Genomic DNA, 144,179 nt, shown 5'->3' with positions numbered 1-144,179 from the left:
CCAGCAGCACTGCCTAGAGTTGTGACACAAGGACCCATCACTTCACCTCGTTGAACCTCACGGAACTGGCCTCTGCCTATCAATCCAGCCTATCCAGATCTCTCTGCAGAGCCTTCCTATCCCCCAAAGATCAACTCATCTGCCTACTTTGGTGTCATCTACAAACTCACCAAGGGTGCATTCAATCCCATCATCCAGATAATTGATAAAGATGTTAAATAGTAGATGCACCAATACTGAGACCTGGGAACCCCACTAAGTGGCAGGCCACCAGCTGGGTGTTACTCCATTTTCCACTACTCTCTAGGTTCAGTCTTTGCTTTAACTCAGCAAACAGAGCCCTCATCCAAGCCATGGGCTGCCAGAATCCCCTGGAGTATCAAAGGCTTTACTGAAGCCCAGGTAGACAACATCCACAGCCTTTCTCTCATCCACTGGGCAGGTCAACTGATCATAAAAGGAGATGAGGTTGGTCAAGCAGGACTTTCCTTTCCTAAACCCACAGAGTGGGCCCAATCCCCTAGCTGTCTATGTGCTGTGGGATGGCACTCAAGATAATCTGTTTCATAACCTTCCTTGGCCTGTATTCCCTGGATCCTCCTTCCAACCCTTCCTGTAGAAGGGCATCACACTGACCAGCCTCCAGCTGTCTGGGCCTCCCTGGTTAACCAGGACTGAAGATGAATGATGGTCAGTGGCTTGGTGAGCTCTTCCTGCCTGCCCTCAGTTCTTGGAGCATCCCATCCAGTCCCATACACTTGTGGAGTGTCCAAGGGCACAGCAGGTCATTAATTGCTTCCTCCTAGAAGCAGTTTTTAAGGTGGGCTGTCCGTGCCACCCCGACACAGGCGAGTCACCCCAGGCTCATCAGTGTCACTTTTTTAGATCTAGGCTGTAGTCTTTTGAGTAGGTTCTGATCACTACTTCCACAAGAAAATCCATAAAAGCAGAATGAGAGAATTAAATCTCAATGAAATGACAAGGATCGACATTAGCCTCCAACCTCTGCAATGACCTGAATGGATCACAGACATTCTGCATTTCTATACTCATCCTGCAAGCTGGGCACTTCTATGACTTGGGAATAATTTATTCAATAATCTATTCAAGAACACCTTCAAAATGCAATTCTTGAACCAGCACAGGAACAGGATGGAGCATGCATCAAAATTGGCTCAATTTTTCAAGGGATTTTATCCTCTCTCAGAGGACAACCCTCAGCAATTCAACTGGATTATTTTCAACACTTACATTGTTTTATTCACAGTCAGCTAGACCATCAAACCATAGCATCATTCTTTAGTCTCTCCACAATTTTGTGCAGACCAAAACAAAACAAAAATGATCCATCTTCTGCATCTACTAAAGGAATATTAATTAGCATACAACTAAACACTTATGATAAAGTCCTTCAAATTAAGTAAGGCAGTAAATTCAAATTTAACCATCTAAATTGAGGTAAATTCTGAAGATCAAACCTTCAGAGACAAATACTGTTAAAATTACACATACAAGCAGCCTGAGAGTGCTTTGGGGAGAACTAGTGTTGCTGAATACTAGGCAAACACCATATAAAGCCAGCAAATAAAATTAAAAATAGAAAGTTACCTTACTGAATATAAGAATTAAATGAGATTTGTTTTCTATTGACTCATGATTTGTGGCTCTGCAGTCTCAGAAGGCATGTATGCCAAATGCTGAAAGATACTTTCCCCTAAAGCATTTATGCAAAGCTTTTTGTCCCATGTAGGTTCTCTAATAAGGTGCAATTTTAATTGTAACATCATCCCCCATCAGAGTTCTTCTGCTCTATTTACCTGTCTGTTATCATAAAACTTGCAATGATTTATCAAGATTTAAGTTTCAGCCAATAGGTTCAAAAGTTAGTTGAGGATCAAAACTGATGAGAAGTACGATTGTGTACACCTTGTTTCCATAAGAAACATTGAAAATATAAAACCACAGATAACAGTTTATCTATATGTGCTATGAATGTGATTCACATTCAAATTACTCAAAAGTTATTAACTGTGTATATGATTATGACTCATGAAGAAAGTACAAAAGGTTCCTTGACTCTGATCTTGCTGTTCTATTCAGAAAAATACTTTTAAGCATCTGACATTAGTGTTTTATAAGGACATGTTTGAAAACTGAAGCACAGTAAAAGTACATAAAACTTTTCTTTTTTAAAATATCTCACAGAACTAAGCAGGAAAATCTGCAGAGACTTTTAATCAGAGACTGCTATGCACAGCACAGATGGGAAATTTTTCATCTCCCCCTTCTGACAAAAAGCACAGAAAATATTTTCATATACATAACTTACATCCTGACCTCTCTAAATGCAATAGTTAAGGTGCACATGGGCCCCTCATTGTAACAGTTTTGTCACTTCCCCCATAACTCTGTGGATGGCCTTAGTCACAAGCAAACAGGTTGCACAGAGGATTTAAACCTGCTCCTGTCTAGACACAAAATCATGCCCCACAATAAAGTCCATGGTGTACCTTTAGCTCTGGAGAGCCTCTATGATGACTACAGTCATGCTGTTCACATACAGAGCGCAGAATACCAGTGTTCCATTTTATATGTGCTTTTGTTAACGCTACAGGAGAGAGGGATGCTCAAGAATACTCTCTTTGTGTTCTGCCATTTTATCCTGTGTTTCAACAGCAATGTAATCACAGCTGCTGCCCTAATCACACAGGTCTCTGAGCAGGAGCTTACATTCCAGTTGCACAGCTCACTCACATTTCTCCTAACAAACCTATACCCCTAAGGCTATGTGGAATACATTTTAGTCTGTACTATGGCAAACTTCTTTCATAAGTGCTTTAATACATGCCTTCAACATGCTGAGGCAAAAGTGTATAATAAAGCTTCTCAGCAGCTTTTCTCTTTAATAAATACGGATATTTGTGGTCTCACTCACTTCTTACCTGGTTCAGAATCTTTGGACTGAGGATTCAATTCATCACTTGATAATCTTAATTCCAGAAACTAACTTCTTGGAATATGAAAACATAACAATTACAATTAAAAGGTCATTCTAGAGCACAGGAGAGAAAAAAATTACTTTTGTTCTACACTCTGTATTTGCAAAAGTTACAGTGGGAAAGCATAACTGACACAACCATAGAAAGCAGGCCCCAAAGAAAGCACGGATCAGAGACAGGATCAGTTTGACCTAAAACATTACTGCAGAAAGTGAGTTTTTTTTCTGAAATGTTCTAAGACATTTAAATTATGTACTGGTAGGAAATGTTTCCTTAGGTGTAGACAAAGCTGCCTTGACAAAGTTCAAGCATTTTTGTTCTCTCCAAAATGTACAGAACAGCTTATTTCCTTCTTTCAATGAGACTGACACAGCCCTTTTGAGTAGCAGTATCCTGTAGACAATGATGAAGAGCCTGTTTCAAACAGTACCACACAGTGTGGCTGAGGCTGGACCTCTGGAGGTCATATGGTCTGATATCCCTGCTCAAGCAGGGTCACCTACAGCCCATTGCCCAGAATCATGTCCAGGTGGCTTTGGAAGGTCTCCAAAGTTAGAGAATCCAGTAGCTCTCTGTCAGTGTCCCATCTGCCTCACAGTAAAAAAGGCTTCCTGATGTTCATAAGGAACATCCCATGTTTCAGTTTGTGCACACTGCCTCTGGTCCTGTCACTGGGCACCACTGCAATGAGCCTGGTTCTGGTCTTCTTTGCATCCTGCCTCCAGGTTCTCACACACAGGTTTTCATCTTTGCAGCCCTTCACTGAACTCTCTCTAGCAGCCCCATCTCTCTCTTGCACTCAGGAGCCCAAAGCTGGGCTCCAGTAGAGGCCTCGCTCGCGCTCTCTGGAGGGGCGGGATGACCCCCCTCAACCTACCAGCAACACCCATCCTACTGCAACCCAGGGCACTGCTAGCCATCCTTGCTGGAAGGACACAGTGCTGGGCCACATTCCGCTCAGTGTTCATCAGAATTCCCAAGTCCTTTTCTGAAAAACACATCTCCAGCTGCGGAGTTCCCACCATGTACTGGTGCCTGTGGATGCTGCTCCACAGATGCAGGACTTTGCTCTTCACCTTGTTCCACCTGTTCCCTTCAACTTCCTGAAGTTCCTCTCAGCCTGTTTCTGCAGTTCCTTAACCTGGCAGCACAACCCGTGGTTTCTCAGTTACTCATCCCAGCTAGGTGTCACTGCAAACTTGCCAGTATACTCTGCCCCACTGTGCAGGTCTTTAATGAAGATGTTAAAAAGATTGTTAAGAAGTCTCAGGCCCAGTTTTGACCCCTGGGACACTTATTGGTCTCCAACTAGACTTGTGTCATGTGTCACCATCCTCTGGGCCTGGCCATTCACCTGAGATCACTGTCTGCACACCCAGTCCAAACATCAACTGCTTCTCTTTAAAGGTAGAGCCTGGAGCCAAAAGCCTTGCTGATATCTGTAAAAACAATGACTGCTCTCTCCCTCACTCTTTAACAGGTCAAGAGTACAATGTCCCCTTTCACTTCAAAGTCAAATATTAATAGTCATAGTCTTCATAGTTCTAATAGTCAAATTAAGAGAAAGATATTACTGCTAGATTATGAGAAGCACTTGTTTTAATGGTTGCATGGTGTGAGACTGGCTTAAACTTTTTTTGTTTAAGGCAAGCTGCAGTGCCAGTAGAAACAATGCTACTAAAAAAATCATACCTATTACCCACGCATGTGTATCAGCAGTCATGCATCACATGGATTTGGTTGTTTTTTTATCTCCATCAGCACTGTTTTCAGACAGATGCATTACATAACCACAGACAGTACCCACGTTTCTGGCAGCACCAAGGAAGCAGAAACTTCTTTAACGACTTATCTCCTTTTTTTCTGCAGAGGCCCAGCAAGGAGAGGAGAGAGGAGCACACCACAGGCAGGGGGCGTGGAGCACGAGCGGACATTTAGACATCGATAAACTATTTATGGAAAGGCGTTTAGCATGGACCAGGCTGCCCGGGCCGGCCTGGATGCCCCATCCCGGGGCGTGTTCAGGGCCAGGCGAGACGGAGCTGAGCAGCCTGACCTGGAGAAAGGTGTCCCTATCCGCACCGGGTGGTTGGAACTGCGAGAGCTTTGGGGCCCCTTCCAAGCACTCTCTGGTTCCACCGCTGTGAAAGCAACACTTTCCCACCGTGCTTATCTCAAAGCACAGGGCAGACAGAGCACGCTTATCTGGGGAGCTGCAGCACCTCTCAGCCAACACCGGCAGCCGGCTATGCCCCTACTCCCAGGGAAGCATTCCGTGGTGTTTTTTCTCGGTAAGGATGTTTGTCAACTGAAGTGCTGCCCGCAGTTCCTACCCTGCTCCGGGCACACCTGCACCCGCGTTTTATCTGCTTTCACCCTGAGCAAACACGACCGGCGGCGCGGCCTTTCCGACAGCTGCACCCCAGGACAGCACAGCAGCTCCCGGCAGCCAGGGGACAGCACCATATTAAAGTGAACACGACGCTCCGCTAAAAGAACGAAAGCATCATTCTTTCGCTACCCTGAAATAAGCAGGCCCCCTGCACACCGGAGACTGGGCCGGGCCGGGCCGAAACGGGAACTGCGCAAAGCAATGGCGAAGACCGGTGTCCGGCTGCGCATGCGCCAACTGTGGCCCACGGCCGCCCCTCCGCAGGCTGAAGGGCCCGCGCGCGCCCCGGACGCCGCTGGCCAATCAGCCGCGGCCGCGCCCCTTCTCCCGCCAGCTCCGCCTCCCTGCTTCGAGCCCGCGCCGCCGCTCCGCCCGGCCGCCACCGCCCGTTACGTAACGCTCCCCCGCCCGCCGCGGCCGCCGAGGATTGGTTGGGAGCGGCGAGCGTGCGAGTCACGCGGCGGCCGTCTCGGGTGGGGCGCGGCGGCGCGGCACGCGATTGGCCGGCCCCCGGCGAGAGCCAATAGGAGGCGAGCGGCTGGATTCAAACGGTGCGGGGCGCGGAAGGGGGCAGTTAGTGCGCGAGGCGCTCCTGAGGGGTGAACCAGAGGCCGCTGTTAGTGCCGCTGCTCCAGCCTGCCTTACCGCCCGCCATGGCCCACAAGCAGATCTACTATTCCGATAAGTACTCTGACGAGCAGTACGAGTACCGGTAAGAAGCTGCAGGAGAGTGCGGGAGGGCCGGCTGGAATGGGTAGGAAGAGCGGTTCCGTAGGAGGGCAGCTCGGCCAGCCGCCTCGGTTGAGGTGTGCGGGCTGCTCTGAGGGAATGAGGCGACTCTGCCGGGAGAACGGAACCAGAGGGAGCGCAAGGCCCGAGGGAAGGCGCTGTGCCGAACCTCTCCATGGGGGGTTGCCGCGTGGCGGGACGAAGGGCGCGAGTGACCGAATGCTGGCGCAGATTGCTTGGGGAGCGGCCAGCACAAGCCCCGGCCACAGGGCGATGGCGGAGAGGCGGTACCCGCTGCGCTAGCTCCAGGGAAGGGGCTGTGGCAGAGCCTGGGGTGGGGCAGCGCCCTCCCCTGCCCGCGGGGAACTGTTGAAGTTTAACTGTTCTAGACTTACCTGAAAGCGGTATTACAAATACTTTAGAAGTCCAAAGTTCTTATTTTTCTAGTAGCTGATGTATCAACCTGTTGCCAGGGGCGCATGCTTCTCTGAGTGCATAGTCGTTGGAGTCTGAGGGGGTCTAAATATCGACTGGAAGACAATTTAATTTGGCTCCCAGTATGCAGTTGCTTTATAGCTGATGTATCAACCTGTTGCCAGGGGCGCATGCTTCTCTGAGTGCATAGTCGTTGGAGTCTGAGGGGGTCTAAATCTCGACTAGAAGACAATTTGGCTCCCAGTATGCAGTTGCTTTACAGATGTAACGTTTAATAGTCGTAAGTGATTTTAGACTGGGTTTCTGGGACGGGTTTCATAATCAAATTCATGCCAAGATTCAGTACTGTCGTTTTCTTTATAGGCCAAGTGAGTATTCATAACGTGGTAACTGCCTTTCAGTGCAGATCTCTTCTAATTTTCTAGTGTGCAGTATTTTGTCTGTGTGTTTAATAATTGAACTTCTACAGACATGTGATGCTGCCACGAGAACTTTCGAAACAAGTGCCAAAATCTCATCTGATGTCTGAAGAAGAGTGGAGACGACTTGGTGTTCAGCAGAGTCTTGGCTGGGTTCACTATATGATTCATGAGCCAGGTGAGCATATCTGAACAGAACTAGACAAATGAAATAGTCAAATATCAGACTGGAGACTGCTCCTGCCTGTGCCCATAGAAACAGGCTTTTTGTAAGCTCTTGAATAACATGAGTATGCAGTGAGTGAACCAAAGTTAATATAGCAGCATATCTTTAAATCATAAAGCTAGCACATCTACTTTTTTGTACAACAACTTAATAGATGCTTGTGTAGACGAGGTCCTGTATTAATCCTCTGAAAATTCTAGAGGATATATTAACTCTAGCTGTAGAGCCTCCTGAAAAATCAGTATTTCAGTTAATGGGGTGTGAAGCCCTAAGACCCTTACTAACTAGGATGTTGGCTTGTACCATTGACAAGTCTGACTAAAAAGTAACAGGTTGATTGATAACTTGTAGCAGCATGAAGTTCCAAGTTTCTGAAGAATCAGGTGAAGAAATTAGCATAGCCTTCCAGTGTTTTCCTTATTTGGGCACCTTTGACATTTTAGACTTTTTTTGGCAGCATTCAAAATTAAGAAGATTGATAATAATGTAAGCTGGCTGTATTAGCCAAGGTGGATTTTGTTGGTGTTTGATATGTGCCTAACAGACCATATCAGCAGTTTGTTAGTGTAAGTTACAATAACAGTGTTTATCAAATAGCCTAATGTAAAGAGGCATTATGTAATATTCTCTTTTCCCAGCACTTTCCTCCTGTAAGGATCTTAAGTTTATGACACTGCCAGCATTGGGTATAAAAATGAAAACTTGACTGTTGTAAGAGTACTGTATACTTGGTTTGTTAATATTACGCCTGGGGCCATACTTAGGCTTTTAATTACTTATTTGAAACTAAGCCTCAACTATTGCTCAAGATTAAAGTAATCCCTTTAATCAAGACTTGGACGAACTGACACTTTGTTCAATTTTCTTTCTGCAGAGCCACATATTCTGCTATTCAGAAGACCACTTCCAAAGGATGAGCAGAAATAATCCACGGCCTTTTAAATCTTCTGGAACTATGTATATGAGTGTATATATGTTGGTAGTATTCAGTGAATACTTTAAATTTACAAAACATACATCCAAACCTGTGCATGAGCTGTATTATTCACAGCAACAAAGCTCAGTCAAATGCAATTCCAAGCAGGCTGCTATGATGTTCAAAGAGTTATGATTTTATCTTTTACTGTTAATGTAAGTGCCTCTCTGACTTAAATTGTGTTGTTTGCATGTTCTGATTAGTTCATCCCTTGTTAGTGTTGTATAACTTTTGCACTCAAATTTTCTGCTGCAGTTCAAATCCAGTAGTTCAACTGTTTACTAGTAAGCAGGCTTAAGAAATAAACTGTTTACATGTTTTATGAAACTTGTGTGTCTGGAGTTGTGATTTAATGGACAAAACATATTCATGGTCTAATATTTTTAAGAATGCCTACTTCAAAAAACAAAACTCATTTGATGAACCTGGTAGTACTCGGTATAAACTTAGGGTTCAGTAGTACTCAGTGTTTGGAGAGCTTTTTAGGCTTCTCTGTTCAGCTTTGCCAATACCAGTTAATTTTTTTCCTCTGGGGTTTTAGATGGCTCTTCCTATCCTGCATTCAAATTGTCACTGTGGCTTTGTAGGAGGTGTTTCTGTGTATTGAGTAGCTCTTCACGGGTTCATTTCAAAGGCAAATTGCATTATGGCTGTGCACAATTTGGAAGGCCAACAAAGGCAGGGTTAAGTATGTGCTCTGCCTGTGTAATGTGGGCTCTCACGGAGACAGACCAAGTAAGTAACCTGGAAAGTTTGTTGAGGAAAAGAACCCTTGTCTTTTCTCCAAAAGCTGCCAGAGACGTCTGTCTCAAGTGCAGGTCTGTACCAGACTGGTTGGAGCAGGACTGTCCAAGTCTGAAGCAAGCACCTTCACTAAGAACTTTGCTGAGCTCTGCTTAAGTTATGTATTTTCCCGCAATGTAAGCACCGCAGTCCAGGGCGCTTGTCCCCGGTGCATGCCCGCCTTTATCCCGCGCCGTCCTTCCCCCCGCCCCGGGCGGGCGGGGCCGCGGCGTCATCGCGGCGCGCCCTGCGCCGGGCCGGGCCGGGCGGCGGGAGCGGGGCTGCGCCCCCGCGCCATGTCGGCCGAGAGGCGGCCGCGCTCGGGCCGCGGCGGCCAGGTAAGGGCGGCGGCAGCACCTGCAGTCCCCTGCACCCTCCCCGGCCCTTCCTGGCGCGGAGTCGCTCTCCGGGAGCCGCCTGGGGCCGCGGGCCGCGCCTCGGTGCCGCTCCCCGCCCCGGGGCCGCTCACCGACCTGGGCCGAGCGCTCCGCTTGTCCATTCGCTTCCCCGGGCAGGGTGATTCCCACCGCTCCTTGGATCAGCCATTGGTTCAGGACTGGGGGAAGAGTCCTGGAAGGTCAAAACCGGGGGGCAGGGGTCGGTCAGGTTGGAGCACGGCGAGTCGCTTCCCACCGGTTGGGATGGGCAGCTCCAGACATTAACTTTCAGTGAGCTCAAGCGTGGAAACCTGTTCTCATTCAGAGTGGAGGGTCTGCTGCAAGGACAGGTGTACGTCCCAGACACTGTAAGGCTGGGTGACCAGATTCTGACCAGTAGTGGTAGTGTTATGCACATGGAGCTATGACCTAGTCAGGCGGTCTTAGTGATGAGGCTACTACAGTCGCCATTGCTCCCTGCGTGTTTTGATGACATGGCAGGAAATACTTCGAGTTTCATTTAATTGTCCTTCCATATATACATACCCAATTTAAGTCGATGGTAATTCAGAACAAATGGAAAGCTTGTCTTAATAAATTTGTGTTGTGCCAGAAACAAGAAGACTATAAAATGAAGTGGTCATTTCAGCCTTAAAATACAGATGTGCACAAAGTCATTATTGTTACATATATACATGTTACAGAGTTTGACTAACAGTACTGTTAGTATATTTATCATCTTTAGTTTGTACTGTTCAAATATGAAGTAAGAATTCGTATATTTGCATATATATATATATCTGAGGGTATTAAGTGACTTTACAGAGCAGTCAGATGTTTCTTTGAATGCCTTAGTTTTATTTTCACTTTATTTCTCCATTTCCTTTTGGTGAGCTTCGTTGTTTTGCATGTTTTGGTAGAAGAGAGCAAACACTTTCTGATGACAGTTAAGCTCACAAGACTTGAGTGCATTTCACTTAATAACATTAATCTCCAAATGCATGTAGCCAAAAAACGTTTTGTTTCTCAGGGCATCAAGTTGTCAGCAGAGGTCAAACCATTTGTTCCAAAGCATGCGGCGGTAACTGTGGCATGGTCAGAACCCTCAGAAGCATGTGTCTTTCCTAGGTACTTAACTACATGCTACCCATTTGTTCACCAACCATCTTTGGATAAGTATGTATATTTTCTGAATCTTATTTCTTGGGGGCTTTTAACCTTCTGGTTTTGGATGTTGAGTACTCTTAAAACGTCAAGATTCCAACATATTGTTAGTCCAACTGTAGAAATGCTTCTGCATTATCTTCATTATTTAGTTTTTTACATTTATGTTCTCTGGGTGTATACCAGGTACCTGGTCTTTTGTTCACAAGGGCTGTGTTGTTACAGAGTGTTAAGGAGAATGTGGGGTTCTGTAATGATTGGTCTGGTTTTTATGTGATTTGGAAGGAGCTGAATCCAGTTCCTGGATGAAAGAATGGTTGTGTTGCAACCAGGCTGAGGTAGATGTAGTTGTACACAAGGAAAATGATTCTTCAAGAAGGTTTCTCATCCTGTAAAATGTTTAGTATATAGGGTGTCTCCTAGATCTCCTCTCCACAACCTGTGCATCTCCAGAAAGGCAGTTTTACTGAAAATGCTACAGGTTTCTGGAAGTTATGGGATTTTTCTGTTAGAGCCCAGGAATGATATTTGTGGTAGACTTATAAAAGTATTTTATAAAGAGCAAACTAGAAAAAGAACCTACATAGCAGAATAGGAAATAATTCAGTCTTGTAAGAATCCAGTGATGTTACATAATTCTCTGATTGCTTCTTAGGACCCTAAGCATTGGATTGATTGTACAATTACTGCAAAGTTAATGGTGTTTCTTTAAAAATTCAGAGCAGTAGTGAACACAATCATCATAGGCCATCATTTTATGCTACAGGAAATCTTAGTATTTTCAACCTATTTTCATTTGTACAAGAAATTTAACATTGAGGTGATTATGGCCTGTTCTCTGCATTAGAGAAAGCCCACAGCATTAGCATTGGATGAATTACCATACAAAAACCCCACAACCCAGACAACAGTAGTCTTCTAATGAGTGTTCTGCCTTATTGGGACTGAGACATAGTTGTATTTGAGTCTCATTTGGTATATTTCTTCTTTGTAAACTGATTATAAGCATTATTTTGACTACATTCTGTCAGAATTGCAACAGGTAGTATGAAGTGTGTTATCTGAAGTCTTTTGTACCAATGGGAATGATTCTCTGTCATTCTCTACACAAAATTCTGAGGTTGGCAACTTCATGGAGCAGCTTTAAAAACTGAGTGCAACTTTCTGAAACTGAGAAATTTATATTCTCCCTAATCAAATCTGGACTCTCGTGTTCTTTCTGGACAAAGTATAGAAGGAAATTGAAAGGGAATTTTTACATTTGAAAGAAAGAGGCATGCCCCAGACATGCTGTGTTTTCATAAAATGTGATGGTTACATGCAGGTCAGTTAATTATTGTCTTATAATTCTACATTATATTTCATACATGTTTTATACTCCATAAAATGTTATACTTCCACTTTGTTATTGTCATTTTAAGACAGGTTTTAATGTTTGGGGTTTTTTTTTTCAGTCAAGAATGTGATGCATGCCATGTCCTTGCACTGTGTTTTTGGTTTGTTTCACAAGAAAAAGCTTACTGAAAACAAGCATGAAGAATCTCAGTAACCTTAAACAGGCATGAGAACTACAAGTGCAAAGCAGACTAGCTTTGAAACTTGGAAATGGATAATATGTGTGTTTTAAGATACTTGCTTAACTACATTTTTTTCCAAAACAAAATTAATTGCTTTTAAAGAAGTCTGTAGCAGTAAATAAATAATTAATTGAAATAACATGGAATAGTTTTCTTTTGAAATAGAGCTTTCTTGTTAAACAAATTCTTTCGATAAGGAATATGTTTGTCTAGGCAACAAGTAGGTGCTGAAGACTTGCCCCAGGATGACTTTAATTTCTTTCTCAATATCCATCACATAGTGTTCTGGGAGATCCTGCCTTCCGTGAATACTCCAGCTGCTCTTACTCACCTGATGTTGTTGCAAATGTGTATCCAGTAGCTGGCTCACAGTATCAGTCTAACAACTCAACACACTATAATGGTTCAGGAATAGTCAGTGAATCTGCTGAACAGGCATATCCAGTCAGACAAGAAAGCAAAAGTCTTTCAAAGGTGAGCAGATTTGTGTTTTCTTAAAAATTAATATTAAATTCTTTAAATGAATCTTTGTAAATGTTTGGTTCATATTTTTGAAGTGAATCATCACTCTTTTTTGTAGTGATCATCAATGACATTTGAAAAGGATAGTAGTGTAGTGTGCCCAGCTTCAGAATACCAAAAAGTTTGTGGAATGGTACACTTCAGATTAATACAATTTTTCAAGCAGCATTTTTGGAACATGAGGGGAAATAATTTTTTTTTTCTCAGAAAGAAGTGTCCAAAGTTGGGGGGAGGAGGTGGGGAACACTGTTCATTTGTGAGCTGTGCTATCTTTTTTCACTCTTTGGGCTTGGGGGGAGGGGAGAAGGGGTCTTTTTTTTTAAGCCCTGTGGCAGCTTCTGTTAACCTAACTTAAGACAGACCTGGTATCTGTAATCATCTGTTTGACTGATAAGTCAAAGACCACATCTGTTGTTGAAGGATTTCCAAGACTTGCTGCAGGTTGAAGACAGTCCTCAAGAAAGGAGAACTTGTGCTGCTGGGGAGAGGGAAGAAAGGTTCATGTTAGAAATGTAATCTTTCTTCAGTCAGGAATATACTGATGTTCTGTAAACATCTTCAGTCATTTTTGAGGATAAATTTCCTGAAACTTGCAAAATATTTTCAAACAAAAAATAGATAAACCTCTCAAAATATAAAAGAAAAAATCCCAAGTGTATTATAAACTCATTTCTCTTGGGGATTTGACATTGTGTTTCTTAGATTTGTACAACTGCTTTTGTTTCCAGCAGTTTCATCTGATCTGTTCTGCAGTCACATCTTTTTGCTGCACCTTACTCCCTAGGTAGAGATCTAAGTAACAAGCCTGTGTGGAGGAGTTGTAAGGTCACATCTTTTTGCTGCACCTTACTCCCTAGGTAGAGATCTAAGTAACTTCACAGTGATCAAGCCTGTGTGGAGGAGTTGTAAGGACTAGGTCCTAAGCATGCTTTATTAGATATAAGGTACAAAGTCTAGACACCTAAAATTATTCATTTTCTTGCTGAGGGGAGGATCATGTGCTGAAAGTGGAGAGAGGATATATTAGATATAAGGTACAAAGTCTAGACACCTAAAATTATTCATTTTCTTGCTGAGAGGAGGATCATGTGCTGAAACTGGGGAGAGGATGGGCTCAGCATTAGCACAAGTGATGTACTGTGAAAAAATGTAGTTAAGCTTCTGGGAGGAGTTCTGTGATCTTTGTAGGGGTCTTGTACTGTTTATTATAGTCTTTTTGTCATTTTTCCCTGTCATCTATTCTTTTGTGAACTTCCGAGAAGTGATTTATATTTGCAGCTTTCATTAATTTGATAGTGTGTCCTAACACTTCAATAATTTGCCTTTGGAGATCAAGAAATGCCTTGTCCTCCCACCCAAGAAAACAATTTTGCTGCCAATTGTCCTCTGAATTTAGTTCAGCATCCTGCGATCAGAGTTAAGCCATTTGTCTAGGCTGGTGTGTGTAGATGCAAACCTAGTGCTTGTTCCTTGCTTGCTGATTTCTAAGCTCAGCTCTGCCAAACTGTATTTCATGGAAGAATCTTAAAATTTTCATGATTGTGTAGAACGGGTGTGTGTGTGTGTCCTTTACAGGCATTGCGTGTGTATGTCTTCTCTAACTACTTCAGGTTTTTCGGATGTTCTGACATCCAAAAAAGTTTTAAACAGTTTGCCCATGATATGTAGTTTAGTCAAAAGATGGCATGTTTTTAAGATTTTAGCCCTGTTCCAGAAGAAACTTTGTTTTAGAAAACCAGACTGGATGTTTTAATACCAAACAATTTTAAACTATTGGAAATGCTCTGATTAATGAGATCACAAAAATGCAGTTGTCTAGAAGCATATGTATGTATCCATCTTACTTGGGCTATAATGTATGCTAAAAATGGCACAGGGAACAGGGTAGATGAAATTAAATACCATATCTCTAAATGGCTATTTCTGTTTTTATTGGTTATTTGTGGTTATGATATACTGTTTGTTTTGTATTAGCTTGATGGTTGAACTCCAGATGGAGAGAAGGTTAACTGTAACTCACGGCAAACTCGCTAGTTTTATTGAAGTTTCAGTAAAACTTACTAAATATGTCACAAATACTTGCAGCAGAGGAGATCAAAAGAAGGTGAGAAAAAACTGGACAAGAAAAGGCATGATGGAGGTGAAGCTTCTATCAGAATTGTGAACAGGCCTTCTTTCCAGACTTCTACGTGCAGCAGAGATTCCGTGAAGCCAGGTACAAACATTTTGTTTGGTTATATGTACATGGAATAGATATGGAATGGGTGTCTGTGCAATGTGCTGTGGTTTGTGACTATGTTTCTAAATCTAGAATAGTTAAGGAAAAAGATAAGCTTTTCTATGTGACTCTCTTGAGAAGGAGTGGTGACCTGTCCTATCCTGATTGAACAAATTAATGTGAACTGATATAAAAAAATCTCTAAAACAAGCATCTGAATTTATACTTGCTTGTTAAGTCAGTGTTGTGTTTGCATGTTGATTATAATTGCTAGGTTTTTTATTTAATATGAGCTGTGCATAGCAACAGTCCTCGTGATGATTGCTGTAGTTATGTTTACTAGTGTATAAAACATACTTAGAAATGATCACAAGCAAGTTTGATTACTTAGGCTTTACATGCTTTATTTAGACAGGTTCAGTAAAGCTACAAACAAGAAGTCAACTGAAACTCCAAAACCAGAGTCTCATTCTGTACCCATATTTGAAGCTAGCATTCTGGATTTCCACAAGTCACAGAGTTTGGAAAGCAATGAGATACTGAACGTGCACCATAAAAAGACACCAGTAAGTTTGGTGGAAAGTAACACTATGTCCTTAGTCATCCTCATGTGTCTCTTCTGCTGGTTCCACTAAGACAAGCAACAGAAAGGCCAGAAAGGTCGTTATGCCCTTATCTGTAGATGGGTTGAGAATTTTTAGTTTATGGTGGTTTAGGTCAGTGATTTTAATCCTTTTATGTTACCTGACCATCTGTTTTGCAGGAAGATACTTCTGTGAAAAGCAAAGCTTCACCAAAAGCTTCAGATGAAGCAGGAGGCAATTTAACTCCCTTTTCACTTGATGGTAGGGGTAAGTTCTTCAAACAAAAATTATTTGCCTGCATTTTTAACTATTTGTATCTCAGCAGTTTGGAAAATTAAAGTGCTCTGAGGAGCTGTTTATGTGTAAAGTAAAAAAAAATAAAAATAGGAGCCAGCTCATTATAAAAGAGAAAAACCCAGAAATAGTGCTATTTCACATTCTTTCAAATGAGATGACCACTTATCACTCATTCTTGCCCGTATTTCATCATCTGAGATTTTAGAACTGAAGAATGATTTAGTTTGGAAGAGATTATAACTAACATTGCCAAGTCCACCACTAAATCATGTCCTTAAATGCCAAGTCTCCACATGTTTTAAATATCTCTAGGAGCAGTGAATCAAGTACTACACTGGGCTGCCCATCCAGTGCTTGATAATGCTTTTGGGAGAGGAATTTTTCCAGATGTCCAATCTGAAACCACCTTGGTACAACTTCAGGCCATTTCCCCTTGTCCTGTCTCTTGTTACCTGGCAAAAGAGGCCATCCCCCACCTGGCTACACGCTCCGTTCAAGTGGTTGTGGAGAGTGATGAGGTCTCTTCTGAGCCTTTTCTCCAGGCTAAACACCCCCAGCTCCCCTCAGCTGCTCCTCTCTGGACTTGCTCCAGCACCTCCATCTCTGGATACATTCGAGGTGTGGCCTCAGCAGTGCCAAGTACTGATGTCCTGGCCCTGCTGCCCACACTGTTGCTGATCCAGGCCAGGATGCCATTGGACTTCTTGGCCGTCTGGGTGCACTCTGGCTCATGTTCAGCTGCTGCTCACCAGCATCCCCAGGTTCTTTTCCTCTGGGCAGCTTTCCTGCTGCCCTTCTCTAAGTCTGTAGCACTGGATGAGATTGTTGTGACAATCTGAAGGACAGAACCTATCATTTCAGCTTGCTGAACCTCGTGCAGGTGGCCTCTACCTCTCAATCCAGCCTGTCCAGATCCCTCTGCAGAGCCTTCCTACCTTCCTAACAGATAAGACTCCTGCCTGGTTTGGTGTCATCTGTGAACTTGTTGACTTGATCCTGGTCATTGATATATTACACAGAATTGGCCCCAATACTGAGCACAAGGGAAAGTGAAGAACACTATATTGAGCCCCATTTTGTTTGTTATTGATGTTCAAGGGAAAGTATTTCTGTAGTTGCCTCTCATGTTGTTTCAGGTGAGAGAAGGAACATGTTTTGGTTATTGAAAGTCTCTTTCATCATAAGCAGATTTTTTCCGATAATAAGTTAGAGGCAGATATTTGATTAGTCTTTATATGCAGATTTGTTTTAAATAGCTGGCACCCCAGAGTTTAGTATGTACCTAAAATTTTTCTATGTCCCGTGTTATTTCTGTTAAGAGAACCGTGATGCCGAAACACCTCCCTTTTTTTGTTTGTTCATTTTATTTGGGAATTTGTGAGGAGAAGAGGGGCTTTTAGGCTTTTTTTTGTTGTTGTTATTTACCTGTTGTCTGGCTGTGGGGATGAAAAGGTTTTTTTTTCAAATTGATACAAGCTATCACGTGGCTACTTTCATGTGAAAAGAGTTCTGTTCATCAGGACTGTCTTAGAGGCATCACATACATTAAGATTGAATTGTCTGAGTGCCTCCCACTGGATTTCTATGCATACACAGACATGCAACAGTCTGAACAGTTTGGTCTTTATCTTCCCAGTAACTTCAGTAAGGATTCAGAGAGGACAGATTAATCTGCTGAAATGCCTTGAAGGGCCTTCTAAAGATAAAGTTATTCCAGAACTTTTAAAGTCATCTGATAATGGGAGTTTTGGTTAAATACTATTGTCAGTTCCTATCCCTGAGAAAAAAATAGCGGTGGGTGGGTTGACCATGGCAGGCAGTCAGACTTCCACACAGTTGTTCTCTGGCTCTCCCTCGTCAGCAGGACAGGAGAAGAAAATAAGATTAAAAAGATTGTGAACCAAAATAAGGATAGGGAGATTGTTTGCTTGCCAGGCAAAACAGACTCAAATTGATGAAGATTGACAGTTTCTTGACAATTAAAATAGAGTGAGATGGTGAGAAGCAAAAACAAAACTAAAGCCAATTTCCTCCATCCCTCTCTTCTTCCTGATATCTCCTCCCTGCTGTGAGTGACACAGAGAAACGGGCCACTCTGCCACTTCCTTCTCTGCAGGGTTGCAGGAGCACAGCTGCCTCACCTTGGTCTGCACCATGGGCTGCACCTCCTTCCCCTCCTTCTCATTTACCTTGCTGATTACTACAATTTTTCTTACCATTCGGCCTTCCCACTCCTGCACATGTTTTTCACTCTTTCTAAACATAGGCACCATCAGCATGGCTGATGGATCCAGCTGAGGCTGGGAGCTACTGCAAACTCCCCCTGCTACCAAAATTTAGCCATCTAAACCCATTATGCTATTTTATTGTTGAAGGGAAGTTTTCGCATTCTTAGGAAAATATAGATTGTGTTTCATCTTTGCTTCATGTTAGGAATATTTACAAAATTATGTTTTTCAGAATGTCTTTCAAAACACTGATACATCTTAGTGGTAGGGAGTGACGTTCTTGTACACTGAAGCACACAAGGAAGTATTCCAGCTGCTTTGTATGCTGGTAACATGAGAAAGTTTTCAGAAAGTGAAAAGTACCAATGTGGCCTTGTGCATGAAAGCTACATGACAGCTAGGAGGAATATTAAAGGAGTTTTGTATATAAACATAGCAGAATTTTCAGTATTTTGAAGGTGAGCATGGGAGTGTGGAGTTAGTATGATACAGTACAGATTTCCAAATACCAGTTAATTTTGTTTTTGTGTATAGTAATATATGCTGGGCAGTATATGGAGTAGTTAAAATTCAGGAAAGCTTGCTGCAGAAATAGATTGTATGTTTTATTCAAGTCCTTCCTCAGAAAGAATATGGATCTGCTTTATTTGGTAGGCCTTGACTAACTAATTACTGATCCTTTTTCTTTTGAGTATTTGAGGACTATTTTTGAGACAACTTGTGTTTACTTTTTTCCCAGTGTCATTTCCTGAAGCACCTGCAGATGGCTCTGCTCAGCCACATGTGTCTTGGGCCTCGGTACTTTCGCAGCCTCCAAAGAAAATTGTTTCATCACCAGCATCTGAAGGCAAAGGGAAGCAGGAGAGTGAACCAAAGGTACTTGAGAATTCTCTGCTCTCAACTAATGCCTGTCACTGTGTTTGGGTCTCTTTATTGCAATTTTTCACTTTGCCTCTCTGCAGTATCCACTTTTAAAGGGAGATGATATTAAGTCAGCTTGTTGTTACTAGAATTTTTCTTGTCATGGAAGAGAATCACAGGATATCAAAAAGACAGTGCTAGCCTAGGAATAAGAACTTGAACTTTGAGGCTGGATTTTTTTTCAAATTCCTGACCCTCAGAATAAGACATGAAACATAGAACTCTTGCCTTATTTGACTTAATATTTCATAATTAAATCCCAGTAGTTCCAATACATTCTGATAACAATGCAGTATGCTGCAACTGAAGAATTCTTGCTGTAGCTGTGAATTTCTAAGAGATCTGAATTTTCCTTGTCTGCTTAATGTCCCAGGCTGGATTGATTAAGATAGTCTTTAGTAGTGTAAGGCTAGTCATTGCATATATTTTGGTAGGTGATATAGAAGAAGATTTTAAAGGTCATGCCTCGTGGTCTTTTGCAGCAGTCAGAAACAAAAAATATTGCAAGTGAAACTGAGCCTGAAGAAGGGTCAGAAAAGAAGAAAAAAAGGAAGAAAAAGAAGAAAAAACTAAAGTCACCCACTGATGTAGAAAGACCTCAAAGTGAATATAACACAGTACAGGAACCACCGAAGATTGAGGTAAACTGAAATAGTTTTTGTTGCTGTTCTTTTAAGTGTTATGAATGTACTAGAAGACAAAGTGTTAACACAGCTTCATACAAATTTAAGTTCAAATCCTATTTGTAGAGGATGTTAGTAGAGTTTTTTTTAGATTGAGATGTTTATCTGAGGTTACTGGTAGGAAACTGTTGTAGTTTTTAAATTATCACATGTTTGGTGATCACAATTTTCGAAATTAGAAATATTCTGTAGCAACTCTTTCTTGGGGTATGGGGAACATGTATACTGGGTACTACAGTGTGCCACAGTTTTAATGATTGTGGTATTAGAGTATTAGCATTAGAGTTCTAGTTGCCTCGCAGCTGGAAGCAATTTCTGTGTAACACAGTTGACAATGCTTACATTTCTGATTTTTAATTTCAGTTTCCTTCCAAATTCATGTAACTGTAATAGCCATGTTGGTATTTTGATGCTTTTGTGTATCAGTATTGTAAAGGCATGAGCCTCTCCCACATTGGAGGAGTGTTGCTGGTATGTGGTTGAACAGTGCTTCATTGTAGGCCTACTGTTGTATAGCATGTTCATGTAACTGTAATAGCCATGTTGGTATTTTGATGCTTTTGTGTATCAGTATTGTAAAGGCATGAGCCTCTCCCACATTGGAGGAGTGTTGCTGGTATGTGGTTGAACAGTGCTTCATTGTAGGCCTACTATTATAGCATGCACATGTGTTAATTTACATGTTTGATCTGCTGTACATAATACTCTGAAATGACAGCATAAAGAAGCCTTCCTGGCTGGCTTCTGTTCTGTACATTTCAGTGTGGAACATGAAGCAGAACTATGTCTAAGTGGTTTCATTATGTGGTTCCTTGTCCAGGAATGGCGCAAGAAATGAGTATTAATAGACCTCTTTGTTAGAGGATAATGGGTAAACCCAAGGATCTGCTAGTTATTTTCTTCAGGAGAATATCCCCATTTTTGCTGTATGTTACCATAAACACTGTATGGTGTGAATGGGCATTCTAAACTGAAAGAGAATGGAAGTGGAAGTCATGGAAAATAGCAGAATGGTACTGGGACTGTTGAAGTCAAAATTTGAAAAAAAATTGCATAGAACCATGGAACACGACATACACATTGTATTGAAATCTTTGATGTGGATGCAGCATCTGTTGTGGATGTGGGGAAAAGCTTTCTCACCCTCCTGGTTTGCTGGGAATGCTTGTCTCCTCATCAGTCTGAAAAATGGCTGAGATGCTTGTATGATGCTCTTGAAATAATAAACCATGAAGAGATGACACACATGGAGCTTCTGTGCGCCCAGGAGGTTTGAGAAGGTTCTGTTTATGTGCAGCAGCTCAACAGAGCCATATTGGATTGCTCTCTAGTTTTATATAGGTCAGTCATTTATAGACACGGCTGATAAGTGTAAATGGATACATCTGGAGAAAACCAATCCTGTCATTTCATACACATTGGTGGGTCCTGACCTCAATATCTTCCTTGAGTTAAATATTGAAGTAGCTATTGATAATCAGGTCAGTGCTAGTAGTACTGGTCAGAGTAAATGGTGCTGGGAATTACTAGGTAAATAAAAAGGAAAATGGATTATGACAGAATTTCAGGGCATGTCTGATCTAAATATAGTGTAGATTTTGTTTTCTTGTGTTGCCCCCACTCCCTAAAAAATACACATATTTGAGCTAAAACAGACAAAAGGCTCCAAAAATAATCAAAGGTATGAAGCAATTTCTATGGGAGGCAAGGGTGAACAAAATTAGGACTTCTCAGTATGTACAAGAGATGCCTAAATGGTAATATAGCAGTGGAAAGAAAATAAAAAGGAAGTTACTTGACCTTTCCCCTAGTGTTTGATGTTCTTACAGATGGTAAGAACAAATACAGGGAGGTGTAACCTCTTACTGAGTGCTACATTTTAATTATTCAGTTTGCTACTGAATGTTGGAAATGTCAGAAATCGATTTGCATTTCAGAAGCAATTGAACAGACTTACTTAAATCTTCTAAGCTGAAAAGAGTGTACTTGTGAAATATTTTGTCACTTCCATGCAGTTGCTTTTTGGCTTACTTGCAAGTTTCTTTAATGTTATTTCATTTCTTGAAGTGTGTCACTCCTTGTGCTAGAGCTTCCTAGCTTGGGGAAAAAGCTTCCTAGCTTCAGGCTGGAAAAAGTCTTAGTGTGTTCAGTGGTACTGTATCACAGCTAAAAAGGCCTCTCAGAAAATGGTAGGAGAAGCAAAAGCCTAGCTGATGGATTGGGATGACTGTGATGGAGGCAGTGGGTATAGGGCGGCGAGTATAGGCCAAACTTCAGCCTGTCTGCCCTTGATAATCCAGATTCTGCACAATGGATCCTCTGCTAATAAAACTTCCTCTTGTGTGTAAGCCATAATCATTTGAGTAATTTCTGTGTTTATTTCGTATTTCGTACTCTAGTACATACTGCCTGTTCTGCTCTTCACTACTCACATGTTTAAGACAGAATTGCACAGCTGGCAACTGTACTGGAAGAAGAGAGAAGTTGTTTGAAAGGCTTTAAAATGAGATGAAAAACACTCCTTTAGGAGCTGTTTACCTCTAATGATTTCTATCAACTGACAACCATAACAAGCTGCTTTTGGAAGCATCTCTATTACAAGCTGTTTCTGCCCTGAATTAGCTGCTGCATAGAAGATTTAACCATTGTTGTACTTGTCATAGTTGGTGGCACTACCCTTGGCTTCTGAATTTTTCTACAGTGAAACAAATTATGATAAATGTTTGATAAGCAGGGAGAAAATTGTTGGAGTGTAGGAAAAAGTTTTGAAAATACAGACTTGATTGTTCTTATAAAATCATCATCTGATTTATTTGTTTAGGATGTTGAGGAGTTTCCTCATCTGGCAGCTGCTTCTGATAGGAGAAACAGGGTAGGACCTCAGAAACCATCCTTTACATCTGCAGTCAGAAAGCAGTCTGAAGTAAGTAATCTTGTGATATTATGTGAATCAAATGTCAATTATGAATCCAAGTTTTTTGGGTTTTTTGAGGTTTTTTTTACATGAGTGAAATAAATCTCAAAAATTAATTTGGGACTGCATTCAGTATGCAAATGAATCCTAAGCATAAATGACAAGGATTGAAAATGTGATTGTTGTGTCAAAGGAAGTAGCATAAATAATAATGGTAAAATTCCAGGTTTCAGTTGCTTTGAAATGAGTTTTGCTACTAAAAATTTTGGTCCTTGTCTTTATTTCCCTGTGAATTTTTGTGGTTTAAAAAACCCCAAAACACAAGAAAACAAAACTGTTGCTTGCTTTGTTTGAAGCAGTAAATAGCTTTGACAAGCAGTGAGTAGCAAAAGGCACAGCAGTTGCTTAAAAAAGATTTATTCCAAAAAAAGGTGGTGTACACACATGCAGCTCCTTAGATGAAAGCAACCCCTTAGCTTTGTAGATGTAAGTGGGATATAACCCCTCAAAGCTTACATAAACTTTAGAGACGTGATCATTAGGCTGTTCATATGCCTGTAACAAATACTTGAAAATGAAGCTGCCTTGCTAATTTCTTCTTCCAGATCTGAAAAGAAAAGCCCCATGAATGTGATTTAGTGGTATGGCAGCCAATAAATGGTCACCCTTCTAGAAGGCCACGTATGGTCTTCCCAAAGCCTTATCTTTTCCAGGCTGAACAGCCTCAGCTCTCTGCACCTTTTATCATAAGAGAGGTGTTCCAGTCCTCTGATCATTTCTGTGGCCCTCCTCTGGCCCTGCTGTAGCATGTCCATATTATTCTTGTGCTGGGGATCCCAAAACTGGATACAGTACTCCAGGTAGGGGCACACAAGAGCAGAGGGGGAGGATTACTCCTCTCAATGGGCCACACTTCTTTATACACACCCCAGGACACGTTTGGCTTTCTGGGCTGGCAGTGCCCATGGCTGGGTCATGTCCAGCCTCTCAGCCACCAGCACCCCCAAGTCCTTCTCACAGGGCTGCTCTTCATCTCCTCATCCCCAGCCTGTGCTGGTACTGGGGGTTGCCTCAATGCAGGTGCAGCACCTTGTACTTGGCCTTGCTGAACTTCATGGGTTTCACACAGGCACACACCTCAAGCCTGTCAAGAATGCCATCCATCATTCTGCATGGCATCCCTTCCCTGAAGGAATTCCCTCAAGCCTACTCGGCTTGGTGTTCATTCACAGACATGCTGAAGGTGCACTTGGTTTGAATTTAATATCGTCGTCACCCTTTTTCATGTGTCTTGTTTTTATATATCTTTCTGTCCTCCCTGTCACCTTTTGTCTTTAAATTCCTAAGATCCATCTCTCTGAAGAGCCTTGTGATAGTCAGTCTCCCTCTCTGGATGAAACTCCCAAGGTGGATGGACTGCCAGGGAAACAAGCTTCATCTTCTGTATTAGAAAGAAAGAAAACTCAGGTAAGTGAATTCATGTTGAAGAGAAATTCACAACTCAAAATAGACAAAGGAAATGAGCCTATTTAAATGTAAGACTAAGTCCATGCTCATCTGGGATTCTGCATTCATACTTTGAGATAAGTGACATGGTCAGTCTTCTAATCTCTAATTAGAAGCAATCACTGTTATTAATTGCCAGCCTCCAGGGTTTGATACAGTGTTTAAGGAAAAATACAAACTTCTCATTAATATCTGTGGGTTTCAGATATCAGGAAATCTTTCAGATCTTTCAGATATCTTTCACCTGTTTTACTTGATCATGGCATAAATCTGATTGTTGTAAGGAACTGGGAACCTCCTAAAAGTGGTTCTGACAGAACAGGGAGGTAAGGAGATCCTCTTGTCTTAAGGCAAGGAGGAGAAATACAGAGAAACAAGTAAGGTCAGGAAGTAGTTTCGTGTTGGTGACTAGGTTCTGGCAAGCTCTGATCCCAGGTGAGATCTCAGCTGAAGACTGAGGAGGTCATGTTCTGTAACATGTAATTAAGAAATTAAAATGAATTGATTCCTCAGATAAGACTTCTAAAAGTGTCAAATCTGGCAGTCATTTCCTTTGCATGTTTTCCTGTGGTAGTTTGTTCATAGTCTTCACCACACTATTCATTTTTAGTCCTTTTTTTTCTGCTTTATTAAATACGGATCATGGCTTTTGCCTTCTCTTCAAAGCAGAGAGAAAGATGAGTGCTTATGAGGAGCTGCAAAGATTATGACCTTTCTTTTTAGTGAAATATTGGAGATATGATTTGTGTGTGTTGCAGTCATATACTCTGGAAGAATCACAGTAGTTTTTCTATACTTTTAAGAAAACTTTAAATTTTGATGTGCCTTTTATCTCTTTCAAAGATAGATGACAGTGTGACCAAAGTGGGACCCTGACATAAAGGCCTTCCTTTATTGAAGACTTCTTACTTTTATGCTTTGTTGCAGTATCATGTTTAAAAGTTACCTGAACTGTTTCTGATTTTTAAATATTTTTTGACATTAAAGTTGATGTTTATTTGAAGGTCACTGAGTGACATTAAAGATAAGAAGTATTGTGGATAAAGATGTTAAAAGAGTATATTATACTGTAAAAAATAATGGTCTTTACAGTCTGATGTGGAGGGCATTGCTAACTGGTGCTGAACTTTTTCAGGAAACATCCAGGAGCAGTGGTAAGAAGAGTCAAATTCCAGTGCAGTTGGATTTGGGTGGCATGCTTGCAGTCTTGGAGCAGAAGCAGCAAACAGAGAAGTCAAAACAGTCTCCTAAACCTGTGGTATTTTCAGGTATTGGTTACTATGAAATTTCCTTTGTTTTACCTGAAGATGTTTTTAAGTATTCAGACATTAAATGTAGTCTGATTTCTGATCTGTAGTGATCTCTATACAGGCAAGAGCACAGTTCACCAGATACAAAGAAAATGAAGGTTCTTTTAAAAGAAATTTAAAAAGCATGACAGTCTGAATTGTTTGATAGAATACTTAGGGAAAGAAATATCTTAAGGACACTGATTTGTGCCTTGTATAAATAGCAGGCATGATTGAAATGTTGCTTTGACAGAAATACCAATGTTTGTGTAGGTTTTTGCTCTCCCTTATGTATGTGTGTTACTGAACACATTTCTGAACAGGCAGGAAGGGTCTATACAGTAACAAAAGCTTTCTTAAATATCCACTGATGGTAGAAATTATGGAGCTGAGGCTTGATTAAAAAAACTCCTTTACAAGCACTGTTGTTGTATGAGAGTCAGGCAGCCCAAACCAAAGGATAAGTTCTGATATACCTCTTAATTGTGAAATACTTTATGTTAACAAAATGCTAGGTTTTGTTAATGGAAAGGGTCTTTCAGTCCTTTATGATGTATAACTAGGAAGCAGAAAAAAATAGCTCGTTGCCTTTCTTATTATAGGTCAAAATTAATCTTAATTATGCTGGTGTAGTATATTTTGCAAAAGGAACCACGATATTTGGTAGCATTCAGTAAAATTTCTCTTATTTCAGCAAAGATTTTTTTTTAGTAATTATTTCAGAAAGAGACCTAACCACAAGAGATTTCATCTCACAATACTCAATGTGATAGCTGAGCTTTTAAATACGAAGCTCAAGATGCTAAGCATCAGTGAGATCAGCTTCACTATGTTGAGGGAACTTATGAGATGCTTTTTAAAATTATTTTTTTCAGTTGCTCTCCTTTTATTTTCATTTGGGTCAATCAGACTTAATGCTGCAGAGGTACTAATTACCAGTTTTGTTTCTATAAAACTACACAGTGCCTGGATTGATGAGTAGATGGTGGGCCACAAAGGTATGGGTCAAAATACCTGTTTTCTAATACTGTTTCCTGTGCCTGAATCTGCTGCAGAAGAGAAATTGATGTGTCATGTTTGTATCCTGGAAGCATAAGGCAGATGTCACTTTAGCTTTATACTGTTTTAAGGTTCAGTACACCATTGGTTTGTTGTGTACCAAAGTACAGGTTCAGTTTGCAAAGTGGCATCATGCTGACCTCTGTTACTGAGGACAGTGAGCAAGAATGGAAAGGACTGTGACCACGGACAGTTGTTTTTATTCCAGTTACTACTTCACATTATAGATAATACTGGTAAAGTCATCAAGTTTAGGAACGGGAAAACTGTGAACTTGAAATGGTGATGTACGCATTAAGGAAATATGTATCTGCAGGGTGTATGCTTATTAATTGCTGCAAATCCAGCTTCAACTTTTGTAGCCACCTATGCTGCACATTCTTGGCAGTGTTCTCAGTTTGCCTTTGATACACAGAGCCGCAAAAGGAATATCAGTGTGGCATTTTTATGATGCAGACTGTTTACGGTAAGAGTACTGCATGTGATGTGGGAGGATCTGCATATAAATGCTGTGGAAGCAGTAAATGAAGATAGCTTAAGACAAACTGCCAGAATATTTTCGTGTGTTTAGAGGAGAGAGGTTGCATGAGTCACAGAGGGAAGTGTCAAGCTGGTTCCACTGGTACTTACTTAGTCATCCTCTCCATTGACTTGCTAATGTGAACTGCTTTATATTGCAGGTAACTGAAGTTTGACAAAGTGCCCTACAGGATACAGCAGTTCCTACTGATAGTGAGGGAGAGTAGTTTTATTTGGTATGAGGTCATGGTGTGGAAGATCCAGGTTTAGTCATTTGTCCAGTCATTTAAAGCTCCTGTGCTCTAAAACCCTCTGAAAAAATGCCAGTAAAGTGGACATCTTCAGCTAGCTTTGCCAGTTAAGCAAAAGAGACTTAGCTGTAGCTTTGCATTACTCATGAGCCATTTGCAAGTGAATTATACTAGCTTCCTTTAGGTGTAACAAAAGGTAGGCGTAAATGCTTACGTTTATTTACAGCAAGTAAATCTAAAGTCTGTAATACTGCTATTCCAGTATTTATCTTAACCCAGTACAGAATCTGTGGAGGAGGAAGTGCCACCACCATGAAATACAGAAATTCCTGAAAGCTTACCAGGCTGGCATGGCATGGTGTTGAAGGTAGCTTGGACTGCAGTGTTTGGTCAAATTCTGCTTTTGAGACAGAGGTTGTGATTCCAGGGTGTAATAGAAGTAGGGGACACAGCAGTCTTTTATAAGGACTATCTTTTAAAAATAACATAGTTCAATGATACAGGATTGCCTGTAAATATTCTTAATAGCAACACAACACAATTTTCATATGTGTATACCAGTCTTAAACTTGAAATTGTATTCTAGTTCGGGTATTAATTTTAGTTGTCTGATGCAAATTTCTTCTTAAACCTCAGTTGGTGGTGCAGTACCATTGCCATCTAAAGACCCTGCTACCGCCGCAAGAAGTCACCGTTTAAACCAAGGAAAGATGCCTCATAATCCCTTGGATTCCAGCGCTCCTTTGGTAAAGAAAGGGAAACAGAGAGAAGTACCTAAAGCAAAGAGACCAACACCTCTTAAAAAGGTCCTCTTTTTTTTACCTTAAATAGTAAAACTATAGGATCATATATTACTCTGGAAGTCTGTTAAGCACTCTCATATGGAGGTCTGCATCTCAGTGTCCACTTGTCTAAATTCAGTTTAAGCTTTGCTTGATTTCAAAGAGGGTAGGGGTAGAAGAGGGTAATCTTGCTAAATGGCATATTCAAATTCCCAAAAAATACACTTTCTCCATTGAATCAATTGGTAGATGATAAAATGGCACTACAAAAGTGTCCACACATCGTAAGTACAGGAAGACATGCAAAGAAATATTACTTGGTTTGGTAAAGGTGACCTTATTTGCAGGACTGGGGAAAATGGATCAAACAGAGGTCATATTTACTGTTTTTGTGCTCTTCCAAGCCAGAACTCCAGGTGATTCTGCAGCAACAGGTGTTAGGTTCAACTGGAGAGGTCTATTGTATCTTCCCTCTTTGCCCAATCATTCTGCTTCCTGTCACACCTCCTATACAGAGGATTTCTTTAGTTCTGTCCTTGTAGTTTATCCCTAGTAAATATTTTCTCCACTCATATACTGGTAATCAAGATTAAAGCCCTTTCCTATGTAAATGTAGGAATTATCTTTCCCTTCTTTTTATGTGCAAATAGAAAGTAAAGGTTGTAAACTTCAGATGCTAGTGCTGAACCTCTTTATAAATGGTTTTGGTGTAAATATGTGGTAAGAGTAATGCTTTGTTATCTGCTTGACATTAAATTGGTTTGGTTTTGATACATATTTTTAGATTATTCTGAAAGAAAGAGAACAAAGAAAACAGCAGCACCTGTTAGAACAGAAAGCAGCAGAACCGAAAGATGAAGATAACATTTGTCAGACAGAAGGAAATGTTACTGAAAGCGCAGCACTTCCACAGGATAGTCAAGCAGGTATCTTTTGAGGGAACCTGTAATAGAGTATGTAGCTGGAAATTTGAGCACATTTAGTACTTCAGAAAACAAGTAATAAATACTGCCAAATGAAGGGTGGAACCTCAGAGTTTTGTGAGATTCACCTCAGGCTTATCTTGACTGTAAAGTGGGCCAAAGCTGGAAGTCAGTAATGGGGATTCTGATTACTGTTCCACTCTTCTCTGCCTGGTGGTTTTATGGTATCTTGTAAGGAGAGTTCCCGCCTACCTCTGGCAATTAATGAGGTTTGAAATGAGAAAAAAAACCCTATGAGATTAAAAAAAAAGTTATACCTGTTTCCCTATTACCACAGACTGTTCTAATACTATAGTAGTGACTCTTCCATACAAATGCTTGACAGATTAATCTCTTCACAAGGCTTTTTGGGCTGGCTTTTCAATAAAAATATCTTGGTTTACATTATAGCTGCTGTGGTAACGAAAGTTGCTGAAGGGTTTCCAGAGCATACGGGGATCAAAGAATCTAAAGAAGGTTCTGTGACTACAAAGCAGCTAACTGCCACTCTTCCAAAAATCCACAGCAGGAATTTTAGAGAGTAAGTATTGATTGTATTTATTAATGGCTTACTTTGCACAGTACCACCAATATGGCATTTTTCAAACAAGGTAATCCAGTTGCAATCTCTGCAAAACTTAAATGAAGTTTAGACTGAAGGCTCTAATTATTTTTTTTTCCTGTAAGCTGGCATACAAAGAAATTATGAACTTAGTGTGTTTTGTGATTCTCACTTGAAAATGCTTATTCCTTGAAGGAAAATTTAACCCCAAATTCGTTAGAAGCTAAGGAAAGAAAAGAAGCTGCTGTTAAAATATAAGTACTTTATATTAAATAGCAGGGTAACAGCTCAAATAAGGTGTGCTACTTTATTTCTAAACTAGTATTTTTAGTAGTAGTTTGGTTTTCTACTGCCAGACCAAACAGCAAAAATGTAAAGAAACTACATGACATTTTATGGTGAGGCTGGGCAAAGAAATAAAGGTAATACTTACGAGTTATGATGTGCAGCTTCAGTTAAATGTTTAAGATGATGTGTATACACATTTCCTTATGAAAAAGATATAGTCATTACTATATGTGAAGAGGTCGGAGATCCAGTCATGAGAGCTTGAAACAGCTTCTTGAGGAAAGCAGTGTCTTAATTTTTAGTTCCCCGCCCATAAAGCAAATCCACCACTGGTGGTTTTTCTGCAGTTCATGTCATAGTAATGGTTAATAGTGATGCAACCATTCCTGCTATGTTAATTCCTAATTTAACTTCTAATTCAAATAAAAATTGCTTCATTTGTATCTATGTAACAGGGGTTTTTTTATGTTTTACTGAGAGCACAGTTTGGGTTGAATATGTGAAGGACAACTCAGTTTACAGCATGCAGAGCATTCAGCAAAGCTTATTTTCTTTAGATGAGGTTTTTTAGTGTTGCAGTAGATCTGTCTTCAAGACTTAGTGAAACCAATAAGAAATAGTAAGTAAAAATTCTGGTAACCTAAATAAAATTTGGAAATAATTGTATCTCTATGATTCAAGATAAATGTTGTGATCTCTTCCCTTTATCTTATGTATTTGCCACTGGCAAATCTTTCTGTTGACAGTGCTGTTGATATATCTTTAGGTTTTCTCTTTGATACCCTTCTTCACCAGAAAATTCTTTGTGTAAAAGTGAGGTGGGGTGAAATAATTTTTAACTCTGATCTTCCCCAGAGTGTACTAGGAGGGTGAATTACATTGTTTTGTATCCTTCCCTTATGAACACCACAAAGCCATAGTCAGATAAGTGAGAAAGGATGATAGACATGAATGTAGCGAGGAAGAATGTGATCCAGTTTTCTGTGTTTGGTACACATAGCCTTGAACTTACAGAAATAAGTTAGAATTTTGTACTTTGGTTGCTGTACTTTATATATATCATTTATATATGTCACAATAAATGCCCTCAGAAAAATGCTTCAGTAGAAAAACATATATGAACGTACCTATTTCTTGGAATGAAATATATATGTATATATAAATACAGATAGATAGGTTTATTGTACACGTATATATGTATTTTTAATATCGTTTGATGAGGAAGCCAGGTAACACAAGGAATAAAACTTTTTCCTGTCAAGTTTTCAGACACTGAAAAGAAGTAAATTTTTGGTTTTGATTATACAAGTGTGTTTGGAGAGGAAACAGAAAAAAATACAAAGACATAGAATAGAATTTTAAAAGTATATTTAATGTATTACATATTTGTAATTTTAGTGAATCTAACCATTTGATTGCTCTTTTCTTCCAGTTACTGCAGCCAGGTACTTAGTAAAGAAGTTGACAGTTGTGTGACAGATCTGTTAAAAGAACTGGTTCGTTTCCAAGATCGCTTGTATCAGAAAGACCCAGTAAAGGCCAAGATAAAACGCAGGCTTGTTATGGGTCTTAGAGAAGTTCTGAAACATCTGAAGCTGAAAAAACTGAAGTGTGTAATCATCTCTCCTAACTGTGAAAAAATCCAGTCCAAGGGTAAATAAGTTCCTAACAAAAAAAAAAAGTTTAATAAAAGAAATGCAAAAAAGGAGGTTCAGTGTATTGACAGCAATATTATTATTACTGGAGGAATTTATTTGAATATCCTTTGAAAGCCAGCCATATAAAGTTGCCTTGCTCAGATAGTTTACTGCTGTGCAGCTGAACTGTGAGCTGAGTCAAGACTATCTGGGGTGGGAAAAGTTACCTGAGATTAGGATCTTTAGTTACTGATTTGCTGTGCTGCTGCACAAAAAATTGCACTGCACAGCTGAGACAATCCAAAGGCTGCTGATGCCAGCTCCGCCATGACAGGGAATCCCACTGTATCAGTCTCTTTTAGAACACAGACTGACAATAAATCACTAGTGATAGTTTCCTAAAAGTTGTCATTATTAGCATTAATTTATTGTAATTGTTTTAATTATTGTCATTTAAATAATTCTTCAGCAGCTGGGTCTTTTTTAATACTAGATTAGACTGTACTACATATATAGTAAAATATGGAATAGAAACAGTCTAAAATTAATGCTAACTAAGAACTAAGAAAAAAATGCGAAATTGTTCTTTAAAAATGGATATTCAACATTGCTATTGTGGTTTCTCTTTTTCTCCTATGAGGTGTCATTTCAGAATGCACCCGTAGTCTCGGGATTTTTTTGCCATGTGTTAACAGTATAGTTCTTTAGCTCCAATCAGCCTAATTGTGTTGTCTGTTCCAGGTGGGCTGGACGAGACCCTACACAACATTATTGACTGTGCCTGTGAGCAGAACATCCCGTTTGTTTTTGCCCTTAATCGCAAGGCCCTGGGCCGCTGTGTGAACAAAGCAGTGCCTGTGAGTGTGGTGGGGATTTTCAGTTATGATGGGGCTCAGGTAAGCTGACATGAGTCACTTCATGTGTTTGTTCAAAAAGCTTCACTTTATACTTGGAAGAGGAGATGAAAATACTGTGGTTCTAAAGGGGTTTTTTGCTTGTTTTGCTTTTGCAGACTAAGACTCTTCATCACAGGTCATATATGTAGCTTATATGAAAAACTGATTTTACAAGTACAGGCAGTCAGCATTATTAAAAAAAAAATTACTCTTGCCATCTTTTCCTGATATCCTCTTTATCTCCCTCAATGTTTTTTTTTCAAGAGAACTGCTGGTTTTATAAATGCTGATAAATGCTGTGTCTTTCATGTCTTCATACATACCAAGCTGCTCAACCTTTATACATGAACCTACACATTAGAAAAAGGAATACTCATTAGATTTTCAAGACGTTAAAACTTACTGCATTATTTAAACTCTTGTGCTTTATATTGCCATTTTCACAGGATCATTTTCATAGAATGGTACAGCTGACAACAGAGGCTAGGAAGGCCTACAAAGATATGATAGCAGCTTTAGAGGAAGAAGCTAAAGCAGGACTAAGAGAAACCCAACTCAGCATCTTAACGCCTGAATCTGAAAAAAATGGCTTGTTAGAAACTTGTAAAACATCTACCCAGGACTCAGATGAGGATGTACCAAATTACAGTAAGTATTTACTGACTTGCATTTTGTTCCATTTTCATTCATAGTGCTCATCACTTCTGTGATTTTCACTGAAACAAATGACATCTGCTGTAGTCATTAGTAAGGAGGGAAGCTGGAGGTGAATTCTTGGGGTTTTTTATATATCTGAAGTCAGTTTTTACTGAGGAAGTGTTAAAGAAAGTTCCTCCCTGAAATCCACAAATGGCAGGCAGTACGTATTACTTTGCTCAAGGAGGCTTAGCAGAGCTCCTAATCATATTTCTATTTGTTTAAAAAATCCTTTTAAGATTAATTGTGGATGTCCGTACTCTATGACTATGGTAGACTAATTTTTGTATTGAAGCCTATTTGCAATGTATCTTCCTGTCCACAAGCACTTGTTAGTAAAAACTTTTTCCTCCAGCTCTGTAAGAACAGCATTGTCTGTTGAGATCTTGTTCTGTCAACAGACAATGCAATGTACTGCAGATAGAAAGTTTTAAAAACTTACTGGTTTTTTTAAAGTTGGAACCACCCTCAGTGTTAGCATTACTTGAGTAGTGAGGAGCTCAGTGGACCCCATCACTCTTAAATTATTTTTTGTGTGTTATCTGATGTTGCATAACGTAAATGTCAGCATGCCTGTGTGTCAGGTGACTTCAGCACTTACTCTGAACAGGAAGTAAAAAATTAGAGTTGACTTCTCATTTTAAGTTTTTTCTCAATTATTATATGGTAACATGTTGGTTGTTGTTTTTTCTTTGTTTTTTTTTTTTTTTTTCTTTTCCCAATATTCCCTAGTTAAAGTCTGGAAGAGAAAACTTGAAGAAGAATATAACGCATACGCACTAGAATTGGAAAAGAGTGCAACTGCTGACATGGCGATACTGAATTTGGAAGACCATCAGTAAATCCCAATCCAGCTCTATTGGGGCTTTCATTTTTTTTCTGTTAGATCCCTAGGAAGAAGGTAGCAAAAATAACATAATCTAAAGAAAGACCTGAAGTTAGCTAAGCAAACTGTTCTGAATACCTTAAAGCAAAATATACACTGGAGCACATGAGGCACTGGTTAATGTTTTTATGTTCTGTGTGTTTCTCTGATTATTATAGCACATGACAACATCAAATTGTTGTAGCCCCAAACCACTTGTACTGGCTTGGCATACTTTAATGATTTTATGGCATTGATTTCTTGGGGTAGAATATACCAAAAAGAATCTGAAACAAAAATAATTTTCTTCTGGAAGAGATTCCTTGAGTCAGAAGGAGAGTTGCCCATAATTTTTAACTCCTGTGTAAAAACCTTCAGCTGTTGTAAGATAGTGCGTTTGTTCTTAGCTTTTTTTTCTAAATAAGCCTGCTCAGAAGGGCAGGCTGCTGTCAATGTCACTTTATTCTAGTCAGCAACAAATTAATTTGAGGCAGTAGCTTGATTTAAACTAATTAAGGAAGGCCACAATGAAAAAGTTCCTAGTTAGGTCTTCTGTGTTGTTCTTTGGGGATCATACATCAGGTGTGAAGGAGATAGCACAGACTACAAGAGTCTGAAACTCCTGAAGTGAATGTGCTCTGTTTAGAATTTTTATAAATTTGATGTTTCTATTGCTACTGAGAGTAGTTTATCATACATCCTGCTTTGAAGTTAAAGGATATTGCAGGACAGCAAATGTGCTAGCCTGCTTATCTGTACTTTCTCCTTGCTGAGACTCTTCATTCCTTCAGTTTGGGGTTGTGTTGGTATATACATCTGTGAGTTTTTGAGCAATCCCAGTTTGTATCTAAATAGAAAAAATTTATATCTTATAAGAAATGAAGTTTGTATCCTAGAGGAAATAAAATTTTAAAAACAAAATGTGCTTATAGTAGTGGTGGAGCACCTTAGTGGGAATGGCCTATATACACACTGTTTTTTGAGGACAAGCCTAAAGAAAGTAATTGAATGGATGCACGTATAACTTGTGTCAGCTTTTCTGAAAGATGATACAGATGCCACATGCTGCTCAGCATCTCAGGTGTTTCTGCAAGCGCTTCACCATACTGAACATTTGTAGTGCAATACTTTGGAAAGTAGCTGCCTTGTGATGATAGAAGTGATATGAAAAACTTCAAATAATTTTGAAATGCAAACAATTTTGTAGACTATAAATTGTATAAAATCTGTTACAATATATTGATTCTATAAAGAATGCTTGTGACTTAAGTAAGCTCAACTTGTGGGAATGTAGTGATACTTGAAATGTCACTTTTGGGAAAGAACGTTGACAAGAGGAGCCAGCCTTATGCTGAAATGCACTAGTTATGATGATGATCTTTTTTTGTATTAGTTCCTTCTAATCTGAAATGGAAATTGGGGGTGAAAGGTCCCAGTGGCAAAACATGCTTTTGGCCAGCGTATACCATGCAAAGGTAAGTTGTGATTTATTAACTTGTACCTGTGCCACTTGGATACACATCTAAAATTCTGGAACTGATAATTGCAGTCATTGCATGGAATGAGGATCAGTTGGTAAAGAAGTTTGGTTTTGACCATGTTTTCTATTTTGTCTTACTCTAGAAGAGCATAAAACTTCAGAAGCATTACAGGTTGTTCACAATCCTAGGGACTTATTTCAAATTCTTAGAGAATATAAAAAAAAAATTACTATAAGGTGTCACAGCCATGGGTACTACTGCTGGTACACAGATTTTTTTTTTTTTTTTCCTCCCCATAAGATTGAACTAAAAAGAAAATGTGGCAGCAAAGCTTTCTATATCATGCATAACCCTGACCTCTGTCTTACTTTATATTCCTACCCAGCTCCACAGAGTTAAACTCTGGAGCACAGAACTAAGTGTGCTCCAAATTGGTTGAACAAATGGAGGAGAAACAATTCAAGAAAAATCTATTTATAGTTGTCCTGAAAGAAAAAAGTATTATGAGAACAAATGAGAAAAAAAAATATCTCTGGTGGTGTTAGAAGTCTGCATCAGCATCCTATGTGAAAAACAGGGAAAATGGTTAAGAAAAGTAGGAAAAAAATGAGTTTTCACCCTGCATGTGTGACAAGGTGGTCAGATAGTGGACAAAAAAAAAAGGGGGATCATTCAGATCTTAGCATGAGGAGACTGCTTTCTTTAATGTCAGAAACACTCTAATTTAAATCTTGCCAGTTAGGAGAGAAATTAGGGATGAGTATGAAGCTTTCTGATACTCTCAAAGCACCTCTCTGCCTGGGCTGGTTGGTTATTTGGGAGCATCTTACTTGCTTCCAGATTGTTGAAATCCATTGAGCAGATAATAGAAGAAATTTAATTTATACATCAGACTTTGGTTTCCTAGATGCAGAAGGACAAAACTCTGAGCAGTAATGTAGTAGAACACTTTTACTGTGGATAGTGTAGGTCCTCACATTTTCAGTCTGATCATCACACTTGATCTTCATAAGGAATGGTCTTTTGAGTTCATTCAGCACAGAATTTTTAACCTACATTATCTCAAATATAGAAGAAGAATTTGCAAAAACCAAAGTCTTCTTTCATACTTCATAATCTATCTGTATTTTAAGCATTAGTCAGAACTTCTTTATTTGGTATAGAAACTTTATTACTGTCATGGTTTAAGTCCAGCCAGCAACCAAGTACCACCCAGCCTCTCACAGTTGGAGAAAATAGGAAGGGTAAAAGCCCTTGAATAGGAAAAACAATTGAATAGGAAAAGCAAAAGCCATGCAGACAGACAAAGCAAAACAATTCATTCAGTTCTTCCAATGGGCAGGCAGGTGTTCATCCATTTACAGGAAAGCAGGGCCCATCACACACAATGGTTACTTGGGAACACAAATTACGTCCCTCCATACACGCCCCTCTGACTTTATGTACTGAGCATGATGCCACATAGTCTGGAATATCCCTTTGGTCAGTTGGGGTCACCTGTCCTGGCTGTGTCTCCCCCCAACCTCCCACACACCCCCAATGTCCCTGCCAGGATGGCAGTGCAAAAAGCAGAAAAGGCCTTGGCTCTGCACGCCCCGCTCAGCAACAACAAAAACATCTCTCCATTATCAACCCTGTGTTCAGCACAAATCCAAAACAGTCTCATACCAACCACTGTGAAGAAAACTAAAGCCCAGCACAATTACCAAAGGAAATATGTTTGAACAAATGAGCGTGCTGACACTAGAAAGGAATACCCTTAGTTGCCAGTATTTTGAAGAGAAAACAGTAAAAGAAAAATAAGTGTACAAGTGTAAATGCCTTTAAATAAATGTGATCCATGTGCTAATTTCTAAATCTTATGCCAAGATCCTCAAGCCAAAAATTATCTGGTTAACTTAATGAACTCAAAACAGAAAACATCATATTACATTCTTTGAACAGCACAAATCTTGCTGAGACTACTTTTGTTCTTTATTAAGCTGAAATAGCTGACATCAGAAAACCAGAGATAGTTGCAGCATGCGATGCATTGTACCATGTAACTTAGCTTTGGTGCAGTAAGAATATCCCCTTCCACTTCATGCTTGAGGTGATTCTCCTGAATATCAGTTTTAATGTCAGCACTAACACTTGAAAAGACATCTCCAAATACTATAATAAGAGTAACAGGTACTCTTAACTTGCATACATTTCTCCTTCTAGTCTGTTAATTCCTTCGTCCATTAGAGGCTGTTTCTCTTGTTACAGGTCTCCTGAAGAAAAATTTTAGAATTATGTGTTAATACCACTCAAAAAATGAAAATGGAGCTTAAGGTTGCCTATGCTAACTGTTCTGCAGCAGCAAGAACATAATATCTATGGTTTTTAAAAGTGATCTTCTAGCTGTTGGAGAAAAATACTAAGCAATGAAAATGTACTTATTTAAAAAAAAAAAAGAAAGAAGGTCAGCTTTTATAGACAGTACCATTTATGAAGCCCAGTAGTCTCTGCAATCCAGTTAGTCTGCAGATGTGATGAAATTTACCTACTTGATTCACTATACACAGACTTACTGTTTTGGGCAGGACCAGAATTTCTGACTGATGAGCGCTTGGTTAGCAGACTGAAGCAATAAGCTGACACAACTGCAGCGAATCTCATACATAGACTTTACTGCTGAGTGGGTCAGGAATGATGACATGTACAGGACACTGATCATTTTGTTACATAAATACATGCAGTTGCAGAAGTCCAAGAGGCAGTCTATAAAAGCCTTACCCATGTTTTCCTCCAGTTTTGCATCATCTTGTCATGTTCGCTGATGACACTTCTCCAGGTATCAAATTCTTTGGTCCATGCATCCTGACCAGTACTATCTGAGAATGGGAAATGGGATGATTGCTAACCATATAATGGCAGAAGTCAGTACCTGATCAGATTCAGGACTGTCTGTCCTGCAGGAACTGGGCTAGAAGGAACCCCCATCCTTCAGTTTGCTCTACATCCTTTCATGTTATCTGGCAGCAAGTTTTGTTGAAGTACTTATGTCTCTTACACAGTGCAGCAAGCTTAATAGCCTCCAGAGTAAACAGATTTAGTGCCATTATCTGTGATTTGAGATCTAGAAGGTAGGATGTACAAATTAATAGTTCAAACCCATCTAATAAGCACAGGAATGCTCCAGGTAGATCATAGGCCTTGGGAGAAGAATGACATGTTGGAGAGGACGAGTTAACATGATGGACGTGCCTGGTTAGTATTCCCCATTTTTCAGCAATCACAGGACCACAGAATCAATCAGGAAAAGACATCTGAGATCATCAAATCGAACCTATGATCCAACACTACCTTGTCAACCAGACCATGGGTGCCATATCCAGTCTTCCCTTAAACACCTCCAGGGACAGCGACTCCACCACTTCCCTGGGCAGCCTAATCCAATATTTAATTATCCTTTCTGTGAAGAAATTCCTCCTAATGTCCAACCTACACCTCCTCTGGCACAGCTTAAGCCTGTGTCCTCTTGTCCTGGGAGAAGAGACTGACCTCCCACCTGGCTACATGCTCCTTTCAGGTGGCTCTTAGAGAGTCATCAAGTCTCCCTTGAGCCTCCTTTTCTTCCAGGCTGAACAACCCCACTCCCTCAGCCATTACAGGACTTGTGCTCCAGACCCTTCACCAGCCTTGTTGCCCCTCTCTGGACTTGCTCCAAGCATATCGACTTCATTCTCCCTCGTCTTCCTAAACTGAGGGACCCAGAACCAGACACAGAACCCAAGGTGAGGCCTCACCAGTGCTGAGTACCGGGTACCTTCACTGCCCTGCTCCTGCTGGCCATACTGCCACTGATCCAGGCCAGGATGCCACTGGCCTTGGCCACCTGGGCACAGCTGGCTCGTGTTCAGCTGCTGTCACCAGCACTCCCAGGTCCCTTTTCCTGGCCACTGTCCAGCCACTAATCCCAGCCTGTAGCACACAAGGGGTATTGTAGCCAAAGTGTGGCCACAACACTTGGACTTGGTCCAAGGCCCAGAACTTCGTCTTGCTGATCCTCATATTGCTGGATTTGGCCCATCAATCCAGCCTGTCCAACAGATCAGCACTCCCCCCTAACTTAGTATCATCCGTAAATTTATTAATGAAAGACTCAAAACCTTCATCCATGTCATCAATAAAGACATTGAACAGAACTGGCCCCAGCACAGAGCCCTGAGGGACAGCACTGGTGACTGGCTCCACCTATATGCAGCACCACTCTGGGCCTGGCCATCCAGCCAGTTCCTAACCCAGCAAAGAGTGCTCCTGTCCAAGCCATGGGCTACCAGCTTTTCCACGAGTGTGCTGTGGGAGACAGTGTCAAAGGCCTTGCTGAAATCCAGGTACACAACATCCACAGCCCCTCCTGCAGGAGGCAGGTCACCTGGTCATAAAAGGATACTAGGCTGGTCAGGAAGGACCTGCCCCTCCTAAACCTGTGCTGGCTAGGTCTGATCCTTCAGCCATCTCTAGACTCCATGTCATTTCACTCAAAAGTTCCTTATAGTTCCTTACATTGATAATTTAAAAAGGGCTATGTGACTTCGCCTTGGTCTGTTTACCAGCTTAGAATGTAAGACTGGTGATGACATATTTTCTATTTATCTTTTGGGACAGTAGCAACAGTCATATGTTTTTAGAGCACAGTGAGAGTCCCTCTATTTTATATTTACACTGGTTTGGTTGAGGTGCTCTTAATTCTGCTTCTGAGACAAATTTCAAAGTAACTGGAGTGATTGATTGCATGGCTTTTCCCTATCATTGAAAAAAGAAGCACTGAGCCTTCCTTGACAGACTAACATTTGGTATTAACCAGCTTCTTAATTTTTCCTTCATCTTGCCAAGAAAATCCCTGCTGTATAATAATCATTGCTTCTCCACACGTGGGTAGGGTCTCGAGAGCTAACTGCAGCAGGCAGTCTGGACACCCCAAAATCCTGCAGCTGCTGAAGTTCCCTAACTGCCCTCCTGCCCAGTTAGTGTTCAGATGGAGCAGAGGGAACTGACCTTGCCCAATCCAAACCATAAGTGGTTTACAAATAGTTTTTGTTTTAAAAATCCAGCATAGTGGGATTCTCTTTACCATCTGACTTCCTTAAGTCCTTATAAATTACAGAATTTTTCTACATTGGCCTGTAGAATTACATCAGAGTACTTATTTGTAGCTCTCCATTACTCATCTGATTTTCAGGTTTTTTGGATTAGTTTACCAGGTTTCAGTTCAGTTTCTAGATCTTAACTGCTAATTTACATTAGTCCTTTGAGAGAGGAGGTAGAGGAGGGAGTTTTTATGCCTCTAAAACTCTTCCATAAATGAAGTGCATACTGATTGGGTAGGCAAAAGTTACTGTCTTCAGGTATGCACATTTTCTGTGTGGCTATTACAGAGCTTTACTCATATCAGGGTCAGGCCAAACATAGCATACTCTTGAAACAAGCCTACCTTTATCTTCCACTGTGATCAGCACTCCTGACGTTGTGTTCCCAACTTTTGAGATGAATGAACATCTGTATTCTGTGTTTTCTGATACTGAATCTTTCACCCAGCTGAGAACATGCACTCTGCCATCAAGCAGCATGTGGGACTGCTCCGTGATGCATGCCTTCATCTTTTGTCCATTCTTCCTCCAGACAAAGTAGGAGCTGTCCGGACCTGTAAAAATGTCAGGTTATTCTGTAAGTAAACAGAAGATGAGTCTTTGAAAAGAAAACAAATCCCATCACATCAAGATGAGGCTTAAAAACATAAATAGTTGATCAAAATGTTTCTTAGGTTTCTTCAGCTGAAATTGTGGGTACCAAAAACCTGGGATTAAGAGGAGCTAGCACGGGAAATTTAGGTTGAAGCCACAGTTGTGGGTTTGTATTGAGGAATTCTGTGTGGATTCTCACAAGGGGGAACTTGGCACACGCGGCAAGAGTCAATGATGAACACCAGCACCATCTGCCTGTGCAAATCCCTGTAGCAGCAGGACGCACTGCCTACTGCTGCCCAGCCTAGCTCCTGGTACAAAGCTGAAACCACCAGAGACATGCCTCACAGGATCTGAAAAAAAGGCCAGGAGGGGAAAAGTTCAAGAACTCAGTGCATCAAAGATACTGGAACTAGTAGTGAAAGAGGAAGAATTGGAAAAAGCACAGAACCAGTAGTCACACCAGGCACTTAAGCAAGACAGAACTTGAAAGAACCTTGGATCAACAACAAAGAGCAAGCTAATTTTTTAGCTTTGTTACTATTATTTGTCTTAACCTGCAAGGGCAACATTTGAATAAATCAGAGATTGACAGTAGCCTGGAGGGTAGAACAGCTGTTCCCAGAAAACTAGCTAGCAAGGTTGGCTGAAGTGCACTTGGCAGCATCAGAACCTTCCCATTTAAAATACAGACATCTGGGCCAAGCTAAGAACTTGGTAATTCTGATGTTTAAAACATGATTATTTCTCCCTCTGGGCCTAGGATCCAGACTAGCCTTAGCAAGAGATGTGAAGAGAAATTTGGGGTAAAAAGAAAATTAACTATGGCTGCAAATATGTCTTGACAGAGCCTACTATGGCTTTTATTGTGAGCACTTCGTATTGCAAGTTGATGTGGCATTTTTTCCCTAGAAAAATACAATTCTGTCATTAAGTTTTAGATAATCATGCAGAAAAAATAACCACCCAGTTTTTACATTTGTGTACATACTACATATTTGTACATAGTAGACATTTTTACATTGTGTAAAAAGGAGATCATGGCAAATTCTTAACTCCTAAGTTTTATTTCCAAATCTCCCACAAATATGGGCACATAAATTAGCAGTAAGGGTAAGTGTGAATGATAGAGGACATGATCTAGTTAAAGCATTGTAGAGTTTCTCTGAGGGAAGTGGCACAGTCTGAAGGGCTGACAGCAGCTCTAACAAAGTGGAAAGTGCAAGCATACACTGGACTGAAAACAGCTGGTCTGGCACATGCCTTTTTTCTTTCCCCCTCAAAGGTGTTTTATGGATGATTGTACTCATTCTACGGTTAACAGCAGATAGGTTACATGTCACTAAGTTCATGGGAAGTCTGGAACCAGGGACAAATTATTCAGTAACGTAAAGCTGAAGATAGAATTTGGACAAATGGGAAGAATGGTAAGTGCAAGCACAGTAAAAAAATAAAAATCCCTCAGTGTCATTTTAGAGCCATGCAAGGAAGCAGCATGTTTAGTGCAGGACACTTTCCTGAACTTACTTCAAATGTACTATTCACACCAGAGAACCTGCTCTATTTTCTAGTACTGAAGATCCCAGTTGTGCTGAAAGTTGCCAAAATTCCAGCTTACATGCACATTTCGCCAAGAGATTAAAAAGCAGCAATTTCCTTATACATGAAATTTTGCAAGCTGTGTTGTTCAGATTGGCCCCTTATGAAGTGCAACTAGGCAATTTTACCCTTCCGTTGTTTTTCTGTGCAGTCAGAAGCACTGGAAATCCCCAGAGATACACACTCATCCCCACTTACACTGGTTGACAGCAAAATTTAGATGCAAGCGGTACTCAGGGTTTTCCTGGTCCTGTTTCAATGCAGCTTGTTTCCAATTTTCAGGCAATTACCTTCTCTACTTTTGATTTCATTTTCAGGATGGATCAATACAAAAAAAATACACTGTGACACAGTTTCATCTGCAAAAATTTTGAATCACATTTGTTAAATGCAAATTTTCTACAACTCTATGATGAGAAATTCAGACTCCAATGTAGTGGTTAGGGAAATAATTTTTGAAGATAAAGAAAAATAAAAACACATACTCTGCTTTTTTTTTACCTATATGTCACCATAATATAAATTATTTACATGTCTAGTGCAACCTTTAAAACACAAGTTTCTGACCTGATCTACTTACTTTGCCATCCATGTTAGGAGTGCTTGAAAGATTTTAAGAAAGTAATTTTATTAAAACATAATAGTCAAGCAGAGAATTAAACAACACATCAGGATAGGTGCATAAGTAACTATGTCTAAGCAGCCATTAAATATATTTCAAACAGTTAACTTCAAAAACATTGCTTCAATAAACTACACTAGCTACACATAATTAAATAAAATCAACTTCACCACCTTGATGATTTTAGAAGAGGAATTGACACTTATCAAACAAAAATACAAGAAACTTTGTGGCATTATCTGAAATACCTTTTTCTTTGCATAAGACCTTCAAAATTTCAAGTGTCTGTGGAAATGTTTGCTTCTTTCCCACACAGACTTAATTTTCTCTGTTTTCACTAGTTTGAATGAAATGATAATGCCCAGGTAGTAATGGCCAGAGTAGTAATCGTCCAGGTAGTTTCTGCCAGCACAACAGGTTCTCTGACATATGTCAAATCAGGCTGGGTTACAAAACCAACATATTTAACACACAGCTGACTTTTTCTCAATATTTTCCATGAGATAAAAAATTCAACCACCACCATTGTTAGCATAGAAACTCAAACCACTGCAACTGCTTGTAATCTTCTACCCAAAATCTGACTGCAGTCACTGGGTTATTGGTGTAAATTTGACCTAAGGTTAAAGGAACTAAGTAAATAAAACCAGACTTAAAGAACTAAAGTATACAGCTACAGATTCAGAGCAGCATGGGGATGTGCCCTGCTAAGCTGGACCAAATTCAGCATTTGCCATATATGCATCACATCCTAACAGACACAGGTTTTCAAGACAGTTTGGAAACAGTAATTTGAAAGAAGCAGATTATGGATTAAGTAGAGCTCGATGACATAAGGCAGGGGCAGCAAGAGTGAGCACCGGCCAAGCTGGCTCCTTGTGCCAAGTGCTGCCAGGTGCAGAGGGCTGTGGAGACATCTCAAACGCAGCCCAGTGAAGCTGCATTGTAAAACCTGAGTAGTGCTACCACTGGTTCAGCACAAGGTCTGCCTCATTTCTAACCCAGCTCTTGAAGGGTAGCATTTGAGTAAGAACTTCCCTATATTCATGAAAACACTTCTGAGACAGGGGAGTTAGTGCAAAAGCAGGAGCCACCAGAAAAACTACACTCCAGCTAATAATTTCTGCAAACTGACAGCAAATTGAAATCCAGTGAAGATAACCAACAAGTATCCCAGAGAGAAATGCTACCAGAGTAACAAAAAGTCTTTTACATAAATTCCAATAATGTAGACAAAGAACTGCTACCAGAGGCTATCCACAGGGATGGGAAGTTCAGGTTTACAAAAAACCTCCCTTGTATAACCCAATACACATCAAAACCTCTTTCAAAGCTCACCATGTGCATCAGATTAAGAACAGCATCTGGATTTAATGCTTGTTATCAAGCTTGCGGCTTTGCTGAATTCTACTGAAGCAAACATCACAGATTTCTGAAAAGCAAGATCATACAGGAAGCTCTCATCTGGGGCAGGGATTAAGTTTTTAAAAGGCACTATAATCTGGATGCAGGAAGGTTTCCTTTTAAATCAGACATCAAAGTTAGCCCAGGAAGAGGTTAGTCAATCATTAATATGAAACATTACTACCAGCACAACTCAGTATATGAATGAAAGATTTAGGGCTGGCCACAGTTTCTTGAGTTGTAGGAGTCTGAGTCATTGCTGCTGATAAGATACCAAAACAATAAATCAGTATGAAATGAAGCCATCAGAGAGCAGCTGATTGGAAAGGTGGGGGGGGGGGGAAATAATCTTTATATTGAGACAAGCATATTTGCAGTTTTCTGAAAATAGAGTGCAAGTTATATAGCCTGTACCCCCTATAAAGGGGTACATTTTTTTTTGTAGTTTCATTGGTTGGTGTTTGATTGTTAAATCAGGGCAATTAATTCTAGACAGCAACGGAAAAAAAAAACCCAAAACAATAAAAAGCCAAGAAAACAGACCTCTCTGAAATGCCAAAGAGTATTACTTCCAAGTATTTCATACTGAAGAATGCATAAGGTCCTTCAGACACCTGCTGCTTCATTAAATTACCCATCCCTTTGTGTAACATCAACACCACAAACTGATGCAGCCTTATTATGGCAGATAAAAAGCAGGAAGTGCTTCCTGCGGAACGGGAACCATGTAAGAGCTGGAAGCAGCAACCAGTCACTGGAGGTGATGCTCAGCACACATGGGTGCAAGCAGGACATGGCATCTATCTTCTCAGAGTGGAACTTAAAAGCAGGTTGGGAAAATGGCTACTGGCCCATTAGATAAAAATTCAATTTGTAACTGGTCATGCATTTATTCAGATGCTGAGAGTGTCCAAAAAAAGGTTTTGCAATTGGAACCTGGATAATTGTCTGTGGAAAAAAAAAAATTATTAAGCACTAGTAAGCTAGGACCAGGGAGTGCCACAAAAAAACCCCATACATTAGATAAAAATTCAATTTGTAACTGGTCATGCATTTATTCAGATGCTGAGAGTGTCCAAAAAAAGGTTTTGCAATTGGAACCTGGATAATTGTCTGTGGGGAAAAAAAAAAATTATTAAGCACTAGTAAGCTAGGACCAGGGACTGCCACAAAAAAAACCAAGACAAAACAAAATTAGGTTCCACTTTCACCGTATCACAGAATTCACTAGGTTGGGAAAGACCATAGAGATCCTCAAGTCCAACCTATAACCTAACACCACCTTATTAACTAGAGCACAGCACTAAGTGCCACATCCAGTCTTTCCTTAAACACTTCCAGGGACAGTGACTCCACTGCCTCCCTGGGCAGCCTATTCCAATGCCCAATCACTCTTTTCTGTAAAGAACTTTTTCCTGATGTCCAGCCTAAACTTCCCCTGGCACTTTGTGTTTGCCTAATTATTTTTTTCTGTCATCCTATCAGCTAACAAAACTACTATGTTAGGTTTTAAAATAAAGCAAAGAAAATTGAATAACATATTTTAAGGAGTAACAACATGCTCTCCAAAAAATCACTTCTGTTCTCCAGAGAACACAAACTACTACTTTGGCTTTGTCTGACAGGTAGATCTAGCAGGAAGATGACTGAAGAGATGGAAGTGAGATTGTCATCTTCACTGTGGGGACAACGCACACAATATGCTGAGACAGTTCTGGTAGCAGTTTCTGCTGAAATAGTTAAAGATGACAGCTTTGGTCTAAATTAGTACTCAGCCACCACACCAATGGATTATTTACAAGTGTACAGGCTGTAGCTCTCATCAGGAAAAAACAAGTGTACAGGTAGTCAGGCTGCAATCCTGCCTGGCAGGGGGTAACAGGATGTTCTGAGTAAAACAGCATAAAATTTGGGTTACGGTCCAGATTCCAGTACCAGTCCAAACCCATCCCATCTCACTAGGCAAGGCTGGGAAATACAGCTGCTCAATCATGGCCAGGGTGTAGCAGTCATTACAAGGGTACTGCTTCAAGCTAAGACATTACTGAATCAAGTTCCACATTAGCAAGGAGAAAAAGTTGAAATATTTACGCTGAACTGCAAAAAAAGAAAGGCTAAACTGGGAGATCAGGTAAACTTCTACAAGCACATGGTACAGAGAACAAAATACACACCTAAGTGAGTCCCTCGCTCTCCTGAGAAGACAACCCAAAAGGCATTTGGATCTTAAAGTCCCCAGTGTGAAGCAAGCTTCTCCTTTTGTACATACCTAATCACACTACAAAAGCTGGTGCGGATTCTGCTCCCTCAGTCTCCCAAAAATGTGTACATTAAATTCAAATGGACAATACTGCCCATTTTGTGACCCAGGCAGTTTGTCTCTGGGGACACCCCATGTAGCACCCAATCCCCAAGCAAGCTGAAAAGCTGAACTAGACAACTGATCAGCAAAGCTGCTGCTTCACAGAGGCACTCCTGCACAGAGGTAAAAGCTCCTTCCCTTGGCCTCAACAGAGTTTTTGACAAGTTGCTCTCTCAAAAGGGTGACTTATTCAAACTCTGTGAGGGTAAAAACTGGGGTTTTTACCAGTGGAAAGCTCTGAAAACCATGCAAAGGCTTTATTTCCCCCAGCCCTGTGCTGAGACGAGACGCAGCCTGTAGGACAGAGTGGTGAGTGCACAGAACACCAACTGCTGTGCAGGGGACACTGCAGCAGCCGTGCAGCCTCAAGTGCTCCACGCACACCACAACAGCAGCAACTACTGCAGGCTGCAGCTGCTAGTCTACGTGGACTGAATCTCCCAGGGTACTCTGGGATCTTTCTTTATGTTTTAATCATTTATAAACTACCAAAAGCCACGTGTTTCCGAACTGCACCTTATTACTCATTCCGCAGGAAAAACCTGTACGAGTGCAGTCAGCCACACACTGTGAAATGTAGGAAAACAATAAATTAACAAATCTTCTGAGAAAAAAAACCAAGACACTTTTGGTTCTACTTCTTTTTCTTGCTCTCCCCTTTTTAAATTTGATGCCTGATGCTTTTTAATTTGCCTTATGATTAAATTATTTTTACACTGAACTTAATTCTTGTCTTTAATGGACAACTAATATAAAGTTAAAATAAAACAAAACAAACAACAAAAAGTAATCCCAAAAGCAACAACAACAAAAAAATGAAAAGGCATTCTTGTTGCATACCTTTCCACTTATCTCCTACCTCGACGACAGTCTTTCCACATAATACTGCACAGCAAAGCAAAGTTTTACAGAAATGTTTCAAAATCTCTTGCTGGTGCCAGAATTTAAGAATGCATCATCCATGCAACTAATAAAAATTAATTTTCAATTTGATTACAGAAGTCACTATAAAGCTCACATCAGAGCTCAGGTAACCACAGCACTTACAAAGGTGTTTAATGCTGTTGGTTTTGCATGCAGACTTAGCTATGAGGGCCTCAGCACACCCCATGTCTGAAAAAATAAATGCCAGCATTGTAGTCAGAAAATTACACTAAGATATCACAACTAAATTAACAAAGGTTTTTTTTTTAATGTGAGTTTTATGAAAAATAGATCTGCAATATCTACCCAATTTTATAAAACTTCAAAGTTCTCTTCTGTTATATGTTAAAGGGACAACCTTAATTTTTCAACTTGTCTTCCAAATGCATCCCAAATAATAATAAACAGGTGGCATGTCAGAGATCTGCACACAGGAAAGGTCTGATAGTGCCACAGTTCTGTTAAGCACTGTATAGTCAGTGCAAAAATCACTGGAAAAAAAAGGTACAAAACCACAAAATTACAAATTAAGAGCTATGAGATAAATAGCCAAATACAGTGAAATTAAGTCAAATAGCATGTGTAAAACACCCAAGGTCTGTTGAGAAGACAATTCATGAAGTGGGATATGAAATTGTTTAACAAGGTGCAAACTTACCCACAGGAAGATAAACCAGCCATTTATTAAGCACAGAAATTAAAGTCATGGGTATTGCTTCAGGAAAGCATCACGTTTAAACCTCAAAGTATCTCAAAATATACTGCATAAAAATCTGAAAATTTTCTGAGGTGTTGAAATATTTGTGCAGTGGATTGATTTGTCCCAGAAGACACAGAGCTTTTCCTTTCAAGGCTATCAATTAAACCATTCTCACATTTCAAAACACTGTATCTCTCCATAGCTGTAATGAAGAGCCACTTACCAACTTCAACTGGTTATAAAACACAAGTGTATGAAAAATTGCTATTTGATATTCTTATAAGAACAAAAAAGTAACAACCCAAGTAAAGTCAATGTGAGATACTGATACGCTGTAATTTAAATGCTGTCATTTGCCATCCCAGAGAAACACTCTGTCCCACACAAAGAACATTCCGAGGCAGGCTCATTCTGCTCTGGCTGATGCACACCTCCGTGCCTCTCCAGACTGGGCTCCACACCAGACCAGACCACCCCAGGGCACCAGGGCTGATGCAATCATGCAAATGATGTAAAAAAACCTCACCCAAGAATTAATTACTCATTTCCATGGGTAAGTCAGTCTGACAGGTGACCTCCTCCTCCTCCTGGGGAAAAAAAATTTCCCCACCCTTCTGCATGTCTCTTAGTGCAACTTCAGGCTCCACCAAACAGGAATCTCTAGTGTAAACTACTTACAATTCTGATTCTTGCAAGTTACGGATCTTTTCTTCCATGATGTGGGAAACTTGTACACCTTCTAAAATAGCACAACCACAGGGAACAGGCACTGTATGTTACCAAATACCCATCTCAGTATCTCCAAGAAATAGTAACTCCTTGAAAGCGTACTTCCAAATTCACTTTTATGTCCACACTACTGGGGCTTTTTTTACCAAGAATTAAAATAATCCAGTATGTAAAACCTCCAGCTACAGGTGAATTAAAGGAGTCATCTTGACACCATGGACAGAGAGAGGCTTGATCTGCAGGTGAAGCACAGTGTTTTGCAGTGTTTGATTATAAAAGTGTTTAAAATAATGCACAGCACACTCACCATATTTTAATTTTTTCTCTGAAATTATGGACATGGAGATACTACTCTAAAGCTGGGGGAGGAGGTGCCAGTAAAACACCTTTGAGTGGAACCAAAAGTCTGGAAAAAAACCTGTTCTTACTATACCTAGTTTCAACAGAGCACACCAGAGAAATTATACAGCAGGTGTGTGCATCACCAACTCACTGTCTCTGCCCTGAACCAGATAGTGTAGTGTTTTGTTCAATTTATTTGAAACTTGCCTGAACTGCCTCCACAAGTTTTTAAAATTCTGTAATGGGAGAGAAAATTTGGATTAGAGAAAGTACACAGGAAACTTGTTTCCCCATGCACATACAACAGACATGTGTCTGGAGAAATGTGACACTCTCTGGGGGAGTAGACACAAACCAAGGGAGCTTTATTCCTCCATTTTACAGAAGAGGAGGAGTATTCCATGCTTGAAAAAACTTATTCTTCAGAAAAAATGTAGCAGTATGCCAGAAGTGCTGTTTGTGCTGTATCCACTTAACTTTACCTTATGGAAATGAGCCAGTTACGAGGTTGTAAAGTCTTATCCTTAGGCGAGCTTTCAGGTAAAAACATGTGGGATGAGTAAGAGATGAGTAAAAGAACTCACCAACTCCTGCTGAGTTTCCAGACAGCTTGAAACAGATATTTACAATTAAAAAAGGAAGAGATTCAGCAATTCTGATAAAATAACAATTAAGTTAGAAACTTAATTAAAAATAAGCTTTGAGGGTTTTACTGCATGATGTGGCAATCTATGTATTTGCATCATACTGATGCCATATCCTTTTCTGCAGACAACCAGGCACAACATTTAACTCTCTGCCGGTCTTATTTAACCCTTCTGCTCCCTGCAAACACATTTTACCTTCTATTCATAGCTGAGAGAAACCAAATTCCACACTAAAGCTATGTTGATATAAAGAAATACCAACTGACACTGAACAAATCTGAACACATCCAACAGAGACCTTCCTTGCAAAATTTGTTTAGCCAGCCCCCACCCAGGATGAATTCCTATATCCTCACATGCAGGACCCAGAACAACGCAAGTATGTGCACCAGTTCCGTGTGCTGGTCTGCATTTGCTGGTTTGTTTTTTAAATCAAGAGACTAAAATCGTAATTCTGGGTAAGAGTATGATGTGATATGCCAGCCAATTGCCCTCCTTCCCAAAGGGAGCAAAAACTCTATCCCATAATACAAAGTCCTGTCCTTCCCTGCTTTGACAGGCATTAGAAGCACTTCCATAGCTGAGTCCCCTTAACCCCACCTGTGCCATTACTGCATCCCTTGGATTTCAGGTGGTTGTCAGAGAGTTTCTTCCACTATCCACCCCTACACCTCCTGAGGAATGGAATCCATACACTGACTTTAGGACACTATGCCTTCTCTTTCTTAAATTCATTACCAAGGCAAATACAATTACTGACAGTTTTTAAGAGCAGCATGAGCACCATGTTAAGATGGGCACTGCTGGATGAAAAAAAGTAATTCTAAAATGAAGTCTAGGTCTGTAGCACAATTATCAAACTGTTTAAATCTTCTGTGCTATAGTAACTTTCTTTTCATAGTGGACTACCAAGTTTCCGAATTGCCTATTGCAAAAGAGAACAAATTACTGCTGAAAAGTGCTTTCCCATCAGAATGATTCTAGACTATGAAAGAACTTTCATCCCACTGTTGTTACTTCTAGCCATGGAAATACAAATAGTGCCTTTATAAGATCTATGCTAACAAAGACTTAGGCCTTTTGATCTGCTTCCACATAACACTAACAGAATTGCCAATATGGAACAACACTACTTTCTATAGTCAATCTATATACTCTCTTCTTTTAAACAATAAGGTTACATATGAAGACCTGTTTTGATCCACTGAATCATACTTAGTTTAAACCAGCAATTACAAGCTGTAATTTGAACAATCCAAACAAAAAATGGAAAAGAAAGCTGAATTGCTGTGAAAAAAAAATAGCTCTGTCCTTCTGTATACCTCAGATAATGTATCTGCTATAAAATGGAAGTTATTACTGTATGTACTTCACCACTTGAAATAAGATGGAAAAAGGAATAACTGACCTGGTCCACAAAACATGCTAAGTTCAAATTCAACAGAAGTGTGTTTTTTAAACTGCATACACACTGACAAAAGTATCTGCCTGCTGAACATCCATATGCAATCCTGAGTCACTGAATTCCTTCAGCATGCAAGTGAGCCTAACAAAACTAACAGATGATCAACATACTGAAGCAGACTGCTGCATCACAGCCTCCATTACACAGTACGGTACTCGCCGTGATTTACTCTTGGTGAGAGCAGGTTGGCATCCTGATGCACGCTGGCATCCTGACGCTGTCTCTCTTCGTTCTTGTTTCCCCCCCACCCCAAACATCACAAAAGTAAGATTTATACAGTACATGGTGACATAGCTAAACCTTTAATGCAGGAAGTGCTGGCTTACACAGGGGTCCTCCAACTTACCTGTGGCTTGGCAGAAGAGGTGGAAGGGTCCCCGGACACTAACATGCTGTGCCTGGTCACTTAGGAAAGGTGGCAACAACATGACCTTTACGGGGTCTTTGCTAGACCAAACATCAGGCTGGGTACGGGTGGGTGAAGGAGGTGAATCACTTCCCACACAGGACAAAAAGGAGGTACCAGTAGGAGGGAAAGGTATAGGAGATGAGGCTGTGTGACAGAAGAGGACAGAAAAGAAAGTAAAAGGGTACTAAGGAAAGAAGTTGCAAGAAATACATCACATAATGAAGAAATAATGCAAAAAGACAAATGGATTTAGAAAGATAGTAAGACGAAGTATCCCTAGGCCCCTAGAGAAGAGCATTTTTCTCCTCCTCCCACGTTATTTTTCTCCCATCCTTCCCACCTCCCCACCCTGGGTTATAACCCATTCAGCTGAAGCCGAGAGACTGCTTCAAATTAATTACAAACTTTTTACATTCCCCCCAAGGAAATCACAAGGAACATTAGTGCTTGCCAAATGGAAAGCACTGTGTCATTGTGTCACATTTCAGAAAAGCCAAGATTAATACAATTTATTTTAATATTTATTCTGTTATATGTACATAATTAAAAATAGAAAAATAAAACCAAACTGAATCTTATAAAATATAAACTGTTTACACTAAAATGGTCTAAATTATGTTTGCATGAAGGTTCAACACAGAAAAGCAGCCCAGGCATACTGCTATTTACTGTTAAAATGTATTCTACTTCTAGCAATATTTACAGAACGAAGCAGTGAGAGGAACAATTCTTCAGGACTGTACTGCACACATAAAATGCTTTTACAGACAAACAGTGCTGCTGTGAACCAGGCTGAGAACAAATGCACACTTTCACGGTAGCAGGCATGATTCACATAAACAGTTCAAAGGACTGATTGTTTAAGCAGCTCCAGTTTCAGTCTCCAGTTGCATAGGAGAGTGAAGGTATCATCCAGAAAGGGTGACGCTGCAAGTATTTGTCACAAAAAGAAGCTGAGTTATTTCTGAACCTGAAAAGAAGAAAAAAATCAGCAACGTTTTCTCATCAGGCTGTGTCCCAACAGTCCATTCCAGCAAGTCACTAGCTGAATTGTTGGAGTTAATTCTTCTTGATTCCTCTTTTGCTTCCACAATGCAAGAAACCTCTTTCCTTGTCACTGCTAAATGACAGTTGCTTGCCTGTACTGTTCTACAAACTAAAGGAAAAAAAAAATAAATCCAGTTTTGTATAGAAAATAAAATGTGACTATGCCCAGCTGGCTGGCTGGTGGGGGGGAGGAAAAAAAAAAATGAAGGAAAAAAAGAAGCATTTGTTTCCTCCTTCCCCATTCCCCACTTACTCCATGTTTTGTACTGATATTGTTGTACCTACATTTCTAGAAAGCAGCAAAGAAAAGAGCCTTTAAACAAGATTATCCCTGAGTCTTACACAAATCAAGGCAATGCTATCCCCATTATACCTTAAAATCTAAGATACTTGTAGAGCAGTTAAAAAAATTAACTTTAACCAACTAAAGAGACCTAGTGTGCCAAAACACAAAGCATAAAACTAAAAACAGTCACTAGAAGCAAAGAAAAAAAATGTCCCAATCTGGACAAAAGTCTATAATTTACCAATCTGATAAACTAAACTCAATTTCCAATTTGGAATTAAAATGAAACTAGATCTTTTTTTAATGGCAACTAAAAATATGTGAAGACTGAAGTACCTTTTAAAGCCAACTGAATTATAAAGTTACTTTTGCTCTATTGAAGAATATGGCCAAAGAACAAGCAAGTAGCTTCACTAGAGCAAAGTGCTCAGTGGGGGGGAAAACTGGGAATAAACAAGTGGTGATCTGAAACTGGCCATTTGAAAAAAACAGAAAAAAAGACAGTACAACACAAGATGCTATGGTCTCCAGACAAGCACACCACTTCTCTAATCTGCTGAGATCTGAACAAAAATTGGCTTGCTGTACAGCTTAAGCATGTAACCCCTGCTATGGCTTAGCTGTCACACCCAGGCTCTCCGTGCTCAAATAGCCAGCCGCAGGAGCACAGCTCACTTCTGCCACTGAGAGGGACCATGGGCTCCTTCAGTCCCCCTCCACGTCCGAGTCGGCGTACTTGAGCTCGCACTTGACGTCGAAGGGCTTGTCCTTGGCCTCACGGGAGGCCTGGGAATCCCCAGCCTGCAGCTGGCTGTTCCCGCAGTCGGGCTCCGTCTCGTAGCCGGTGTCGTGCGCAGGCTTGGGCTGCTCCCCGCTCTGGTGGCTGACACTGCCCTGCTCCACCAGCGTCTCTTTCACACTTTGCTCGCAATCAGAAAAATCTGACTTCGTTTTCTTCTTACCAAGCAGCATCACAGAGCGAAATTTCAAGCACTGCCCGGGCAAGTAGCCTTTGTAACAGTTGTAGGAGAGCAGGCACAAAAAGAGAATGAAAAAGAAGAGGAAGAGGAACATCAACAGGAAGTTATCATTTGACTTGAGGAACATTGTCTTTTCCGGGACTGCATCAGGAATTGAATTGAAGAGCTCTGTGTTGGAGGCTACACTTGTTAGGACAGGGCCAATGGGCTTTGTTAATATCCTTGCTGTGGTTACTGGTACCATGTGAGTGGTCGAGATGTGAGCAGTGGACACCTCGGTTGATACAGCTGACACTTTTGGCACATCACTATTACCTTCTGTTGGTGCAGCTGTTGCAGTGGGGCCCACTGTGGTATGCTGCATTTTTTTCAGTTCCAAAACATGCTTAGCTAGCACTTGAGAAAATTTTTTATTTTTCACTTTTTCTTCTGACAAGCATTGGTAAACACCACTGTCTCCTTCTGATAAATTGAAGATGAGCAATGCCTTCTCCAGCAGACGGTACTTGGGACTCTCCACTCTCAGCACGTCATCTTTGAACTTCCAAACTACCTGTGCCAGATTGGACTTTTGAGAACACTTGAGTTCTGCTGTGCTCCCATGCTTGAATGTATGCTGTAGGGGATTCTCTCTTACTTTATCTGGAACATCAAAATAAATGTGCAAAGTATCAGCAATGATTCCAGTTTGCTCTAATCTGTACAGCTTCACCAGACTGTGTTACAGTCTTACTGGAAGCATGAAGATTATGGCATTCACCTCACAAGACCAGGTGGACAGCATGCAAGAATCTCAGCAGAATACCAAGCTGCACGTGGAACATCAAGACAAACTAAGAGACAGGACACCTCAACTCTAAAGACAGCCTCACTTCCAGACAGAGGTGAGACCTCACTGATCCACAACTGAGTGTGCACCTGAGAAGTCACTGTTTGGGGAAGATACTGTACTTGGTCTCACTTTATATCCAACTAGTGCATTTTAAGTAAAGCAGCAACTACAAAGTATCCAAGAGGAAACTGAACTAGGAACTCTCTTCTGAAAAAAAGGATATTTGCACTTATGGAACACCTGCAACTTATGGCATCCCACAAGTTAATAAAAAAAATAACAAGCAAAGCTCTCATGGTGCTTTGCTTGGATTATAATTAAAAAGTGAGTAGGTCGAACTCTTAAGAGCTTTTTTTACTTGCAGCTAAAATCTCCTGTAACTCTACTCCACTTTATGATCTCCTTGATCTGGTGGCAGCAGCACACAGGACAAAGAACGGACCTATGGTTACCTGCTTCAAAGCACTATGGAAGGTACTTCAGCTACTCTCTATCATGTTCTATGTTACCCCTCCCTTTTCACCATAAAACCAGCTTTTTTTTCAGAATAATTTAATCTGATCTAGCAGCAATAACCAAGCACTTGTCAAAGCTCACAGTAGAATGTCAAATGCTGCATCAAAGAGACAGAGGCCTCTGCATTAGAAGTACTTCTGGTATTGCTTTCATTCACAAGTCACTGTTGAGGTGCCCCCATTCATTTCAGGGGGTTGTGCACTGCACACTGAAATGCATACAAACACAGACAGTTTTTAAGACAACATGCAGGTTATACAGATGCTCAAATATTCAAAGCAGAATCCCGTACCTATTACAAAGTAAATGAATGTCCAGATAATCACAAAACCAAAGCTGAACTAAATAAACAGAACTCTCTCACCACTCCACCCAGACATATGAAGGAGCTCTTCGAAGACTGACTCACCAGAACACGAAGATGCATCTCCACCTATGTTTTGAATCCAGTTCCTGTAAAAAGAAGTCCATCATTACAACTTAGAATCTTGTTTCCTGAAGTCTGCCCATCCCCTTGTACTATTAAGTCATCTAAACAGCACTAGCAGACATAAAATAGATAGGAGAAAGTCTGTATTTGAAAACATTCAATTTCTAAAATTCCAATTATCAGTATGGGACAAGACTGATTAAATACTGACTGAAACTGTAAGTTCATCAAAGGTACTATTACCTTTCCATTTCACCTTCTTTAAAAATATCAATGCAGGAAGCTTCAAGGGGTTTCCAAGCACAGTAAGGATCCCTTGCTAAAACACAGTCAACACAAGTGGTATACTTGTCACAAAATGCCACTGGAGACTGCACCACACCAGAATTTGAACCAGCAAAGAGGTATCTTCTGCCCTACGGAAAACAAAGCACAACAGAAAACCATCACACTCAATCACTTTCTCAAACCTAAACAATGCAATTCATGGAACAATTTAAGTGTTATTAAAAAGCTGCACACATACAGCCTTTTTTGTAAAAGCGGTGCCTTGGGAGAGTAAGCACTTGCTTAGCTTTTGTTTCTAGAAAGTTGTCTTGGAACTATTGTACCAATGCTGAAAAGTGCAAAAAGACAACAAAAAACTGGAACAGGTATGTGGAAAGTAACCATGACTAACTATGACTTTATCTGTTTTCCCAGAAATATGAATGCAATAATCTTTCTCTGAGGCAAGGCAAGGCTGCGCTGGTGACAAGGCTTCAGCTGGCACACGCAAGACTGAGCAGGTAGTTGGGCTGCTCCTGTTACCCAAAGCAGCCCTACTGCCTTCAGCTCTTTAGCCAGCCAGTCTCTGCAGCCACATCAGCGTCATCCTTAGGAGAGTTCTTAAGAAAGAACACTGGTAACATTCAAAGGAAACAGCACTGGCAAGACACCGAGAAGAAAAGGGAAATAATCACAACAGCTGCTGAACCATTGCTGCTGGGGATCCCAAAGCAGTCTGACTCCGAGCACAGCAGGAAGAGACCACGCTCATCCCTATTATAGAAGGCACGCAGCTGCCGCATCTCAGCCATCCACCTTATTGCTCAGGGAAAATGATAGCTAAAGGTACACTGTGACTTTGCATACTATCAGGCAAGCCTCAAGAAAGGGATGTGATGCAGTGCTCATACAAGGAAGTCTGCAGTGTTGGAGACTTTACAACTTCCTAGGAAAAGCTTCCCATTCTGCTCAAAGATTTCCACAGCCCACCAAGCACTGCTCACTCTCTCTACTGCTCTGCTGGATTACACTGCAACAGTGCAACACTGCACATGCGTTGTGGTGTCTTGGCATGTTTCCCAGCTCATAGATCCAAGATTCCAGGGAACATGCAGCGAGCTGAGCAAACCGTTTAAAAAAAATTCCAGACACACTTTCCAGTTAAGCAGGAGTTAAGGTGATCTACTGTAGGCTCATCTGACTGCTCACCACCCTCCACACACTATGGGAAGAACCTAGAGACTAGTGAAAAATGCTTTCAGAAAGGACTCTGACTCCAGAGAGGTCTAAAGCCCACCATCAGGGTAATTATTATCCTTCTGTGGTTAGTCCACTACTGTGGGATGCCATGACATGTAACACAATACCAGCTCTGTGATGGACTTCAGTAGCCACTGACTGTGGAGGCAGAAACTTGTGTTTTCAGGCTGGGAAGCAGCAGGAATCCCTACTTGGGTGGTACTGTTACCATGACTCTGGCAGCTGACCCAAACTCCCACTCCCCATAACTGAAAAGGACCTCTGGTTTTATGGGAATGTACCGGGCAGTTGAGTACGTCAGTGAGTATGTCGCCCCTGGATACAGAGTGAATAAATTCAATGCCATTATTTCTACAGAAGCCATCCCAGTGTGTGCTGAAATTGCTACATGATGTGTATTTGCATGAGGCTTAATGCCCACCTCTTTCTTAGCACTCCTCTGAATTAGGCAAATCATAATTAAACCAGTGTAGGAATGATCCCACAATTAAAAGAATGAGTATTAGCATATATATTAGAAGAGCTATCAATCATTATCTTCTATGACAGGGCAAATTCCAAAACTTCCTGTCAAAGCAAGTAATTTGAACTTTTTTTGCAGATTAAGCAAATATTAATAGTGTGTATGTATGTGTGTACATATATATATACACACACATCATACATATCATATATAGGTGAGTTGTCAGTGTGATGTATCATACAAAAGTAATACAAATATGTTTATGGAAAACTAAGCACAGACATTTTTAATCCTGCTTTCTGTTTGCCTAGCAAAAACATACTCTGTCCTTTCTTTCTATTATAAGCATTAAAGGATAAATAAGCAGGCAGAATGAGCTTGTAAATAATATGACATAAAGCTCTGGTCCACTGAGCTGGTCATGCTGACATGCAAAATTTTATTAAATATCACACAAAAATAAAAGCTGTTTCAAAGTATTCCTAAGTCCCTAAGCTGCAGAGCACATATGTATGGATCACTAGGTAGCTACTGAATACTGGTATTACCACTAGATACTTCAAAAGAGACACTCAATCTTCATGAAACACAGAAAACCTCACTGATGCTGATGCTACACTGATGCTGTCTAGGCACAGACAGATATATTCATGGATGTGAAGGTCTGAGCAAGTAGGGGCAGAAACATAACTCATTACCAAACTACACAGTGACCATCTTCCTACTGTCCCAAAAGCACTCTAGGATTAGAGCAAACAACTGATAGACAGTGCGGGACAGCTGCCAGGTCTGGAGCGTGCAGCAGCTCTTGTGCCATCAGCTGGAGCTGCAGCTGGCACTCCACTGGGCAGACAGGACGTCAGCAGAGGTCCTCACCCACAGCTGCAGCAACGTGACAGCTCTCATGACACAATCAGCATGCGAGATTTGGGACAGCAGACAATTGTGAGTCCCAGTGCTTGAGGACTTTTCTCTCTTAGGTCTATTTTCTCAGAGCCACACACCACTCCTCTGCTAACCTCTATCACTGGGATTTTTCTTCACAAATCTGCAGTGGCCACAAGGGGTCAGGTTTTTTACATCCCTGCAAAACTGAAATTCGTTTCTTAAAACACCTTTTGTTTCCTGCTTCTGCACATGGAAACCACGTGAAGACCTGTATACCTGTGCTCCTCCAGCCATTCCCCATGTCTAAATACCTCCAGAAGCTTACCACCTACCAAATATACTGAAATGAAGCCAGCAATATGTGAATGCTGCAGCATGGTGAGTCACAAATGCAGCCTTTAGCTGGCTCTATGCACAGTGATGGTCTCTTTATCCCAAGGTCACAAAGTGGTGCAAAAAAAGTTGTGTGTAAGAACAAAAGGAGATATATGCTGTGATGCTTATTCCACTCACTGTTTTGGATGAAATCAAGAGAGTTTGGACTGGCTCAAAATTTGGAAAAAGCTGTGTTTCTTCAATAATATGCATTCCATTTTCATAGCTGATAGCTTTGTGCAGGGCTCCTCGATCTGAAACAAAAGAGCAATATGTTTAAGTAAGATCCTTGAAATAAAAAAGCAAGAAAAAGGCCTACACAACTGCTGTAAGTTGTCTCAATAATCTGCTTCCTGTTCAGCAGAACAACTCTGTGTCAAAGGCAACTATTAAACTTGCCCTCAGGACTTCTGAGCAGGAAATAATATTTTGGGGTACACAATGACCAGTTGGGGATAAATTGTATAGTTTTGCTGAATTCACTGAAGCTTTGCAACTCTTTTACTGCAATCCTTTTTCAAAGCACCTAAGATTGTCCAGTTACTATGACACCTTACTTTTTTTCTTACACCAGCTGCTGTAAAAGCCCTGTAAATATGGAAATCGCAAAGAGTTTCTCTAAGAAAACTTGAGAATCAGTGCATCACCAAAACCAGATGCCCTGCAGAACTCACCTGTACCAATGAACATAACATCATAGATGGTGCCATTGAGTGCTCTGACTCTGTCAACAACAATCTGTGTATACTTCACATCTCGCTTTACTAGGCGAGGTCTGTCTCCCATTGGGGTCACTGAGTCATCCATCAGAGGATGATCTTTAACAAACTGCAATGTTTTGTCTGGTAAATTCAGAGAACTCATGTAGTTTGATGCTCTGGCTTCATTGTTTATACACTAGAAGGGGGGACAGGGAGAGAGTGAAAAAGAAAAAAGAGAACCAAATTGCATCATTTACTTGTACAAAATAAGGACAATTAACAGCAGTTGCATGCATTTTCTTCTCCACGTTATTTTGGCCAGTAACCACACCTGTACACTATATTCACTGTACCAAGGAAGGTCATCAGACCTCATACCACTTTGATGTGCTAATCCCTGAGTTTTGGACTACATTTTTGTTTGGGTCAAAACTACATTCTAAGACAATATTCATTCTGTGCTCTCATACACCTTCAGTACTTTTAACCATCACCTCTTCCAGCACTAGCAACAGTATGACTGTAAGGAACATAAGGAAGTAAAAAAAATCTGAAAGAGACCCAGCACTAGGAAAATTTTATTTTGCAGAGCAGTGCACTACATTGGATAAACACGTTGATTCTACTGAGACAATGCAACAGTTGCATTGTCTCAGTAGAGTCTGAGCAAAAAGTGTATGATATTGCTAGTGTAAACTGAGTTCTATTTCACAATGAGAAATTTATTAACAAAATAATGAAATACAAAACCAGCAAATAATTCCAAATTTAAAAACCCCTAAACCCAAAGACTTTGACTCCCAGATAAAAAGTTCTGAACATATCGCCTGAGTATTTTTCTACGAAGTTTTTATAAGAAGCTACCAGGTGAGGGCAAACATTAGTAGGTTACTGGTATTTCCTAGTCTGTTTCCTCCTGAGCATTGAAAAAGGAATGAGATCCAAGAGCAAAGAAACTTACCGCACCAGGTCGAGGATTCGGAATTTCCCCATTGTATCGTACCCACTTTGTATGAGCCTGTTCCACTGTAGCACTCTGCATGTATTTTCCTTTTGAGAAAACCTCTTCTACAGTAGACAGATTGTATGCACACACTGCTGACAACCCCACATTATTCCTATTAATGCAGGAAGAAATTATGACAAAACCAAAACCCAACAAAACATAGGAATAATTATAATTTTCTTGTAGTAACCAATTGAGATTAAAGGTACTTATCCAGGAAAAGGCTATATCACACTTACAGTTGTGGGGTGAAGACTCCGTATATCACTGGTTCCTTCAAAGTTGGAGATTTGAGAATAAAAACATCATTGATAACATTGAAAATTAAATTCTTATCAGGGATGGTACAAATCAGTCTGGCCTTGAGAAACGAAGTCCATTTTTTTTGCAAGGTCCTTAATCCTCCTTGGTCCCTCTTATGATATTAAATAAATATCATAAAAAGAAAAATAAAAAGGTGTTTGTGAGGAGAACTAGCAGCATTTTTGCACTTGAGAACCACTGCTATAGAGCATGCAATTACTAAGCCCTGGTATTTTATAATATTTCATCTATAGCAACATCAATAAATGTTAACACATTGACAAAACAGTATGAATGAGCACCACAGGAAAACTGGTTCAACAAAAATAATGCAAAATTATTTCTATCACACATACACACAAGATGAAAAACGGGAGTTAAGGAAGAACCATACTTCAGCATCACTCAGAATAACTGAGATGGGCAATGTATCATTAGGAAAAAAGTAAAACAAGCATAGAAGTATTATAGTGTCCTTTAAGAGAAATACATAACACTGCATTTGTTTGGTGACATCAAAACTCATTTAAATACTAACACTGCAATATGCCTTAAGACTTGCCTGACACTGATAATTTCATTAGAAGAAATCCAGACATGGTTTAATCCTTCTAGAAGTTATTTTTTATTAAGGATTTGCAGGTAGCAAGGCTTATGTTGAGATATATTGACTAGAAATGTATTTAAAAATATTTGATATTTCAAATGTATTTCAAAATATTTGAGCTGTAGATCTGGTATTTCCCTTACAAAAGGGCATATTGAAACAGATTAGTATTTCCATTCATTATCCAATTGTGTATGCAATGTATTAAAGGAAATCTGCAAAATTTATTAAAATAATTAAGTATAAATGCTTACAGATTTGCAATCTGTCACTGATTTCTACTTCAAACAACAGTCTGAAATATATAATAAATGAAGCTCTCATATTCCACAATACTCCCCTTTTAAAGTGTGCACAAGCTGTCAGTGGGCAGAGTGCCATAATAGTGCCCCATCTAAACCTGCCTCCAGCTCCTTCTTTAATGGAAATCTCAAGGGCATTAACTTGTTATTGATGTTTTGACTTCCCTGTTTAAATACAAAACAGTGAAGTCAAAATAAAACTTTCAACCTCATAAAAATGAAACAGGCCAGATAAATTTCCTGTTGGAAAAAAAGGAAATTGATACATTCCACTGACAAAGTTTTTGTTAAATAAACATTTTCTACTGAAAAAACATTCATCAGCAAGACTTTTAACCAGCACTCCTGAGCATGTACTTGAATCAGCTTAACACACTGAGGTTTATGCACAACAAGTGTGACAGAATCAGGCTGCTGGTGACCATTTCCCTTCAGGTTCTGGCAGCTGTAGCAGCTTCACAGAAGTCCCATCTGCTACACCAGAGTCAAGAACTATTTTGCAGTGGACAGGGCTACAGCTGTGTTTACATACAGCTGCTTCACAGTTACCTGACACACATCCTATCTGCTCAGCTCCAACCAAAATCACTTCTTCGCAGGGAGCTGTACTTGTTTAAAAAATTTAACAGTGAAAACTGAAGCAACACTTTTCTGTTGCTGGGTTTTGTCATGGTTGCTTTGTTTTCTCCAAGAGAAGACGAGTACCCCCAGATGTACTGAAATTTCACAACTGTGCAAAATCAAATCAACTATTTATTTACAAAGCAACTGTTAGGCCTTCTCAGTTCTGACAAAATGACTGAACAGCTTATTCATTAAGGTTTACTAAACTCAAACACTTCCATTTACCTGGCAGTAAGTCCAGAATAATGAATGCTTTTTAACATGCTCACACAAGATTCTATGAGATATAGTAAAAGTAAACTGAACTATCTCCCACCTTGCATACTCTAGCTATTCTTGGAATCATCAGTTTTCCAACAAATTCATACTCCACAGACACCTCAGTGAAAAAGAAGTATATCTTGTCGTCTTCTCCATCTGTGCTGTTTGGATCTGCTCTTATCACATCAGCAAAAACAAAGCTGGGCTCTACAGATACAAACAGAAGAATTTTCTATTATATATGTGACTACTAACTTGATTCCCTCAAAGACCCTCAGAAGTTGTCTTTCACCCAAACTCCACACTGCATTTACTTCCTCTCCACTTGGTGACCTACTTACACATTTAATGTACATCACATGAACAGGATTTCTATAAAAACCCAAACCACGAAAAAAAACCCCAGAAAGAGAAAAAACCCCAGAACACCACAAAACCTATGTGAAGCACTAAGATACTGAGAGATCTCTATGATCTGACAGCTCATTCAGCATTCTTCAGTCCACAGTCAAATGTGGTTTTATATTCTAATGGGCCTGGAGAGGTAACCCTCTCTTGACTGCCTCTCCTCTATTTCAGCTATTAGCTGAAGCACTTAAATGACAGTTGCCATTACAATATATATTACAAAATTCAGAATCCTGTACTTTTTGGATAATGCTCATTTTTTTGGTCCTTTTTGGAACAAAGCCTCAAACTTCTGAAAATTCACAAAATGCAGTTAATTTTCAAGTTCAGGAACTTGAAAGTGTCCAAAACCACGATCATCTCAATTTAAGAACCAATTCAAGACCAAAAACATTCAATTCCTTACCATACCATAATTAAGCTGCATTATTGCAAGGATAAGCAAGCAGATAAGAAATAACCATTAATGCCAAGTTGAAACATGTGTATTTTGAAGCTGTTTTCATCATCAGTACTGATAAAAATCGTGACATTTCAAAATAGAATCTCTTGGATGCAGGAGGGCACACACTCACATCGTATCCAGTATAACCAAATCTGTCTCTTTGAGACATCAGACAATTGCTCCTTACCCAGATAAGACACTCAAAGTCCATATGTGTGATATTGAAAAACTTGTCTGGACCACTTCTTATGCTCACTTACCATTAAGCCAAGGTATTGCATACTCTGTTCTCAGAGGGCTCTGATGAGAGTGACGTGAAATAATAGGTTCACTTCCCAAGAAATTGTAGGAAGTCCCAGAATAAAGCTCCTCATCTTCAACACAAAACCAAATATATTAGAACTTATGGACTGGATACCAAAAAGGGTACACAAATATTTTGTGAGTCTATCTTAGGTTTTAACTTCCCACAAGAAACGGTAAACACGGATTTCCTCCAAAATGCCCCAGATACATCTTTTATGTTTACATTTCTGACAATCACTCTCAAGCTAACACTTCCACACTTGGGTTTATTATTATTATTGCTCTAACACATGACCTGACAAAAGTAGTCGTTGTTTTCATGGCATTTTAACATTTAACATGAAAACCTACAGTTTATCTTAAAACATGCAAATTTACTTAAACGCACCAGAATTCTGGAAATGCTTTCCTCTCTTTCTATGCCACCCTTATTCAAACTTGATGTGTACAAATTTAGGCATAATACAGGGAGCATATTTTTTTATTCTCATTTCCTCTTTCATGTGATGTAGAGCTTCTCTTTTATGATCTTGATACAGAGAGGTAAAAGCCACAAATTCTGGCTTCCCCAGATTAAGATTTGGTGGTGTGTTTCCACGCAGGAAGAACACTTGCATTAAACATCTCACTTCCCTATTCTGTAGCACATCTTCAGGACAGCCAACTATACTGCTTGTTATATTGACTGAAATTACAGTAATTGATACTACAAGGGCAGTCTAAGTACATTTAGACTATACGGATTAAATATGTTTAACATCTAGAAGTACAGTTTGAAAATTGGTATTTTAGAACTTGCTTCCGAAACAACCTAGTCTGACGTTCTCCTTTGAAGAAACATTCTTAGGTTGCCTTCGTAAGTATTTTATCATCTGTACAGACACATAATACAGACAGAAAATATGGATGCAAGCCACAATTTTGATAATGACCAACTGGAGAGTGACAGTGGAAAAGATAGAGCATTTTTAGACATAAGAATGAGGAATGCAAAGTCTGAACTTACCAACCATAACAGATGTGTAGCTTTGAGCAGGATCAAATGGACATCTGCCCTTACCATCTTCATTTTTACCTCCAAGTTCAAATGAAATTAAATTCTGTTGAAAACCACAAAACAACTACTAGAACCTTTTTCTTTCAGCCACTCAACTTGTGCAAAGTTAGCTAAAAACTAAATAATGGGCTATGCCATCAACTTCCAGCATCAAAGGCATTCTGTGTAAAATTATAGAAGGCATATGTGTTTTCATAAAATCTTATCAAGCCCCAAAGACAGAGAAAAAATGTGATCCTATAATTTGTGAGGGTGGAAGCAGAAAAGAGCAAAAGATGAAAAAATAAATCCAGACAGACTTCAAGAACAAGCACCCAAAAAAAGCTAGACAGCAGGAAAGGCAGAGAAGTTAACCGATACATAGAAAGAACCAGCAATTATTCAATTAGCTTGAAAAAAATGGAGACTCAGAAATCAAGAGGGGTTTCTAAGGTGGATTAAGCAATTTTTGAGATGATGGTGAATTTCTGAGATAGGGCATAATCCAATTTGGCTTTAAAAAGGAACAGAGTACTTTTGCTGTTACTTTATAAATCCCTTACAAACCAAAAGAATGAGGATCAGAAAGCTGAAAGGTAGCCACAGTACTTGGGAAGTAATCAGTATGAAATGAAATGTATGTATGTAATGAATGTACTATGTAATGAAAGCACTGGAAGCTAAAGGCAAAAAGAATTGTTACAAGATTTCTCAATTTTCAAATTGCTAAGAGCTGCAGTAAGGAAATTATACAAGAGTCAATGGTGAGAAAAGGGAGTTTTAAATTTTGTGCCAAGACTTCACTCTGAAGGATTCAGCACTACTCGTCTTTGGCACAGCCAGGAGCAGAGACGAGCAGAGACAGGAATCTGAGAAATTTCAGGGAGATTCAGTAATGAGTGGTAGCTGCAAACAGTGTAATTTCAGTTTTAGTAACCAGTTTCATGCTAACACACAATACATGAAGAAGTATAAAAGCTAAGAAAAAGCAGATCTGCAGCTAGGCAAGATAAATCAGTAATTCATTAAGTGCTCCAAAAAAGGAGCCACTATGATGGGACAGTGCAACAAGTGCTCCTAACCTTACAGCCAATAGCAAAGATGCAACAGTTTTGGGAAATGAAAGTAACCTGAGCTGCTTGTAAGTTACAGCTATTGCTGGTCAAAACATGTGTACATTTCTTACCAGGTAATCACACGTTGGCTGAAATGCATTAGTTCCACACACGTAGAGGAAAGTATCATTCAGCTGTTGCAAGACACGCACGTAATTACGACATTCTGTCTGTAATAGAGGATGAGGAAAGGACTAGTCTGATAAACCATAGCTGCCACATTCCAACATAAACAACCAACATTGTCCACTGCCGCTACTTATGCCACACCACACCAGCAAGCCCAGGTGACACGTGAGTCCATCCCAAGCTGTTTTATGGAAGGCCAAGCTCCAACCACACCTCCAGTCCATGGGAACCAGTTAAACATGAAGTGAGTTTTAGACTTTGTCATCCCTTGTACATCTAGACAAAACAATGACAGCCCAAGGTTGTTTGTTAAGTACAAAACCTCTAATACCCTTAAATTAGCCACAAAGTTTTGTTGCTTATAATGGCATCTTTTTCTTTTTTTCCAGTCCTTGATACTATCCAAGGAAGCTCCATAGTATCTTTAGCTCTGAAATAGAACAAGGAATTTGACCAAAATACTTAATAAAGCATACAATAAAAATTCAGAATAATAATGAAGTAAAACAACTCTAAACCACCACTTAGAGAAAAACCACCCCTTAGTTCTTGCTGGTATACTGCCATATCCCTCCACTAACTGCTGTTCCATGAACTTCTTAAACAAGTTTAAGCACTGACCTTACTACTCCTTCTTATGAGACAAATTAGGTATTTCTGTGACTGTACAAGGGGGAAAAAAAGCAGGGGAAAGAGAGGAAGAGTGTAAAACCAATTTTCTGCCAGATAAGGCCCTTGAACAGCTGCATGAATGCTTTCTGCTGGCATTAAACATTACAGTGCTTATGGGTGGGAGAGAGAACCGCCCATTTAAGTTTAAGAAATAGCAGTACTGGTTTAATACCTTGACCCTTTTGAAACTACTGCAGTGTGCAAAACATAATAGCTGCACCATAAATGGGACTAGCAGAAGGTTAGAAGTAAAGTGAGGAAAAAGCATGGCTAGCAGTAATTATGAGCTGCTAAACTGGGAGCAGGAAAAAATAAAACAGATTCAGAGCTCTATCAAAGTACATATTTATGAGGTCTATTATACCCCACCAATAATTTTTGAGAGGACTTTTGGAGATTCACACACGTCTGCTAAACATATGCTCATGCACAAGAGAAACTTATATCCCATATTCACTATGGCTCTGCATCAGTATTACTAATAGCAACCACAACTGATCCATAAAAAAAAAGTATTCTCTGATCCTATCCCTACAGAGGTAGACAAGGAGGAAACACACCTTGACTATCTGTCACATTTCATGTTCAAATAATGTACTGATGGTCATCAGTGGTCAGTTAAGGGAAAGAAGCAGCTAGACAAAGGGAGACAGCCCACTCCCATCCTGATGAACCACACAAACACAGGATAACTATCAGCCCTGGACACAGCATTTGGAGGTTTTTAAGAGGGTGAACTAAACAGGCTCCACGTTCAATGATCACATCCATCCTAGTGCAGAATAGATCTGCTTTTTGTATTCAGACAACTTGCACACTTCTACTTTCAAACCTGTGTTAAAGGCCTGACCATCAGTCTTTCCCAGCAAATCCTTGCTTTACTGCATCATTATAGAAGTGGTGTTACACAGAAAAAGGTACATTCACATACAGCCAAACCACCCCAAGTAATCAGGCAAGAGAGGCAGGACGAGGAAGCCAGCCTGTGCCCTGGCAGTCATAAGGAGTCAGCAGTTCCCACAAACATCAAGGGACCCCGCCAAGCTGACAAGGAGGGCTGGCTGCTCGGGCGCCCTCTGAGCTGAGTCACACCGCAAGGGGAACAACTGCCGAGCAACACAAAATATGCATATACCGGGCCAGTGAAGAAATAAACCGGCCTAATAATAAACCCCTGTGCCCTAAAGCAAAGCACACAACATTAATCATTCACTGTGTGTAAAATCAAATGCTGTGAAGGAATTATTGCAATAACAAAACACAACAGTTGCTACCAATTACTCCAGTGACAGCAATACTGGTTTATCATCTTAATGGAAAAACATTAACATTAAGCACACATTAGGGTGTGTTCAGATTTTCAAACATTCAAGTAATATTCAAAATCAAAAATAATGAACTAAAAAAAAAAAGAAGACTAAGCATGCTGCAGTTTCTAACACTCAAGTTAATTTAAAAAATTTAGGTGATTGTTTTGAAATTTTAATTTCAAACAGTTGCAGACTTTCTTCTTTTAATGTCACTTCTCTTGAAGTAAAATGTGCAAGATCTTTCTCCAAGTACAACAGAAGTACATACCTGTTCTGATTTGCCCTTAATTGCACATTTAGTCCTTTTATCTTCTGTGACCTTCCAGTGTAACTAAGTCAAAAAACATGCAACAAAAAAGCACATTGTACTTTAAGTCAATGCAAGGTCTGAAAATTTTCAGTAAGACAACACAAGAAAAGGCAACCCCATCTAGAGCAAATACAAGACAATTTGCAAGTAGCATTCAAAGGTTCAAAGCCATTTTTTCCCAGGGAGGTGACATTTTCAAATCCATGCGCCTTAACCAGAACTAAAATACCATCTTCTAGATTCACAACGATGATTCCCCACAAATGGCTAATGAACTTTTCATTAGCATATACATTGGGGAAATGCATCTGTAAATCGTTGAATTATTTTTTCAGTTTGAAGTACTTCTCTATTTCATTAACACTTGAATAAAAAACACTTGGGGAAAAGATATCAAAGAAAATTTACTGGACTAATATGCTTTATACCAAGTACAACTTTACAATTATGTTGTATGTGCTGGTCAAAGTGCCCACCACCACCCATGAACATGTTCTTCATAATAAAAATCAAATAAGCATCTTCTAAAGCACCCTGGGTGGTAGTCCATGCTGTACATGTCAGTTTGAGTTGCTGATGGGATGAAAAGCAGGGGCCTGGGAAGGACCTGGAAGCAATATAACATTAGCAGACTTCTGCCTGGGCCAATCTACTTTGAGAAACTAGCACAAACATATTCAAAGTACTTCTCTGAGGTGATCAGACCTGTCTGCAACACTACTTGCTGTGCAGACACACCCAGGCACTTTAACACAAGACGAGAGTGAAAGGACAGGGCCTTCTTCTGCAGCATATCTGCGGCCTGCTCTGAGAAAGCCCCAGATTTGCGTCTGCTTCATATTACTTTTTGACTCCGATTAACAGAAAATGGCCCACTGCTGATATTAAGAAAACACATAAAAACTGCAGGTGATACCCACAATCCCTCTTGTCCATCCTGCCCCTAAGAAGAAAATATCCAAGAAGATCTCCAATTACTTGTTTATATCAGTTTCTCCTTTCTTACTGTCTTTTACTCTGTAAAATCTTCCAGAAATAATACTTCAGTAAACCACATAGAGCAATTTCTCTTTTAGGTACCTATTTGTCTAAAATGCAATGCTACTGATATCAGGAAATTAAGTCAAAGTCGGAGTACAACTTTTACATGGAGGATAATGTATTAAAAGGCATACCTCATGCTGCTTCTCAGCAATATTCACTGCATTTAAGGCAAAGATCACTTCCCTGGCTCCTACATATAGAACGTTTTTGTCTTCACTTAACAGCAAGGTTGAATAGTTTGACACTTTTGATTCATTAAAATGTATTAGCTGGACCTCTGTTGAAACGGAAAAAAATAGCACCTCATGAAGAAACACAATCACTTAGGGTCAATCTCATGAGTAATTTTTTCTGAGTTGTCTAAACAGCTGTTGGAAATCTTGAAAACAACAAAGGTTAATTCAGACGACCCATGTAAAAGACAAGGGACCCATCGAGAGCTTGATTCACCAGAAACAGCAGCTTACCCCAACATCTAAATCACTTGTCCTGACTTTCTTATTCAATTTCAAATGCTTGAGTATTTCCTCTTGTGGTGATCCCTGTAACTCATTTATTCCTTCATTTTTTTTCTACTTGCTTTTTCTATACTTGTCTTTTCCACTGTCAGATTATTCCTCACCTTTTCCCTTCCATATACCAATCTACTGTGGAAAATCAGGCCAGTCACCACATCCCTTTGCAACTACTCTGAACAAATCCTACAAAATATCCTGCACCTTACGATAACTCTTCAGCATACTGACATAAAAGAAAGAAGATACGAAATCAAATAATAAACCATTTGCAGATGATTGTGAAGTGAAAACCAGAGATAAAATACACAACATACACACAAAATAACAGCATGAATGACAAAAATCAAGGAACAGAAAAAAGACAACAGGGAGACACGAGAGAAAAGGCGCTGGAATGAAGAAGTGTGTAGAGTGGACCAGAATGGCTTGAAGAAAGATGACACAAACTGACTAATACAAAAGGGTATTTTTTCTGAATGTACAACTATATTGTAAAAATGACTGAAAGCTTTTGTACATGAAGACACAAGATTAATTAAGCATGGCTTTTTATGACACAGATGAAAACAATATATTATTAATTCCAATTGTAACATTAGTAATTGCACATTTTCAACTGTAACACTGCAGAAACATTAGTTTTAAATTAGATTTCTCAAGCATGTAGTTTTGAACTCTTTTGCTTGGCAGGAATATTTCCCAAAATTTCCCATTTTGACAGTTCTTCGTACAACTGCAGTGAACTACATTCCCTCTCCTATTCAAAGTAGGTTTCCAACATTTAAATGCAACAATCTTCAGCAGACAGAGAAAGAAACAGCAGGAATGAAAATAAACTCCATTTATTTTGACTAATTTCAATGTGAGTCAGCAGTACCCTATTATTCCATCAAACAGCAAATTGCCAAATTTTAACTACAAGATGGAAGCATCAAGGAGTCTAAGCAGGAACTGCTGGCCTTGTCTAGGTCACCCTTTCTGAAAGGCTGTGTCGGCAACTCACTAACTGCTATACCAACCATCAGGAAAAACACTTCCTACAGTCATCCCATAATCTGCTTATTCCTACTTCATTCTTAATCTCCATCAGTCTTTTCCTACAAAATGTCTGCTCAGAATTTAACATCCTTATTTAAGATTGCTTCATTATACAGCCAGTGCATTTGTTTGGGTTCATTCAGTTATTGCACACTTGGGTAAGCAATCAATTGCTGTTTACTAAAGGACCCAAAGACAAAATCTCAAAGCATCCATGCCACATGCGTAATGGGGGGGTAGGAGAGGAAAAAAGGGATAAACGTATATATTCACAAATAATTACTCTCCAGACTTTGCTTGAAGTTATTTTTAGACCCAGGCTAAATTATTAAACCAAACAAAGCTGGGGATCCCCTGATTTCTATTACTCCTCTCTGCACTTATATTTGCAGACTTCTGATTATTGTATTGGGAGATTATGAAGACGTGCTGCAATTTCAAATGCAAGAAAAGCATGGCCCTGTGAAAGACATTCATATCTAGACACTATAAAATGCTGTTGAAAGAGGGCCAAATGCTTATTTTTCTTTTGCCTGTTGATTTATTTAATGCTCAGGATGGCTCAGTGTCAACACAGATTATTAGCTGGAGAGGTGCATTTTGCTAATGTATTCAGACTCCAGGTAAAAATAATTTGTTTAAAATAAAATACACCTACTGGGATTTTCTCTTGAAACAAGTTTCAGTTGCAATATCCTTCAGCTGAGAAAGACAAATTTGGAATTCCTCCTCTGTTTCAAAACAACTCTGTTTTTAAAGCTGCTTGAAGGAACCAAAATCAGTTAATCCAGTGCCTGAACGACTTTTCAATATTCTGGTCGTAAGCATTTCATAAGGTGAGCAAAGTAGCAACACCTGACCAATTCACAGCAAACTGGCTGAGAGAACCTAATTTGAGCCTCAGGGAGTTTCAAATCCCACAAAAACCCTGAGGATGTGGTAATATCCCATGTTGCAATACTTAAATTTCTGCTCTTACCTTTGTGTTCCCAAGTGATCCTTGGCACTGGGCCAAATGCTATTGCCACTTCTAGCAACAAACCCCAAACTGCATAAAAAGCACACAGAGCCATCTTCAGTGTCCCTGCTCTTCGGGGTTCACTGGAGTAACTGCAGCAGGCAGCGTTTCTTTGACAGATGAAATGGAGACCCCAGGGAGTATTAGAGACCAGGCATTTCACCTCTTGAGAGCAACACCACAAGGGAGGCTGGAACAACTGTACAAGTACGTGCTTTTCAGCAGATCACTTCAAGAGAACGCACATTTTCCAGGATGCTGCATACAGAGACTGCCCACACACTCCACAGGCTGCAGAGCTGCTGAGAAGTGTGACTGAGTGCATTCTTCTGTTTTGCCAGAGAAATAAATGATGCTGTGGAGAGAGGAGGGAAGCAAGAAGTAGAAGAGAAAGCAAACCAAATACTGCCAAAAATAGCACTGATATTGCACTATTTCTACAGCTGTCAGCATATCCTAATTTGGACACAAAATATATTAATTGGTGAAAATCACATTCTTAAAAATAAGACACACATTACATGGCACATGGGCAATAACTGAAAGCAATGATTTCAATCTAGAATTCCAAGTGTAAAGAATTCGAATTACCACTTAAGCTTAATGCACAAAACTTGACTTTATTCTTTCAACAGTGTCAAAGAAAATCCCACCTCTCCAACAAACAATAAACAAAGATAACAAAAACCACTAATATCACAGAGCAAAGTACATGAGAAGTGCAGCACTAATAGTAACAATGGTTACACAACCTGCTGTACTTCCCATACATGGGATCTTACAGAAGTCTTTTTTATTGAAGTTTCCTGTAATGCTACTAACTCACTCAAGGTCTGCAGTGTGCACGGGGCAGAAACACAGCTACAGAAACAAAGAGCTAATGCACTGCATACAAAAATTAAGAGAGAAAACACGTCAACAGTGAAACTGCTAGCTAGATAGAGTACCATGGAAGTCATTGTGTCTCTAGGTCAGCTATTACTCTCAGACCACACAAGGTCTATCCTAACAAACAAAACTGTTCACTGCTTTCTACACCATCTTCCGGAAGTCTCCACTCATCCTGTCTTTCTACAACCACTCCTGGACAAAGATGCCAGAAGCAATGAGTGCATTCATCAATTACTAGATTATAAATAGGTTTCGACGCCTGTACACTTGGGGTGGTGATGAAAAAAACATGCTGTCCTTTACAGCACAGCACAAGATGCTAGATGTTCACTGTGCCACCCCTGCCTGAGACACCACAGTCACAGTCCCTCTAGTAAGGGACACAGGAGGATACAAGGTAACTGTAATACCTATCCAGCAGGAGGGCAAGTGAAGGTTTATTGATTTTGCATGGCCTGGTTTTGGTAGCAGGCGAGCCTCAGGGGTGGCTTGTGGAAGAATCTGCTAGAAGCTTCCACCACATCCAGTACAGCCAACCTGTGGCAGCTCCAAAGACAGGCTGCTGGCCAAGGCTGGCCCAATTGCAAATGATGTTAATGCCTCTGTGGTAACACACATAAGAAGAAATCAAAACTCAATCGGTGGAACAGTTTTGGTTATGAGCAGAAAAGAGCAGAGTGAGAACATGTGAGAGGAATAGCCCTGCAGACACCAAGATCAGTGAAGGAGAGGCAGGAGCTGCTCCAGGCACGGAGCTGAGATTCCCCTGCAGCCAATGGTGCCAACCACGGTGAAGCAGCTGTGCCCCTGCAGCCCATGGGGATGCTGAGATCCACCCACAGCCCATGGAGGAGCCCCACGCTGGAGCAGGTGGATGCTACAGAAAGCTGTGACCCCATGAGAGAACTGTGGAGAGAGAGGTCCTCATTCCATGCTACAGCAGCCTCTCCTGGAAGGACTGCACCCCACTGAAGAGTGACCCATGCTGCCGCAGTTTTGGGAGGACTGTGTGTCCCTGGGAGGTACTCCCATTGCAGCAGGCCACAGAGAGCTGCTGCTCTTGAGAGGGATTCTCATCAGTGCTGCAGTGTGATTTTATGGCTTAGCCCAGAACCTGGGTTTCTCACCTGATGATTCCCTCCCAGGTGTGTCAATCATCCTTCCTTTCCCCACCCTGACCCCTGCCGAGCACTGTCTGTCCATCCTGGAATTCCAGAAGGGCATCACGTGATTGGGTGGGCAGATTCAAAAAAGCCCTCTACCCCGGGGGGAATTGGGGCATCCAGGTGTTCTATGTCCCTTGAGACCTTCTCTGCTGTACCTGGCTGGTGAGTTCCCTGTCCCTTCCCTCCTCCCCTCCCCCGGGTAAACGGGCGAGCAACCACATGGTCCGGCAGTTCTGCTGGAAGAGCTGCTGGATTCAGAGGCCTGTGGGCCAGAATAAAAACTCTGGATTAAAACCCTCCATCAGAGCCGACTCCTTTCCTTCACCACCGCCTTAAGGCTTCTCTGCAGAGGGAAACCTGAGGAGCAGACCCTCTGTGAGAGGAAGCTCCATCCCGCTGCCACCAGCGCCCCAGCATGCCTGGGCTTGCCTCCATGCGCCCAGCTGCAACTCACAGCTGGCCAAAGTGGCTCTGGGGTGAAGCACCACAGTTGCCACTATTTGGTTCAGCAGCAGGGCCAGACAAGCCAAGGCACGTCCCGTCCTCCAATACTGGTAACACCAATTCATCAGAAGTTCATGGAGAACTGTCTCCTGTGGGAGGGACCTCCATGGTGCAGCTGGGGAGTGACTCCTCCTGCTGAGCAGTAGGATAAACCATGGCTGATTAATTTACTATAATCTCCGTTCCCTTGTCCTCTTGCACCACTGGGGTAAGGATGTAGAGTTTGGGAAGGAGGGAGGGATGGGGTGGAAGTTGTTTTTTGAGGGCTTTTTTTTTACTTCTCATTATCTTGCTCTGATTGTGTTAGTAATGTTCTCAATTCATATCTCTAATTAGAGCCTGCTTTGCCCATGATGATATTAGATGAGCAATCTCTACCAGTCCTTATCTCTACCCATGAACCCTTCCTTAAATTTTCTCCTCTGTCCAGCTGCTCAGGAGAGTGAGTGAGCAGCTTTTGTGGGAGCCTGGCATCCAGCCAGTGTCGAGCCATGACAGAAGGTTACAAAATCATTAGTAACACTGAAAAGGAAGGGGGACCAGTACCTGAAAAACACAGAGGTAAAAAGACTAAGGGAAAACTGCAGCAAGAACATCTCTAAGTATAAGCAAGATCCCTCTGGGAGGACCTGGGTTTAAGCAAGAAAAGGCAAGGAATCTCTAATAAGCGCAGCCAGTGGATCTTAAGTAAGGTGGCCAAGCAGAAGATGGGCAACTACATTTGATCACAGGCAACACTAAAAGATTTAGAAATCCCATTTATTTCTATAAATATCTTATTTACTAAGAATAAAAATCCACACAAGACTGTAACTTGCTCAAGCTGAACCCATAACTTTTTTTTTCTGTTTTTTTTGGTCTTGATAAGCACTTTGCATCAAATCCAACTGTTTGTAGCAGATCATATAAATAGTTTTCGGTTTTCATGATGTTTTCAGTTAAACTTATTAGGCTTTTTTGTGTGTCTTTCATCCTTCCTGTTTTTCATCATATAGAAGCAATTCAGGTTTTGCTCTCCAATACATTAAAAAGTGCCCAGTCATCTGAGTTACAAAGTATGACATATTCTGAGGCAGGCAAACAGCTTTACAGTAAGTGTTTAAAAAGGGAACAATAGTTCCATTATTAAGTTCCAGGTAGTTTAGCTGCTTTAAGAGAAATGTAAGGAGGAAAACAGCAGTTTGAACACAACTAATCCTTTGCTTAATGCTACCTTTTGTTAATGAGAAGACTACACATAAAAATCAACTCCCTGTTAACTCTTGATAGTATTATTTTTTTGTTTGTTTGTTTGTTTTTAAATTATTTTAGTTTTTTTTAAAGATACAGTCAGGACATCTTAAATCCATCAGTTATGTACAATGCCATACAGCAGAGACGACTCCAGAGGACACTTCTGAAGTCCTGTAAATTTTTTGGACTTTCAAACAGAATTTGCAAATATAAGCCCTAGTAAAGAATCCTGAGTTTTCCTATAGCCACACTACATTCCTAGTCTAGCTTGACTACCTCAGTAAATGCAAAATGACAATGAAGCTTGAAACAAATTACATTATCTTTCGAAGGAAACAAAGGGTCTGGCTGGATCCTTTAATGCCTGCTTTGCTATACAAAATGGAGATCTGTGATTTCATTCCTACTGTACAGGATTGCAAGAAAAGTTCTTTTTCACATTAACAAGTTTGACTTGTTGGACATTACTTGATCTAGGGCAAAATTTTGCATGTTTCAAAATGACTACAGTGAGCATTACATGCCCAATTGTGCAAGATCCACTTTGTTCTCATTTCTATAACTTTAAGTAGAGATGAAAATGCACTCAAACCTTGTCCTTTAATTTAGCCTTCAATTTAGTTACTCACCCCTGCCCCTCCCTTCCCTGCGCTGAAAATTATCTGTCTTCCACTGACATCTACTGAGAGGTCATTCATGATCTAATATGAACCTCTCTTTACATAACACAAGTGGTACAAGAAGGAAAAGTTAAAAAAAAAAATTTAAAAGGCCCAGACAGTGGCCTCATTTCCAGATTAACTCAGTTCCATCAATGTTCACTAGCTTTGATTAGATCTGAGTGTTCCGAATTTCTGAAAAGTTAGGTCTCCTAATACTTTGAGCATTACTCCAAAAAAATAAGCCACAATTTGCCTGGAAACAAGTACACTGAAGAAGTAAAGTAGAAAGAAACCTGAAACATTTGGTTACATAATTAAATTCTGATTAAAATGACCACAGGTCTACTTTTTTGTAGAACTGTTAAAAATTTTCTGAGGTAAGTAATCAGTAAATCCATAATTTAGGGACTCTGATGATAGTTTTACATCAGTGATGTAATGATGAAATGGAGCAAAATGAGTTTTCTGTGATGTGATGCTTGTATTTATGGTGACTAAAAACAGGACAACTGTAGAAGCAATCAACGCAGCTCCAGTCAGTTTGGCAGAGCACAGCTAGAAGCTCAAAGCTGTGAACATTTCCACTGACATGTAAAACTGTAATCCATGGAAAGAGAAATAGGTAGAAACAACCTTCTGCTCTCTTGAAGGATAGAAATTCAAAGCTGTTAGAAAAATTGCTGCAGAACTGCTAGTAAGGAATACTACCACAGGTTTTGAAACCAGGGAGTTGCAATGGCATATACTGACTGTTACAAAGATCAGAAACCATCTGTCTCTCACATCACCTGTGTCACTGGGCATCAAAGAAGCAGTGCTTTAGTCCACCTTCTGGAAAAATGCAAAATCCTAGAAACTGGAAAACCAATCATGGGAAGGAGACTGTCATCCTCCAGGACACAGAGGCAAAGTACACAAAGAAGTATTTGTGAACACAACATTTCATCTTTCAGAGATTTCAATTCCACAACCTAGTACCTAGGGTTTTTTTAATAAGTAATGCAACCCAGAGGCAAGTGTCTTCTTCCCCAGATAGCATGGTACGGCTGGATCCAAATGTATATCTCGTATGAGCAAATACCACGTAAGTTTGCCAGATTCTGGAATTTCAAAGCTAGGAAATGGCCAATTTTGCAACACTTGTTTTGAAATGTTTTTTCTTCTGATAAACACTTAGTTGCACTGTGCAACTTCTCGGTTCGGCTCAGTATTACATAAACTGCTAAGAGGACCTAGTTTTATTTTGTATATGAAGGTTAAAACCAGGAGAATTTATTAACACAGCAGAAAACAGTCAGCATCATAGTTGCGACTCTTGTGATTCCTAAGAAATTATCACTACCATCACACAGGATCCAGCCCCCCCCTTGAAGAAAGCCAAAGACATGCTAGCCATTCTGGTCTAATTCCATCATTCTCTTCATGATTCTCCAGCCATACTAAGTGCCGCCATAATTTTCCTCCCTTTTTGTATTGCACTTTATTCTCCTCCACAGGGTTCATCTCTCCTTATAATCCCTTATCTGCTCTGTACTTATTCTCCCACCCATGCTACCACCTACTCTTCTTCCCCAACACGAGCAAGGCACAGCTCCATGACCACAGGTGATGCCAGCCCCGCAGGCTGTCAGACAAAGACCACCTTCCTTTAAAGAAGGTCCTTTAAAACACATACTTCTCTACCTCTCCATAAAATCACTGTCACATCACTCATTGTCCAGAGACAGCAAAATGAGTAGCTCACAGTTATTAATAACTAACTTCCTTCCCACTGCCAAGAGTGAAACAACCATGACAGGTTTGCCAGGCAGTCTACCCCACTATTTTCAGATAATTAAAAAAAAAAAAACCCAAAAAAAAACAACAAAAAACCCAAAAACATTTGCAAAACTTGCAAGGAGTAACTTGTACATTACTATGATGAGGGATATGAAGCTCAGTATGTGGAGACAGGTGAATTTATGAGTGAATTGCTTCCGCCAGCAGAAGAGGATGAGTTAAAGGATCCAACTGCCAGGAGGCATAAATTGCAAGTTCTCCCTAAATAACTTTCTTTTGAAGCTTTAACAAAATACAAACCTGCTTTAATATTTATTGATGCCTATTTTAGAACAGATGTTCCATTTTAGAACAGATTCTAAGGCTCCATACTTGAAAAACAAATCAGAGAAATCCAACCATGAGGTTTTGCTTAAACCTGTTTTTTTTTTTTAATTTTTCAATTTTGTTTCCGAAACTGAAAGGAAAAGTTAGCAATATTTGTATTTTAAGTAAGTAAAATTACACACTGAGAAGTGTACAAATTACCTTTGACAGCTGAGTTTTATTTACATTGTTTGTGAATTTCAGACCAGTAAAGACAGGGTGGTTATACCCTTTGCTTCAGTTCTCACCCTTTTAAAAACCTCAAGCACAATGCCATTTTTATACAGTCTCATGGAAAACATCATTATTTACAATCTCTTTATTATGAAATACATATGGATTCATTTTTCATTCATTCCTTACCTCAGGAGCTGAGGTAAGGTACAGCCTCAAACCAGGAGATCAGTAGCCCTTTATGATTAATATATACATGTGGAGCATGGGATTATTTGCATTTTGAACTGTAACCAAAATACTTTGTAGTTGCTACATGATTACAAATTAGATGAAGATTCCTAAGACAATTTGATGTGGTCTTTATCACTACCACAAAGCCTGCTGGAGGATGTGCACTACTGCTAGAATATAAAAGCTGTAGAAGCAAATACCCAGTTTTAGGCGAGAAATCAGTATTTTCTGTTTCTACATGATAAATATGTCATCAAGTAGTCCTCAGGAAACTAATGCTTGTGCTTAAAGAAGAGAATTTATCTTCAGAGGGATACTACTAGAGATCTGTTACTTTTTAAACTCGCACTCCTTTCACTACTACATTTTTTTCTGTAGGCAAAGATTATACAAAGATAAAGTATTACATGAAAAAAAATAATGACAAAACAGATTAAGACCCTTATTTTTACAATTATTGTGGATAGATATCTAGGAATAGCATTCAACTTCAAAGAGCAACAGAAAAGTGCTAACTTGAATGCAAAGTTATCCCAAGTACAGAATTCAAAAGCTTCCCTGGGCATATTCTAAGACCCTTTTCTGCTTGACTGGGTACTCCCAAATATTAAAGCTGGGTTGTGACAGTGACGTGCTGCAGTTAGAACCAAGCAAGAAGGAAAGTTCCTGAAGTTCATCTTCTCCTACTAGTTAAACATACTGCCACAATAAAAAATATTGCTCAGTTTCTTTGTCATTTTTTCTTGGGCTCATAGGACTAAATTAGTCATTTGAAGATGCCTCCTGGCAGTTAATGGCATATGTGAAAGTACCTGCTTGTCTAAATTAACAGGTATATGTGCCTTAAAAAAAACCTATGCTGGCTGTCCAGCAACACTTTCAGAGTCCAACATCTCCAAAAGCAAGGCCAGGACCCCTTCATACATATAAACCACATAACACAGGGGAGGTGCAACCCTGAAAATGACCTTTTAGTGGTAACTAAAGAACAGGTAAATACAGAGTATGTTCCTGTGAAAGAAGTCCTTCCTGGTAAGTGTCCTGAGTATTTTGGTCTTGAAGCAAAAGAATATAATAAATCAATTTATAATTCAATTCAATTCTGATTTACATTTTTCAGTATGCACTAAGTCCCCAGTATTCCTGAAGTACATTTATTTGTTTCTGCTAACAAGGACACCTGTAACAGTCACCACGAATCCAACACAGCCCTCCTTGCTGTGGGGATGTACCTCTGGTTTCAATGTACATACCTGCCACCCTTCAGAGCCTCCTGCACACTCCAGAGCTGGGAAGCCGTCAGAAAAACGTCCTTTCTGGAAAGAGGTAAGAAGCAGGCTTTGACATCAGTACCACATAATCCTGAAAGGCAAGTTTTGATATGGGAATTAAAATAAATCCTCCCCCAAAAGTTTGGCTTTTGTTTTCCAGATTTCCAAGGCAAAACATTCCTGACAAAACCCAGAACTGCTACATTTGCGTCCAGTGAGCCAAGATCCTGACATTGCACTTAACACCAAAAAAATATTAAGCAGACCTGATAAAAAGCAGACACATCAGCCCTTTTAAAACTCAATTTGTATCTCCTATCCCAAGCTGGCTGATATCTACCCAGCACAAAATTATTCAGTATTTGCATTGCAGTAGCAATTACTGATATCAGGAAGAGTCTGGGACCCCTCACATGCTGGTATGGGAAGTACTAGAGAGGTTAGACACCAGCTAGCCTCAAAAACAACTACCTTTACAAAATTCATATAAATCAGTTCCAGCACTTTCCTCCATTATTAAAGAACTGCATTATGCACCAGCTTAGGAAAGAGGCTCCGGATACCGACAACACCACCCAGCATGCTTGTATTTATTTTGCTGTAATCACAGGTCAACAGTGGGCCACTCTGAAGCAATCACAACTGGACACGACAAAGCACTTATCCCAACACTGTTACATCAGACTGTATTCATATGTATTTCCTGATGCTCATAAAAGCATTTTTAGAAGGCTGAGCCATGTGAAGAGATAGTGTTTTTTAAATGCAAGTCACTGACGGTCTGAAGTAGATTTCACTATAGTCAACAGTAAAGGGGTTCCCACAGATGCAAGTGGTAAGATGGTGCACCTGACAAAAAAAATCTCCGTTGCACTTCTGAAGGCTTAATTCATGTCCCAGAATATTGTAATGGCTCAGAAGACAGAAGCCTCAAAAGAAAAAGGCTAGAGAAAATTGTAAGAAGCAGCTCAGTACTGCAGGTCTGTCTCTAAGGGAGAGCCTGTACATGGTCTTTTCCAGAGATCTTCAACAGCGCATGTTTTGTGGCTACCAGTATAGTAAAAGGCATTAAACAGCTACATCAAACATACTTTTGCTTAAAAAAGTAGTATTTTTCAGTACATTTTGGGCTATATAAAGGGGGTGAGGTAGTCTGATTCTCCCCTCAACCTTTTTTGAACAAGATACCCCACAAAAATCCATTACACCCATCAATGTTATTAACAGCCTGCTACTAAACAGTAGCAGAATGTAACTGATTTACTTTTGATGTTAAAAAAACCCCATCCACCTTTCAATCTGTTGAAAACGAACTAGAGAAGGCAAGCTGTAAATCATCTGACCAGTTATGAAGCTCTCTACAAACCAACTTACACCAGATCACCTCTATGGCTTTAGCTACTCAGTACTGAAGTGAATAAGTAAAATTTACCAGAAAATCCTGCTTGCCACAAGGGGCTATCAATCAACATAGCCACTATTGCTACTGGAGTTTTCAGATCCAAGTACGCCTCCATACAGCTTATGCTCCCAGAACAAACTATAATAATCTATTTTAGCTTCAGGTACCTTAAGGGAAAAAGAAAATTCTCGTTCACCTCTCTTGAGAAAGCTTCCAGCAGCCTACAGCTTGTACAAGCACTTTCACTTAACAAAGCACTTGCATCTAAATTAATAGCTAGAGTAGGTGTGAAACTCCTCTGAAAAGCCTAGCAGCAAATCAGCTGACCTGTATACTTTCCTGGCTTACTTTAAAGTAAGTAACAGCCCGACATGGAGGTTTTCAAATCTCGGCAAATAGCTCCAGGTTTCTGAACTATGATCTGAGGTCACCGGGGATTGAAAGACAGGTGGCAGATGGCTGGAGGTCAGGCCACCTCTCAGACAGCCTCTGGATTTCCATGGGGATGATAAGAGGAAGAGGAGCTGTTAGGACTTCCAAGCTCACCTCCTATGAGCAGTCCATCCTTCCTCAGTGTGGACCTTGGGAAGGGGCCAGTAACCAATCAGTGTTTCCAGCAGAGAAATCCACAGGCACGGGGCTGGGTGTGAGGGTGGCTGGGCTAAGTTGAAGGGGCTCCTTTGGTCACACTGCCACTGCCTGCCTGTCAAGACACCACCTGTAGCCATGCTACACACAAGAAACTACTCCCAGCTTGCCAGAAGCTATGACATAATTAAGACCTTTAATCCAACTCAGATTTGAGCATGAAATTAAACATCCATGTGAGCACTGCAGGTTGGCAGACATCCTTCAGGGGGCTCTTGTTCGACCCGAACCTCAAAAGTGATCCTTTCCAGCAGATACTGCAAATACTTAAGTCTAAACTTATGAGAAAAAAAAAACCCTCTAAACTGTTTCTTCTGGCAATGATTACTTAAGCTTGGGGAGAAAAACTACACCACGAATACCTCATTATTTTGACAACTGTGAATAAGTCTTCAAAGATTAAAGAAAACACCTACTGGATTATAAATGAAAGACAGCCTGGAATACATTATGTAGAATAAAGGCATAGTCACCTTAACGAAATTTTTCATAAAATATCCACAATCCTTCATATTATGTATGTTTGCATACACTTTATTTATTTGAAGGGCTTCTAATCTGTCAAATTCCAAACCACATTAACGTATTACAAGGTACTTCTGGCTGTCACATCCTAGTTGCCTTAGAAAAAAATTAAAATCCAAAATCAACTACCATGTACTACTTTTCCTCCTGCACATCAATTACCATCCAGATCAGCAGCATTTCTTTCATTTTCTATTCAAGCACATGCCTGCTATAACCAGGTCCTTGTGATTCTAAATGAAGAGAAAAAGAAAGGAAACTCAAGAAAACTAGCTTATAAACAAATTTTCTTTACTTGGAAGTCTCTTTGCAAGCCCATAGGGGCAATTTTTAAGTTTGGGAACATTTTTAGTGCTACAGCACTATACACCTTACTGAAATACCATTTTCAGATAAATACCTTGATAATCACAACTAGACCTATATTTGCTACCTCTGTTTCAAGTCAGCCACAACCTATGCATACTGGCTTTCTTAGAAAAACTATTTTAAAAGCTTATATAGAAGCCACAATAAAGCCAACATACAGCTATGAGTAAGACTGCACAGACAGCTGCTCACAGACAGCGTCTGTGACTAAGAACTTTCCTGTTAATGCTATGAGTGGTTTTAAGAGTTTTGAATTACATGAAAAGGTAGGCTAGACTACAAACTTCAAGAACAGTGCATATTACCATCCTATATTTAAATAATTGATCTGAAACACTAAAATAACTGCTGCTGACACTGCCCCCACCCACTCTGGATGGGGCTGGTGATTATACCTGCACCACCTGTGCAAGACACTGGGGGTGAAAAATCAAGTAACAAACGTGCTACAATACTTGGAGAGCAAAGCTCTAATTTTTTCTTCCCCTTTCCTGCCTGCAAAGTTTACTTTCTATTGAAAAATCTTCATTTCACAGACCCATTTACTTCCTTACTCACCCGTCTACTTTTCCTAAACATTGTAGGAAAAATAAGTTCTTGAGCTTTAACCTGAAGCAGAAGCCTATGCTAAACCTTGTTCTGAAACAGTGAAGTGAAAAAAGCTCAGTTAGATCTCAAAAAGACAGCTCTATCTCACCCAAACTCTGCTGGGATCCTCAGTTTTACTTTCTGTCACCTCAGCACTCCTCAGATCTCACAAGCATCTTCAAAACAGCCAAGAAAAATATAGAGACTGAACTGGTGGCAGAGAGCTACAAATGCCTCCTGCATCCCAACAACAAAAGAATCCCAATAAGAATATCAAGGTTGGGCCAGCTACTGCCATGATAAGAGTTTCTCCATTCTTCAGGATATTAAGAGAATCTGTAATTAAGCAACTTAACTTCCATATAAGTGAATGGGAGCTTTCATGATAGTACCTATGCATCCCAAGCCTTCTTCAGGAAAGGATCTGAGTGGGTTTCACAATTTCAGCTTTCTTCCAGTTACCATACTGTACAAATATCAACACAAGAGTACTTTAATAAAAAGCATGGTAATGGTTCTGAAGAAAATTACAGTAAAGGCAGAGAACACCAACACAACTGTGTGAGACCAACATCCACAGCGCATGAAAGATGAAACAAGGATGAACAAATGCATAAAGAAAGTAACCAGTACCAGCACTTTGGCTTGAGATTAATCTTTTTAAGGCACCACTTCAGAGACATGTAAAAATTTTATGTATTCAAACAGCCTTCACTCAGGGAAGAAAAAAGTTCAGAAGGAACACTACAATATTCTGGTCAATACACAAACAGTCTTTGGAGAGCAGAGATCACTGTGACCGCCTCCACAATCAACAATTTTTCTATTTCAACAAGATCAACATAAAGGACAAAATTACTACCCCTCTTGTCATAAAATCCCATGTAATCCATGTCTCCTTCTCCTTCTATCAGAAAAGGAGCAATGTGGGAAATTATTTGCTGGTTAAAAAACCTAAACAACAAGAACAGCAGATAAGCCTCTAAATCTTATTCTTTATCATTAAATTAAAAGTAACAGAAAACAGAAGTCTAAATTCTGCCTGCATTTTTCATTGTTGTTCTTTATAAGATGTTCTTTAAGGTTCCTAAAGGAAAATCAACAGCTAAAATGTCCCCAAAGACGCACAAAAACACGTGTCTTATCCAACAGACTATCAGATGCCCAATTATGGTGAAACATCTTCTAATATTGGTGAGAGAAGATACCTATTTCCATATTCATTCTGACAACATGCCAACCCAGGAAAGCTAAAACTAAGATCAACATGCTGTATTATACCACCCGCTTTCTTAAGAGCTTAGATCAAATAAGCAAATCAATTTTGTCACTTTCAGAGAACTTTTGTTCCTTTTCAACTGTGTAATACTAGAGTACTTCCTGGTTTTACTTTTCTGGATTGTTTACATAAACTGCATTAGCAGTGTTGACAGGTCAGTTTGAATATGTTTAAGAGTTATCTAAACACATATTGCAAGGTACCTAGACTTCACAGTGTTTCATATTTAGTGTTTTTCAATGCTATCTTGGCATTTTTCTCTCTTGCCTTGAGAAATACAGGGCCCCCTCCCCAAAAAAAAACCAAACTACACCCACCCCCCAAAAAACCAAACCAAAACAACAACAAAAAAGCCCCCCCACAAAAAAAAAAAACAACCAAAACCACAAGACATGAACAATCTTTCACATTCTTTAGAACTGAATATTTTACTATCTTGACAGTGCAGAAAAACACTTGTCCATAATCAGTTTCTAGGTTTTCATGCTTTCAAGCCAGTTTTTAACAAAATATGCCAGTTACTGACAGGTTCTTGTTTCTTGACTCTCAGAGGAGGTAAATACAACAATTACCTTTTCGACACAGCAGCAGTTTTCACTACCAAAGTATCTCTAGGCCAGCTGGACCACTGAGAACACTCAACCTGTTAGGCTGTACATATTCCTACACGCTGTCAACACCATGTGCTGCTCAGGGACACTATGCAAAACCAGCTTTAAACTAGTTTTAAAAGCACATTCGAAACACTGCCTTCCTTTTTCTTTTTAATTCCCTAAAGTTATTTGGCATTAAATGCAACAGAAGGAAAAAGTGGAGGAATTTTCACCTCAACACATAATTACAAACTAGTACTTCTTCAACAGCACAGCAAAACATTTTGCACCCTAAAGAGAAGCCTTGGAAGAGGTTACCTGTCAGTCCTGAGAAAAAGCGTCTGTGTTGGATGAAAAAGGCAACTTCAGTTCAAGGAGCCAGAGTCAGCTCCCTGGTTGTGTAAGACCCAGCACAGCCTCCCTGAGGGAGTTGCACAAGGTTGCTGAAGTAGGGAATTTGAACCAAGTTATTCAAAACAGTGGATAAGTAACAAAAACAAAACTTAACTGTCTTTGGCTATATAAATATCAGAAATTGAACCTTGCAGTGTTATCTACTATTTAAAAAAATCCTAATTAAAATTCACAGGTGGAATGCACCCATTTTTTTGTAAAACCAAAACAAAACGTTTGTGTCCAAAAAGACCCTAAAAAGCTATAAAAAGGGATTTCCTCAAGCACTGCAAGTTATGCTAGTTATGCAAGGACATCTCTGACTTATGTGCAGGTAATATTTGTCCTAGTTCTGAGTATGTTTACCTTACTATCATGCATCACACCTGCTTTATCACACATGCCACTTTGAAACTATCTTCCTCTCGTGTTCAATTGCACAAATCATAATGAGAATGTCACTAGAACTGGTGAGGACAACACTTCATAGCATAACAAAAACATGCCCATTCAATATAGCAAGGCAACCTGAATGGACCACAAAGAAATTAATACATTCTTGAATCCACCTGTACCACATTCCCAGTTACGCTTGGGATGAAGAACTACAACAACAAAATGCCAAACAGGTCTGTGATTTTGAGTTCACAGTTTTGGATGCAGAAAGGGGATGGAAGTATCACCACTCCCAGGTGCTTTACCTGTTCCTCCACAGAGTTGCTTCTACTGCCAATCACACAAATCCACCTTTGTATTTCATGAATCATGCTGCCTGAACTTTCAAAAAATCTATGCAATTTTTCCTCCATCTGGCATTACACACATTGAAGGTGGTGCAATAAAGCCCTCTTTCAAAATGCCTTTTCGTCAATTAACTGTATTTCTATGGCAGCTAGCTGAAGAGTCACCACCAAATGCTGTCAATTCTCTTTCCAAAGCTCCAAGAACTGACAAGTCAGTGCCTCTATGCACGTGCTGTTTGTTTGGGAAGCTGCTTTTTCAGCAGCAAGTTTCACCACTTGGGTTTCTGTATGACAGAAGACAGGGATATTAAGACTTACAAAGAACTTAAATTCCTTTTTTCCTGTCACCCACTCATTTAATAAAGTCATATAGGGAATCTTCTCAAAGCAAACATAGTCCTGGCTTCTAAACTTATTTCCACTGAAAACCTGATAGAGAATAAAGAATTAAAAACAACATACCATAAAACCAGTAGTTTCCCTCAGGTCTGCTTACCCTTGCATTAGTGAAAATAACAAAAACATCTTATTTTTACTTTCCATACCTATTCTTTGATATGTGACTTTCAGACAACAAATGTGAAGCTCTCTTTTCAGATACAACAGCAACAGCATAAAGAAGCAATGCAGTTTTTCAAGTTTCATTGCACTGACGCAAGCAGAGTCTGACATTCTCGGCCCTCACACCTGGTCTACCACCAGGTAACAATTTTTTTCCTCTTTCTCCTACAGTATTCCACTTGTAGGATGAGATAACTCACTCTTGTTAAAACAGTACATTTAGACTCTGTAGATCCTAGACACCAGCTCATAAATTACATGAACTTCTGGGTTTTAAGACAGTCATCATAAATTTAGCAATGTGCCAGGGTGAATGGCTTAAAACAATCATCCCCTGGGTCCCTGAAATGGGGGTGGGAAAAACAGTAAGATCACTGCTCTTGTTCCTTGCAGTGGCAAAGTGTCCAGCCTGCTTACTTAAGCCATCCTGCCTCTGGCCGCCTCTGTGTCCTCTGGTCTCCATCCGTAACTCCCCATCCAGACCTACACCAGTGTGCAACTAATCAGGGAGGTCAACTGATCAACCTCCACAGGCTAAAAATCTGGTTTGGGGAGGGGCTAGATCAAGGGAGTTTAAATCCACACAGAGTATCCCTTTCAGCAGCCATGACAGCTTGTGGCAGATTGAAATACAAGTGCAACGCTATGGGAAACGTTAAGTCTGGGTCTTCCTTGGGCAAGGGGAAAAAACAGGAGTGCCAAGTGTTAGACTGACTCCAAGTCCTCCTTGCCTCATCTCAGGGCCAAAATAAGAAAAAGTGAGGAAGAGATGAGAGATCCTGGTCCATGAAAGAAAACCCTGAAGGTCTGAGGGCTGTATATGACTAGACCTGTGACAGACATCTCTAATGCTGTATAGCACCCATGAGGTATGGAGCTTTCTGCAGGACTGCCTGCTGAAAAAGATGTTGAAAAGACAGAAGTCCACCCAAGAGTAACATCACTTCCCCAACAGTAAACACTGCTCTTCTGCTGCAACATCATTACGAAAACAACTTCCTTTATTCTGCCAGTGACAAGCAACTACAATTCCTTCTCATCAGCTTAAACAATTGCCAAAAGCGTGTTACCATTAGACTTGCTAGCATATTTAAGAAATTCTACTGTCCCTAAGGACTGGCAAAGATGACATGCCATGGCACAACCACATGTCCCAGCCAACCTCACTCAAAACACGACACATGAGGTCTAAGGTCAAAATTCAGAATTCACCACACACTGCAAGGGTTGTTTTAAACAGCTGGAATCACCTCCAACAGCAAAATGCAATTCATGTTTTCTTACAAAGCAAGAAACAGTAAAATAGCCTTGAAATTTAAAAACTCATCATCTCACTTAACAGATACAGCTAATGCAAACAGCTTCAATGGCAAGCATTTTAAAAGGTTTGGGATTTTGCTATGTTTAAGATCTGGTTATTATCCTTTTTTACTGTGTTAAAAGCTCTGTATCAATCCTCTCAATTTTTATGCTGAAAAGTAACAGAAATATACTTCTGAAATACGCTGCTAGTGCTTGCCACAGACAGCACAGACACAGATTTTAGAAATCATCCTTAGATTATTTTACCATTGCTCACTAATAACTTTTGCTCTTTTTTAAACTATGTACAGCCAGGGAATCTGCACTCTTCTATAAGATACACAAAGAAATTATAGATACCAGCAAATACAAAAATGTTTGCACAGACCTGAACTTGTTAAACATAAGCAGAACTCAGTCAGCAACAACTCAGCAATGACTCAGGAGTATGGAAAAAAAAAAACAAAACAAAACCCTCTGATCTTCCACAAATGCAGTGATTAATTATGTGCTGTTACATCTATTCTGCGGGGTTACACAGCATTGATCATAACTGTTCCTGCCTCAATACAACCCTTGTGCTGATATTAATAATGCAAAGGTCATTCTGACCTTTACCTAGTAACTGGGTATCAATTTGTGCCCATATCACTCCTTTCCATACATCCAAAAACACAGGTGCGGATCTTTCAGTACAAGTGCTTCAGGTTTCACATCAAATTATGTGTGAGCGTGTCAGGAACAGGATTAATAGAAGCTTTGCTCGCAGAACATTCTCATGAGCATTACTGGGATTTTAACTCCTGCAAAGCCTAAAATGAGCTTTTTCTTATGCCAAATGAAATGCTGCAGAGAAAGTCATTATAACACTTGATAATTAACTTGAAAAACCTTGTTTGCACTACCATTATAGATATTTTAACAGAAAATATATGAGATATGCACACCACAGAGGTTCTGCCTCAAACTCTGTTGATAAAACAGATAATTACTACAAGTTTCTAGCTGTTGAAAGCTAAATTTGGGGGTTTTTAATATTACAGAAAAGCAGAACTGGAAAATTACACAAAGGCATTAGAGGCAAGATGAGATTTATGTGCTTCCTACAAGGTTTAGGGCTCAACAGAGAAACAAAGCTTTCCTTAGCAATGCTGACCTCCAAATGCCACAGCAACCACCATTCATGTCTTATCTCAAACTAGAGATTCCCACCCCAGAACACTTACAGCTTTCACATTTCAAATGTCAAGAGTTGAAAAATTAGGTTAAGCTGAGTCAAATGCAAAAGTTAATCCCAAACAAGAGAGATATGTCAGAGAATTCAGTGGCAACTAATGTTACTTGTGAACCAGATTCTACAGAGGTGTTCAAGCTATTAGCTGCTTCCCTGTATCCCTTTATAACTTTCTGAGGTCATCAGATACTGTAAAACATGCAAAGAAGAACATCCTTAAGACTGCTATATCCCCTTTCCTTGGTGCACAACACAGAACAAGCAGAGACAGGACTCGAGAGGACACCTTCATTGTCTATATTCCAAGTATCATTCTACACCACAAAATACCCTTCTCTTCTAAAGCGCGCTTAATAAAGCAAGAAACTAACAAAAGCCTCCATACGGCTTATAAAATAAATGGGCCCTTTCTACAAAGCAAAACAGGTATCATCCTTATACATTAATTCAAATAAATTAAACTTTAAAGGTTAAAGTTCTTTGTGGATGTATTAATTTTCTAAATTTAAATTTCAACTGCTATGGAGCTTACTTGCTAAAAATCTGGTAGTTTTGGTTTTTATTTCTGTTTGATAAAGGCAGACTTAATACAGTAAACAAATGAATTACTCTTATTAAAGCATTGTTTTCCTTCTCACTTTCCCTTGACACTTTCCCCAATTTTCTCTAATAGGAATATTAGCTTTAAACTATTGCAGAGTTTATGCCAAAAAAAGAACCCCAAACCAACGTCCCATTATTAAAATGTGAATCCAGCAAGGTTAGGTATTTGTGGAGCAACTTCTGATATACAGTTTTCTTTCCAGCAAATTATTACCTAGACTTCTTTGAATCCACTAATGAAAAAATACAAACACTAATCTTCAAGCTTCCTAGAGGATGTGCAGACTTGCACTGAGAATTTAAATCTACTAAAGATCAGCTCGCTTTTCTTAAGTAGCTTTTGCAGATCTATTAGAAGTCATCCAAGGTAACCATGAGTATACACACTACAAACTGAAATCAGTACTCGAGATTAACATCCATGTATTAGCTGCTTTGCTAGCACTCCTCTACAATTTAAGACAGAATGACAGATCTCATTATTTTTGTTGCTAAGAATCCTGTCTCCTGTTGGGACTGTTTGCTAGCAAGCTTCATTTCAGCTCCCTTATTTTTACAGGCTGCAGACATATTTCTGCTTGGCAAAACACTGTCTTTAACAACAGATATGTCATTCAGTGACACTTAAGAAACTGCACTACAGTTTGCATGCAATGTTGCCCACCAGCAAGGTCAGCCAACTGCACACCTTGAGGCACAACACAAGCTGCCTCTTATTGATAACAAAACTTCCCTGATTGCTCTCTGAGAAAGTCTGAAACTAGTAGTCACTCTGCAGAAAAAATATAGGTACCAGAGTACCTACGCTCAAACAGCTTCTCTATCTTTCTAACACAATGGGAATTATGCACTTTATCATTAGCTCTTTTAGGCCATGGCACTTCAAAAGTATCTGAATAAGTTAAAGATTTTTTTGAATTCTAACATGCTCTGAAAGGCTGGTGGCATATCCAATATTTAAGTGACAGAAAATGGTAATGCAATTTCACAACAGTTGACCCCTCCCTCAAAACTGCAAGCAAACACTTGTCATGCTGTGTTGCCTCAGGTGATGTTAAATGGCATCACCCCTCAGCAGGAAAAAAAGCCATTCCTTAATTACCTTTGTTAAAATTATTCAAAAAATTTTAACTGTTAACATTTGAAAGTACTGCTCAAAATTAACCTTCACCAAGACAATAACAAACTTTTGACAAGGTAAAGAATTAGGTTTATTTCATATAAGTTTCATCATTGATATAAAAGTTTCATCTTGCTGGCACTCATCTAAGTTCTCCAAATTACTCATGATGCACAAGGAACCAAAGATTCATCTCCCACTGCTTCTCAAACTATGAAAACCGGTTGCTTCATTCGACCTACTACAGGATTTCTTGGAACATTTCCTATAAGAGTCCTTCCTGTTTAACAAGAGACACACTTCACAGGACACTTCCTGAGAATACATGTCCTGAAAACAATCTGGTCAGGTCCTGACCAAGATGAGCTGCTGACTAGCAATCACTCAGACCAGTCCATGGGTGGTGAGTCTTTTTTCATCCAAGGCTCAGAACCTGTCAATGGCATCTGTCTTCTCTCCAGTGCTCTGGTTCATTTTCCAGTGCTCAGAGATATGCATTACGTTCAAGCGATACATGATAGTGTAGTTGCCAGTTCTATATCTGAGAAAGAGTGCAAGAGCCTGGGATCAACTGCATCATCTCTGAAGGACACAGTAACTGCAAAAACATAAGGTGACCAACCACGTGTGGGGAAACAGCTACTGAGCAGAGCACTCTACCAGCTCCTGTGGTACACAGAGGCTGCTGGTGAAAGCCTGGCTCAGGAAGACTACTGAAATGTCACAATGACTCAATGAAAGCCTCTAACTTGGTAGGGCATTTGAACAACAGCTCAAAAAAGCAAGATTTTACTAATCAGAAAGACTTGAAGACTTCAGCAACCCCAAAACAAAGAAGGTGAGAAGCCTGCCTAGTGAGGATTTTCATGTGGCTTGTAAAAGTTGCAATTTCAGCAATTCAATGGAAGTTTACACTGCTTTTAGCTTACACATCTTAATGCTTATGTCACTCGTGAAATAGTTCTCTCCTACTAAGCCACTTCATAAGGCTTCAGGGGAGAAAGAAGTTTAATAAGCATTATTTATCTGTCCCTTTAACAGTCTGAGGAGCTGGTAGTACAGCTTGCTTGTGAGCACCTCCCATCACTTTCCACCCTCCTCTGTGAGGATCTCTCAGCCACTCACCACACTCCTTCACAGCTACCTCGACACCTGCCAGAGCTACCTCATTCCAGCAGCCACTCCCTTGCCAGCACAGGACCCCTTCAACTGCACCGAAGGACCCACGCCAGCCACAGGGGTGGTACAACCACACTTTCAGTACTGACACACAAGCTTAGAAAACACCCCTCCAAAATCTCATGGATATGCAAGCAGACAGATTAGAAAAAGTGCCTACTCCCTCAAGAGCTCTCTATCTGGTCCTCCAGCAGCCAAACCCTGTACCCTAAATAAACCCCTCTCCATGAGCTGGTGATAAGCGAGAGGTGCGAGTGCAAGCGAAGACCCCATGCCAGACCCTCTGTTCTCTTCCATGCTGCCAGAAGAGGCACAGGTTAGGTGGACTTCTCTCTCCCATTGCTATGCAGGGTCCTGTTTCATAGTTTTGACTCCAGGATGATAATTTTTCAGACCAACAAGCATCAAGAAGCAATCTCTCAGACAGCAAAGCACGTAGCCTATTCTTGAGATATCAACAGCAGAGATGCATGATTTAAAGGAATAAATGTGCCATCATTTGGATTGCCTCACTGAGACTAAACAACCCAGAGCTGAATGGTATTTTTCAGGTGAAATGCTCATCCAGTAAAAGTCTGTAGTCCTCCAGTCCTTGCCCTCCCATCTTGAAATTGAGACAAATAAGATTACTAGACCTTAAAGTGATCTATTAAAGCAGATAAAGCAAACACTTCAGTGTGTTACTGCAGCACACTGGAAGACTTAAAAACGTAAAAAGTATTTTCAAAGGAAGAGATCTTCATAGCAGCAAAACTATGGAGGAACATGGAGTTGTTTCTGCTGCTAGCTTGCAAATTTAAACAGTAAACAGCTAATAAAAATGCTTAGAGAATATAAAATATTGCCAAATCCAATTTCAATAATGTCAATTGTTCGTAGTCCAGAAGATTAAACTCTATTGGATTAGAAAGGATGACACGTCACCTTTAGAAGACTGTCTGTGACAATTATATCCATGAGACTGCAGAAGGCTGATCACCAGCAGAAGAAGGATACGGCAAGTCTTCAGGCCTGAAAGTCAAGATACCAGTCCACTCTGCAAACAATACTATAGTCAGGCCAGGGTTTACACAGCACTCAGACTCTTAATCTACACAGTGCACGCTGCCCATCAACAGGACTCGAGGAAGCTAATGTAACAATGAGTCAGTATTTTATACCTGAAACAGAAACAACCACCGATTAGCAGGATTTGCAGTAAGCACTGAAGAGAACAATACAAGAACAGAACAGGCACAGCTTGTTTGGCCAAGTAACATGCCACATAATACAGTGGAGATAAAAAGTAAAAATAAAAATCAAATTTAAAAACCAGACAGCTGTTCAGAAGAAAGCTATCTCAGGGGAATAAGACGAAGAATAAATTTTTAACCAAGACACTCTACAGTCCCATCATCATAAATATCACACTCAAGAGAAGTAGCACCAGCAGCACAAGAGGTTAGGGAAGGGAGCAAAAGGACATGGAAGAGGCAACTGCAGTTATTCAAGCACAAGCTGAAGCCACGGCTTAAGGCTGTATCCCTGCAGTACCGGCCTTCCTCCCACCCTGCTCCTGGAGCAGTGTAGTGTGAAGCTGTTGACATCTATGACCTACAGCACGGACCGCCAGGTAAAAGTTGCAGAAGTGAATATGGGAACACCAGATTCATTTTCCTCTGCTGCATATTAGGAAAAATCTGGAAACAAAGCAGACTCCAACTAAGATCACTTACACTCCAGTCTTAGCAGACATCTTATCTTCTGAAAATACAGATCATTATTACATCTCCAGTTTCAAGGAAGTTGAAAATCTACTCCACTAGAAGAGAAAAACACTACCAAACTAGAAAAAAAAAAAGTTTTCAGATATTGTGTACTATTTGATCCAAACCAAGGCTCACCAGACACAAGAGGCATCTGATCTGCAAAATGTCTGCAGACATCCTTTCCTTTGCTTCTGCTTCTAAAGCGTCTGTGGTTGACAGAAGCTAAACAGAGCAAGAGCAAAAGCAGAGAATTTCCATGGGTTGAAAGATTAAACCTAGACTGCAAAGTGGCAATCTTTTCTGCCTTTATGAGGAAAAGACCATAGTTAGAACAAGCTGAGTGAATTTAGTGAAATCATAACCACATTCAGCCATTCATCTCCGCGCAGAACATCCCAGGCTTTGCAGCAAACATTTCACTACGTGAATGGGTAGAAACATTCGCTCACATAAGCTGGTTAAATGTGATTCAGCCCAGATGTCTGAATGGCTTAGCAGTCTTTGTTTGCAAAACATCAATAAAGAATGACAGACATATAAATACAGGACTGAGTTCCTGTCCAGAGGACGTGCAAGGCCTTGCGTTTTACAAGACTACTTTTCACAGCACATCTTGCTAACACTCAGTGATATACCAGAACTATGGTTATAAAACATTCAGTTCTTGTTCAAATGGAAGGTGAAAATGGGTGCAATCTAGAACACCTGCCCATTAGGGTGCCCACAACCTTACGAAGCAGCGCTGCACCTGTCAGCAACAAAGAGGCAGAGAGGAAGAAAGAGTAAGAAAAATGCTGCCAATTTTGGCGAATACCTGATACACCGTGGGGCAGGGTGAACTGCTCCACTTGCAGCCATGACTGTTTTCATAAACATGAACCAGGGTAAGTCCAAAAGCTTTGTCTTATGGACAATGTCAGGCATGAGATAGCTAGGGCCAGAATTGCATTTACAGTGGATCTGCTCAGATACTTCTATCACAATAGAAGTCTGTCCAGCTCTCTTAGTACCACACACACTTCTGGAAAACACACAGATCAAAGACAGCATTTTAAAATAAAGTATCATAGACATACAAAGCTTAACAAGAGAATCCAGGGTGCAAATAACACAGGGAGAAACTTCAAACAAGGCCAGTAACACACCAGTAATTCATCCTCTAAAACTCAAGGTCATTTTCTACTCTCATGGTGGAATGTATTGATTCTAATTAAGCACAAAATTTCCTCCAGCAATATGATGTCTGGCTCAGCCAGTTTCCACACTGCATGTGTACATTACGAATTTACCCTTAAAAAAGCAACCTGGCTAAAAACTATGGTCTTGATCTATTATGCAAATACATGTTAACATTCGCAAGAAACTTCCACACAACTACTATGCTCAGTTATTTGGTTCATTATGGTAAACAAGCTGGTACACAAGCACCTTGATAAATAAAGGCATTCCCCTGACTCAATCATAAAAAACAAATTCATCCCAACACCACTGCCCCAGATTATCTGCTAGAGGCATTTTAACAGAGCTGAAACCAACAAAGAAGCTTGTTTTACATTCCCCAGAATATACCATATACCAACAGACAAGCCTTAACATACAAATTCAGACCTACCAGCAGCAGATGCACCAGTCCTCCTCCACTACTTAAAACAAGCTAACATCTAATTTGTAATGAAAAGGCATTTCACAGGCAAAAGAATGGATATGCTGCAATCAATACCAATAAAGTTGGCATTATAGCAGGACACTGTCTTCCCAGGTACCAGGTTCACTGTCTTCAAATTTAATTTTAAAGACAACAAATTAAAGGAAACACTCAACTCTGAATGGACCTAACAGCCCTTCAAATTCTCCTCCTTAAAGCTATCTTTGAAGCTCAACAGACATTCTACTTGTAGGAGCACATTCAAACATTGTGACTTGGGAGTACTTGCCTTTACCCAAACTTCAGAAGTTCTTTTTTAACACTGGAGCTAGAAGGATCAGGAGAGAATTGAGCATCAAGTACCTAACCGCAGCTTAGGTACACGCAAAGCAAAAAGCTGCTCACAATGCACACACAACAAAACTTTGATCAACACAAGAACATTGAAACCCTGCGTAACCAAGGTCTTGATACACTTCTGCCAGAAGTTTTTTATATTCGAAAAGAAGAAAATTACCTTTCAGGTATCACTCTACTTCAAAAGCCACTTATAATTCCATTTTGTTACATTTAGTTATAAATGTAGTTTTCCACTGTGCTCTCCAGAAAGGAAGCACAAAAAGAGTAAAACAAAGGATTTTGTGGCAAAGAAGGGAATTCTGGGGTCAAGGAACAAAAAAAAGCAACTAGCAGAGAAAAACACACAGAGAAAGTTTACCGATGAAATGTTCAGTCTTTTGTTCTAATTCATGCCTATTATTTCACACCACTCTCCTGCATGTATATTTTGAAGGTACATGGACCAATTTTTTTACACAGAGTTGTACAAATATTCTACCTGCCACACACTTAGGATTACAAAGTACAAGTAGTTGCTCTAGCCAATTTTGTCCCAAAAGCAGCAACTGCTTTCCTTGCCTAAAAAGAATTTAATGAAGCCATCTGCTCACAGTTCAGTCTATGTTAAAAACATCCTGCATTCTTCATACTCTCTTTTACAGTTCAAAGTCTGGCTAGCATCCCAAGGCTACAACCTTTGAAAAAAGCATACAAAAATTCTTGAAAATATTTTGTTCATATTTACATTAAAATACTTCAGTATCTGCATGTATCATATGCAGATAGCACATTACTGACAACATTTTTGGCAATACTTGTATTTTGAAGAATGGCAATAGACTAGTAAATTGGAATGCAAATTGAATCTTGGAATGCTTGTTTTTAAATATTTGAATGGATTATTTGGTAATGTAAACAATGTCCAACTGAGGACAAATAACTGACTGACAAATTTAAAATATCTCAGTGTTACAGACTCATATAAGCCCAGCCAAGAAATTAAGAACTTATGTTCATTTAAACTCTATCCAATGCATGTGGAAAACAGCTATCAGGAAATAAAGACTTAAAACAACTGCTGTGGGCACGGCAGGAAAAGTGCCATGTTTAATTGCCACACACCTGTGACAGCTGCTTTCAGCTGTCAGGATGCTGCCTATCCATGTGGGGATGTACCAGGCAAGAGTACTGGAAGTGTATAACCAGGCAAGAATGAACCTGAGGTCAGTCTCCTATGTGAAGTTACTGCTTTTACACATAGTACAGATAGAGAACATATATTGACTTTTAAAACTGCAAACTTAAGAGGCACATTTCTCCAATTTCCCATCTGTTAGCATCTCTCTGGCAGCAGCTTAAAACATGATTTTTCAAGGAGATATATTGCAGCAAAGGATTAACTTCTGCTGCATCTGGCAGTACAAATAAGAGTAAGTGTGGTTTTCCAACTGAAAACTAATCCCATTACCCACTAGTTCAAAACCTGTTTCACTGTGCATCCAACAGAACTCTGAAATCAACAGTGCTGCAAATCCATTAGGAAACAGCAAATACATTCATCATAGTACCAAGCACAATGGCCCCTTTAATTTTGCCTGGCTCTTCCAGATCACTGTCTAAGGCAGTTAATGGCTATGCTAAATTACAAACAAAACACCATGAGCAAAAAACTAAAAACAAAACAAACAAAACAACCCAAAAATACCAACCAAAACCCTGTAAATAATAGCACTATAATAGCACCTTACTTTGTTTGCAAGGAAACAGAGCCTTCAGACACCAAGAGTAGTAGTCTGGATATACAGCATGCATGTTTTGGGTTTCATTGTTTCCACACTGAGACCTTCTAGAAGACTGGCAACAAGAAGAGGAGATATCTTTCAAATGTTTTTTATGACCATTTGCAAAAAGCATGGCTTCTCTGTGGGACTCACATTTAATGTACTAAGATACACTGCATATCCAAAATTTCAGTAATCATCTGGTGTCCAGGAAATTTATGGCAGTAGCACAGGACAGGCAAAAATCAGACCAAAGCTGCTGTCAAAAAAAACCAAAAAAACCAAACCAAAACAAAAAAAACCAAAACAAGAAAAACCCCAAAAAACCCACCAACCAACCAACCAACAAAAAAAAAAAAACCCCACCAAAAAAAAAACCCCAAAAAAAACCACACCAGAATTCTACACCAAAACTTGCGCATGAACATTTGCTCTGTTCTCACAGCACTGGGTGTCAAAATTCCATGCTCACAGTTCAGAATGTATTGTCAAAGAGCTGCTTCTTCAGAAAGCTAAGGCTGTTGTAACATGAAGAGAGGGGGGAAAATAAAATCTCAATTCACATTTTTTCTCCCAGATTTCTCTGTAATAAAACCAGAATTGCACCTTCCAAACTTGGCCTTTTCATGATTAAACAGCATAGAGCAAGGAAAGCAAGGCTGTTATTTCGGGGTTTTATACATGCAGAAAAAGAAGTAGAACTGCAATGTACTGTAATGATTAAGCAGTTTTTTTTTTAATTCTTCAAAAGCAATTGCATGCCTAGGGTCACAGCCATAGGTAACTCATCTAAAATAACATGTGGCTGACAGAGACGGCAGCCAAAGCTACCAAAGGGCCTCCAAAAAGGCCAAAATTAAACTTATCATAGAAGCCATTTCTTCTGCTGCAAATCGTGTCATTTCCTCATTTTGAGTGTGTTAAGTGACTGAAGCGTAAGATTCAGGAAAATCAAATCAGAAAGCACCAAGACAGTGCCATAAGTGTTGAAAACACACAGCGCCTCCTGTTCTAAGAAGCAAAAACCAGTTCATAATTCAAAGGAAAATTATGTAAGTAGGGTGTTTGCTACACTGATTTAAAACACACAAATACACTTCTCCTCTGCTCTGGCCCGAGAATTTATGCCATGACAGCAAAACCTTTACTAACCAAATTGCATCACCATTACCCTCTGCACCATACTGAAGGCATACCTACAGAGGAATGGCAGTAAGATGGGCCTTATTGTGAACAGACCCAGGACACTGTGCTCTCCATCCCTACACACTTCTGGTTTCAGGCCAGAAGACAGGCACCCAACAACACACCTCATCACTATGCAAAGGGCAAGCAAAAGATCTTCCCATCAAAGGTGGTATGGGAGTCTGCACTTGGCTGTCAGTGGTTACTTTGGAAATTACTGCACAAAAGCACCATCATCCAGCTCCTTCTCACATTCAATGAAAATTCCCAGCATCATCCCCCACTGCACACTGAACCAACTTAGGCCATATGGAGAGAATACTGGCGTTCCCTACAAATATGGCAAAAAGAGAAACAACACTCCCCCAACACCACTTTCTCAACCAGGGATCCCAGCTGAAAGAACTAAGCCAAGGATCCACACTGCCACTTGTTTCAGCACTTCTCAGACTGGCCATGTTCTGGAAAATATACTTCTGGGATATACAAAATATACTTCTAGGATATACAAAAAAAAAAGTTAAGCAAAAATATTTTTTCCAGGTTATTGCTAAGTCACATCTGCACATATGCCTTTTCTTTCCCCTTGTTGTCTGGTGTCTGATCAGTGTTACTTACCAAGGATTACACAGAATGTAAACTATCAAGTGACTGAAATTTGCTCCATCAGAAAAACCCACAAATGTTTGAAGAGTGCAGCAAGGTGAAATGCTGCTAGTATATTTCCAGGGTAAGGAAGCAAAAAGGGCCTTTGCATAATATCCACAGATGTTTAATTCAGCTGCCCAGTAAGATGTTCAGGTCCCAGACACACACACATGGAGGGTCCAGATCTCTCTCTCCCCAGGGGCCTGGGGGCTGACCCTGGTCTCAGGGCAGTACAGAGATGAGGGCTAATCAGGGAAATGGCAGGGAGTGCCTCAGGGACATAGGAGCAGACATTGGCACAGGGGAATGAGCCACTGGGGTCTGACAGATTTTTGGGGGAAACTTTTTGTGTCTCCTAAAACCCAGGGAATGCCACCCACAGGGTGTCCACAGAAGAGTATCAGGCACAAGATGGAAGGTAATTTGAATAAATATTAGCCCTGTTTTAATGGAAATAGAGATTTGCCACCAACAAACACAGTCTTCTCTCCACCTCCACCAACCAGGAACAGAATGTTATCACCCAAGAGACAAGAACAAGAGGATCAGGCACACAAGCAGAAAAATTCAGGCTTTATACAACCACTAGACAGACAGTGCTTGAAATGACACTTTAACAGCAGTATACATGTAACATATTAACATATGCATTAGTGTGAGAGATGCAGAAAGCTACACATGCATAGTTTTTTCCCCCTTGTTCTTACAGACAAATGAAAACACTAGATTTCAAGTTTCAGAAAACTTACGCAGCAGAAAAACTAGACTACTTGCTTTTATGTAGAGAAATGGAGGTGTGACATCACTTTTCAGCCAGATCAGTTTCTAAATGCAACTCAATATAGAGCCAGACAAGTTTTAGTACTAAAACAAGGAAACGAGTAAAAGCTCATTTAACTGCAGATTTTCAGGAAGAATATGCTCTCTTTCACAGTGCAGAACTACAGTTTTGGAAAGTGTTAAGGTTTTTACTGAAATTCTGCCAACCAGAGAAAACACACTGGAAGCTACCAAACCAGTTGCTGCCACGGAATGTGTTCCTCACAAGTCTGGGTTTCCACTGATCCACCTGTCTCTTCAATTTCTAATTGCATGAGTGTATTTTTTTTAATATCCTTTAGGTAATTTTCCTTCTGGCAGCTCCATTTGAACTGCGATATATGCCTCTTCAGCTCACAGCACACACACAGTTAATGCTCTTGCTAACCAAGTGAGAAAACACTGCAGAATACCAACCTATTTTATTTGAGGTCTGTGTTAACTTGTGTTTGAGCTACAGTGAAGACGAGAAGCATACAGAGAGGCTGGACCTCTGAGTCTTTGAAAATTCTGTGCTGATACCAGAGGACTGAATAAGCATACGTGCAAGTGCACAAGATGAGCTTCTGTCTCACACACACACAGGAGAGCACTTCCAAAACACCGACCTGAGAATCACTGAAACACACAGACAGGATTCTGATCTACAGCAGTACCAACAACGTGTCAAAGTCTGTCATGCAGGTGCACTAAAGGGTGGAAGATCTCAAGTTCAGAATAGCAGGACTCAATGCAGATCCCACTACTTTTGCTCTCTTCCCATCCTAGACCTCATTTCACTCTTTTAAGCAGATTATAATGTGGGCTTCAGCTGCCTCCAAAGCCCCTCTCTGCAGCACTGTATGGAGGATGCCAAGCCCACATTACTCTACTCTCACTGCCAGCCAAAATGCGAGCTGCTCCCAGAACATTAAATAAAAAAGTCACTGAATTACAGTGATCCCACAGTCCTCTTCTGTTCCCAAGCTGATGAAAACTAGCAGACTGTGGCAGGGACGTAATGATTTAGCATTATGAGAACATAATGATGCATCACAAATGGTCAGCAGCAGGACCCAAAAATGAACACTGAAGAAGAACAGAAAGGGACAGGTCACCTATGCTGAAGTCTGTTTATTTACTTTTGTCTTCCAACTTCACTGACTGCAGAACGCCAAAAACCATTTTGAGTGCTGTGAGATAGAGCAGATAAGCGCCTGATGACAAGTTCATCAAGTATAATTTGTACCACAAGCTGATTTCACTACTTGGATAGGACAAAAAAAGTATGAACAATCACTGTTAGCATGTTTAAAATTTACTTGTCTTATGTTGAACACTAAAAATGTACCATAAAAATCACTTAGAAAATCAACACAACGGCTATGGCAAATACTAACCAACTGCATTTACAGTTTTAACACAAACCCTCACAGCCCGCAGCCTGATGCAACTTCAGACTGCAAAGGCTGCAAGAACAAAAAATCCACCTGAAAGACACACTTCTGTGTAGAAATCATATGAAGTAAACTAATTTGAAATACACTGATGTTTAAACAAATTCTGCCCTCTCACCCTACCAAAGTTAAGAGTGGTACTCTCATCTGAAGATTCTAAAAGCACTGCTAGAGAAGCAGGTAGTGGAGTGAGTAATTAATGGCTACCCCCGTCCAGATCAATGAACAGTGACAGACTGATCACGACACACGGTATAGTCACGACAGCCGCAGCAGACAGGAAACGCTTTGTACAAAAGCTGCAATTGGCATAGTTTAGAGCTGCCAAAGAAAAAGTTAACATACAACCAAGACTTTCACACACAAGCACTTCATTAACCTTTGCTTTTCATGCTATGCACCCTTGAGTAACAGGTATGTGAAACTTTTGTTTCAGAAGGTCTGTCTACCTTACTGTGAAATGTAAGGGGCTCCCAAAGAAAGCACTGCAGTTACTAAAATGGTTTAGGTGGGTACTGCCATCTTGTGAAACAGAACCAGGTCTGTGATTAAAGCCTGCCTAAGCATGATGGCATCCACTTGCTTCACTGTCAGAAGAACTGGATACTAAGCCTGTCACTCTCAGAAGCAGAGCTTCAAAACAGATAAATCATAATTCACAGCTACTGGCACAAGTCTAACTTTTCAGCCAATCAGTAAGTTTTAGATGCTGCAACACATATACCAGTCTGAAAGGTTTCCAAGGCAGACAACTAAATATTCCTGTAGGTTAGTGTATCACTGAGCAATGGGCCTCCTAGCACAGTTTAAACAAACAAACTGTACTAACAGACTGTCCATTAATTAAAGCTGACGCTTCCTTGCCCATCAGGCAACAGCATTCAGGAGCCATCACATAACGAAACCATTGTTAGTCAGTCTTTTACATATTCAACTGGAGAACAAAAGGTGACTGTTGTACAGTCAACAAGGACTTGAACTTCTGCAGGTAGCTATGCTTCTCATCGCTCAACAAACACAACAGTGAAAAAAGATTATGCACTGAAAGAACAGGCAAAAAACTCTTAGTAAAAATAAAACAAATAAGTTTCCCCAAAGTTTCCTCTTACAGTTTTTCACTAAACAGTACTTTTCAACAGGCAACAGACAGCAGATTTTAAGTACAACATCATACTACTTAAATATTGCCATTAGCTAGAAGAGACAGTAAAGGAAGGACAGTTTATCCTCCTTCCATTCTCCTTGGTCACCACATTCAATACTCTTTTGAAACTTTTCAAACCTATGAAAATACAACATTTTGACACTCGAGTATGAGACAAACATCCAAAAAAAAAAAAATCAGATATTCACTTCTTCCAAAACATTGGTGATACAACAGTTATTCTTCAGTAAAAATGTGACATAAGAAATTGCAAAACACCATAAGGAAATGGAAAGGAGAAAATTCCTTTCATAAAGGAAGGTAAGAAGGATTTTGAGCTCCCGGTGGTGTTCCATTAATACATATAACACATTTAAAAATAAAATCAAATTGTATCAATGTTGTTTCTAAACTATGATGCTCGATCAACCACACTAACTACAAGCAGCAATCACAGGTGGCACAATGTGAGGACCAACTGAAAAGAACAGAATACTTTCATCCCAATTTTCATGAGAAGAGAAAAATGATGAAAGAACATACAAAGCTTCAGAAACAAGTAAAGAAATAAATCCCGGAATAAAATGAAATAGGCTGAGACAAGTAAAGGGTCTCTAATGGTAGTGATTTATTCTATCACAACCTGTTAGTGTCAGGTTATGAAATGAACCCACATGATTTAGGAATTCACACAGGGAGATAATGTTTTTCAATTAGCAAAATGGATCTGAGTTGGCTGATGTCAAGTGCCTGTAAGTGATAATCTCCTGAAAATGACAGATGAACACCTTAAACAAAGTCTTAAAATTCACTGCTTTTTATGACCTTAAGTTTATGAAGACATGCCTTAATACTATCTTCAAAATCAACCGAAATAAACTAGATATAAGGTGTAATTCTTCCAGCTACCAACATTTCTCATTTTTTAAATATCTCTGCTTCTGCACTAGGATACAGATGAAACAACACATGGAAGTCGAAACACAAAAGTCAGTAACACAGTGCTCTGAATTAAACCAGGTGAAGCCTGTAAGAAATGAAACAAACTCATAAAGAACAAACAGCACATGACAAGCATTCACAGTAGGGAAGATATAGATAGGAAAAAACCATAAAGCAAAGCCAAAGCTGCCACTGAAAATTGGTTTGCCCTTCCATGTAACAAAGGCTGCTAAACCCCTCCACTAGTCAGCTGAAGTGAAAATCTGCTCCTAGAAAAGCAGTTTCCAACATACAGCATCCTGCAGTGGTAGAATTCATCTCCACTTTTCTTTCAAGGAAATGTGCTTTATTACTGCTCTGAAATACCTGCTTTCAGTTTCCAAACACTGCGGTCTTACATACATTACCCTAAGCAGTCAGCTAAATTTTTCTTCCTCATCATTTGTATTTATCCATTTATGCCCATTACATTTTCTTTGAGAAGTCATACAGGTAGTGCTTCTTGAATTTATCCCATTGTAAACATTTTCTAGTACTTATCAATCCTCCACGACTCAGGTAATATGCTGTATTCCCTCACAGGCAAGTAAGATAATGGAAGAAGACTAAACCAAGCTTTTGTGAGTTCCACTAAACTGATATGCATTACATGCATCACATATTAAAAACATACATGGAATCTGTTCACAACCACTAAGACATTACAATAAAGCTCCAAACTTCCAAATGAAGCCTTGCCAGTGTCTTTTAAAACTTTTTTGTGACATTCACACAATGTCTGTCCAAAAGCCCCTGTTTTCAAAGCAACCAGGTTCAGAGCCAAGTCACGACTGAGACCAGCAGCCTCTGGGGGTTGTCAGCACTGGAATCCTCAGATGTCAATTCAGGTGGCTCTAGAGTTACTGAAAAGAGAAGCCTACAGCAAGCATTTACTCTCCAAAATCTACATAAGACACAGATACTCTTTACAACATAAAGGGCATAGGTAAAGCCATTTTCTTTGGGCTTGTTTTGGGTTTGTTTGCTTTTTTTTTCTTAGAACAGTTACTTTTCAGTACACCAAGGTCTTTCATTAAGTCGCACAACTTCAGTCAGGTCAGCACAGTTCCTAAGGTTAAGAAGCATAAAGTTAAACATTAGCACACTTCTGCACTCCTTTTCCACTGCAGCTACATCACTTCATGGGGGTAAAGGTGGTGTGTCAGGTAGAAATCCTTCTAGCCAAGTAAGGAACAGACATAAGCTACTAAAACACAACACAACTTTATCTCATGGTACAAGTTTGGTCATGCCATGAATACATGTACCTCTCTTCAATGTGAGTCCAACTCTTAAACTGCTAGAAGGCACAAAATCCCCTCCATCCTCTTATTCCCATAAACTAAGACCTACATAAAAGTTTGCAAGAGGAAAGGAAACACAGGATTATAAAAACAAAACTAAACATTTTCACTTATTTCCTTCTTCCCCTTCCATTTACCACAAACCAACAAACCTCTTGCCTTCACCTTTAGCAGAAATCACTCAGCTTAATCTGAATTTACCTTCTTTAGGCAATGAGAATCCCAATGTCTTCCTCTCAACTGAGCTTAAACCTTACACAGATGAGAAAAAAGCAATTCCAGAGTGAGTATAAAGCAGCAGCAAGGGGAGAGCCACCCAGCTGCAACACCAGGGAAGACAAGAGTTCCCTCACACTATAATGCTCAGTGCTGCACATGCCCCACATCACAGCTTTCCTTCCCCATGTCCTGTAGCCAGTCTGGCTACCACTGCATCTGGCTCCTTTCTCTCAGATACAAGTACCCGGCTCAGCCACCGTGAGGAAAACAATGCAGAAAAACAAGGCCAGAGAAAGGATCTTGTGTTTTTCACCAGCTGACTTTCTGGCGTAGGGGCCTTTTTTTTTTTTTTTTTTTTTTTTTTTTTTTTGTTTAAGAGTTTGACTTACATGGGAAGCAACTGATGTCATCTTAGTTCAGTACTCTAGGGCACCAGAACAGCAGTGACCATGGGAATTTAACATAGTGGCTACCTCGTCTGCTCTAGAAAGCTCCTCAACAGACAAAAATACGTTAAATATTGATACCTACAGAACTGAGAAGATTACAGAGAAGAGTTCAGCAACACCAAAACAGGAAAAGAAGAAAAAAAAACCCCAAACAATCCAATACTGTGTTCCAAGTGAGCCCTGGAAATTGAAGAAACCTGATGATCCAGAGCATTCAGACAAAACAGATGAGTTTGGACAAAGAATAGTCCCAGATTACACATTAGAAAACCTTACTAACAGCATCACTACTCAAAATAGACAGAGGCCAACGCTCACAATAGGCGCTGTTGTCATCATCAAATACAAATACCCTAGAAAGGCATCTTACCTGCTAAACCTGCCATTTTTGCTGAATCCAATTTCTACAGATACAAAGAGGTGATTCACAGTTCTTTACCAACAAAAAATGGGACATGGAGCTGGTGTGACAGGCCCAGGGCCAGCAAAGCAAGCCCTGTGCCAGAGGGCATTGGTTTGCTCTCCCTCTGGTGCTGGATCACTGTGGACCCGTATGCTCACAAACCACCATTTCAACTATCTGTAAATGTAAACCAAACCATGCCACATAGCACTGCCCCCCAAAAACCACAGGGAAGGTAAAAAATGGAAGATGCACCTTCCAGAGTCTCAGAGCCTACACTCTCCGGCAGGCACAGGAGACAGGAAGGGAGCAGCCAGGCAGACAGGGATACAGATGGGCAAGAAGCTGACAGAGATAGTGATCACCATGGATAACACTGAGTGTAAATACCTGGTGAGAGGCATAAATTACTGGGAAAGGAGGTAATTTTTATAGTGCAGTTGAAAGGAGCTGCAGCATTGCAACTTTCTCAACCACTAACTGAGGGCAAAGCAAAATAATGTGCTTCCCACTCATCCTTCAGAATGGGCTCCTCCTGGCCCCATTCAGCTCCAGCAGCCCTTCCCAGAGTCTGGCGCTGGACAGGAATGGCTCTCCTGTCACACTACCTGAAAGCAAGGAAGGGCTCTGCAGCTGCTCCTCCTTGTCCCCTATCCTTGCTCCATGCCTTCAAGGGCGTAAAGGCCTCAGAGGACAGCCCTGCTGACACTGGGGCTGATCTACTATGCCAGACTCCACATACTTAAAACAAAGGAGGAACAAAAAAGTTAACATCGAGATATTCAAAATAAGAGTCACTGTCAAACACAAGAAAGGTAAACTCCACATCTAATTTAGAACAAAAATTAACTCTGCACTCCTAAAATCTTCAGATGCCATGTACTTGAAGAGACTGCCAACACAGCAGTAACTATTCCTTGATGGATGCCCAGTGGTGTTTCTTTTTGTTGAAGAATTGGGTCAGAGACTCCCTGGGTCCCTACCACATTTCACACTCCCAATCAGCCTTCAGCCCCAGAAGACTCTGGTCACACCAAGCCAGCAGCTGCTGGCCAACACTGCTGCAACAGCCAGAGGGCCCCTACACAACAGACACTGAAATACCATGCAGAAAAAGGAAGTCTACAGCTATCATCTACCACTAAGAATTTAAGACACAATATCAGACAGTTTTATTACTTTTTAAAAAGGCTTTGATCAATGTTAAACCACACAACTGATTTATCAGACTCTTAAAAGGCATCTTACCTGTGCTGAAAAACATCAGCTCATCAGTTTGTTTCACATTACGGGTTAACCTTCTTTTCCTAAGGCAAAGATAGCTTTCATCAGTTCACATTTTCTACCCTGAAACTCTTACCCCAGTTTTTCATCAAGAACCTGATTGTCAAATGATCTGTATTTTAACTACACATTAAAAAAAAAAAAATCCCCAACACCAAACTCCACCAAACTTTCACTTATTTCTTGTGTGAAGAAACTCTGCTGACATGCAGTTTTCCAACCAATGAGCACCGTATCAGCCTTGTAAAAGGAGGAAATACCTTTTCCATGCCTAAACCCTATTCCATAGTCAAATGTGTTATTTGAAATAATGCAGTAAAACAATATGGAAAATTAGGAGTTTAAAGTTCTAGATAAACACACACAGCATGAATAAGTCTCCAGGCATCCTTCACCAAACAGAGTGAAGGTTCATCATGCCTATAGCAATCATTCTTTCAAGAAGATTATTAAAAAGAAGCTGCACACCACACTGTCCCTATGATGCAAGTTTTGATACAGAAATATTTCTGCATACTTAAAAATTTAAACATCAAATCAAGGAGTAAATAAAGAGCTGTCATTAAACAGCTGTGCTTTCAAACACACATTTCTTGGAATTTTTCCACCATTCAAAAGCAAATATTACCATAAAAGATTAACCACATACTGTATTTATGTACTGTGTGATTCTCTGCCAAGTGAATCAAACTACAGAAAGTTAGTTTCTAAATTAAACAAAACTTCTGGTTTCAGCCTTCTTACCTATTAAGCAGTCTGCTGATAAGACAACTGGACCAGCAAACTTCATGGCAACTGTCACACATGAGTGAGTTCAAGTGAACCAGTTTTTTAGCAAAACATCACCTACAGCCTGAGAAGTCATTACTAAATGAAGACTCTATATTAAAATCAGCAACTTGCTCAACGTAATTAAAAATGTAAGTTGGAAGCAGTGTATTACATCTCAGGAAAATTACTTAAGCAGAATGCAAGCTGTGAAAAAGCACCAACCACTGACAATAACAAAAATGCAGAAACATCCCCCCATTCATTAGGGGCTAAGTAATTAATCACAGTGAGCTGGTCAGTGTTGCAAAGTGTCCCCAAAAGCCTATAAAGCCAGATTACACCACCCTCTCTTAAAAGAGAGCCCTCCCTCTACATTGAAGGTCTGGGCTTAAACTAAGCCAACAGAGCAAGACGTCACCTATTGGGAGTGAACCACATGGTGAAAACCTGTGCCTGCACAAATAAGATCAACTACTAACCTGAATTAAAAATCAAAGAGAAAAAACAAATGCAGCCTGCTCTAAGAAACTGTCAGCTCGTAACATCAGAATGCCAGACGGTCTTATTAAACTGACCCATAGCAGAAATCAAAGTGCAGAGACATGAGGCAAAAACATCCGCATCAAAAGAAAACGACATTGTGCAACAGGTCACCAACACTCCATCCTCTGTAATTCCACCCTAAAACTTGGGGGAAGAAGAGACAGCCTGACAACCCATCATCACAGAGATCATAATCTCTTGCTTCTGGAAGAGGCGTGGAATTAAAATAATTCCCTCCTTTGGGGACTGCCACAAACATGACATACAATTCCACACTAATTAATAAGTGAAAGAAAGCCAACACTTGGGAAATATTTTTGTCACTTCAGTCAAGTCAGAATCACCCTTAATTTGCTGATGCACATTTTCATGCTCCAGCTCACCCCAGCACAGATCACACCGCGGTTTCACCAATACTCCTCTTACTGGCAAAACCAGCTGAGGCAGCTCCTGGCCCTGCAGCAGTGCTGCTTTGTCACTGGTGGGGACACACCATCAGCAAGCAGCACTGATGTGCTGCAGCATCAGGCCTCTAAAAGCAGCACCACTACCACTTCTGAGGAAGCTGCATGGGATCAAGGAGAGAGAGTGGGAATTGGCAGAAGTAGCTCTGACTGGCTTTCCTGGCATATGCAATGGCAGTGGTGCACCGACTGAGAGGCACGAGTCTCCATGGATGCCATGACCATGAGAAACACATAAAAGTACTATTAATGCTGCTATATTTGAGTTGATCTTAATGAGCAAGTGGCGACGTTAGATATTTGCATATGTATCCATAATAAAGAGTTTTATTGTGCAATTTTCCGGCTACATTAAAACAATAAATATAATCATGGAGGAGAAAGAGGCAACTTTGGTTTTGCCCATAGCAAAGATGAACCCACAGGCAAGCTTATCCTGGGAACAACCACACTGTCCTGCCCATAAAGGGCTGAATTTGTGCTTCTCGAATCTCAAATCAGAGATTCCTCTTTCAAGCAGGAGGAGGGCAGCACAGACACTGCCACATGCCCAACAACATGGACAGGCAACCACACCACTCCATACTCTATGCCCTGGCAGCATCACCGCACCTCCACAACTTACCAACCTTAGGTGAGCTCCTCACAAGGTTTTTCTTGCAAAGGTGCAGCACCAGCACTGCCCCAAGAGCCACTGCTATACATAGGTAGCTCAAAACTCAGGGTCCTTTGCAACATGACAGCCAGCCCATCCTAAGCTGCAGGCATTCCCATACCACCAGACACTCCACCAATCTCAGCATGGCCTTTTTGCTGGCAGTACACTACAGATACCAATTACCAACACAGCTGACACCATGTAAAAACCTGCAGTCACCTTTCTTGTGGGTTTCCATGCATGTGTAACCAGTATGCATAAATAACTATCCCAAGGAACGGGGCCCAATTCTTGCTATAGTTAAGGTAAAATGTTTGAGTACTACCACTAGTTGAGAAACTACCATACCTGAGTAATCTCTGCAAACAAAACAAGCCTCTTCAACGCAGACTGTCTGGGTAGACACTGCTAATGAAGACGAAGGACAAACAAAGGTCATAAAGCTAAGAGAGTTTTAAATACCTACTCTGGAGGCAAACCTCAGCAAAACACATAGGTTAAAAAAAAACCCAACCAAACATATTCTTTATTTGCAAAGTACCATAACATCTTCTGAGCTTCTATACCTTTACCTCAGTTTTTAATTAGGAGTCTCTCAGTAACATGTGCATGGGATTATAGATTTCCTTCCCTCCCCCACCCCCCAATCAAGTTTCAAGTTTGTGGACCACATCCAAGGAGCTAGTTTCTATGCATTCCTGAGGGAGAAAGGGCTATAGAAAAGTCTTTTATTTCTGCATGTATTTCCCAGAAGGCCCAACTAATGCAAAAGGAAATGTATCAGGCTTCTTCAATGGGGGGAGGGCAGGAGGGGATTAACATGTTTCATGGGCAGAGTGTGTGCAAGCCAGGAGGGTTGAGCACTTCAGTCTGAGCAATTAGATGCAACTCTTTTGTAAACCTTACGGTACGATATCTGAAATACCCTTTTCAACAGAAAATCCTACGCAAATAAATGTCAAAGTAAATTGTGCTGAAAAACAGACTACGTCACAAAAGGCTACTGTAAAGGGACACGCTTGAGACTGAATATATACACCTCATGAGAATCACCACTGAAGCACATAAGCATCGTGAAGTTAAGGGTATAAATTCAGGAGTGCGAGGAGTGCATGTTTTCATTGCCAGTCGGCATCATGTACATGAACAGTTTCATGTAACTGGTAGCAACCGTTTCTTCCCCCTAAACTGATTTTGTAAATACTTCTCTAGAAAGCTTTTCAAGAACTTACCAAGTTTAGATCCAGCTTCAGAAAGATGCATTATGATTTAATAAAAAACAAACAGAAAAAGGCAACCAGGAACAGAGCAACTGTTCCCAATACTAAAATATTACAGGAAAACTGAATAAAAGGCTCTTTCTCCAGGATTGTGAGTCCAGCTGCTGAGTCTATTTCATTGGCAAAGCATTATCTATAGGCAATGCACATAGCAGCTTCTGCCCCACCTCACACTTCCAAGGGACTCCAACCACCATGTACACTGTCTACTGCAGCATTGCCCAAGCCTCTGCTGTTCCCTCAAGGGCTGTTTTTTCTTTAAAACACCACCCCCCCTTCCACCCACTTACACCAGTAGGATTTAAGGCAGGTATAGCCTAGATTTGCTGAAGGGGGATACTGCTTTCATTTTTACAGAGCAGACAGGCAGCAGGCCATGCCACTAAGGTTAACAGATGAACATACACTTATTAGCATACAACTAATTGAACAAGAAGCTCAATTCAAGTTTTACTGCATTTGCTGGTCCAAAAATTCCTACTCCACCTGTATTTAAAAACTGTTTGCAGTTTAATATAGCATGCAACTATTATAGCTGTCTACTCAAAGTAAAAACAGATTCATTCCCAGACTTAGCTACTCAGCATTATAAGTTACAGTGTAAACAGCCTAGGACATTTAACTAGTACATTCAATAACATAACCAGTCATCCTCGTCTTCAATCCTCTCACAGAAAAGTAAAAGCAGCCAAATAATTTATTTACTTAAAACCAAATTATCAGGCTGATTGTTCCAGGACTGTGCTTTTAGATGGTGAACTATCCAGCACTGTGTTTACAACCTTTAGTAAACCCATGGAGAAAAAAAACAAGATTCAGTACTGATTTTGTTCAGTAACTTCTTTTCTATGATCTCATTTCACAGTACTTGGAGGGCTCTACTTTTGCAAAACTATATTCTAGAATTTTAACTCAACAGATTATAGACTTTCTGTCCACAAACATCAACACTTCCAGCAGTAACCAATTTGCCTATGAAACACCTACTACCGTCTAAGCAATATGTAAGCAATTTAAGATTTTATCATGTTGATATGAGAAGGTGATACTGAATAGCATGATCACTCATTTAATAAGGTATGAAAAGATCCAACAGCCAGAAACTGATGATCAACAACAAAATGTGCAGGCTCTTGCAGAGGAGAGTAATTAGTGCTTGGAAATAAGATGACATGGAGGATTTGCAATCTTTAGAATCAAAATGAGGAGAGACCTTTTTTCTACATGGGGAAGATGAGAGTAGTGGACAAGTCTCATTTTAAAATATCAGTCAGCCATTCCAGAGGTCTGCATTACTCAGGGACTAAGGACCTTTAATTTGCTTTTCTTCAGGGAAGCAGTGTCTCACTTTTTTCATCAGGTTATGTTTTCACTTTTAGCTGAAGCTCACCACCCCACCTCCTCTCCCCCTCCCCCATCTCAGGCTAGAGCATGGGCATTGAAAAAATAGGCAGGACACCAGCTGCTGTAATTCTGGAGCACTACAAGAACAATTATTTTGCGTCTCTATCAAGGATTTTACTATCTTTTACGTTTTTTACATAGTTCTATAACGTAGCCATGCCACAAAGCTGCAGAAGCAATGAAGGACAGAGCACAGCTGCAGCAGCAGCATGCACATTTCTTCTGTACCGCAGCCCCTTCTCAGGGCAAAACCCACTCAGCAGCAGTCTGCTGCTACACAAGCAGCTGCTTCACCATCCCGTGCACAGCTCAGAAGGACTTCCTATGTGTACCTCTGAGAGAGACAACAGAAACCAAGGCAGCAATCAAGATGTTTTAATTCATTTCTCTATTATTTCACCCAAAACAAATTAAAAAAAACCCACACCACACAAAAAAAATAGTAATTCATCATTATAGCACAGATTTTTTTCCATTATGAATCTGCCCAACCACTGTCAATTTGGAAACGAAGCCCTAGCATCAATACATACGTGTTTTGAAAACAATGTCTAGTGATTACAGAGCAAAGCTCTACTCTGTGACCTATATGAAAATTATTGTGACAAAACCCTTCCTCGCTTCTCTTTGGCTGTATACACAGCTTTGAAAAATCCCACCTAGATTTTTAAAAAGTTTCTGTAGCAAAGCCACACTTCTCTAAGTCTGTTCTTACTTGCTGTGAATCATATGTTCTCCATATTAACTCCTTCCACCTTGCATGGCATAATTACAAATGTTCTCGCTGCATATTTTTACATATTTAACTGAGAGATTTCATGCCACACAAAAGAAATGTCTCAGTACACATTTATTTCACATATTAAGTTCATGCAGTGCTACACCATTTACTTCACAATTTCTAGATAAACTCTAGCATAGTGCAGCTCATAAACAGCAATTATAACACAAGATAAAATGCAATGTAACAATGCAAACGGAACTCCCCAAACTGCACAGGATAATTAAGAGCCTTCATGGGAAACCCCATGTGAAGAAAAATTTAATTGCAGAACTGGAAAGTGATAGACTATAAAATCAGGAAAAGAGGAACGTTTCGGCCTCCAGACACTGTACATTCCGCATACATGCTAGCCGTCAGAAAACTCTCTCTGAAAACCTGACATGGGATCTGAAGCTGTCTGGGAGAATCTCGAGGAAAAGAAAAGCAGCATTTGCCTACAGTAGCAACACTATTTGGAGGAACTCTCTCATCCCTCTCAGTATAACACATCTTGTACAAATTATCATTTGGCCAGAGCATTTGTACTTAACACTGTTTCTACCCTGAAGAAGGCATTATGGCCCAAAAGGTTTAGCAGAACACCTTACTCTGTGTATCACCTGCCAAACTGAAGTCAACAGCAAGTGCCAGCACAACTGAGGATCTTTCCTCCTACACTAGTCTTCACAAGACTACAGATTCTTAAGCAGAGGAGGACCACTGATCTAGTGCCTGGTGTTGAAGTAGTACTCTTGACACAGAATTAAATATAGTCCCTTTCTCAGAAGCCCTGTACATCTGGAGCCTCTGAAGGTATGGGTGGTCCCCTCAGGAAGTAATGAATCCCTATCAATCGGAAAGATGGACAAAACATAGCTACCAAGCTCAAGCAGCCTCCCATCTCCATTCTTGACTACTTCCAAAAATATTTCATCCATTTCTTTCACCCACAAATCCAAATCAAGAAGGCAGATACTATAGCAAGAGCAGTAAACGCTCCTAAGCTTGTAACTAGTAGCTTCTCTAATCAAAGAAACACATATAACTTATTTTTCTTCCTGAAGTTCCTCATCCATCCTCAGAGTAACACTGAGCTTCAAGCAAATAGGGCCTTTCAGGATCCTGACCTGCACTAGATTTCCAGACAAGAAAATTTGTATTTACATGATTAATAACGTAATTACTATAATTACTTATAATAATATATTAGTATATATTATATGTTAGGTACTACAATATATATTAATACAGTAATATAATTACTTATATTTATTAGAAAAATGTTGAAAAGTACAGGCTTCTTTCATTGACTGATGCCTTTAAAGTTTAAAGCAACATTATATATAAAAGGAAAAAACAGTCATGAAAACTGGGCCATGCACTCATTTTACTCAGGTCTTTCATGCAAATGTAAGTGCCTTACTTTACTGAGCTTTTTGAAATCCTCCCAGTTGTAAAATTCTAACAGCAAATTTATATTGCCTACATAAACTAATTTCAAGACCATGATGCTATCACCTAAAGTCACTTAAAACTTTTTAGAATAAACTACTTTTAAAATTAACTTCTTCGTTCAGTTACACTCCATAGAGTGACTTTTCCAGAGGCCAAATAAAGCATGACAACTCAGCCACTGCAGCTTTTCTCAAACATCTCGACTGTTTGCATCTCTGGTAGCTCGTGCAATGGGGTGACTTTGCCAGCACTATTTCTGCAAACCATTTTCACTGCAAAAGCCAGCATGCACCACTGGCTTCTGCTCTGGCATGCTGTGCTACATACCCCCAGTCTGGTCTTGGTCACACTGCTGAAGCGCCTGCACTAATCCCAAACATTTGTGATTTTTTTCAAAAGAGATCATTAGTTTCACAGCAGTTTTTGTGGACTTTATTTTACAATGATGAAGGCTAATAGCAACAACCAGAACAGCTACAGCTACTTTGTTCACACAGAAAACAATATGAGACTGCCAGCACCATTCTAAATTGCCAAAATTGCTAAGTTTTACTGCACTATGTTAAATAGCTGATCTACAAAGCAAAGTCACAAAACTGATGGTTGATCATTTCCCTCTCCCATTCACCCTCCCTCACAGCAGATGCCAACTACTCAGCTACAGTTCATTAACAAGAAAAACACGTATTCAGCTGATACAAACATGGTAACCGGAAACCTCTCATTGTTTCAACCATCTCATTCTTGACAGAATAATGAGAAAGAAAACTTAAATATTGTCCACTTCTAATCTGCAACTACACTTCTTCAGCTGAAGTTTACTGCACAATTCTGTGACTAAAAAGCAGTAATGCTCAGCACATAAATAAAAACTGCATTATGAAAATTATCTGGCAAACTCCTGATTTTGTGGGCTAAAAAACAAACGAAACAACAGTAAAATGTGATTTGTGCAAAATGAGAGAAGCAGTGGAGAGGGACACCATATTCACATGAGGAACACTCTCAGTTCTGCTTGCTACCTCTGGGTGCAGTTTATGCCCCAACACCTTGGGCAGCCCAAAGGCTCCCTCTGGGAAGGTTCCCTAATAGCATGTTCCCAAGCTTTTATTCCTGGAGAGGGCAGCCCGTGGCCTGGAGTGGAGGCCATGGCCAACAGGCAGGCTGGAGCCTCAGTGAGGCTCCCACAGCAGCAGGCACTGCTGCCAGGTCAGCAGAGGACCTCCCAAGGTGCCCCACAGCACCAGCACCTCTGCCCCCGTCTGTCAGCACCTGTAGAACTCCGGGGAAAACTAACTGCCACATAAGCAACAGGAACAAAAGAAAAGACAAAATAATAGTCTCTACTCAAGTGTATCAATAATCAAACCTGTAGAGTTATGCAAGGCAGCAGTCATGTGGCACTAGCTTAAAATAAAAATTAAGAAGGGAAAGGATAGGAAAAAGCAGACACAGCTACATACCCAGACAGAAAACGGAGAGCAAAACACCAATGATAGTTACTGCCGACCAGAAGTATCAGCTTACCACTCCCAAGTGAAAGTTATGCCATGTGCCAGGTTTCAGCCATTCACGAGAAAAGCAGGTCTGTATCACACACATCTCCCACTGATAGATGGGACCACCCTCTCAAATCGCTCCAACCGACTGCACCCAAAAACCACCTGCACCCACAAAAACAATCCTCAGCTCCCAGCAGCCTCCAAAACCAAACCAAAACAAAAAAAAGCCCGCTGTGGCAAACTCTTCCTGAAGGACCTACCACCACCAGGCCAAACTCTACTCCCCTGCCTGCAGCCATCCAGTGCTCCCTGCACACTGATCTATGCACACCATCTCCTCAGCCACATTCTTCAGGAGAGTCTCCCCTCCCAAGAGAGATGGAATTCCTCAAGAGAGGTGTCCAATTCTTTGTGTGTGCCATCATCTCACTTGCTGTAAAATTCCCCATTTTGCACACTGCATGATCATCTCTAGTCTGCTATCTGCTGATCTCCCTGGAAATAAACATACATATACACCTTTTTTTTCCTCACTGCAGGAGAGAAAAAGAAATTTCAAGATATCAAATTTCAGACAGCACTGCACGTCCAACCACCACAAAACAATTCAATTACAAACATTCATTTCTCTGAATCTGCTTTTCTGTTATTGTTACAATTTTGGCCTTCTTTTTCTGACCACATTTTAAAAAAACTCATTGGGAATTCATAGGTTCAGTGAGACCTTGACTGAAGTTCATATTAAAACAAAGCAAAAATTAACATATTGAAACAATATTGAAGAAAACATACATATTAAGTGAGTACCAGGTAAGTTCCTTCTTAAATTCTTAGTTTCTTGAAGTGCACACAGATTCATCTCCATATTTGGTTGGGTTTTTTTTTTAATTAGACAAAGCATCAATGTCATTAAAATGTAACAGCATCCTTTTGGTATAGTTGATTCATGTCATTAAAGAGAAGAGATCGTTTAGAAGCATAAAAGATTATTCTGATGCCTTCTAAAAGGCAGATTTTATTCTTGGTTTCCCTCTGGTTTTGCACATATTTCCAAACAACACCATACCGATTCTGCATTTGTGCAGAGTGCGTTCTATTCCCTTATTCAAGTGAGCTTCAGTGATGCTGATAATCAAGGTACAGTTAAATTTTTAAAATCACAAAACCAGAAAAAGCAAATGCTAGTTATGCAATACATACCACAAGTCTCAATAAAAAGCAAAAGCACTGGCACAATTCAGAAGTAATAACCAGAAAATGCAATGGTACATTCTAGAGCACAAGCACAACTGAGGTCTGTGCCTGTCATCCCAGCCCCCATTTATTCATCTAACTTCATGTCTTTGGGCAAAAATAGTGATATGCAACTGCCATCCACTTTTCTAAACACAGATTATTCTGCATACATTTCTACAAATCACATCAAAGCCTGATGTCTTCAAAATAAATCTCAAGATTCAAGTTACAGTTTTGCACACTTATAGTGCAAACAAAGCAGCCAATTGTTCAGCTACAATTTACTCAAAACAGGCATCAGTGTTTTTCATTAATTCTTCACATTTAAGCTGTATGGCAATAGAAAACATAGAGTATGTATAAACAATGTACCAACAACAAAACCAAAAGAAAACAGCTTCCCAGTAGATCCTGCTAGACAACATTAAGGCCCTTACTCAGGCATTGCTCTTCTTGGGGACTACACCTACCTGTGTCTCCAGATGAACCAAGGCTATTACAGAAATCATGAAAACTAGTCACAGAAAGGGATTCTGATGTACATGTACACATAAGAACATTTACAATTAATCTCCACATAGGCAACATGGCACAGAGTCAGTTTAGGAAACTTCAATTTGCCAAGCAATTCAAACAGCTTGTTAGTTGTGATATAATGAAATTGACCAGTCAACAGGGACTACACTATGTAAACCTCTCCCATTTGGAGCATAGATTACACCATTTTACAAGTTAAAAAATTCTTTTCCACTGCCACTAAATTATTCCCTATTATTGTGACACCTAATTTACTAGAAGAATCTCTAAATGAGCTTTCAATTTGCTCTACCTAACAAAATACCTAAAAAATTAATTTCTTACCTGCAACTCAAGCTGCTTGGCTGTTCTCAAAGCTGCTTGGCTGTTCTCAAAGCTCTATGACAAGGACAGTAGCAAATGGTTGCCTTGAGCAGTTGGCAATACTCTGAATTTTGTCATCAAGTAATGAGTCTGCCACAAAAATAATGACCACATGGCAGCAGCCTGCTGGATATAAATCCCTTTGCTGCTTAAAAACAGATTTTAGATCAGTATTGAAACAAAAACAAAACAACCCCCATAACACTATCTGAGTATTGAGTAGAAAATAAAAAGAGCATCAGAGCTGGTCTCACTAACAGGACGCAAATGAGCACCAGGTTTTTTTTTACATTTGAGCAAGTGTAAAAAAAATGAAACAGAGAACACTTAGCTCTTCACAGAGTCACCTCACAAGTGCTAAATGCTTCACCATGTAAATGGAAAACCTTTCTCAAGAGACACTAACTAAAAAAAAAGAAATGTTTTGGGAATAGCTCCCCCCCTCTCCAGCCCTGCTTACCCTTTGCTCCCGTAAGGCTTCAGTTCTTGGTTAACATCTCTCTGTCTGAAAATAATTGCCTGCCTCCTAAAGGCATCTTGGACAGTGTCACTCCTTAATCAGCAGGAGGACAGCTGAGTGATGTGAGGCATTTCCATCTTCTCCCTGGAGCAATCACACTATCTCTACATGGCACTACTGCAACATCAAGAACTAAAATGACTTCAGATGTGGTACTCTCCCTAAATGAGGGCCATATGCCAATAAGGCTGCCCTCTAAAAACCCAATTCTATTACCAGCTGCCTATTAGGACTTAGCTTATTGATACTGCTATGCCAAGGATCAATCAGTGCAGCCTGAATACAAACCTCAGGGAAAATCCATCTGTAGAAACGAATTCCCAGCATGTCTAGTATACTTAAATACAAAAACACAAGCAATAATCAACTGCATTATCTTTAAATTTTTATCCTAATGTCAACATGGTAATCAGCATCAGTAGGTTTGCAAGTTCTAATGCTTGGCACAGGAAAGATACCAGTAAAATTCTACAAGATTTACAAAACCTAATGAATTTACTTCTCTGCATAAATACCTCAGCAAATAAAACTAGTTACCTATTTCTCAGCAAATTGGAGGGATGGAGAAGAAACGCACGATCATGGGCTTTGTTAATGTACTTGCAGTGGGTATACCAAGAATGTAATGTGTGAATCAGAATAACACATATTTCAGCTTTCTTCAGATCAGTAATACACACTAGAGTTTCACAATGAAACATCAACATCTAGAAATTGCACAGATGCATTTTTTCAGAGCAAGTCACCTTCTCTTTCCACATGATATTAGCTTGAAAATCTAGACATAAATTACTTTTCATTAAGAAAATGTAAATCCCACACAGCTTTCTTTTTATCCAGTTTTCTGTCCTTCCCAACTCCACATCCTTCCTTACTATCCTCTCTTGATGTCTGTGCCACACAACTCGGACACGTGGATGATGCTCATATCCCCTACCCATACTCCTTTAATTTTGCTCTGTATTCCGTAAAATAACAGCTACTGCCACCTTTCCCTCCTCCAAGCACTTGGGATTCACTTCCGCAGAAAGACTTACCTGGAAAGCATTTTCAGATATAACAGCCAAAGGCAAAGTTGAGTGACTCAAAAGAGCAGGACCACTCAAATTATCTTTCAAAATTCTGCTTCTCCTCCTTCCATGAAGCTCACCTTCTTCTTGTTTCAAACTACTTCATGGGACAGCGACCATGTTTCCCACTGGTGTTTAGGTACCATAAACTCTTAATACATCTGCCTGTTTGGGGCCCTTGAATGCCACCAGAATATGACAGCCCTGGTAGCACCATAAAGCCATCAATTACACTTGAGCCTAGTCTTGAGATTTTTGCAGGAAAGGGAACTCATTAATTGTGAAAGTGACAAATATCATCCTTTCACAACCTCCAAGTCCCTCCTTTCCTCATAAAGGGAATTACCTAATTTGGCTTTATCAGGCACAGTTGGAAGAGAGCTTCCAAAGCCTTTGTAATTACTTCCTCAACCTCTCATAATACCACTTATGTTTCTTCTGTTTCCTGAATGTTTAAAGCTCACATTTTCATCAAATACAAGAGAGTAAACTACCCTTGCTTTATGTCACATCACAGTAACACAGAAATACTTTCAACCTTTTCACACAAACTCTGAAAAACAAATACAATTAGGAATTAAAATTAAATCAAAGTTCTGAATGAAAATGGAGAAAGAATCTCCAAAACTGTACTTTGGGAGATCCAAAAGTAAGAAGTGCTTTATACCTGAAACTGATCAAGGCATCCTGAGAAACTTGAAGAAACATGGAAGCAGTGTAAGCACATAAAGAAACCTTGAGGATAAGAAAATTTTGCCAGGTTGTCATGGCCAATAAGCAGGCTGGAGCCCCAGTGAGGCTCCCACAGCAGCAGTCATCACTGCTGCCACTTAATGCTGTGAATTAAGGCATTCAATTCCAGAAGTAAAACTCCTGTATTTTATCAAACAGAGAGGCTGGACAGGAAATGGGAAGTGCTAACGGAAAGTTCAGGTTTTTAAGTGTTTCCTGTTCTCATTAGAAACACTTTCTTGATTAACAATGTATTCCTCGATGATGCATGTCTACATGACCCCCCCATGACAAAATGAACAGTGAACCTCACTAAAACGTTTTCAACTCTGCAGATGGCCACAAGTAGCATTAAGCTTCATTACTGATCCTCCCTGCTATCACAGTTTCTCCCCCTTCAGCAGTTTCAGAGCTAGGCTGTTCCACATGCCTCTCGGAGACCTCAGGCTTTGGACCAGATCACACTGTCCTCCTGCCAAAGAGCTGAGCAGGGAGTTACAGCCAAAGTCCAGACACATGCCACAATTACCACGGCAAACACTCAGCTGTTTTAGTGAACTCCGATTTCCACCTGCCACAAAGTTCAACCCCAAAACCAGCACAAGTACTTTACTCCTATGGATAACTTGCTGGCTAATAGCTGGGGCCATGACAGGGCCTCTGATGAATTCTGCATCTTGCTGTGCGTTTTATGAAAAGTTAACAGCTTTCACCTTCCCACTCCCTGCCTCTGCCACAAACACAGGCACTCCAAGTACTAATACAAAGTTCTGAACAACTGCTACACAGACTGTACAAATCACAAAAGAGCCCCAGAAAAGCCCATCATCACACGGCTGGTGCTGTCCTGGATACTGCACGCCTTGCCTCTTACTCCATACAGTTAACTCTGGCACAAATGCCACTACTGGTTCGGCATGACGGGTCTGGAAAATCTGTGCCAATGTGCAAAGAGAACAAACAGCTATGTGTGTAATTTGATGTACGTGATAGTATTAGGAATTTATGGCAACTGAAAAACAAGCTTTATATACAATACTTCTTTGTCCTAAGTACTAGAAACACCTACATATGTAACCTGATTTATGTAGCAAGATATTTTATCAGTCACTAAAAATGCACTACACGAACTCTAACTACTTTTGCAGTTTTTATCTAAAATTCAGATTAGAAATTTCTAGGCAGCTTGACATTAACATTTTAGTCTAAGTGTTTTTAATTTTAATGAAGCCTGACTTCCAACTCCCACGGAATATATTGGCCTTCAAAAGCAAGGTATCTACTATGTTTTTATGAACTCCTTTGGAATAAAGGAAATGAAACATGAAGAATTTAAACTGAACTGAATTTTAGCTACAGCTTTTCTCTTTCAGTAAAAAGCAATAATCATCCGTTTTTATTACAGTTTTGTCCTTCACATTCCTCTAGTTAGGATGATTCAGGAAACACTAAAGTTGCTTGTTCCAGTACATACAGTACCCACCTGACATTGTTCTGGCTCACAACAGCACAAACAGTTCCATCAATACATTTTAAAAAAACTACCTGCCAAAACAAACATAGTGGCTCAAAACTGTACTTTCCCTCTTTGAATGCTAAAATTGATAGGCATCATTATTTCAGTATCTCAGCAATAACACTTTGTATTTTCTTGCTTCCCACAAGAATCTTAATATATGCCACCTTCAGATAGTATGGCCTATAAAAAATGCTTGTGGCTTTACTGTTAATATTTGATTAATTTTAACCCTAACCAAAGGGTTTGTCTATCTGAACAGAAGGCAGAATCAGGGGTGGCAACATATAAAGAAAAAAACTAATAGCATGTTGCCTAAGTAACCAAATACAGAATCTCAGCTACATTTAGAATTTTCAACTCTATACTTGCATCTCAGGGCTTAAACAACTTGACCTCATGCAACCACAAAGGATTTTTAACACCTCAGGAAGGGTATCAAAAGACCGTGCTGAAATCATTTGATCACATCTGAAGAAGTTTTGAAGTCACAGCAGCAATCCCACAAGGACATCTAACCAAACATTTTTATGGTGTTACTGGCTGTAATGTAAGTACTACATTAAAAATCCACACTGCTCTTCCTAGTGAGATCACTGAAACATTTTTCAGAAGCCAAACATTTTTCATTTTCTCTGCAAATCCTGAACAAAGGCTACAGTATTATCTTGTAGATGCAGATCTATTCCAGATGAGCTTTATCAAGGCAGACATTTCAGGATCAGGGCGAACTGTTCAAAGACTGCCCCAACATCATGGCCTGAACACTCAAGTTCAGAGCTGCCACAGCACCTCTCCAACCAGAAGCACATACTCAGATCATCAGAGTCTATTCTGCAGTTTATGTACCCATTTTCAAACTCCAACACACACTTTCAGTATCCTTTAGACCACTTGATTCCCACCTCTACACATATCTATCCACCTTTTAGGCAGTTTCAACTAATGTTATTTATCTGGATCTTGCTTGTTTTTATTCTCTATTAGTGACACAGGACATAAACCCTCACAAAGTCTGCAAACAAGTTTTCAGAACCCTAAAACAGTGTTAGAATATTAGCTGTAATTGAGAACAAAGCTAGCTAGCAAATAATTTTTTCCACTCTTAAGCATTACTCCAGTCCATTCCTGGCACTGTAAAACTGCTATGGGAATGTTCTTCTGCCACACTGCAGAAGCTGACAAAAACAGCACGACTTTCTTCTCTGGTGGTAATCACCAGAACAAAACCCCAGAGGGGGAGTTGTGACTGGTGTTTTACTGACAGCACTCTTCTCTCAGAAGACAAATGATCATGCTCTTCATGGATGTTACTATATTCACTTGCATAACATCTTGCATTCAGGCAGTAAAGCAACTTGACCCAAAAGCTACTTTGGCTTTAAAATGCATCTGTTTAACTCCGGCTAAAACCAAAAATTGTCAAAACAATGCCTCATCCTCTGTATACTTAAAAAAAAATCCACACTGGCTAGTGCTAAACCTCACCTTTCTAATTCATGAAAATGGATGGAAATGCTGCAACTATGCTACCATGTCCATTTGACATGAGGTCCTGACATCACAAAGTGCTAAACCTCACCTTTCTAATTCATGAACATGGGAATGGAAATGCTGTAACTATGCCACCATGCCTATTTGACATGAGGTTCTGACGTCACGAAGACCTGTTTTCTGCTCTTACTTAGATCCCTAGCACACAACAGTTATCTCTTATTTCAGAGTAAGAAATACTTATTCATATCAGAACAGTCACTCTAAACCATTCCAAACACATGGGAATTAATAAAAAAATTACACAGATTAGTAACAATATCAATATCCTCTGCAGCCTAAATGAAAAAAAGGAGTCTGCAATACCTTCTAATTTTTCCTCCAAGTTTTCTTTTTCTCTTCTATAATGGAGACTATCCTTCTAAATATCCCAGCATCACGAACTTTCCAGTCCTGTTTACATAGTCACTATGAGCTTTCCACAGTAACCAGCTGGGTTGTTCAGTAGCAAAAATTCTCCGAAGGAACATTAGGGATCTGTGCAAGAGCAACATGAAGACTGCTTTGCTTCAGGGTCAAGGCAAAAGCAGTACTTAAGGCTTGTAGTAACCACAGTCTGCTCAGCCTTAGCAATTCAGATGGAACAATACATCTGTAGCACTGAAACTCCCTGTTCTGGCAACTCTAGGCAACTCTTATCAATCTATCAAAACATACCAAACACGAAGCTTACTAGCATCTGTACACCTCTTCCTTCTGAAAGAAATGATGGCAAAATGATGGGAGACTCTGCATGCAGTCACAACAAAATATCTGTCATTCTCCCTCACCAAGACAGCAATGGAGTCACTACTGATTAGTCCAAAGCAAAAAGACAGCCTAGCTGTATAAAGTAAAGGCAGAGAAGAAACAGTTTTATTTCATCCCTCTGTAAAGGTCCCACTGTATTGGTTCTGGTATTATAGCTCAGCCTCTTCTAAGATAAATGTGAAACCTCAAAGTAATTCACTATTTTTTCCCATTGATGATCCAAGAAAAATGATGGGTGGCAAAATTCTGGTGCTTTTTGATAACAAAAATTCCCATGAATTACAGCACAGGGCACCTGAGGATTACAAATGACAATAGGTAACCTGGACAGAGAACACTCCTTTTGCAATCCTGGTACCTGCCCACCACTGCATGGATAAAAATACTGTGAAGAACACAGAGGTGGGTAAAGGAGGGAAAGATCTGAAGATGCAGCAAGCATAATAAATATGCCCTTCCTCATAGCCTGCAAGCCAAGAGCAAGCCTAAGTTTCTGCAGGAACAGTTTGCTCTCCCCTCCAGTGTAAAGTTTTTGTGCATCAGCCACTATACTGCTTAAGAAACTACAATTTAGGCTATCTTACATTTCTCCTCTTGGAAAATCCCAGAGAATTAGCAGTTCTTTTCCTCACATGTTGGAATCTGAAATGTAGAGAATTCTGAAAACTTTGGCCTTGTAAGGCAAACCTTACAATTAAATACAGGATTTGATCTGAGACTTTGGAAAAGTCTTCTAAATTTAGGTATCAGAAGTGAGAATGTGGATTTATAGTTGAAAGTAGAAACATGTTAAACTAAGTAGAGGAAAGTTTAGAGTTTTAGGGTATAGTATTGTAGGTTTGTGTGTAGTAACATGATTAGTTAAGAAAGCTTACACCGTAGCATGAGTCTTTACAACAAAATATTTAAAGATTAAGTCAAAAGTACCAACAGCTTTATTAGCAGTGTTTTATTACTTAATAAATTTTTAAAATATTTTGTAACTAGAAGTTGCAACTTTCTAAGCCATGTGGTGAGGATGTGAGCTAAACTCACCTTTCCTGCTTATGTAAAAGATTTTTTTAAAAAATCACATCATCTTAAACAATTTAAAAGTTTTGTCTCCAACTAATTTAAAATTCTTTCGCAAATCCTCACAAACATTTTTATCAGAATAACAAACCCTTTGCATAATAAAATTTTGAGTGCAATTTTGGTACAAAATACACTAATGTAAATAAACAGCAACTAAGTTGGTAGGGTGATGTTGGTGTAGCTACAATCAAAGTCAGATATTCATCTCCAGAACATCACTTATGCTTCCAAATGTCATCTCAAAGTCTACCAAATAGGAAAAGGACAGCTCTGTTCCTTAGAAAATCACTACATTCCAAGGAATGTAAATAAGGGATATTGTTAAAATGAAAGATCTAGTTAAAGCTATACATTTGTAACTTTTAAAACGTTTCCCCCTCCTTTCTGTATCTTTAATCAAAGGTCATAAATGCGTTCGGGATGGCCGTTGCCATGGAAATATGCAGGCCAACATCTCTCTGTGGGAACCTCAAAGCTCTCTTCACTGTCAGGCGCCTTGTAATGACAGCGCCACATTAGCACCTTTGACTCTCAAAGGCCATTTACTGCACAGAAATTAGCACAGCTGACTCCATTCACCTTCCACAGACAAACCACTCCTGCTCAACTGACTTTCTGCTGCACCCATTCTCCCAGGACGTGCTCCCAAACCCACTTCAGCACCATCCCTCCCTCACACTACAGCAAATTCATCTTCAAAGTATACTGCCTTGTCAGCAAACACTAAGCAGAAAACAGACACTGCACAGGCCATCAGATGCTTCACCTGATCAAGAGCACCATTTCATAATCTGCCAAGAAATTCCTTTTTCCAAAGCATCTGACATATAATAAATCTGCATCCTATTCCAGAAGATAGAAAGCAGAGCTATGAAGAAATACAGAGGCAGACAGGCAGCAACAGGAACTGAAGTCTCATAAAAGCCAACAATTAGATTAGAGAACAGAAGACAGCTTCTGAATAATGGCTACTTTTACCTCTGGTGGTTGTCAGCGCTAAAGAGGGAAAAAGAAGTTCTCAAAAACCTCAGTGGAATTCGTGGATATCAGCATGTACCATTTGATGCACAATCAATTTATGCACATAGGAGGCCCATTTCAAGGCAAATGCAAAACAGATGCCATTTTTTAATATTATTTTAAATTAAATCCAAAGAGGCAAATTCAACCATCTAAGAACGTGTTCTTAATCAACATCTTAATACACACATGAGCCAATATATACACATTTATACAGTCACATGTTTGTATGAAATAGATTTGTGTCACATACCCTCTGACATTGGAGTAATAAATCCCTTAGACATATAAAAGATAAGATTCAACATACATTTAGAACAAACTTATCTACATATTTGAAGAAAGAAACTATTTCAGTAGAATTCATCCTCATTAAAAATAGCCAGTCAAATACATTAAACAGCTAATATACTGTGAATGTATACATATTGGTTGGTTCTTTTATTTTTTAATTCTTCAGAGAGGAAATTGTAGAGATAGAAGCTCTTGAGCCTGTGGAAAGGTCTCACACAATCCTTCACAACTAATTCCAGTACAAAAGAAACGAAACTACATTCTATGTCTCACTTACCTAGAAGATAATCAGGGTGACATTTCAAGGCAGTTTATCAATTTCACTGATGCTAAGTAAAACCTAAGTACGATTCAACTGAGCAGTAAATTTATTTCCACAGGGCCAAGCATCTAAATATTTAGATTTTCAACAATCCAAATAATTTAATGAAGAAAACGGCAGTCACTCTGTCATCTAAATAAGACTAGATTTTAACAGGAAAGAAAAAATTAACTCTTACCACTGTGCAAAATACAGACACTTTTTAATGGTTTTGCATAGCTTTGTTCTCTTGGTGAGGATATTAACTCCATCGAAGGTACTTGTTTTCTTTACACCTACAGCCCTAACCAACAAACAATTTTCCGACAAATGGGCACTTTAGGTGGGGTATATCTACAGCCATACACAGACGGGGATCTCTGTGCACATACATATGCACCTACAGCAAATCCTTAGTAATCATATGCAATTGCTGAGTGGAAAAAGGAATGCCTCAATTTCTTGCCTCTGGCCATTTTAGGCACTTTTAGTGAAAAGAAACAACAGATATATGGAAAAAAAAATGCTTTTAGCACAGCATTGGTTCAGCAGACTCTGAAAGTCTGCAGACATCTAAACCTTGTAACTGGGCGGGGGGGTTGTTTCTGGGAACTTGTGTGTGTGTATGTGTGTGTCTTCGGTTGGTTTGGATCGTTTTGTTGCCATTGTCTTGGGAGGGGTTTGTTTGGTTTAGATTTTTGTCGTTATTTTGAGGGGTAGGGAGAATATACTTGTGCAGGTCCCTGTACTAAAGGGCAACCCCTGCAGGCCTATGCCTAGTCTCAGATATGTTGCACCCACACTAACCTGCTTGCAAGATGAGGGCCTGATGAGGGTCTGTGCGCAGACCCCTCTTCTCTTCTTAAATGCTTTGCAGACCATTCTTACCATACTCATACTCAATACAGATTTAGACACAGCAGTATCTCATGGCCTACACTGCAATGTCTGGCATGAATTACAGAGTCTACTGAGAACATCCAAGATGAGGCTCAGAAAGAAGGGCAATAAATATTTTATAAGATTAGGTTGGGAGAATATTGATTGTCCCAAAGCCTGTCACTGTATCAGCTGGTCCAATGATTCCCCCTTCCAGAAACTGTCTTCCTCACATCCTCAGACAAACAAAAGGAGTCTCATCTGATTTTACTGAACAGTCAAATGTTCTGCAGGCATTAACAACTGGGATTTTGTTTCTTAAATATGACTTAATTAATATCTGCTGAATACATTCAAGCATTACTAGCTGAGGTGAAAGCACACAAGTGTATATGTAAAATACTGTACTGACATACATTCTTACAAGTTACTGTAATCCTAGCAAACAAACCGCTTTTATCCATGTGCATATGACAGTCTCAAGCACCACATGGTACTGCCAGTTTACGATCTGCACACCAGAAAGGTAAAGTCTTTTATGGACATAAATTATGGAATTAACTATGACCTTGCAGGGACCCCTGGGCAGGTGCGGTCAGGGTGACCACCTTACCAAGAGCGATCCCCTCCTGGTCCAGACAACCAGCTCCTCCCACCTTGCACTCAAGCCCGGATGAAGTAACCAAAGCCTGACCAGAAACACAGGAGGACTCTTCACATGGCAGATCCAGCAGAAGATCCGCGGGTCCAGGTGAGGTGAGGGTGAAGAGAGGAACAGGAACAGCCAAGAACATACATGCCCACTGAAGGGAACCAGGGGTGAAGAGCCAGGGGCAGGGAAGGGGTCAGGGTATGTAAATGGCGGAGGTAGGAGGGGTCGGGATACAAATTGTCCAACGGGGAAGGGAGTCAGGGAAGGGGTTGAGGTGGGGTAACATGGGCTACACCAATGAAGGAGCAGAGCGGGAGTGGTTTCTCCTGGAGATCCAATGGGGGAGCAGGAAGTAGAGAACTTTCTGGAACTGTGGGATGAACAGCAGTCGATTGACAGCAGCATATTTACATTGACAAGCAAATGGGGAGTGGTGTCAGTCGCTGACCCTAACTTACACAATGGTGTCTTCCCATGGCATTCTAGTTCTGTCTTCCCTGTCTTCCCCATGTCCTCACACAAACTGTGACCAGTCTGTATCATGCTCAGCAAAACAAACAGCTCCTTCTGAAGTATTCCAGAATTATGAGTTTAAATTACAACAAACCTAACCAATGTCAAGCACATCGTCAATGACCTGATTTAAGACATCAATTCCATGTGCACTTTGTGTTTTAAAAAGTCTATATTGCTCCATTCTCCCCAGAACATATAAAATTTACACACAGAGAGAATTCATATACAAATACAAGAGCTTCCACATCTCTAGGCCTCTTCCCCACATCCTGCATTGTTTATCCAGTAACATACAATTGTAACTCATTATCTCTTTCAGTGAAAATGGGAACACCGACATTCTATAAAAACAAAAAGCCTCCACATTTCTATTCATCTCTTTGTATATTCAATTACAAAGTTCATACAGTATCATTTGTTTATTAAAAAAAAGCACAACAGAGCATATACTTATAAAACAATTATTTGGGGCAAGAAGAATGCCTGCTTTATATTGGGAGAAGGAAAAAACCTCAAATACTGTTAAAGGCTGGCTGTGAAAACTACTCACAAAGCAAGAACTATAATCACGTTTCATGCATTCTTCCCCCTATTTCTTGGCTCTGCCATTTGCAATGTATGCAAATCTGTATGGATCTGGAGGTTTTACGCAGGCACAGGGAACTCCAGCCTCCCCATTGTCTTGCCTTGCTGCAGTTCTGTCAGACCTGCTTTAGGTTCCAGACAACCTTTGGTCTCTCTGTTGTACACCAGCAAAGAGCTAACCAAGTCTGTAAGTTTTTCCTCTCCTCCCTGTTTTCCCAGTAGAACTGGCCATCTCCATAAACCCTCCCCTGCTTTGCATATTCTTTTCCATCTCCCAGCTAAGTAATCAGATGCACTAACAACATCACAATTTCCCAGTCTGCTAATTCCATATATTTCCAAGTCACTTCCATACCAGTGCTTTATCACCTACAAATCTGCTCAACCTGCACAACCCTGCAGAGGAACACACAACTAGGCATACAAGAAACGGAACCTGCCTGTCCTTGCAATGAGGCCAACAGGTACTAATTTTGCAGCAGTGTTCAATCCTCTTTAGCCTGCTTCATATATAGGCTAATACTAATTTTTTAAGAGGATCAATGCAGAAAATGCCTAGTGGATTATGAGTTCACTGCTGTACATGAACAGAGACAAAAAGAAATAGGTGGAAGAGCAGAAAAAAACCAAAAAATAAGTCCACTATTTTTTGTACCAACAAACTTGGTTCTAAACTTCATACATGGTCTTCAATTAACTATATGTACAGTCTTTACAAAGGTTCCCAAGTTCCTTATCTGCTTACATCTACAGATTTTTATTATTATTTTCATCTGTTTACAGTTCTTTATTATTTTGTCATCTGTTTTGTTCCCTCACCCCAGGCCACAAGAACTGGCTCCCTCAGTACAGAATAACATACTCTTGAAATAAAGGCTGCTGTTTAGTACTGAAAAAAGCACTCATGACCCTTCATTCAATACGCGTCTTTTCCTCCTCCATTCCATAATAAAAAAATAGAAAGCACTACACCTACTAAAAGTAAGTTCTGGAATATTTATTAATTTTGTTTTCAGAAACACAGACACACCCAGAAGCTCGCTGCACCACAACCTGGTGTTACAGGGAGCAGGAGGAAACGGAGCAGCTCTTGGACCCCTTGGCCAGAAGAGGAGCTCAACACACTTCTCACAGCAGGTAATATCCTCCCTCATGGTGAAGGCAGGCTACAGCAGCACATCCAGAAGCTAAACACGCCTCTGCATTCCTGGAACTTTACAGGCAGATAAAAGAATATAAAAGCTTTTTGGCCAGAATACAATTAAATGTAAGACCTCATTAATCCAGCTCTGGACAGCAAGATCTGTAACTTCCCAATCCAGGATGACAGCACACATTAGCCTGAAATAGGAGCTTCTACTTTTCCTCTTTGTAGCTGAAGAGCTACGGAACAGAAAAAGTAATTCTTGGTTCATCAGTTCATCCAAGAATCAAGGACAAAACCTTCATATCAGAAGGAAAACAGCTTCCACATCTAGCCTGCACAGCTACATCAACACACAGGCAAGTTAAAGGCAAATGGAAGCTTCAGTAGTGCCTTTTGGCATTCCCAAGCTCGTTCTGGTACTCACCCAGTTGTATGCTCCACTGAAAAAGCAGTTCTTCAGCCACTTCAACTTCCCAAGCTCAAGCCACAGGTAAAGTGAGACTTTACTCATTCTTTTCAGTACACTTCTTTTACTTATCTACCTAGACACTCAAGCACAGGACTACTATGCAAAGCCAGATGAAGAAGGCTTTATAAAACATTGCTTCATCAGAGAAATTACAAGTTAGAAAAGAGGAATCAGAAAACTTCAGAGAAAAAGCAACCAAACAAAAAGCCAAAAGCAGTTCCCAGCTCCTAGTTTATTATGCAGGTTCCCAAATGAGCATACCTTTCTTCAGTTAATTAACATGGCATATAGCAACTGAGTATAGAGCACAACAGAAAACACTCCCCCACCAAACTGTTCAATATTACCACAATGAAAGTTTCCTATGTTCTTTACTTGTTTTTGTTGTCATCTTTAAATCTCCAACCTTACTACATGCTACCTAAAATTTAAAACACTGTAAAAAATTGTCTCAGTCATGTCTACAAGTACTTGATTTTTAGTTTAGTAAGATTCATAGTAGATCACCACCCAGTCATGAATAATGCTTTCATGGTCATATACCTTCAGAAGCCACTTTTCAACTCATTTAAATCACAGAATATGAATTCAACAAGATCCAACACTTGGAAGCACTGGAGGCTTACAAGACATGTTAGTCAACTTTGGCAATTATTTCATTACCGCTGCACAGCAAAACCTGGCATAAGTAACTTCACCTCTGAACATTCTGGGGAAATACTTTATATTCTTGTTATCTACAAAATCCCTGTTGTAACAACTAGCTTGAGAATCCCTTTTTCCTGGAGAAAACCAAAACTAAAACAAAACAATCGGCGGAGTTCCAAGATAACATAACTATGATAGAAAAGCTCCAAAATTTTATTTCTGTTGATTTAGAGTCCCACTTAGAAAAGTCATCCTTAAAAGTCAGGTTATGGCACAACCACCTATCGACTTATCCAACACCTTTTGCAAACTAGGTGACATATGAAAGTATCACATCTAATGCTAGCAGCCCAGAACAAGAATTGGTTTTGACACGACTCAAAGAGACCTCCCACTTGCTTCATTGCAAAAAAACAGCCAAGAAAATGTATTTTAAAATGAAAACATTCATTTGGCACACACCCCCTAAGACAGCTGGGAGAGAGGACAAGAGTGTGCTGCAGAGCAAGCACAGTGCAGCTTTCAACTCCACCCAAGTGGCCTTCAGCAGATGACAGATCCTCTCGAGTTCTCCAGCTCCTCCCCAGAAAAAGGCTGCATGAAGCAGAGAACTCTGAGGCCCAGCTGCTCAGGAGGCAGGCCAACATGGGATGTGCCAAGGCATCCAGAACATCTCTTCTTTTTGCAGGACCTCTTAGTGGTATAAATCCACACATTTTGGCAGGGTACTGCTGTATCCATGCAAGGTTAATAAGAAAAGGTTATCAAGTGTTCAGTGTAATAGCTGTTTATGCAAGGACTGGGATGGAGAAAGGAGAGGAGAAAATCATAATACCCACAAAGAGATGGCAACACAGCGTATTAAATTAAGTCTGGACACACCTGTATTAAACGTATCCAGAAAAATCTACGAATCAGTGTTAGAGTTTTGAAATGGAACCGTTCAGATCAAACAATTTGTTGTGGAAGTAGGTACCGCCCTCCCCACTAGCTACAATGGCTTTTGTTTCTTAAAAAAAAACATGAGAGAAATTTTAAAACCAGTTATGGACCTATTTTGGTAGGTATGAATATAAGCAGCCTTTATCAACAGACTCTATAGCAATCCTCGACCATCGAAAAAGGAATATGAAGTAACTGCTTCAGAGGAGGGGAGAGAAATGGTGAAGTATTTCCTCTGCAAGGCAAGAGATGATTGTAAAGACAGACTTCATCTGTCAGTCCAGCTCCACAGTTACCAAGCCCTTTCTTTTTTTTTTCTCTCCAAGAATATAAACGCAGTAACACATTGCCATGCCACCCGTTTGCCTCCAGTGGAAAAAGTCACCTATACCTCATCCCTGCTACCGCAAAGAATGAGTGGACATCCATACACAGCCTCCTCGTCCCAGGCTGTACAAACGCTCTTCCCTGCACAGCAGGGAATATGGTACGTACTGTGTTTCACCCAACACGAGCCACTCGGTTCTCTGTTACAATGCCCCTTTCTAACTCAGTTTGTAAACGATACTCCCACTCCGGCTCGGCCTCCACATTCGCCATCCATGCAGCCAGCACAGCTTCCTTTAGGCGCACTTGCGTAACTGCCTGAGCTCGCACTCTTTCTAATAAAAGAAGTCATTAAACAGTTCCCTAACAAAACCTCCATACAGGTATCCAAAAGGGACTATGAGATCAGTAGCTATTTCTGAGTCTGATGGGCACAAAGCACTCAACAGACATGTGCCAATTACTGTGAGAATTCTAATTTTCTTTTAAAAAGAGGATTTATTACTATACTGATTTCCAGAGCTACAAGAAATACCTGGTTGCCATGAACTTTAAGGTGATGTTTCACTTTTTTTCAGCCGAACTAACTCCCAATAAGAGGCACATGACAATAAAGACATGAAGTAAGATAGGAAAATGTGCCAGCATTAAACCGAAGAGTAGACTTGAAAAATCCCTTCAACCTACAGATCCATCAGGTTTCCTCCTACACCAGGGCAGGATCAAGCTCCTACTCCCCTCCCTGCTAAAGGCCGTCACGCAATAGAAAGGAGCTGCAACAATGAAGTTACCACGGCTGCATTCATCCACTCAATCCCTCTCCCTTAAACGCCCATGATGCGTAGTTTTGTATACGCAGAAACAACAACCCACACCTCCGGGAAGCAGTGAAAACATCCCCTGAGAATTAGCTGAGGGGCAAATGGGGACAGAAAACTCTCTCTTCACCAGTACCTTGCAAACTCAGCACCTCTGTGGAGACCTGATTTAAACTCTCCTGACAGTAAAAAATAAAGCCGCACGTAACAGCTCTTCAGAACACATCCAGCCGGTCACCCGACAGCTAGCCCCCGTACCGCGTCCTACTCTTCGCTCAGCGAGGGACGTCGGCTCCCAGCAGACAGCGGCCTCCCCGAAGCGCCCGGACACACTCCTGGCAACCTGAGCGGCTGGCCCTTGGAAACCGATCGCTTCCCAACCAGGCGAAAACGCCTCGCATCCCTCCTCACCACCCTCCTCACCACCCTCGGGCGCGCCCCCGGGCCCCGTCTCCGCGGCAGGTGCGGCAAGCGCGGGCGGCGGGGGCCCGACCGCCACCCCGGGCACGCACCTGGCGGAGCCGCAGCCGGCAGTCGCTGCCGCCGGAGTCAGCGGGGCTCGGGGACGGCGCTAGGAAAAGCAGATTTATAAACCTGGCAGCCCTCGCTCATTTGCTGCAGCTGGAGGCCCCTCCTCTCCGTCTCGGTCCGGCCGCGTCGCAGGCGGGGGCTGCCAGCGCCCTTGCCCCCCGCCCGAACCCAGCGGCGGCCCGGGCCCTGTCAGGCGGCAGGACGGACTGCGTTCCGTAGGTGCGGGCGCGCCGACCGCCCCCACGCCCGGGTCCCCCAGCCCCGCACCCACCTCGGCGGGAGAAGGCGCGGCGGGCACGGACGGTCGCTGCCCCAGTGCCGACCGCTCCCTCGCCGCCGCCTCCTGCTCCCTCCGCCCGCCCCCCGCCGCCGTCTCCTCCTCCCTGGCCGGCGCACAGCCCGCCCCGCCGGGCGCTCCTACCTGCGGGGGGCTGCGGCGCTCCCCTCGCACGGCCCCCGCCTGCCTCGGCGCCTGCCTCGGCGCCTTCCCCGCGGCTGGGGCTGGGCCGGCGCAGCCCCCTCCTCCCCGCGCCGGCGGGGGCAGGGCGGCGGCGGGAGGGGCAGGAGCAGGAGGAGGAGTTGGTGCCCGTGTGTAACAAGTTTGGGTTGCCGCGCAGTATGGCGGCCGGGCGGTGTTGCGGGCGGAGCCGGCCCTCGTTGCCGGGGGTCTGGCGGGGGCCGGAGCCGCCCTGCTCGTCCCTTCCCCCGCGCCCGGCGCAGCCCCGTTAACGGCAGCGGCCCCGCGGCGCGGCCGCAGCGGCAACGGCGCCGGGTGACATTAGCCCGGTCACGGCGCCGGCGGAGCGGCTCCTCCCGCGCCACCTGGGGCTGCATGGCTTGGCAAGGCACCGAGGCGCCTCTGCCGAGACCAGGTGCGGTGTCCCGCAGTTCAGCCGGGCCGAGCAAGAGCCGCCGCAGCTCCTCGCACCTAGTGCCACTTGTCGCATTCCACTGCTCCTCCTCCGCCTTTTCGTCGCGGGCAGGATGGATCCGCTCGCCGCAGACCACAGGGAAAACCGCACCTGGGATCCAGCCTCTCGGTACCATGGGAATGAAATAACTCGTATCGAAAGCAAATGTTACTGGAATTATTGCACCTTAAAAGCATAAGTTCGCTTAGGTGACTGCTTGGCGGTAGATAGAAGGAGGACAGAAAATAGGTCAGTAAATGCACAGCTCTCACCTGCGATCTGTCTGCTGAGTCACTGATGAGTTATTGATTATCATCATGTCCTTGCACGCCTGATGTGAATGTTCAGATGAATGACATGGACCAACACATGGGTGTCTGGTTTTGGATTGGGGTTTGGTTTGGGTTTTTTTATTGCTGTGGAACTGGTGATACCAGTGTCTTGAGATTGCCATAGCTTGGTTAGCAGTAGTCATTGAAGCAAGACTGATCAAAATATTTAGTTTGTCAGATATTAGCACTTGCTTTACTGGCTGACCTTTAAATTCCAGCATTACACAATATTGTATTTTTACAATAGCATGCTAGCTAATTCACATTAGCTGTAGGTAAGAAATAATGTCAAGAAGAAATCATTGAGGAAATCGAGCCTCTTAAAGCACGGAGACATGATAATAACTTCAGATTAAGGAAGTTACATTCAAAGCAACCGTGATATTTCAAAGTCTACAAAATGGTAGCATCTGAAGGAGGGTACTAGGATAGCCAGCAAGCAGTCTGCTGTGTGGTAAACAGTGGCAAATGAGTTTTCCTGCACTACATTTTCAAAATGGTCATGTAACTTAGTCCTGCTTAACATTAGATAACCAGTGTTCATCACACCATTGGCATCAAAGAGGGTCATAATGCCATCAAAACATTGGATGTGAAGCATGGAGAAGAAAGTGGTGATACCCAGCTCTGGGGAACAGCAGCAGCAGGGGAGCAGGAGGGGCTGAGAAGCCATGGTCTGGAAGGAAGGGGAGAACCACTTCTGACGACTCTTAGAGGGACATAAATGAAAGGGTCAAATGAACAAATGCCAGAAGATCCTGCCTGAAAATACAGTAGCATGATAAAAAATCCTTATCATATTGTATCTGGGAAATTGCTGTAATTTATACCATCAGAAGATTAACCTGCCTCTCCACTGGGACTGACTGCTGATATTAATATGCTAGCAAAACCCTCTAGTGTAGACAAGACTTTAAGCATGTCCTGAGGGATACACAACTATGAAATTGTTGAAATTCCAAGGGAAGAAACAAAGATGCTTTTTAAGAAAGGGTCAAATGAACAAATGCCAGAAGATCCTGCCTGAAAATACAGTAGCATGATAAAAAATCCTTATCATATTGTATCTGGGAAATTGCTGTAATTTATACCATCAGAAGATTAACCTGCCTCTCCACTGGGACTGACTGCTGATATTAATATGCTAGCAAAACCCTCTAGTGTAGACAAGACTTTAAGCATGTCCTGAGGGATACACAACTATGAAATTGTATTCCAAAGGAAGAAACAAAGATGCTTTTTATTCTCTCATTTTACAAAATCTAGGCTTGGGCAGTTCTTACCTCTGAGTAGGAAAATCACAGAGATTTTTCAGGTTTCCCCATTAAGTCTGCACAGATTTCCAAAAACCAGGAGTAGTACAAGGGAACTAGAGCAAAGGCTAGCACCAAGACAAAATATCCATTATTTCTGACTCTGTCCAGGTTATATGACATTACCTTTTAAGAATTATATTGTTAATTTGTATAAAGTAGCTTTCGGTCTCCATTCTCAGCAAAACCTGGACAGTCTTCCAGACGTGAAGGTCGGAGGTAAAACAAGGAATTGATATTTGTACCTTGTGAAATGGCAGATTCTCAATCACATTTAGAACCTTCTTTCAAGAATATATTACCAAATGGGATTTGATGAGAAAAGGAAAACACTGGTAATAACAGTGTTGGGAGCTTACAGCTGGTATCATGAATTGCACCACTGAAAATTCCTTTTAGTCACAATCAGAAGTCATGTCTTTCACAGGACTAAAAAACAAACGGCCTCTGACACAAATTTGAGAGGTTTTCCAGAGGTCTCTAATATTAATCTGGATTGTATGTAAATTACTGGTGTAGGGCTAAAGACACTGGTCATCATGGTAATTATAACTGATTTTGTTTTCCTAAAAGAGATAATAATCTTCCAAATCATGCATGCTGTGGCAGTGAGATCATATAATGAACAATTATTAATACATGTCCACATCAATTCCATAATGGGTGTTCCAACGACATGGAGGAAACACGCTTTTAAAAACCTCAACTATAAGCCTAATAAAGTCTAATCTTTACAGAGCACACATAATGCTTTCTGCAAAGTAATAGTATGTAAAGACTGCCTCAGTCCTAACACTTCAGACAGTGTGTTGAGGTTGAATATACACACAGGTTATTTTAAGTCTAGGCAAGCTGTATCAAATCTGTGCCAGGAAAAATAAATAAGCAATTAAGAAAGAAAAAGAGGGTTAAAGAGAGCTGTAACAACTGATGGTGCTCTTAAACCTGCAGTCCTTAATTAAACTCACAAACAAATAAGATACAGGGTAGAAGATACAGAAGCAGAGTAGGGTCTGAGAGGAGACAAAAACTTTCTCAGAAGCCAGATCTGAGACTGAGGGCAGATCTGTCCAAGAGTGAGTGAGTGAACAGGTGGTAGGTTATTAGTAAGTCAATGAAAAGGGCATTGAACATGCCCAGAGGTTTGCAAACCGATACATAATGCAGGGCATAGCAGGGTGCATGAGAGAGTGAATGGATGACGGAATAAACGAATAAATAGTTGCATTGAATGAATGCAACTGTGAACAATTCTGAATAAAGTCAAGGGTTCAAGCTATACCTTTATATTGCTATGATGGCATGACTTTCAAATCACTTGTCATTGATATAAGACAGCATTAGAGGAAAACAGCACACATTGCTGAAAAAAAAATCCCTTTTCACTACCAATTGTGGGAAAATAAAATAATAAAAATAAGGATTTAAAATACATTTTACAGTCATAATAATAAAACCAGTTTTGGAAACATTAGTAAAGAAAAATAAGTACACAAAAGGCATTTAAAAGCATTGTCCAATAACTTAATGTTGATAAATATTATTAAGCTACTAGAATTGAGATAGACCTAAAATTATTTCCAGAGCGAGAAGATGCCATTAACTATCCTAGTTAGGAACCTGATACACAACAGCTCAAAATGATTTATGCAAGATTATACACTAAGTCAGTGACAGAACCACAGATGGATAAAGCCTTGACCTTTTACTTTTGTATCCTCCCCATCAGGCAGAGAAAATGCATTGACTTCACTTTTGCAATTACGGAGGCAGTGAAACTAAATTATAATAGTCAAGGGGTTTATCTCCTAACGTTGGGGTTTTTTGGGTTTCTTTGGACTGAACACTTCCTATATCATTATGGATGAACATGGCAATTATACATTCAGAGACTTTAAAAGTGTCCCTGTATTTACCATGTTTGTATGCCTAAGACAGAAGAAGAGGGAGCTAAGTAAATGCTACACAGACATCTGTGTTTAGATGATGTAGAGTAGGGGAAGTGCATGTCTGGATGACATGGCAGAAAGTCTTTGCCTTTGGTGGATCTGTGTGGCTAGGAACACTGCAAAGGTCACAGAGAATATTTTCCTTTTATTTTTATTTCCTAATCTGGAAAAACAGATTTAGGGGAGCTACACTGTTGTTTAATGTCTAGCCATAGAGTTATCTGTAGTCTAGTCTATTAAATCTCACAGCATAGCCTGTCAGAAGTTTGCCAAAGGGATGAGGGACTCAGTGAATTTAGAGAAGGATGGCAAAAGTGGTAGGGATTCCCCTCATTGGGGTGCTGGGTCAGCATTTGTATTTTAAAATGAGATATTACTAGCAAATTACATTAGTAACATACTTTGCTCCTAGGCAAAACAGCAACATTAATATTTTGTGTTTTCAGTTATCAGTGTCCAAATACAGAACCTGTAATTCTTACACAAACAGCTAAGTTATGTGCATGATTACAGAATTAAGAAACTAACCACTCCAGTGGTCTTTTCACAGGAAGATGGCATGGAAAGACTTAAAATCAACAGTTAATGAATAATAAATGTATGATAAAAGACGTTTTATCCACTCTGTGTGGTGGAAGAAATACATGGGCTAATGAAGAAGGCACATGTTTATTAATGAGAAAAATAATAAAAAAGGTGTCAGCAGTGCTTACCTCAGGGGACAAGGTCAATGAGGCAACATTAATAATGCAGTACATTAAGAATAATGAAGAAACTAAAACTCAATCTATTGTTTTTATGTTTTTTGAAAATGTGATTACATTTCCAAAAATATCAAATTAATGAAAATTCTTTAATGGAGTTGTCACTAATTACAGGAATTATTTCTGATTACATGTTTTTCATATGTATAGTACCAATATCAAACTACTGGTGTGGGGTAACATGCTAGTCATGAATAAATATGAAAGCAGAGAGGTAACCAAAGTGTTCTGTTGTTAATACAGGAAAAGCAAATGTAGGGTTTGAGAGTACTGGATTGAGACATTAATAAACTTTGTACTAAGCTTGTATTCTTCCTATATGGACGTTTTTATTGCCTGCATTCTTACAATATTTTGTTTTCTTATTTTTCCTACTTCTTTTTCTAGACTAATAACTTAATAAGATGCTTTACAAAAACAAATTAAGTAGTGGAATTATAAGAGATTTTTCTGGCGACAAACTTGGTTGTAGAAGATAGTAATCACAAACCTCTCTCTTTTATGTAAGCATGTCTCAGATCATTGTGTGGTCTAAGAAGGGGGGAATGCATCACCACAGTAGTGAGTGAAGAGTCTGCCTTTTTATCAATCAGAATAGCATTTTAATTCAGTTGCTTTCCATACCATACACAGAGTTTACTTGGAGAGGATCACAAGACTAGTGGGATTCTTTGACCTGAACCAATGTCTCTAACTGTCTTTGACTGTAACTTCTGCTGTGTTACCCAGCTAAAACCTGTACAATCCCAGCTTTGTACCTTGATAGAAAAACAATATTAATAATAAAGTATGTATCTCATAGTTGCTCCTGTTCTTGTACAGGGTGTCTGTCTCAGGTATTGACAAGCCAATTGATTCCTGTCACCACTCAGACAACCCTGAATCCGCAAAATGAGAAGTCAGCAGTGGAAATATACTGTGAATGAAAGGTGAAAGCAGAAAGCAGACTGCTTTCCTCTCCGTGTGTGACTTTGTTGTTGTTGTTGTTGTGCTGGCATCCCTTGTCCTTCTCACTCCCAAAGAATGCAAAAACTTGATGTAACTTGCTTCTTGAACTAAGTTGCCCTAATAGCCACCTCTTTAGCTGAAGCTAAACCAGGTCATGATTTCCCAGTGTCATGTCTGTCACAGGGACATTTTTTCCCTGCCCTAGAGTAAGGTTTTCCTTTCCACTGGTTGCTCCTATTAGGTTTCTGTTACTTTATATAGAGAACAAAGCAAACGATCCAATTGCCTCACTATTATAAACTAAATAAAAGGACATACAGTACAGGGAGAGGATGGATTTTTCTAAGCTGATATGAGCAATTTGCTGCTATCAAAACCCTCTTGGGAACACAGAGCTCTGTTCCAGGGAGTAACAAAAGGAAAAATAAAAGATAGGTTGGAAGGGACCAAGGCTAGTCTTTGACAAGAGACTCACAAAGATCATTTTGAAAGGTAATTTTAAGCATCTCCATCTTGCTGTTCTCCCTGAAAGGGAAAGAAAAATGCAAAGACTGATGATTACTGCCGTCAAAGTGCATCCAGAGGTTTGGCTATCAGGAAAAGATGTCTTTTATCTGCCTAAAACATTCCCCTCCTTAGAAGTTCTTCGCTTGTGTTTCTGCCAAACTGCCAGAACATATAGAAAATTTAAAAAAAAAAAGTTCGGGAAGAAGAGGAAGCAAAAGTTTTATAGCAGAGCAAGTTAGGATTATTTTTATATAATTCTGAAAATTCTCCATTGCTTAACAAAAACTACTTCGAACGAAAGAGATGCAGTTCCTGTCTGTGATTCAACACTGATTTTGTAACTAAAATTATCAAGTTACCAAAATTTTTATCCATTAGCCAAAAGTTTTTATCCTGAAGGTCTTCTTATTTTGAAATTTAATGTTTGTTAATTAACACTAAAAAATACATATATTCAGTTACAGATGAAACAATTTGATTAACCATTTATCTGGGAACAATTTCTCTATTGATTTTCTGGTGTAAATTTGCAATGTTTCAATATCAAGGGAATTTCTAAGGTAAAAAAGGGTGTGTCCAAAATTCTTGGTAGTCTTCAGGGTAATGGAGTGTGGTAGGAAATAATGACAGTAGAGGTCTGTTAGTCACTCAGGTTTACATCTCAGAAATGTCAGAGATGTGGGCTACGGTCACCTTGCACTCTGCCATCCAGAAGCTGGGCCCTGGTAACTAATTTACCTACGCTGAGCCTGGCAAAACTGTTAAGTAAAATCTATTAGCTCAGATTTGGGTTCTGCATTCTTTTATGTGACATTAAAGTGATTTGTTGCCCAAACAGCTGTCTCTCTTCCCTCTGCCACAGCGTGGTCACTAGCATACAGGGGAGGCAGGAAGGAGCACGGGAGGGGCTGTACTGCACATTTGGGCTCGTGTCCTGGGCAAAAGTGGAATCTCTTCCTTATACCTCGTTGCTGAGGAACCCTGACTCTTGCTACAGTCCATCAGGTATGGCTGATAGAGCTATAGCTGCTAACCTTAGGAGTAAACTAGAACTGGGAGAGCATCATGTTTACCCTTTGTTTTTCTTTGATTAAGGCTTAACATTTCTATTTTAGGTTAAGAGAGGTAAGAAGAAGGCTAAGAAAAATGTCAACAAAGGAATTATGAAGGACCTTAGCTGATAACCATTGTTCTTTTTTTTGGCTTTAGGAATGAAAATGGAGAAAGGCTAGTCAAGTAGAAAGCAAGCATTTTTTAGTAAGAGGTAGCCAAGATAAAGAAA

The 144,179-nt window shown here is 40.3% G+C and overlaps 3 protein-coding genes across 26 annotated transcripts; 2 read left to right on the top strand and 1 right to left on the bottom strand.

The window, feature by feature from the left end:
• The first annotated feature begins 5,963 nt into the window (after positions 1-5,963).
• Positions 5,964-8,503, top strand: CKS2 (CDC28 protein kinase regulatory subunit 2). The gene is made up of 3 exons (XM_039724106.1): positions 5,964-6,103; positions 7,025-7,152; positions 8,075-8,503. The coding sequence occupies exons 1-3, from the start codon at positions 6,045-6,047 to the stop codon at positions 8,125-8,127; spliced, it is 240 nt and encodes a 79-aa protein (XP_039580040.1). The 5' UTR covers positions 5,964-6,044; the 3' UTR covers positions 8,128-8,503.
• A 688-nt stretch (positions 8,504-9,191) lies between these two features.
• Positions 9,192-34,995, top strand: SECISBP2 (SECIS binding protein 2). 4 transcript variants are annotated; one of them, XM_039724245.1, is made up of 18 exons: positions 9,192-9,297; positions 10,367-10,464; positions 12,359-12,551; positions 14,685-14,814; positions 15,229-15,383; positions 15,581-15,668; positions 18,666-18,802; positions 19,330-19,488; positions 22,352-22,453; positions 23,792-23,911; positions 25,086-25,218; positions 27,705-27,874; positions 28,635-28,776; positions 29,224-29,353; positions 31,095-31,315; positions 32,041-32,195; positions 32,642-32,843; positions 33,624-34,995. In XM_039724245.1, exons 1-18 carry the CDS (start codon positions 9,256-9,258, stop codon positions 33,731-33,733), a joined length of 2,487 nt encoding a protein of 828 aa, XP_039580179.1. In that variant the 5' UTR covers positions 9,192-9,255; the 3' UTR covers positions 33,734-34,995. The 4 variants fall into 4 exon arrangements, with proteins under 4 accessions (XP_039580179.1, XP_039580178.1, XP_039580177.1 ...); XM_039724244.1 differs by having other exon boundaries at positions 10,367-10,512; positions 14,688-14,814; XM_039724243.1 differs by having other exon boundaries at positions 10,367-10,512.
• A 1,395-nt stretch (positions 34,996-36,390) lies between these two features.
• SEMA4D (semaphorin 4D) lies at positions 36,391-136,653 on the bottom strand. Of its 21 annotated transcripts, XM_039724234.1 has the most exons (20): positions 136,155-136,438; positions 80,911-81,019; positions 72,610-73,003; positions 70,206-70,351; positions 68,989-69,051; positions 66,681-66,779; positions 65,465-65,558; positions 64,413-64,526; positions 63,355-63,506; positions 61,442-61,617; positions 61,158-61,314; positions 60,170-60,392; positions 59,634-59,749; positions 56,486-56,658; positions 56,222-56,265; positions 54,780-55,106; positions 52,089-52,295; positions 40,699-40,908; positions 37,998-38,095; positions 36,391-37,492 (listed from the first exon to the last, which is right to left on the bottom strand). In XM_039724234.1, exons 3-20 carry the CDS (start codon positions 72,701-72,703, stop codon positions 37,463-37,465), a joined length of 2,523 nt encoding a protein of 840 aa, XP_039580168.1. In that variant the 5' UTR covers positions 72,704-73,003; positions 80,911-81,019; positions 136,155-136,438; the 3' UTR covers positions 36,391-37,462. The 21 variants fall into 21 exon arrangements, 19 of the variants coding, with proteins under 19 accessions (XP_039580168.1, XP_039580172.1, XP_039580171.1 ...); XM_039724238.1 differs by lacking the exon at positions 54,780-55,106; XM_039724237.1 differs by lacking the exons at positions 36,391-37,492; positions 37,998-38,095; positions 40,699-40,908 and adding an exon at positions 45,599-50,239.
• Between the last annotated feature and the right edge of the window lie 7,526 nt (positions 136,654-144,179).

The sequence above is a fragment of the Passer montanus genome, unplaced genomic scaffold, assembly GCF_014805655.1.
Source record: "Passer montanus isolate IOZ18808 unplaced genomic scaffold, ASM1480565v1 scaffold52, whole genome shotgun sequence".
Taxonomy (NCBI): Eukaryota; Metazoa; Chordata; class Aves; order Passeriformes; family Passeridae; genus Passer; species Passer montanus.
Note: the sequence above shows the minus strand (reverse complement) of the source record. Positions and strands in the feature narration are given on the sequence as shown.

What these genes read in the sequence shown, in the direction of transcription:
- CKS2 (XM_039724106.1), top strand. Translation starts at nt 6,045, where the DNA reads ATGGCCCACAAGCAGATCTACTATTCCGATAAGTACTCTGACGAGCAG. An exon ending in GACGAGCAGTACGAGTACCG is followed by an intron (nt 6,104 to 7,024) that starts GTAAGAAGCTGC and finishes GAACTTCTACAG; the next exon opens with ACATGTGATGCTGCCACGAG. An exon ending in CTATATGATTCATGAGCCAG is followed by an intron (nt 7,153 to 8,074) that starts GTGAGCATATCT and finishes TTCTTTCTGCAG; the next exon opens with AGCCACATATTCTGCTATTC.
- SECISBP2 (XM_039724243.1), top strand. Translation starts at nt 9,256, where the DNA reads ATGTCGGCCGAGAGGCGGCCGCGCTCGGGCCGCGGCGGCCAG. An exon ending in AAAGCAAAAGTCTTTCAAAG is followed by an intron (nt 12,552 to 14,684) that starts GTGAGCAGATTT and finishes AAATACTTGCAG; the next exon opens with CAGAGGAGATCAAAAGAAGG. An exon ending in TGAAAAAATCCAGTCCAAGG is followed by an intron (nt 31,316 to 32,040) that starts GTAAATAAGTTC and finishes TGTCTGTTCCAG; the next exon opens with GTGGGCTGGACGAGACCCTA.
- SEMA4D (XM_039724228.1), bottom strand. Translation starts at nt 72,703, where the DNA reads ATGGCTCTGTGTGCTTTTTATGCAGTTTGGGGTTTGTTGCTAGAAGTG. An exon ending in TTAAGGGCAAATCAGAACAG is followed by an intron (nt 66,780 to 68,988) that starts GTATGTACTTCT and finishes CCTCTATTACAG; the next exon opens with ACAGAATGTCGTAATTACGT. An exon ending in TGCAATACCTTGGCTTAATG is followed by an intron (nt 63,507 to 64,412) that starts GTAAGTGAGCAT and finishes TTGTATCTGTAG; the next exon opens with AGCCCAGCTTTGTTTTTGCT.